General features: G+C 40.5%; 16 protein-coding genes and 1 pseudogene across 24 annotated transcripts in view; 8 read left to right on the top strand and 9 right to left on the bottom strand.

Moving 5' to 3' along the window:
• Positions 1–1,408, bottom strand: part of LOC103983705 (probable gamma-aminobutyrate transaminase 3, mitochondrial) — a 9,258-nt gene extending 7,850 nt beyond the window's left edge. The window contains exons 1-3 of the mRNA XM_009400976.3: positions 1,252–1,408; positions 687–811; positions 443–527 (exon numbers count right to left, since the gene is read on the bottom strand). Coding sequence (XP_009399251.2) covers positions 443–527; positions 687–811; positions 1,252–1,278 — 237 coding nt within the window. The 5' untranslated portion in view covers positions 1,279–1,408. The remainder of the gene's footprint in view (positions 1–442; positions 528–686; positions 812–1,251) is intronic.
• Positions 1,409–2,857: 1,449 nt separating this feature from the next.
• LOC135611944 (phosphoglycerate kinase, cytosolic-like) lies at positions 2,858–6,680 on the bottom strand. The gene is made up of 6 exons (XM_065107593.1): positions 6,416–6,680; positions 4,866–4,943; positions 4,516–4,776; positions 3,713–4,030; positions 3,359–3,517; positions 2,858–3,269 (listed from the first exon to the last, which is right to left on the bottom strand). Exons 1-6 carry the CDS (start codon positions 6,608–6,610, stop codon positions 3,075–3,077), a joined length of 1,206 nt encoding a protein of 401 aa, XP_064963665.1. The 5' UTR covers positions 6,611–6,680; the 3' UTR covers positions 2,858–3,074.
• A 2,533-nt stretch (positions 6,681–9,213) lies between these two features.
• On the top strand, positions 9,214–17,297 carry LOC103983707 (uncharacterized). The gene is given in 9 exon segments (XM_009400978.3): positions 9,214–9,340; positions 10,325–10,419; positions 11,346–11,970; positions 11,973–14,653; positions 14,816–15,058; positions 15,135–15,293; positions 16,030–16,188; positions 16,438–16,581; positions 16,673–17,297. Coding segments are annotated over 8 exon segments (4,326 nt in total). The 5' UTR covers positions 9,214–9,340; positions 10,325–10,368; the 3' UTR covers positions 16,937–17,297.
• Positions 17,298–18,217: 920 nt separating this feature from the next.
• Positions 18,218–19,509, bottom strand: LOC103972741 (protein PHLOEM PROTEIN 2-LIKE A2). The gene is made up of 3 exons (XM_009387084.3): positions 19,371–19,509; positions 18,986–19,137; positions 18,218–18,760 (listed from the first exon to the last, which is right to left on the bottom strand). The coding sequence occupies exons 1-3, from the start codon at positions 19,410–19,412 to the stop codon at positions 18,388–18,390; spliced, it is 567 nt and encodes a 188-aa protein (XP_009385359.2). The 5' UTR covers positions 19,413–19,509; the 3' UTR covers positions 18,218–18,387.
• Positions 19,510–22,394: 2,885 nt separating this feature from the next.
• LOC135611943 (myb family transcription factor MPH1-like) lies at positions 22,395–24,519 on the top strand. Its single transcript, XM_065107592.1, has 5 exons — positions 22,395–22,815; positions 23,291–23,367; positions 23,838–24,013; positions 24,097–24,202; positions 24,277–24,519. The coding sequence occupies exons 1-5, from the start codon at positions 22,692–22,694 to the stop codon at positions 24,469–24,471; spliced, it is 678 nt and encodes a 225-aa protein (XP_064963664.1). The 5' UTR covers positions 22,395–22,691; the 3' UTR covers positions 24,472–24,519.
• Positions 24,520–25,974: 1,455 nt separating this feature from the next.
• Positions 25,975–26,760, bottom strand: LOC103983708 (auxin-responsive protein SAUR71-like). The gene has a single exon (XM_009400979.3). It carries the CDS (start codon positions 26,655–26,657, stop codon positions 26,226–26,228), a length of 432 nt encoding a protein of 143 aa, XP_009399254.2. The 5' UTR covers positions 26,658–26,760; the 3' UTR covers positions 25,975–26,225.
• Positions 26,761–33,838: 7,078 nt separating this feature from the next.
• LOC135611942 (tubulin beta chain-like) lies at positions 33,839–36,691 on the top strand. Its single transcript, XM_065107591.1, has 3 exons — positions 33,839–34,392; positions 35,275–35,544; positions 35,783–36,691. Exons 1-3 carry the CDS (start codon positions 33,999–34,001, stop codon positions 36,466–36,468), a joined length of 1,350 nt encoding a protein of 449 aa, XP_064963663.1. The 5' UTR covers positions 33,839–33,998; the 3' UTR covers positions 36,469–36,691.
• Positions 36,692–37,238: 547 nt separating this feature from the next.
• On the bottom strand, positions 37,239–40,342 carry LOC135611941 (GPI mannosyltransferase 1-like). Its single transcript, XM_065107590.1, has 4 exons — positions 39,934–40,342; positions 38,870–39,052; positions 37,894–38,450; positions 37,239–37,740 (listed from the first exon to the last, which is right to left on the bottom strand). Exons 1-4 carry the CDS (start codon positions 40,202–40,204, stop codon positions 37,426–37,428), a joined length of 1,326 nt encoding a protein of 441 aa, XP_064963662.1. The 5' UTR covers positions 40,205–40,342; the 3' UTR covers positions 37,239–37,425.
• Positions 40,343–44,425: 4,083 nt separating this feature from the next.
• Positions 44,426–46,058, bottom strand: LOC135611940 (protein LIGHT-DEPENDENT SHORT HYPOCOTYLS 4-like). Of its 3 annotated transcripts, none has more exons than XM_065107588.1 (2): positions 45,782–46,058; positions 44,426–45,242 (listed from the first exon to the last, which is right to left on the bottom strand). In XM_065107588.1, exon 2 carries the CDS (start codon positions 45,230–45,232, stop codon positions 44,573–44,575), a length of 660 nt encoding a protein of 219 aa, XP_064963660.1. In that variant the 5' UTR covers positions 45,233–45,242; positions 45,782–46,058; the 3' UTR covers positions 44,426–44,572. The 3 variants fall into 3 exon arrangements, with proteins under 3 accessions (XP_064963660.1, XP_064963659.1, XP_064963658.1); XM_065107587.1 differs by having other exon boundaries at positions 44,426–45,293; positions 45,712–45,995; XM_065107586.1 differs by having other exon boundaries at positions 45,712–45,993.
• A 10,988-nt stretch (positions 46,059–57,046) lies between these two features.
• On the top strand, positions 57,047–58,823 carry LOC135611637 (uncharacterized). The gene is made up of 2 exons (XM_065107270.1): positions 57,047–57,183; positions 58,224–58,823. The coding sequence occupies exon 2, from the start codon at positions 58,237–58,239 to the stop codon at positions 58,657–58,659; it is 423 nt and encodes a 140-aa protein (XP_064963342.1). The 5' UTR covers positions 57,047–57,183; positions 58,224–58,236; the 3' UTR covers positions 58,660–58,823.
• Positions 58,824–66,658: 7,835 nt separating this feature from the next.
• On the bottom strand, positions 66,659–72,182 carry LOC135611938 (glyceraldehyde-3-phosphate dehydrogenase GAPCP2, chloroplastic-like). The gene is made up of 14 exons (XM_065107585.1): positions 71,894–72,182; positions 71,555–71,643; positions 71,386–71,456; positions 71,234–71,272; positions 70,737–70,837; positions 69,520–69,632; positions 69,068–69,167; positions 68,808–68,954; positions 68,510–68,570; positions 68,302–68,399; positions 68,079–68,221; positions 67,172–67,255; positions 67,001–67,090; positions 66,659–66,912 (listed from the first exon to the last, which is right to left on the bottom strand). Exons 1-14 carry the CDS (start codon positions 71,972–71,974, stop codon positions 66,858–66,860), a joined length of 1,272 nt encoding a protein of 423 aa, XP_064963657.1. The 5' UTR covers positions 71,975–72,182; the 3' UTR covers positions 66,659–66,857.
• Positions 72,183–80,070: 7,888 nt separating this feature from the next.
• On the bottom strand, positions 80,071–87,523 carry LOC135611937 (probable potassium transporter 11). 2 transcript variants are annotated; one of them, XR_010486694.1, is made up of 10 exons: positions 86,627–87,523; positions 85,853–86,078; positions 84,128–84,373; positions 83,324–83,374; positions 82,696–82,956; positions 82,535–82,587; positions 82,345–82,459; positions 81,990–82,244; positions 80,370–81,474; positions 80,071–80,274 (listed from the first exon to the last, which is right to left on the bottom strand). XR_010486694.1 is itself a non-coding variant. In XM_065107584.1 (9 exons), the coding sequence occupies exons 1-9, from the start codon at positions 86,744–86,746 to the stop codon at positions 80,432–80,434; spliced, it is 2,370 nt and encodes a 789-aa protein (XP_064963656.1). In that variant the 5' UTR covers positions 86,747–87,523; the 3' UTR covers positions 80,071–80,431. The 2 variants fall into 2 exon arrangements, 1 of the variants encoding a protein (XP_064963656.1); XM_065107584.1 differs by having other exon boundaries at positions 80,071–81,474.
• A 5,460-nt stretch (positions 87,524–92,983) lies between these two features.
• On the top strand, positions 92,984–97,874 carry LOC103983717 (uncharacterized). The gene is made up of 7 exons (XM_009400988.3): positions 92,984–93,177; positions 93,915–94,106; positions 94,569–94,709; positions 95,307–95,415; positions 95,762–95,823; positions 96,328–96,431; positions 97,475–97,874. Exons 2-7 carry the CDS (start codon positions 94,014–94,016, stop codon positions 97,575–97,577), a joined length of 612 nt encoding a protein of 203 aa, XP_009399263.2. The 5' UTR covers positions 92,984–93,177; positions 93,915–94,013; the 3' UTR covers positions 97,578–97,874.
• A 1,557-nt stretch (positions 97,875–99,431) lies between these two features.
• LOC135611936 (universal stress protein PHOS32-like) lies at positions 99,432–102,042 on the top strand. Its single transcript, XM_065107583.1, has 4 exons — positions 99,432–99,672; positions 99,770–99,864; positions 100,684–100,805; positions 101,704–102,042. Exons 1-4 carry the CDS (start codon positions 99,459–99,461, stop codon positions 101,789–101,791), a joined length of 519 nt encoding a protein of 172 aa, XP_064963655.1. The 5' UTR covers positions 99,432–99,458; the 3' UTR covers positions 101,792–102,042.
• Positions 102,043–102,680: 638 nt separating this feature from the next.
• On the bottom strand, positions 102,681–106,798 carry LOC103983774 (translationally-controlled tumor protein homolog; annotated as a pseudogene).
• Positions 106,463–133,515, top strand: LOC103983721 (magnesium/proton exchanger-like). Of its 3 annotated transcripts, XM_065107581.1 has the most exons (12): positions 106,655–106,897; positions 108,742–109,151; positions 111,075–111,250; positions 112,956–113,074; positions 113,216–113,385; positions 113,934–114,061; positions 116,703–116,919; positions 117,011–117,140; positions 117,792–118,284; positions 118,377–119,107; positions 132,493–132,620; positions 132,892–133,515. In XM_065107581.1, exons 2-9 carry the CDS (start codon positions 108,776–108,778, stop codon positions 118,087–118,089), a joined length of 1,614 nt encoding a protein of 537 aa, XP_064963653.1. In that variant the 5' UTR covers positions 106,655–106,897; positions 108,742–108,775; the 3' UTR covers positions 118,090–118,284; positions 118,377–119,107; positions 132,493–132,620; positions 132,892–133,515. The 3 variants fall into 3 exon arrangements, with proteins under 3 accessions (XP_064963654.1, XP_064963653.1, XP_064963652.1); XM_065107582.1 differs by having other exon boundaries at positions 106,463–106,903; positions 117,792–119,107; XM_065107580.1 differs by having other exon boundaries at positions 117,792–119,107.
• A 340-nt stretch (positions 133,516–133,855) lies between these two features.
• On the top strand, positions 133,856–138,790 carry LOC103983722 (uncharacterized). 4 transcript variants are annotated; one of them, XR_010486692.1, is made up of 6 exons: positions 133,856–134,014; positions 134,085–134,185; positions 134,353–134,490; positions 135,109–135,249; positions 135,342–135,397; positions 138,647–138,790. XR_010486692.1 is itself a non-coding variant. In XM_009400994.3 (4 exons), the coding sequence occupies exons 1-4, from the start codon at positions 133,944–133,946 to the stop codon at positions 135,141–135,143; spliced, it is 345 nt and encodes a 114-aa protein (XP_009399269.1). In that variant the 5' UTR covers positions 133,856–133,943; the 3' UTR covers positions 135,144–135,250. The 4 variants fall into 4 exon arrangements, 2 of the variants coding, with proteins under 2 accessions (XP_009399269.1, XP_064963651.1); XR_010486693.1 differs by having other exon boundaries at positions 134,319–134,490; XM_009400994.3 differs by lacking the exons at positions 135,342–135,397; positions 138,647–138,790 and having other exon boundaries at positions 135,109–135,250.
• The last annotated feature ends 1,118 nt before the right edge of the window (positions 138,791–139,908 follow it).

Here is a 139,908-nt window from a genome sequence, read left to right as displayed (position 1 = left end):
ACCATGCACATCATTGATATGGCAGCCAAAAATTGTTGTGAGACCATGCATCTTGCCCCATGTATGATTGTGAACTCAGTAATGATTGCCCTTAATAGCTGTTGAGTTTTCATTACTTTTTAATCAAGAAAAAAATTTATTTATGTGACTGCAACAGTACTTTTACCATTTAATGAAGTTTATTAGATTTGAATAGCTTAATTCCATGTTGCATGGGTACGTGGTAAGTTTGTTAAAGAGGGCTATCCATGCGAGCAAAATCCTTCATAATTAATCCAGCACAATGACACGGCACTGTAGCTATTTAGTGACTTCTCTCACACACATGGCTTTCAATATTTTGTGTATATATGTAAATATTGCTAGAAACCTCAAAACATCTATGGTGATCCAATCACAATGATGCATCAATACCAACTATACAACACATCAGACACAGTACCTCCGATTTTTCGATGACTAGAGGATGCAAATCAGTGGTTTGCCATCCAGCAGTGAACGGTGCTAACATATCATGTCCCTTGAACCTAACATAACAAAAATTGCAATATGAGATTAAAAAGCAACTGATAACACAAGCATTAAGCGATAATATGTTCCCATAGTACATGCAAGCAGATCCAAGGAGTTGATAGTGCACCATGTGCCAAGTTGAAATTGTTTTACAGAAAACACATTATTCGTACCCTCTTACTTCTGTTGATTCAGATTGAAGAGGTGCCGTCGAACTCATCAGCCTTGCAGCTGCATAAGTTGTGCATCGAGGGGCATGCCCCTGGAACCTTGCTACATTCCTGATGGCCATGCCAGCCTATGAAAACACAGAACTTGAGATTAAATCAAGAGAATCATAAAAGCAAGTAGACGTCCAAATACTCGAACAAAAAGGCAACCAAAAGGGCCCATCTAGAAATTGCAAGAGAAAAGAATCACATGCAGTAGAACATATAGAAGAGGAAAAGATCCAAAGAAACTTGATCGGGCACTCATATGAAGTATCCGAGTATGAAGAATAAAAGCTCCAAAAACAATAATACCAGAAACAAAAAATCAAATTTTCGGCTACCAACAGAATCGGATTAAAAATTAACAACAACTTTAAGTCGTTTAAGTAGGAAGCAAGAGGAATCTTGAAGTACCATTTAATATCTTCCCCCAAAAAGAGAGAACAAGAAAAGTATTCTTGAAATACTGTACAAGAAATCTAATCTACAAAGAGGTAGGAGGGCTTGGAGGATCGAGAAATCGAACCTTGGATCGAAGGAGACCACTCGCCATGGTCTTTGCTCGAGACGTAGCACCCGAGAAAACAGAGGGACGATCGCTACCCTTCCCCTACGAGGACGAATGAAGCGACGATGACGGGGGAGGGAGGGCGTCTTTATGACGAGGAAGGGCCGTAGAAGGATAGAAATCCACCGAAACCCGGAACCCGAATCTTTCACCTATCTCACAAAGGAGTATGTGGAGCCAACTTAAAAACCGCGCTTTCGCTTATCAGAAGGAGGAATACGTGGACGTGGGTAAAACACTCGGGACGCGAAACTCTTCCCCTTCAACAGGTAGCGAAGGGCTGTCCTCATTCGCAGGAATCAAATTTATCTTCTTATTATTATATTGACTCTATTTTCAAAATAATAATTATAAAAAAACTAAAAAAAAAAGAGTGTGATATAAATATATATATATATATATATATATATATATATATATATATATATATATATATATATATATATATATATATATATATATATATATGTGAATGGAAAGTGATGAGGATGAATGTTTTATATGTGGCTCTGACATGGTAGTGGAAGTGCGTGTGTGCAGGTCACCGAGAGACAGAGACAGAGAGAGAGTAAACTTTGGAGCAACGCACGTGGGTTTTAAATAATTGAGGATTTTTACACATCCATCCTTGTGCAGTTTGGAAATGATTTATTAGGCCCCCCTATAAATTTTAACTATATATATATATATATATATGTATATATGTGTATGTATGCTTTCCTACTTTTAAATATTATTCTTCTTGGTGTATGATAAATACTCCGCAGGTTAAATAAAGTCCATTAAAAAAAACAAACTTGGGTGAATATTAGTTTGAATTTTGAAAATAATATATAACAGTTGCTTGAATATTTACTTTAAAAGGCTCCAACTGTCTCATGAGCTCATATTGCAATTGAGATTTATGGTCATGTCATGTTGATGCACATTTCATTCAGGGTGTTTAATGTTGAGCTTGTTGGTTTGAGGTCCCAAGGCATTATTACATTTATATGCTAATCCGTCTCTTAGGGCTCAATTATATATAGATTAGGAGATCATGTTGTTGGAATTGATGCTTTAAGAAATTGCTGCGATAGTTGCATTATTAAAGTGATAGGATCATGTTGTTGTTGGAATTGATTATTTAACAACTTGCAATAGTGCATATTAAAGTGATACGACGAGAGATTGAAGTGAATTCCACCAATCCGAACGTGGCTCACATTACATTTCTTTTCTAGCAGTTGATGATATATGAACTTTAAAGAGTAGAATAAGGAACAGGGAATATGAATCCAATAACTTTGGAATTATCAGGTGCATCTAAATAACCTTTGTTGGTACTATCAGCCAACAAAATGGTAGATGGAAAAAAAGGTTACATGTTCCTAACATTTTGAGGATCCAGTCATCATGATGCAAAGACTAGATAGATTACATGCACATTTGAATAGCAGTAAAAGAGCATGTCCCTGCCCACCTGAATGTTAATCTCACTGGTGGCAGTACTGCGTAATCCATCTTTTCAATTCAAGAGTAGAGGGATGTGCATACCATATGTTCGATATCTGTCATTCACAGCTTGAAAACACACAAATCCTAACCAGTATCGCATAAGGAACTCATGGAATAGTTGAAGGTTTGTTTCAGCAACAGACGGTGAAATTCACTTCACAAGGGAAAACTTATTCGATCACATTACCAAAACTTCGAGAAAACGATCTCGACGGACATGGAGAAACGTGCAACTATTAACTACTTCAAAAAAGTCAAGGATGAGGAGGAACTGCCATTTCGGTTTAGGCATCATCAAGAGCAAGAACACCTGGAAGAGTCTTGCCCTCCAACAGCTCCAAACTAGCACCTCCTCCGGTTGAAATGTGGCTCATCTTAGCAGCAAGTCCGACCTTCTCAACAGCGGCCACCGAGTCACCACCTCCGATGATGGTTGTGACCCCTGATCCACTCAGATCAGCCAACTTCTTTGCAATCGCCTGTTCGATATAGACCAAATTATGTACTCCATGTACAAATAAACTTGAAGTTTATACATCTGCATACACATTTGTCTGCAATAAATTACCTCAGTCCCCACTGCGAATTTTTCATACTCGAACACACCCATGGGTCCATTCCAAATGATGGTCTTGGTGCTCTCTAAAGTTCCACTGAATGACTTGATGGAATCAGGACCGATGTCTAAACCCATCCAGCCATCAGGAATTCCAGACGCTGGTACAATCTGCAAAAAGAACAAATCAAATTGCTTGTACCACAAAAATATATATCATTATATGTTGGCATGCGCACCGTTCACACTAATTTGTTCGCTTGTCTTTATATCTATGGTTATGCTTCAGCAATTGTCGAAACAACAAAAACAGCAGCAGTAGCTCTATATTATATTGATACAATTTGACAAGTTAGATGGACAAACCTTGCTCTCTGCATCTGCAGCAAACTTGTCAGCTACAACCACATCAGTAGGCAACAAGAGAGACACCCCTTTAGACTTGGCTTTCTCGAGAAGTGATGTAGCAAGATTAAGCTTGTCTTCCTCGACTAGTGATGAACCAACAGAATAGCCTTGTGCCTTGTAGAATGTGAATATCATTCCCCCACCAAGGATGAGAATATCTACCTTCTCCAACAATGACTCCATCACCCCAATCTTGGTTGAAACCTTAGAGCCACCAACAATCGCAGCAAAAGGTTTTTTGGGATTTGCTACAGCACCAACAAGATAATCAAGTTCCTGAAACAAAACAAAATAAAATCTTAGCATCAATGAACATTTGACACAGAACAAAATAATAAATATATCCTGAAAGCAAATAGAAAGTATAATTCTCAAAGAAAAGTTTTGTAAATATTCAGTAGTTACAACCATGGTTCGCCTTAACGGTCCGTACTAGTGTACCGACTAGCCATCAATATATAATGCATACCGAATCGTACCGACATACTAACATATGCTGCAGTAGGACACACCAACAAACCAGTATGAAACGCCCGTACCGGTCCCCTGTCGGACGAGTACATGACACCCGTATCAGGCGGTATGCCACTGTACGACGAACCTTGGTTACAACAATTGCAAAATAAGTTGAACGTAGAATGAGTTTAAGACAAATAAATCCCAAGACCATTTGTGGAAAAGAAAAAAAAAATGCATCTAACATGTTCCAAATAAAAATATTGGATTTATGTTTCATTGCAAGGATGGGATCATATGAATACCTTCTGCATAAGAAAGCCGGCAACAGATGGCTTTAAATATTTGGTGACTCCCTCTGTCGAAGCATGAGCTCTATGGGCAGTGCCAAAGGCATCATTGACATAGAGATCAGCCAATGATGCTAACTTCTTTGCAAACTCTGGATCATTCTTCTCTTCCTCCTTGTAGAATCTTACATTCTCAAGAAGCAGAACACCTCCATCTGGTAATGCAGAAATCAATTTCTCAACTTCCACTCCAATACAGTCGTTGGCCATCGCAACCTATTTAAACAAACCTAGGAATTAGATCTGAAGAGAAAGACCAAAAAATCTAAGAAGCACTGTGGTATCATGGAAACAATAGTATATACATTAACACCAAGAAGCTCAGATAGCCTAGGGACAACTGGCTTCAAGCTGTACTTTGGAGTGACACCTTTGGGGCGACCCTGCAAATTTAGACCATACAATCAGTTCTGCGTTGATAGCCTGAATGTATGAATGAGCAAAAACAACTGGATAAGAAGTTAGTCTATTTGCTTATATAAGTGGGTTAAGCATCATAAAACCTATGACAGAAAAATCGCATCAGCTGTGATTTCCTCGCTGGATGCATACATGAATTTGAGAAGCTTTGAAGCATGACATTCTAGAGAATACTGCATGCTGTAGAGAAGCCTAAAAGCAATGTAATGAGGACTGTAAAACCACGGTTTCTTATCAACAACAATTAAAAAATGCTTATTATTACTTCCGATGTCACAAAAAGACAATGCCTAATACACGATAGAAGTTCGAAAGAGAAACATCATGCACATATGATTCTTGCAGCACCAAAGTAATGCTATCTGTGAATTATTCATGATCTACAGCCAAAAGTCAACAAGATAAACTAACACTCATTAAGACTGTCACTATATACACACTAATAGGTTTAGCACATAATAGCCAATTGATGGTGTTCAACAACGAAGTTAATTGAGAATATCACTGCAGATCTTGATACCGCTACATAATAAAGGCAAAACAAACAGAAATTATCTGATAGAGAGTATCTAATAGGCCTTCTCTTTGTAATAATAAACGCACTTGGCATAGAGAAAAAAGGGAACAAAAGGTTTTGAACAGTTGTTAACCCAAAGGGCATCAAAGTTTGACTACTGGCCTCTCCCGTTGTTCCTACCCTCACCTTTCCTATGTTGCAGAACGAAGATGTCCTTGTATACCAATGTGCAATTTGATGCCTCGTTAATAACCCCTTCACTCTGGACTCCTTGCGCATCAAGGTCGCATGTGTTGCGCACATAACATATATCTTCCTGATGGATAGACACTTGTTATATCTGACAATAAACTAACCAAATTGTAGTCTGAATCCAGTAACCATAAGCTGCCCTACCTTTTGAATGTGATCACTAAATTGGAATTGGATGTACCGAGTACTCACAAACCAAACAGGAAACCTTTATATCCGTAGCTACTTAGGAATTTAAAAGACTTGAAACTGTAACTACTGACTCATGCCAACTCATTCTAATTTTAGGTTCTATATTGCAGATCCTTGGCTTCTCACATATGACTGAAAATTTTACCATGGTTTATCCTTTTTCTTTTTTGCTATTTTGCCTTATTCGACAAGAAAAATCCAAACTTAAACATATTAAACGCAGATTACGATCTAGCAGTTACAAAGGTCACATAAGCTAAAAACAGCAATAATCCGACATGAACTCCGTAAAAGAAGAAAGAAAACAGCGAAAACATTAAGATAAGGGAGATCAAGTTAGAAGAATCATGGAGGCATCAGAAACAAATAGATCAATCAACAGAACTGAAAGGCAATAGATCCTGGCGCAGAAATGGATGAAATCAATAGACCGAAGACCACAGAAACAGATGGATCCAAGTGACAGGGGATCACCAAATGACTAGCAAGGATGATCCTGGCGCCGCGTTCCATCAAGTACTTGATCGTCGGGACGGAGGCGCGGATCCGGGTGTCATCGGTGACCTTCAGGTTCTCGTCCAAGGGAACGTTCAGATCCACCCTCACGAACACCTTCTTCCCCTTAAGATCGGCTTCCGTCAGCGCACCAACACTCTTCTTCGTCGCCATTCTAGATCTGGAAACGGGAGGTTTCGACGGAAACGAGGGATGAGGAGCGGGAGAGGTTGAGAGGCGAGAGAGGAAGCGGGGGCATCGTTTATATAGGTGAGAATGGGACGGAGGTTGATGCGATCAACGCGAAGCTGCGCTGGGATTGGGCTTTCTTACGGTGGGCCGAGAAATGGACGGCTTGGATTCGATCGATAAAATGTGTCCATCATTTAATCTCGTCCGTCCGTCCGTTATTATAATTTATCATTCAAACTGTATTTATTTTAATTTACCAAGCTGACCCCTCTCTCTCTCTCTCTCTCTCTCTCTCTCTTTAATTTTGGTCTGATCATACGAGTGAGATAAAAAGAAACAATGAAGGACTGCAATATGAGCTTTGGATCATACAGAACCCTCAAAAATTCAACTTTGGTGCAGCAGCTGTTTGTAGTTGTGTTCGTGCAGGGGAGTGTTTGGGTCAGCGATGGGGATGGAAGAGGTGGTTTACTCAGCATGGATGGCATGATCTGTTTGCAGCTACTGATTAATAAGAGTGAATGAAGGCATTTGATCTGTCACCAGGTTGCTGCTACTGGACTGCAGAGAGAGAGTGAGTACAGAAGCAGGGGAAGAAAGCCCATGCTTTTTTCGGTGCACAAGAAGACAACAACTCATCTTCGTGATTGGTCTCAGCTTTCTCTCTTTCTCTCTCAAGCCATGTTTTTTCTCTAAACAAGAAAACAAGAATGATCCTCTCTCTCTCTCTCTCTCTCTCTCTCTCTCTCTCAGGGCTAAGAAAAAGCAATCCCCTTGTGGTCGGTCCATGGCTTGTCTGCCTACTGAACTGGCTGTGATGAAAGGTCCAAGGAAGTGTTGAATTCTGTACTTAAGCTTTTGGAATTTGTCATGGCCGGGCAGAGCTCAGCATATTCCAGGTTGATCTTGTGATTTTATTTTAATATCAGGATTTCAGTCAAGTGTTGGGTCTCACATTATATTATCTCCCCATAATTTATTCACTAATTCAATAGTTTTATCTATCGAAAATATTTGTGTACGAGAAAAATAATAATAAACTAGGGATAGTCCTATTTTCACATCCTAGATTTTTTTTTTCACACAATCATAATATCTTTTTACTAATACATTAAAAGTATAAAATAAATACATATTTTTTACTAATATATATATTATAAATATTTATTATATTTTATTTATTCATCATAATAAAAATAACAAAATAATCATAGATTTTATTAAGAAATATAGTGATATTAATTCAAAAATAAAATCCAACTAACTTTACCTAATGATAGAAGAATGTTTGTTTTTCATCGGAATCCGATCTAGTGCTACTAGGACGTTGTTGCTTTGAAAATTAAAAAAATATTGTAACGTCAATGATGAACCCCTATGAGTCATCATAAAATAAATATATATCCAAAGTCAATCATTTCATTGGCATATATCAAATGTCTAAACGAACACTCGCCCAACAATAAATGAAGAGATTTTGAGTTTATATTTTTTCAACAACAAATGAAGATAAACTCACGTTGCATTCCTAATAACATATGGAGTAGTGTCTTTCACTCACCAAAGTGGAGCAGATGAAAGAACTATTCAGTCATTATTTCTGATAACCTATTAATCCTCGAGTGAATCATCCTCTCTACCTTCCATAGAAAAATAAAATTATCTTATATTAGTTATGTTCATATAAAGATGAAATAATACATTGAAACATCAAAATTTATCTTTTAAATATTATTAATAATAAATAATATTAATTAAATTTTAATTAACTTAAATTATAATTTAATCGATTCGATTAAACTCGATTTAACTATAATTTAACTGAATCAATCTTTAATTCTCATTTAACCTATCTAAAATCAGACTAAAATAATTTAGACTACGTTCGATTCAATTTAGGTTAAATATATTTAAATAAACTAAATCAGTTCGAAATTATCTTAAATCGATCTAAATTAATTAAATTTGATTTGATTTAATTAATATTTAGACTCAAATTAAATAAAATAAAGACAACGAACGAGATTACATCATCCTAGCCAAGTCATGGTCATGTGCATTATGACCTATACATGCACCATATCAAGCTTAGCCAACCCAAAGATAGGGCTTGACCTATTGATTGGATAAGTTTGCTGGATATATATATATATATATATATATATATAGTATGGATGGACGAGAGAAACGAAAGAGTATCCCTATGCCTTTATTACAGAAGAATTCTTTCTCCTCTTCTTTTCCTATAAAACAATATGACAAAAGAATTAAGAGGAAGAAACTAAAATACGTAATATATTTTTTTATTAGTTTTGGTTCCTATCATTCTCCTCTAATTTAATTACATATAATTATTTTGTATATAAAATATTTAATTGAAATTTTATACAACATTTACCCAAGTATTCTTTTTCGCACACAAAAAACACTTGCAAGGAGTGAAAGGAATCCGAGAAGCCCTCCATAGTGATCCCGGTGGTAACCACACCCGGTTGAGCGGGTTGGTGATCGGACCCACGCGGGGCCCAGTGAGCTCTTTCTTCGCCTCCTGTCATGCTTTCAAAAGGATTCATTCCTCCCGTCGTCTCCCATCTGTCTCTGTCCCTCTCTCTCTCTCTCGTCTTCTCTCGACCAACAGAAATCGCCAGAGCAATCGACGCCTACGAAGCGGAAGCCACTCTCTTGGTCATCAGATCGCTCGATCGCTCCGAGGCAACTCTCCAAATCTAGTTTTTGATTCTTAGATTCGGTTCGAGTTCTCTTTCTGTTCGGGTTCATCTTCTACTTTCTCGGTCTTCCAACTCTCTGATCGTGATTGCTAGACGTGATACCTTGTTTTGGTCGATGGTTGAGCTCTTTGGGAACCTAAGATCAACAACCAAATCGATGGTTTTATGTGGAAAGTTCCGGTTTTGTTTGATGGATCGTAGTAAAGATCATATCTTTTCATTTTGGTTTTCTGCTTTTTCTTACAAGTCTCTTCTTCCGATCTTTGATCAAAGTGTTATCTTTTTTGGTTGTTGGTCTAATTCCTCATCGATCTTTCTGCGCTTTAGAGACAGTTCAGCAACTTTTGTAAACTTATTTCATCTTTCTTGAAGAAAAATTTCGTTTTTATTCCTGAAATCTTCCTGCGTGCTCATATCCGTACATCATTATACCCTTCCTTTTAGCTCACATGTATCAAACGATCACATTATAAACAACCCTTTTCCAAGGGAAGCATACAGTCAATGAAGGCACCAGAAATATTTGGATAGTTGTCTAATCACTTGAGGTAGAGATACTCTTAGATGATCTTTGCATATGTGCAGCTTGATATATATAATTCCAGGAGCCTAACTTGGTCGAGTCATGCTGCCAGCACATTGGGATTCCATTTTTAGCTGGTTCTAGAATATGATTGGCCAAAGCCGATGATTCTTATCGTTCTCATAACGGATTAAAATCGGTTATAGATGAAATTTGTTGTTGATACTGGGTAATTCAAGACGTTAATTTTCTTTTTGCATGGCTCTAAGCCAAAAAAAAATTGCACAATACTATTCTTTCCAATTTCAGACGTCGATAGTTTGACGATTCAGTTTCAATTAGCAGTACTACTTTAATGTAGTACGAATTATTTTCTATTGGTTTATGAATGCATAAGCATTTGGCTTATGATTGATGAGAGGTAACCGTTTAATTGTGTAACAGGTGCAAAGGATACGTACTTGCCATTACTGTGACTAGCACAATAGATGGCTGAAGACTTGCAACTGAACGAGATTGAAGTGAAGCTATCCGGAGAGGTCAGTGCGGCAGTAATCTCCTTCTTTCTCGAAAATATTTTTTGTTTGTGCAACTGAATACATGAGTGTTTTTCTAGCTTCAGTAATGTATGATTTTACAGTTCTGAAACTGTTTTCTCAGGGAACTTTTTGTTTTTAAACAATTTCAAAATGGCCGATTGCATGTCTGAATAATTCCTTCCTTGATAAGGAGGAACTCTGCTTCCTTTCAGTTTGCTGGAAAATTTTTTAACATGTTTTGGATTGATCACATACCTGCATATGCCATGTCCCAATAACAGTAGGATTTTGCCACAAAATGATGATTAATAAGTTCTATCTGACTTGTTGAAGGCAAAATTACAGATGAAATTTCAGGTCACTCTAGATCCTATATTAATAATGCTATGTGTATGTATATGTACATGTTATGCTATATGTCTAGGTGAATGAGGAGGCTGCACAGATTTACCGTTACATAGTATTGGCCTTGATGAAATAAACAGGAAACACCATAAAACTTAAATATAAATTAAACACTAGCTTATAAGCCTTGTTCTTCCAAGAATTGTGTTGAAGATAACAAGAACCTAGTGCAAGATACATGTGATTCTTTTTCTTATTTCTCTTTTCAGGAAAAAAAATTTAGACCACTTCAAGAATCCTTTGGTCAAAATGTCTCAGTGATTGCAACCCTGAGCAAAAATAAACATTTTAACTTTTAAATGAATGTAGGTACTCATTTCCATGCTTTTGGACATGCCATGCATAGATATAATTTACATTGTGTACACATCCTCAATGATCCAAATTACACATCTACTTGTTAAGAATTATCATATCCACACAACTGACTGGCAATTCTGAACTTCACTCCCACTGAACTCAGCCACTGTTTTGCTCAATGAAAACCTACTTATTTTTTTCTGAGAATATTTTAAATGCAGGTAGGTGAGAATGAAAAAGAAAGTTTAACAAATGGTGATACAGACTTACCGAGTAAAGAAGGAAATAAAGAAGAGGAGGAATCTCCATCAGATGGAGAATACATAAAGGTAGAGAAGGAAATATTGGTAGATGCAAAACAAAGTTCTCACCTGCTCAACCTGATAATGGAAGTGGAAGAAAACTTAATCGCTGTCAACCATCAATCAGGCAATTCGGAAGCAAATGTCAATTTTATGGAAACAAGAGAGAAGATCAAGGAGCTCAAGGTTCAATTTGAAACCATCCTTGCAAAATTTAGCAGTTCAGAAGCTGAAAAAGCTTTGCTAAAATCCAAGTTTGAACTAACAAATGACAAGTTAGACAAAATGAGCAAGCATCGCAAAGAGCTTGAACTTCGCCAGAAGTTGATGAAAAATCAGATTTCAGAGGCTGAACGGAAGCACACTTTGCAACTTGAATCCCATCAGGAAGCACTAAAAGCTACAGAGATGAAGCATAAGGAGCTTGTTGATATAAGGGAATCTTTCACTGGGTTGTCTGCCGAGCTGGAGAGCTCAAGAAGAAGGATAAAGGCACTTGAAGAAGAGTTACTATCCTCAGTTAGTGAGCTGCATAAAGCCGAAGAAATAGTAAAAGCAGTAGTTTGCAAGCAGAGTTAGAATCAAGGAAAGTTCTGGAGTTAGAGAAGATGCTGGAAGTGGCACATGTGACTGCAAAGGAGACGGAAGCTCAAGTAAGTAATTTACAAGAGGAGTTGAAGGAACTCTATGAGAAGATTGCAGAAAAAAAGCAGGTTGAACAGGAACTTCAAAGTACTTCATTAGAGCTTTCAAAATTTCAGGAGAAGTTGGAAATCTCAAAATCAGAAGCAGCTCAACTGGAACAGAACCTTGTTTCTAAAGATGCTGCAATGCATAAACTTATTGAAGAACTAAATCTGCATAAGGTTTCTGATGAGCAGTTGAGAACAAATGTCACTGTGCTGGAAAATATGCTTTCTGCTTCAAAAGAAGATCTCCAAACGAAGCTTGTGAATTTTGAGGAATTGGAACTGACGCTTCAGGAGAAGGTAAAGGAAAGGGAAATGTTTGAAGCTTGCTTCAAGGACCAAGAAGTGCAGATATCAAGCTTAAGAAATGATTTGTCTAACTTGGCAGTAGAAAAGGCAACTCTAGATAGCATTGTGACTGAACTTAATACTAAATTGTTAGAGAAGGAGGAACTGCATACGAAATTTGAGGCCAAACTTAATGTGGCTGATCAGGATTTTAAGAAAACGGACTCACTTCTATCACAAGCATTATCATATAAAGATGACCTTGAGAAAAAGCTGGAATTGGTTGAACAGCTCCATCATGAATCCAGAACAGTTACTGAGGCTGCTACTAAAAGAAACATTGAGCTAGAAGATCTGGTCCATGCATCAAATGCAGCGGAAGAGGATCTTAGATCACAGCTGAAGGACAGTGAGATGAGATTGGCATCCACTGAGAAGAGAATTATGGAGCTTGGGCAACAAATAAATCTTGCAGAGATAAGATACCTTGATGCACAGAGTGAGATAAAGGAACTAAATGAGAAAATAACAGAGCTTACTGCTTCATTGAAAGAAGTAGATGAAGAAAATGCACTATCGAGGCGACGCTTTGAGGGTTATGATGACAGGGTCGACCAATTGGAATCTTCTTTGAGTAAGTCATTTTCGAGAAATGTAGAGCTTGAAAATGAGCTTAATGATCTCATGAAAGAGTGTGCAGAACATGAGGAACATGCTACAGCAAGACATCACCACAGTCTCAAGCTGGAAGACTTGGTTCAGTCATCTCATTCAAGGGCTGAAGATGCTGAAAAGAGAGCAGCAGAATTAGAACTATTGTTGGAAGCTGCTAATTATCGGATGCAGGAACTTGAGCAACTACTGAGCATCACAGAGGCAAAACATAGAGATGTTGAGGTCGAATCAAAGCAATACAGCAGCAAGGTCTCTGAGCTTCTTACAGAACTTGTAGCATATCAGACACAAACACAGAGTCTTGAAGCTAAGCTGCAAGCTGCAAACGAGAAGGAGAGGGAGTTGACAGATATCCTAAATATAGTTACCGAAGAAAGAAAAAAAATTGAGGATCTGTCTATTAATCAGGGTGAGAAACTTTATGAATCTGAGAATCAAATTCAGATATTGCAAAATGAGTTGAAATATTTAAGAGAGAAAGTGGAAGGTGTTCAGAAAGACCTTGACAATTCAAGTGTTCGAGAGAAAGAGCTACTTGAGAAGCTTAGATATGCTGGAGAACAGTTAGGACATCATGTAAAGATTGTAGAGGAAGTTACTTCAAGAAATATAGAATTGAATTCACTAAACGAATCATTAGTCAAGGATTCAGAGTTGAAACTCCAGGAAGTAGAAGTGAGCTTCAAGGAAAGGGAGTCTGAAGCTAAAGAATTGCATGGTAAGTTAAAATCTCTTGAGGAACAATTGGCATTTTATAAAGAACAGGCAATCGAAGCTACTGAAAGTGTTTCCTCGCTAAAGGCAGAGTTGGAGGCAGGTGCAGTGAAACTGGTTTCCCTTGTAAACAATGTTGAGGAGCTTAAGCAAAAGGTCTCAGAAGCTAATTTAAGAGGTGAACAGACAATTTCTGAAAATGAGTTGCTGTCTTTGACAAACTCCAAGCTCAGGGAGGAGTTGGAAGCTCAGCAACACGAAGTCAATGAGCTTAATGAGTTGTTGAAATCCATCCATGCCGAGAAGGAGGCTACTGATGAGCAACTCGCATCTCATGCAAGTACAATAATGCAATTAACTGATGAACATTCAAGAGGCCTGGAGCTCCAATTTGCAACTGAATCTCGTCTTAAAGAAAATGAAGCCCAGCTGCATGAAGCTATTGAGAAATACAAGCAGAGAGAGATGCAAGCAAGAGAACTGAATGAAAAGCTGCTTGCACTTGAAACTCAGTTAAGAAATCATGAAGAACAGGCCAGTCTGTCAGCTATTTCTGCTACAAGTCAGAAGGGCAAATTAGAAGAGGCTCTATGCAAGATACAGGATCTGGATGGACATGTTCAGCAATTAAAAGCCAAGTCCGATCAATTCAGAACTGAGAACGAAGGTTTAGCCAGACAAAATGCAAGGTTCTCTGAGGAGCTTGCGGCATATGAGACTAAAATGAATGAATTACAAGTAGCATTAAATGCAGCCGTTACAGAGAAAGAAGACATATCTGTACAACTTCTTGCTTCCAAGAAAGAAATGATGGATCTCGTGCAGCTGCATAACTCTGATAAAGAAAAACTCCAGTCACAGGTTTGTAAATACATAATTTCTATCACTTACAGGAAGTGGATACTTGAGAGTATATGATGCAGATAATTGCAAGTTAGGAGCATTGTTTCTTGTTTTTCACATTTGTTCAACAAGTCAACTTGGAAAGGGATTTGTTATCTAAAACAGCAAGTAATATTGCAGATAACCTCTGCTATGGAGGAGCACAACATGGTCAGAGAAATGTACCATAAGGCAACGAAAGAACTTGAATCAACCATAGTCCAGTTGGAAGAAAAACTAAGTGAAAAGAAAGCAAGGGAAGACTCTCTTAATTCTCTCACAGAAAATCTTAAAGCACAGTTGGCTGAGAAATCTCTTATGCAATCACATATTCCAGAGCTTGAACAAAAGTTGTTGTTAGCTGAGAAAACATATATCCAAGAGGTACTTTCTTCACTTCTTGTTTGCTGCAATGATAATCACCGATACTCAAAACTTGCATGACTACCAATCCTCTCAGATTGAAAGCATGGCAACAGCTGCTGCCCAAAAAGATGCAGTACTATCAGCTAAACTAGGAGAGCACACAAGCGTACTCCAAGAAAGAGATGCCTTAGAACAGCAATTAAGGGAAGTTCTGCAGGAACTTGATTTGGCACGAAGAACCATTATAGAACAGGTAGACCTGCAATTTAGCATCAGCCTCATTGGCTCTTTATATTAACCCATGCAGTCATTAAATGTAGTAAATGATTGTGCAAACTCTGCTGATTTCTGGAAGTTTAGTTTTTTAGTAAAATTGAATTCATATGATATTCTATTGTTGTGGATTTCACTGAACTCTAATTGTCACTTTATGAAGCTAAGAAGCTGCGTCATGAATGTCCTGTTACACATGCTGAGTTGCAAGTAGTTTACTTCATGAACAGAATAAATTTAAACATATAATATCGTAGCATAAAACTTCTGTATGTTTGAGATAATGTGCACCTGAGATGTAAGGAGTGTATGCAAAAATATATTTCCTTTTGGAGAATATGCATGTGGAGAGACAAGATTTGGAGAAATGTATGTAAACATGATGTTTGACATATGTATATTACAGGATATCCGTGAAAAAATGTATTTGATACTTTCTGGAGAATATGCATGCAAAAATTGCAACACTTGGAGCCACGTATGCAAATGATATGCATGTATATGTATATTGCTGGATATTTATGAACATTTTTTCATACTTGCAAACATCAAACGAAACAAGGCTATTTTGTTGTATCACTTCACTTGGAACAATATGATGCCATGATATTTGCTTTGTGTCATGGAGTTTCTTTTGAGATCAATCAATCACCATTTCATATACCCACTTGATGGTCCTTGGTGATTTCTGCTTACTAGTTGATTTCTTTTTACAGAAAGAATTGGACTCAGTGAAGGAGTTGGAAAGGCAAGCTTCCATGAAGCAGTCACTTGATGCATTGGAGTCTAAGAATCAGCACGCCACACTTCTAGAAAAACAAGTCGAGGGACTTCAGCAGAAGCTACAAGAAGCCGAAGCCCATTATAGAGAGAAGGTTGGTTCATATACCTTCAGATTAAGCAAATAACAAGCAGAATCATAGATAAAAACGTTTGACGGAAATTAATGAACATAGATACTCAAATTGGAGGGTTGACATGCTTATGATTTCTGTTCACAGACTCACATGGTGGCCTTTTGCCATCCACATTGTGTTAGGAACTTTACGAGGCAATAATCAATCAAAATCTGCAAAAAACAGGGCAAATTTCTAATTTGTATGTGACTTGTTCGGAACTTGCAGGTTATAGAAGAAAACACAAAGCTTGCACTTGTTGAGGTGGAGCTTAATGAATTAAGACTTAAACAGAGTCAAACCACTGAAATGGAAAAGAAGATAGCAGAGCTTGAAAACACATTGCACTTGGCCCGCACAAGTGCCGAAGAGGTCAGCTTAACCAAAGTCAAATTTCTGCCTCTTGATGGCAAGGATTTGCGAACGCTTCTGTCCTGACAATGTTCATTCAATGTTTCTGCAGGTTAAGAATGAGACCTCACAAGCGGAGATGCAGGATGCTGCGATCGAGGTGAAATCAAGAGATCTTGGACTGGACACGTCAACATTGTCCAAGAGAAAAAGCAAGAAAAGAAGTGACAGAGTCCACCACGATACAAATACTGCTACTGTTAGTCCAAATGCGCAAGTCGCTCCAGAGCGTTCAGGAGCCATGGCCTTCAAGTTCATCTTGGGAGTAGCCTTGGTATCAATATTCATTGGCGTTATTCTTGGAAAGCGATATTAGCATATGGTTTGTGGACTTGGACTCTTGTCTCTCTTTTTACTGTAATATATGTCCATTTGTTTTTGGACTAAAAAAGGGGGAACTTTGCATGACGGAAGTGGTGCTCGAGTTGATCAGCCAACGTGATCTATGAAATCATTTCCTGGGATGTAATTGGCAAGTCAATATCTTGTAGTTTTTGGAGCCTGGTAGCTTTACCGAGTCTTATACTTTTGGCTTGGCATAGGAACTTTGTTTTCTGTTTCGTTCGTACATACACTTGAGCATGCCGTGGGGGACTGCCTGCGAGTTGGTTTGCTATACTTGCGCTTGTAGACGTTCTGTTATGAGACATAATAATGCTTTGTTTCATTTGTTGATATATGAAAAAGATGGTGTCGATGCAGCTTTTCAATGGCATGCTTGGTTCAATCTGATTAGCGAAATTGAGGTTGGTGATGAAAATGGCAATAATCAAAGAGATGATGAAATAATAAAAGAAAGGAAGATGATAAAAGAGACTGATAGAGGATAGAGGTGGCAACAACGAGAAAGAGGAGGAACAACGAGTGAAAGAAAGAGGATAACACCGAGGTAATGATAATGGAGAACAGAAGGGAGGATGGAGGAATACACAACTCGAAAAAATTGTTTTTCTTTTTTCTTTTAAATTGAGTAAGATATCCTTAAATAAAGATAATTTATCAGTAAAGCCAATTCAGTCATTACGGATCGGAAGTGATCCGATTGATGAACCGAATCGGCCAGGCAAGGTTTAGAGCTCCGGATTGGGTTTCATATCTACTGTACGAAGCTTGCGGATAGTTATCAAAGCATTAGATTATGTTTCTTTCTTTCTTTCTTTTCTTTTTTATACGTGTGTGTGTGTTATATGATGTAAAACTTAAAAGCTTCTGGGTGATAATTCACTTAGAGATTTGAGTTTCTGGATTCATAGTTGATGCTCTGCTTTCATTCAAAGTTTCTCTTGGTTTTCAGAGTAGGAGGAGGAGGAGGAGGAGTTAAATTCCACATGTATGTATGTATGTATGTATGTATGTATGTATGTGGTGAAGGTGTTAAATGCTTCTTTGATTTGAAGGTGTAAATTTCATTGTTGAATCATGAATCGTACGTACTCGGAAAAAGTTTCTGTATCTGAATCAAATATCGGTTTAGAATTGGGAGTGTAGTCTGCATTATTAGCAAAGCATCTCTCTCTCTCTCTTTCTCTCTCTTTATTCAACCGCACAACGCATTCATCCATCCTATAAGGTGTCAACAGCACCAACCAAATGTAACTTAGTATGAAGCAAACTATGAATGATCGATGACTGCATAAAGGAAAGGAGCGGAGCGTAGCGTAGCGGATCACACAGCAAGAAGAGTGACAAACAAACACAATAATACATTAGTTGGTAGCAGATGGATACTTTCCAGATCTCTTCTAACCAGAACGATACTGGTCTTCCTTATTTAGGCCTTAAAGAGACACCTCCAAAGATGATGCCACCCTTCCAGCCATGGCTCTCGACTTGAAACATGGCGAACTCAACCTTTCCCGTCATTTTGAGTTCTCCACCATGGATCTCTTGCCACTCGTTGCTTCTCCTCCTGTATGGCTCCAACATCACACTTTTCCGCTGCCTGTGCCCGTCTGGGGTGATGAGTTCAAAGGTGACGGGGGCATTGCTCCACCCAAAGGCATCGACCTTAAATCTGAGGTGGTAGATGATCTCATAGCGTCCGGACCCACTGAGTCGAGGCTGCTTGTGCACTGCCGAGTCCAGACTCCCTCTTGCTTCGAGCCAATTCACCTGAATCAGCTCTGCAGCAGCGTCAAAGCTATGGCATCATGGAACAAGATGAACCAACACAGGTCAGTAAGCATCATGGAATAAGATTTATTATCAATCTATCTCTATCTATCTATCTATCTATCTCACGAGAGCATTTCGTAGTTTGTGGCCTTTTTTATAAGACTATATATGTTTGATGAGCTCATCGGATGAGTTGATAGCCATGCATGGTGTCAAAAGTGTGACAGAACAAACAAACAAAAAATGCTACCTCATGTCATCTTCGGAGAAGGCTTTGGGTAGCTCATTCTTGGAAAGCGGAATCCACTTCCAGAATCTCGCATCGTTGGCCCAAGTTATGTTCATGGCTTTTGCTGAGACGTGAATCGTGCCCTTCTTGCCTGCTTTAACCGATCCTCCACCCTGAAAACCAATTCCTCCATGTGATACGAACAAATAAGATTGCTAATTTTGTGCGTTTAATCGTATCAAACACAAAGTTGACTGTTTACGAGGAATTCTAAGCGGCCAACGAGTGGATGCCTCACCCAACAACAACATGAAGCATTTAGATTAACAACACCAAACAGTATGGCGGTCAACTTATTCACTATGCTTGAAACCTGAAACAAAAGAAGAACCCTCGTTTCACTTACATTATGGGAACCAGCAGCAGCCCAGTGACATGTGTGGCTCATCTTCACTGCTCTGTCTTCCTCCTCCCTCTCTCTTCGCTGCACTGCTATGCCATCTCCTCATCCCTCTGCTCTATATATATATACGTGCATGTATGTTCGTAGCAACTCTTCGGAAGTTTCTCTCACAATTAAGAGAGAGAGAGAGAGAAAGAGAGATCGAAGACGGCAACTCTTCGTAAGCTTATTTTACACAAAAGTAGCGTGTAGCGTTGAGTGTACACACATCCGCCAAGACGCGTGGTTTTGCTGTATCAGCAACAGCTCCTCGGAATTTTAACGTCGGCCGGCATGTTGAGTTGGGAACAGAGGGGAAGAATGGAATCCAAATGTGATCGCCGCGTTCGCTCGACGGCGGAAAAGGCACTGAGAAGGCCTATTCGCATCACACGAGGAGAATCAGAATCATTTGTCGACAAAGGAAGGTATGGAATAGGAATCCAATGCGCACATGTGTCGTTGAATCTAATGTCTGCTGTCGATCGAGATGCGATGAATGACAAGTATTTAAAAGCTCAAATGTCAATAAATAATGCATGAATGGCTCCATCCATCATCATGTTTTGGTGAAAATGAAAACAATAAATAACATGAAGAAAATAAATAAATGCATACATCAAATTATTCAAAAAAATTATCTTTAAATTATTATGCATTTAATTTTTTGTTATAGAAATTCATTTGGTTGTAACTAAAAAATTTATAGCATATGGATCATTCCTTAGAGTCATTCAATCCAAATCCAAATCAGATTATCTTATATGAGGAGTTCACTTTTGTAGACCATACTTTTACAAAAAAAATTTGTGGTCTTATTTAGAAGGTTTTAATACCAAACAATATTATATGAATCTAAATTTTTACCATAGTTTGTTTGTGTCATTCATTTGTGGAATCTGAAAACTAGAAACTGTTATATATATATATTTAGTTTAGAAAAAAAAAACTATTTTCATCAACTAATATTTTCTGACATTTTAAGTTGAAGAATCAATCAGTGAGATGATTTTGGTTGACATCAACCCCAAGTTTGCATTCTCAACCTCCTCGTCCATCGATTACAACAAGTATACAATCACCCGTCCCCCAATCAATCACTAACATTGCAGCAGAATTTACTCACAAGCCTTTGAAACCTATCTCTGCATTATTCAAAAAGGAGAAGCGTCCTTTTCATCCTCGACAATGGCAGTCGTCTCTAATGGTGAAGAGAACTCGCAAAGAGCAACTGATTCGGCTGCGGAGTAATCCAAAAGTGAAAATGCAGTCTCGAGCCATATACTTTCTTCTGTTGAATTCATCTTATATGTGAGAGAGAGAGAGAGAGAGAGAGAGAGAGAGAGAGAGAGAGAGAGAGAGGAATTATAATGCTCAGTCTATAATTACTATCATTGTAGCATTGCATGAGTCCGATCCATATTAAAAAACTGTGTGGTGATAGATAGAGTCAGTGTTCTAAGGCACCCCAAAAAGCATGCACTCTGAAACATCTTTTTTCTATGGATCAAAAGCGATTGCAGGCATTTTCAAAGATGAGGAGGAAGCTTTCAAGTCTGTCAGACCAGTCGCTGTGAAGATGAAAGCTGCATGCAAGCTAAGGCAAACACAACGTGCTTTAAACATGCATGATTTTGAGTTGGGGATGTCTGCCTAACTTGCAAGTCCTGTCCACTTTCACAAGAAAAAGCTGAAAGCAAGCAAGTGCGAGAGAAGAAGACAAACCGCACCCCCATAACATATCAATACACCACTCACCACATGATCTGATGAAGCTTATCTCACCTTTTCTTTTCTTTTTCTTTTTCTTTTTTTTCTAAATGTATCTGCATATTTGATCTTAGGAATTAATCATCTTGTGTCTGTCTGTCTGTCCATCGAGCTTGAATCCGGCACCTCACTCGAATCATTGAATTTGGTGGCAAATGATTTGTCGAGTTTGGATCTTCGATGAATGGGAACCTGTAGTCCTCCACCCCTTCTTCATCGCTGAGGACCAACACCATTCGTAGGCCAGCCACCGACCGTCATACGCTCGTGGTGTCCGATCCGAGCCTTGTCTCCTCCATCCTCGTCGTCATACGTGGAAGAAATCAACAAGTCAAGTAGTTTGGGACACGGCAAGCGAAGGGAACAGTTTCAAGAGTTTGGCACCGTCAGCATTTGACGCGAAGACAATGGAAAGAGAAAGCGAGAGAGAGAGAGAGAGAGGAGTTTAATGGCTTTTGGCATCCCCAAAGCTTCATTTGTTGACTTGCCACACACTCTGACACCATTCCTTTGCGCCCTCCCCCAACCTCTCGGTTCTCGAGGAAGACGACCGATTGCTGCGAGGCAAGCCCAGCCTTTCGGACATGAACCAACAAGGGAAGAAAGGAGCGGCCAGTTTGGCAAAGAATTTAATCCACGATTAACTCGAATCGGTGGGCTTTAACTACAGAATCCGAAGGTCAAAATCTCGTCTCCTAATATGGCAGTAAAAAAAAATAGAAAGAATTTGCTGCGACATGTGATTCTACATGAAAATATTGATTAAGCTGTCCCATCTGTCAACTCATTATCAAGCACGCATCAAACTTGCCACCGGATGGCAACCTTGCAACAGTCACCGCAAAAGAAGATGTTTCGTTTCCAGTCAAAACAAGAACATGTCGAGCATCACCATCGATTGGACTATTGGATCCCAAATAATAATTGCTCGTCCAGGAAACTGCACGAGAGAGTGACTCCTGCGGCATACCTTTGTCCACAAGGGTGCTACATTCTTTCCAAGGATAGATAGCATCCTTGACTTCCACATTGTACTCTTGTGTAAGGCTTTCGTCTCAGCCCCCAAAAGCATGTTGCTTGTTCCACCAAACAAACATTTATGAATCCAGAAGCGATTGATGGCACGTGGAGTGCTGCTTATTGTAATACAACTTTGAGATTAAACAAAGAAGTAGGCATTAACCAGTTTCTCTCACATATGACATTGGACCCTCAAGGAGCTCATGAATGAGCAAGCTACCAATATCGTGCATGTTAACAGCGCCATCTTTCGTCAAAGCACGAGCATAGATTTTCTCCATCCACAGTCTCGTTCAACTTTTTGGAGAGATTGGAGCATGTTTGACCGGACTCAGTCGGGAGAGCCTAACCCCTACATATGTACACAGCAAGCAGGGGAAAAAAGGTTAGGAGGGATTGTAGATACAACAGTTCGGAGCTTGTTGTAAGAGACAAGGTTGTGGTGGTCGTCATCTGCGTGCACCAGTTTCCAGGGGAGAAACCACAGCTTAAGAGATGACATGCTTTGGGAGAAGTGGAGCGAGACAGTACAACCGATCTGAAACCCCCCGCATCCGGTGGACCGAGGACCTCCATCGCCGCTTCATCCAAGCTGTCGCGAGCCTCGGAGGAGAGAACAGTAAGAATACTACTTTCTCTCTCTCTCTCTCTCTCTGAGACACAACATGTGCAGGTCAACATATGAATGGATAATAAGATTACTGTGCCATGACAAACAGCAAGGTTTGTTAGTTCATGCAATGATCATTACCAAGATCTAATGATTGCTACTTCTATCTAACAAAATAGTAAGAAACATGTATATAGAATCCCACAAGATTTTATGAATAATTATTTTTTATGTAGAATGATGTGTGATCATGCCAGTATTATACTGAGAATTTTAGATCTAGTATCGGATTATTGAGGTGTAGTATTTGGTATAAGATTATCATATGACCAAATTTCCATTATAATATGACTAGTAATATACTTTTATTGATGAAAAGTTTACTGGGCTTGAGATCTTGATTTCAATTATCCTGTAATTACTTTCTAGTGCAGAACTGAAGTAAAGATTCTGATTTCATTTGTATTTGTAATGGTTATTGCAGAAGCAACTCCAAAGCAAATCTTACAACTGATGAGTGTGAAGGGACTCGGGATGTCTCATGTTAAAAGCCACCTGCAAGTATGTTTATATACTTTTGCTGCAGAAATAATGAGTCTTCTTTTATCTGCTTACAGCTTCGGCCTTTGGTAGATGATCATATATATATTTATATATTTGCTGCCACATACATACATGGGTATATAGGAATTATAAACAGCATATTACTTTCAGGTTATAAATCATGCTTCTTACGGAAGAACCATCCAATACAACATATTTACATACATCCATCCTTGAAAAGATCCGTTCACTGTCTACTCTCTTCTTCTGTATCGGAAATAAAAAGGTGTCTATTGTATAGTCCCAAATGTAGCATAGGCTCAGCAGCCATGCTGATTTATCATCTTTCCGAGATCACAATTTTTGTCATACGATGGTATCCAATCAAATATGTTAGCTTGAATCGCAAGTTTGGTTGTGATTATCTTAAAGAATAACTTGCAGATTAGGCAGGTTGCAACTCAGATATCCCTTATCTATCCTGACAGATGTACAGAATCACCATCAGCCAAGCCAAACTCCACAAGTTTCCATCCACAGACAACAAGAAAAGGAGGAGGAGAACACAGCATTACACTTCTTTTGTTGATTCCACTTCACCAGTACTTCATTGTGAAGATCCACGGATGAACTCCAGACTCGGCTGCAACTACATCTTCCAATTGTGAGTGCCAAGTTCTGGAGCACAACCTAATTCTACGATGCTTTCAAGTCCTAAAACTCTATACTTGTGTGATGCTTGTGCAGACCATCATTTGAAGGTGTGATGAGAGAGTTGATCTCAAGGAGCATAAATAATGACACAAATAATTTTGGATATATTGAAAGAGATCTATCCAACCAAGATGACGAGGTTTGCACTCACTCTTTACTTGTAGCAAATTCACACACAAGTAAAGTTCTGATCCTATCTCTAAGCTTTTGCAGTTACTTCAGCTGGATTGCGAGCTGACTCTATCATCTTTCAACCATCAGAAGCCAGAAGAAACAATGGTTCCCAGGATCACAAGCAGTGAAGGTTCCATTGGCTGTAGAGACCCAACTTGCAGTCACCTTGACCTGGAGCTGGCAATCTCATCTCCTAGTTCTTGTCATCTCATCGGACAGTTGGAGAGTGAATGAGTTAATACACTGAGATCATCTTGTGCAGAGGAGTAAAGATGAATTATTAGCGCATATATATATATATATATATATATATATATATATATATATATATATATATATATATATATATATATATATATATATATAGAGAGAGAGAGAGAGAGAGAGAGAGAGAAAATCTAGGTTGTTACTGATAGAAGATAAGATTTTTCTAACAGAATGAGAAATTTCCTCATATAGTTAGGAAAATCTTATCTTCTATCAGTTACCACTTAGGGTATGTATAAAATATCGTATTGACCTTCATCCGAGTACTGAAATTAGTGAAAGTTATCGGTGTGCAGTGATGGGAACAAACAGCACAATGAAGGCATATTACTTTGATCATGAATATGAAGAATGTATCCCTCTACACCTATACATAACTTTAAATATACCCTCAAAATTTTAAATATAACATATTTGTATATATCTTCTACACACAGTACAAAATCCAATAAGTTGCATCTATGTGTCAAAATCTTCATTAATTATTAATTAACTGATAGAGTTGAGATGTTTTTATTCTTATTGGAGAGTAGAACACCTTTGAAAGATTTGTTATGATGTCAAGAATTTTATTTTTTTAAAATTTAAAATAGTAACCGATCATTATAGTTTAGATATACATATATACATACATACATAATACAGGATATGTACAAACTAGCAATGATAAATATGTAAAAACTCTAAAGTAACATGCTCGATCATGTGTAAGTAAGATGATGAACACAAAATCCACCCTCATCATCATCTGAAGATGATGAACACACCCACATCAACGTCATCGTCTTCTTTTGCTGTTGTTTCCTTGTCAAAACGTCAATTATACATGGGTCATCTTTCTCTATGTCAATTCTCTTTATCACCATCAGGGGCCAGAGAGAGGCGATTAGATGGAGCTCGAGGTGAGGGTGTCGAGGGGAACGGAGAGCTGCTTCGTCTTCCTCCCACTTGATGAGGTCGCTTCAGGATGTTGATGTAGCCTCTCTGATGGTCCTTCTCTATTCTTCTCTCCATTGCTAAAATGAATTGGATTCCAATGGAGCGACTTTATTATTTTCTGATTTTTTTTTTTTATCGAGTTTAGAGTTAATTTTTTGAGTTGCTTTTGTTGGAATCGAAACAAGTTCACTGGTATTTTCTAGATGGGTTTATGGAGTGAGTAGGTGACTTCCTATTACATTAGGTGTTGGTACGCTTCAAGAAATGGCAATCTTTTACTGACCGTAGCTACGAAGGACACATGTATGAGTTTGTTGATGATCAACAATTTGTCTGTTTCATGGATCGTAAGAGTAGCGAGGAACTATGGTTATGGGTCCTTCGATTCTTTCGTTTGCTTGCTTAGTTTGCCCTTCTCTACCACAAAACTAGTATTATAGTGTACTACTATGAGCACTGGTCTTATTTACAGAAGCTTTGCCATCTGCGTTTTGGTGAATGCCTTCCTTACCACTTGTGCTTCTGTTGCTCTACGGTAATTGTCACATTAGCATAGACGTCATCTCAAAATTACACGTATCTCAAAGCAGTTCCCTCACTAACTACATCATTTGATTCAATTTCCTTCCTTTAAAAGCAGAAGAAATAACAATAATCTTAATAATAATTATTATATGCAAGGGAAATATTAAATTCCCGAACTGCCCTCCTCTTACGCTTTATGTATACGAGCATCGAGAAGGGCAAAATAGGAAAAAGGAGCCTTCACCTGCGCCGAGGCCTTAGCGGAGAGAGAGTTGGGCCGGCGAGGCCGAGGAGGACCGAGGAATGTCGTCGGGGAGGGAGCGGAAGAGCTCCTCCAGCGCGGGATCGGAGGAGGAGGAGGAGGAGGAGGAGGAGAGGAGGAGGAGGAGGCGGCGGAAGAGCGGGGCGGGGAAGGGGATCCGGAGCACGCCTTGCTGCTCGTAGCCGTACTCCTGAGCGGAGAGGCGGAGGAGCTCGAGGAAGGCCGGCCGGCCGAGGATCTCAGCCCGGACCACGAACCGCTGCATCTCCTTCCCGACGCACATAGGCACGTGGCCCCTCGGTACCCGCCGCGAGTGCTGCCGTCCCTCCCCTCCCCTCACTGCCTGGTGAGGCCCCTTCGTGTCCTCCAGCGCAGGATGTTGCGACGAGTCAGCCACCCTCGACAGCCGCCGCGTCATCCGCTTCATCCCCTTGCAAGGATCGCGACACCCGCAGCAACACAGGAAGCGATCGAAGAGGGTTAGGGTTTCCGCAAACCAAAGAAGAAGAAGAAGAAGGGCACGGAGCGGCAATGGGAGGTCTTCTACCGGGTATTTATAGCATTTAATTTTTTTTGGGTATATTAACATTAGTAACTAATTCTCGAGTTTTTTTTTTTATAAACCGGTGAAGGGGAGCGAGGAGTACTTGCAGGTACAGTAGACTTTACTGGGTTCCGCTGTCGTAAACTAGACAATAAACGCCATGAACAACGGCCATAAAATTGTTCGAACCACGTGGCGATTGTCCAATGGGGGAAAGGATCACAGCGTCGTGGTTTCGAGGCGAACGGGGAATCGTACGTGCTCCGATTCAGCGTCGCTCGTTCCGTAGTCCGATTTGTCCGGTGACCGTAAGCGCGCTGGGGCCCAGGGCCTCGGCCTGGTCATTTTATGCCGTCAATCACCCCACGACACGAGGCACGACCTCAAATGACCAAAACACCCCTCCCCGCTCTCCTCACCCCAAGCTACGTCAAATTACGTGATGGATGATGTGGAGATATGGTTTGCTGCAGACTGTTGCTGAGTATCAGCTGCAGGAGGTAAACATTTGGACACAAATAGATTCTTCTTGCTCGCGTCCAACATCGAGATGTTGTTCTCCTGACATGCCAAACCGATGACATGATTCATGAACGAGCCAAAGCTGGATTGGCCAATTATCGACAGAAAAAGCTAGGAGTGCAGTGTAAAAACGGTGTCACGCTGCGGTGGCATAGCTGTGGTTTGGGGGACATACGAGGGCGGTTGCCGTTCCGAGCCTTTCGGTGGACCCCGTGGCTTCTGTTCCCCCTCTCCGGGGGCCGGGGGGGGGAGGGGTTGGAGCGCCTTGTCGCCGGTACGATGAGCACCGACCTGTTGACGTGGAATCCTACCATAGCAGGACCCACGGCAGCCCACACCGTAAAAACGTCGGCCCCACGCGCTTTCTGGTGGCCAATTGGGCATGCGTTCGGGGCCCACCTGTTTGTCGCGAACGGCGCGTGTTGCGTGTCCTCCGGCCGCTTGGTCGCGCTCGGAATAAACGACCTCCGCCTCCTGGCCCGTCGATGCTCTCTGTAATTGGACTTATTCACGAAGGATTAGCCACTCATCGGACGGCCGTGGTCGAGTGCGACCTCGGAACTTCAGGAAAACGTACTTCGACGGCCCAACGCCCAATAAGAACGAGGGAACAAGCGACGTGGAGTCGAGTACTCATCAGCTGGGATAGGTTGAGAAAGAATTTCCGCGGGAGCACTCGCTTCGGGACTGGTGAGGCCCGTCACAGCGGTGAGTGTCGTGACTCGTCGATCCATCACGTGACCGCTACCTCCTCTTCCCGATCCGCTGAATTCGAAAGCAATCGGATCTCCACACCGCCACCACACGCTACCCAATCCGTGTATAAGCGTGAGTGGTACTTGTGATGCGATGATTTGTACTTTTGCCCCTTCCAGCTAACGGCGTACCGGACTTACCCAGCACCATGTTACCTTGGACCCCGCGTAGGTCCCATCGCTCGCTCTCTTCAATCAATCGGCAGGCAATAGTGCACAGTTAACAGAATCAGAATCGATGGGCCAATTCATCGAATGATATCGAGAATAATGTTACCCCAAAAAAAGTTAAATCCCAACATAAATTATCTTCTTCTTCTTCTTCTTCTTTTTTTTGCGTCATGCTGACGGGTACGATACGGAATAATTAATGTATATAATCTACTTTTGACAACCAGATCAATTGGATGTGTAGTAGTCATGAGAAGATAAGGCTACGACTTCTCTTCGTTGTGGACCGGTGAGCTGTGAATGTTTCCTTCCCTTCTCCTTCCCTGATTAAGATGCCACACAGGAACCGGGGAATCATTAATGGCGATCTGCGAGGTCTCAAACACGATGTCCACTTCATGTTTTGTTGTCATGCCATTGCCTCCCTTGTAATGCGTATCGGCTAAGCATATGAGTCGGCATGACGGCAACCTTCCACCTACGGTGCCTCAGCTCACATGCCTCCATGCAAGCAATCTGAGGAGCCACTGTAATCAACCCCCTATCTCGATAACAGTGATAGTAACGAGACACTCCAGTACATAAAGCCTCTTTTCGGGTCAGTATATGTAACATTATCTCACTAGTATCATCACATCGATACTTATCTTCATCGAGCTCTAAGTTATGAAAAGTGACATGGCCATTACTTTCGATGGATCGGGATTTGAGATACCAAGTCTATTCAAGTTGGATACTGACAACATCCGAGGGAAACTTGGATTAGCAAAGCTGTAATCGATGATGATCCTATAATAAACATTATATAAACCGATCTCTTGGTGCATGCCTCTATTTTGAACTTATCAAATTATAATTGAACACTCGAACAACTCATAAGCTTTCGTTTGCTCACAATCCTCAACGTAATCTTTGCAAGTAATTAAGTCTGAAGTGGAATATGAATTCAAATATATATATTTTTTTGAACTTTGGAAGAAATTTTCACCAATCGAGTTGTGACTCCACCACTGTTATTCTTTTTTTTCTTCTTCCGAATGCGATGATGTTAGTGTTCAAAAGTCAGATCACAATTATACGTCAAAAGCTATTTACTTGGGTTTGGTTGACGAGGCATTAATGGCAACTGACTTATTGATGAAGTCTTCGGTTGACTGGTTCCTACCGGCACACAATGGAAGCTTTAGTAATGTCGATGGATAAGAGGACCAGTGGCATCAATCCCTGTCTTCCAGTTTCTGTGGGCTCAAAATAATGTTGTTTCCTTGTTCATTCAGCCAAAAAAATTGAGCAGAGGAAACAAATGATATGGAGCCATTGGAGTTCTGCTCCTCACAGTTTGGTCGCTTGCAGTTGCTTTCCCCTTCACTATTCCAAGATATAATGTTGTCAGAGTACATTATATAGATAGCCACCTATGATTCAAGATGATGAACGACTAGGAAGAACTGTTGGGGCAGCAGTCAAAAAAGGACTACTCATCAGTAGTCAACACCTTAAGCATTTATCCTCCAAGTTGGTGCTAAAGACGAGCACAAGGAAGACAACATCAACAATGTCAGATGTCTTATCACCAACCAATGTATGTGAAATACTGTAAACTCTATTGGTGGTAGCTTCTCTCTGAGTCTTCTCACCGAGATCATGCAAAAGTCGTCTAGATGCATGAAGGGGATGGTAAATGCTGCATGGATAGATATAATGATGATAACATTCCAAAATGAGGGCAAGATGAGTTTTGTCCTTGATCGATGGGAATCTGAGGGCACAACTGGCCCACAAGACTTATGTGTGGTGTGCGAAGACCGCTATTTGCATGTCGACATTCCTCGATTAAGAGAATCGTGTGTAATGAATCTTCTTATAGAATTTGAAGCTCATTCAAGCCCATGCATGCCATAAAATTACGCCCAAAAGCATAATCTACTTCACAAATCCTGGTTTCATATGAACCGAACGAATGCCTTTTCGATAGGTTAATCTGTTTCTTGGATGGTTTTTCTGCCTATGAGTAGAGACTATGAATGGCATATATACCCCATTTTTCTCGATCAAGAGTGTTTTTTTATTATTATTTGTTTTTGATGATTATATACACACAAACACATATGACCACCCTTCTCTTTGATAGAACAAACACATTTATGAAACCTTATATAATTTAATGCAAGAAATCAGAACAAACATGCCTCGTGCAATAGCAAGGATGACATCAATATAAACATGCCTAGATTTGTCTTGTTTATGTGCAATGATCCAACTTGTGAAGTTCGATGTTGAACATGCCTAGATTTTAAGCATTAGTATTCTTTGGCTTCTTTCACGGCAGACATTCATTTCGAGAACTGGATCTCTTCCACATCTCAGATCTCAGCAGAAGGAGCTGGTGAGCTCTTCAATCATGTCATCGATAGAGAAATTACCCAAGGTTCTACACGTTCATATGCAAACCAGATGGTCTGTCTGGGCAATCGACCGGACAAGAAAAGTTGGATTTTGCTATCTTAATCGATGAGCATCAAGAATGCCCAATGCATGAATCTAAATTTGATTGACATTAAATTGTCTGTTATGATCATATTCGGTACGTGTTAAGCTCGTCAACTCCATTTGAGTCAGCATTTTCGACATTTATAGTACGACTTCTTGTGCTTCTGCGTGAGACTAGAGACATCTCAGCCGCAAGTTTTGACGTTAGAATCAATCATCACCCGGTAAATTTGTGCCTCTTAGCAAATGCACTATGCTACCAATAACTCGAGAAAGATCATCATCATCATATACATCAACCACTCCTCTAAGGATGATCCATGGCAATTTAGCAGTTGTGCAAGCTACGAGGCTCCGTGCAGATTCAAGCGCACACCATAAGAAGCTGAGAGTTCGGCTGGATGTTTGCGGCGAATCGTATTGCTCAGAATCTCATGATATATGTCGAACGAGCTCTTACCATGAGCAGGAACACAATCCACACAGGTTCGCATCACCTCCTGATCCATTAGCGCATGCGGTCGTCGATCTGATGTCAACGAATTTGACAATTCTCCATTACTCTATTCTTTTTTCAAGACATCAGTACTGCGCCAAGTATGAAACCATTGACTTCCTCGGCAATGTCTTCGTCGTTTTATATAAAGAGCTCATGTGGTAATTAAGGCTCGTCTCGAGCAAGCAAGAATGCGTTGGAGAAGAGGGAAGGAGGAGGTGGTGGTGTACAAGCGACTGGCCTCCGGCCGCGACTGCACGGAGGACAGAGTCCCGAGAGGACACGTCCCGGTGATCGTCGGAAGGGACGACGCAGAAGCCGAGAGGTTCGTGGTGCATGTGAGGGTGTTCAAGGACCCATGCATCGTCATGCTGCTCGACATGGCCGCGAAGGAGTTCGGCAACCATCAGCCTGGCGTTCTGAGAATCCCATGCGACGTCGATCGGTTCCGGCGAATCATCGAAGTGATCTACAAGCCCAGATGATGATGATGATGATGCTGTTCTTTAGGAAGTTGTTCTTCCATGCATGTGTCAAGGAGGTTTTGACCCGTAAAGCTTAGTGTGACATTCTCTCTCTCTCTCACTCTCTCTCTTTCTTTCTTTCTTCTGCAACCCTCTTCTGTGTTTGATTCCTGCTTCAAATGAGAAGAGAATAAATCTGCTGAGAAGTCACCGTGAGATCCATCATATCAAAAAGTCCAGTGGATAAGATTAATGTCGGCACGCGTCACTGAGCGTCAAGAATGTCCGCTGGCGCTCCTGATTGGTTGACGTGACATTCTCGGTCAACGTGTTTGTCCTTAGATTCGTGTCTCAGTTCTTAGATTCGACCAGGAGGCAGTAGAACTTGTCTGACGTGCGACCAACTACATACAGAGAGAGAGAGACCAGCAGAAGTAGCTCAAGAGCACAAATAACTGAGCTCTTGAGCAGCCATTATTGAAGATTAGAGATGAAAAAGATGTTAGTGGCTGTTTCGATTGTCAATACGGTGTATTGAAATTGATCCGATTTAGTCAATTATTGGGAGAAAATTTTATATCATCATCCCGAACTTTTTATTCCTTAAAGCAGAAATTCTCAACTCAGATACCCCAACTAAAATGATTTCCGTGAAGATTAGTACTAGGAATATACTCATCATAGTTTCTTTGATGCTTAGATCAATTTGAAGTACGGAGTAATATGAAGCGTATAAGAGAGAGAGAGAGAGAGAGAATGCTTTAATGGTTGTGTTTGGGGACTTTAGCCATGAATTATTAGAATAAATAATTTTCCGAATCGGCACTGACATCTGAATAGGATGGATTTTGCTTTCTATGCTCTCCTCCATTGTTCTCGTCGATGATTAAGCTAGTGAGCATCTCGTTCCCTGACAGAGCACAAGCTTTGCGTAAAGCCTGCGAGAGAAGGCTCTGAGATGATGATACAACGATTCAGATTACACTAGTGCAGAAACAGAGATCATGAATTAGTGTTCAGATAAAAAGCTTTAAGTAAATGTAGTCATAAACCCGAGAACAAACTGGTGTTGCATTCCCAAGGAAACCCACCTGATGACAAGCGGCAAGCAGAAGAAACAGAGTGGATCGAGTGGACTAAGCATCGGCAGGTTAGCCGGCCGGAGATAGCTTGGAGTCAAATCCAAGCATGATGATTCCAAACTTGTTACTCCGGCAAAAGATGAATCTGACAGCATGTGCTCCAACTCCGGGGATCAATTGCATCTGCCTGTAAAGGAAGGAGTCAGCTGCACATGTCTCCATGTGAGGCCACTGTTCCCACCCAGCCCCACTTTGTCTCCGAGTTCGAGGGTCGAAGATGATTTGGTGATGCCATCCGATAAGAGTGAGTGATTTGGTGAGGAGCAACTCTCATCTCCTTCATTTATATTGCTCTACTAGTCACATTAGGTGAGAAGAAGTGATAGAGGTTGCAGGAGGACCGTCCGTACCCACTGATGCTTGATCACAGCCACCACATGAATCTTTTTCCAGCCTTTGATCTCTCTACACAAGTATTATTCTTAATTAAATTATTTGTTTTTAAATATTTATTTATAATTTTCAGAAAAGAATTTTTTTTCCTTTCTTTATATCACTTCCTGATATTAATATTAATGGCCCATCTATAGGTCTACTTAAAATAGGTTCATATCATTTTAAATTATTTTTTGGGAGTTATGCCTAATTTATGAATTTATTATTATATATATGTATGTATATATATATATGTTTAAATTAAGAATTTTTGAAAATTTTATTTATAAATTTCAGTAAAATCTTCTTAGCTTTTCTTTTTTGTCTCTAAAAAAAAAGGTCTTTTCTTTTCACCACAATAATATATTTATATATATAAAGGACGACAATAACGTCTCTCCAACTTCCAAACGGTAGTGACGGCCCAACCTAACTGTCGGTGAAGCGTCCGCATAAAAGTCTTCTTCGTATGTCCACCGTCCGATTCGTGACGTGACTTCTTCGTTTAGTTCCTCGTGCGTCTCAACGCAGGGCTTCCGTCGCGTTATAGTCACCGTCCGTAAGAACAACGAGCCATGAATTCGTGCCACTAGTTTAAATGGATTTTTATCTGAGGCGGCAAGGCAGGCCATCGGTAAGACTTGCTACGGTGACGGGACACGAATCACCCCGCTAAATGTACCCCCTTTCGACTCCTCCGATCCTTCAACGCCCGTTCCGTTCGCTGCGCTCCTCCGCTTCTCTCTCCGGCGACAGGCAGCATTCACCTTAGGATCTCCGGGTAGCGGAGGTAGACAGAGAAAGCGAAGATGAGGGAGATCTTGCACGTCCAGGGAGGGCAGTGCGGGAACCAGATCGGGGCCAAGTTCTGGGAGGTGATCTGCGACGAGCACGGCATCGACGGCACCGGTAGGTATGGAGGCGACTCCGACCTCCAGCTCGAGCGGATCAACGTCTACTACAACGAGTCCAGCGGCGGCCGCTACGTCCCTCGGGCGGTGCTCATGGATCTCGAGCCGGGCACCATGGACTCCGTCAGATCCGGGCCGTTCGGCCAGATCTTCCGGCCGGATAACTTCGTGTTCGGGCAGTCTGGCGCCGGGAACAACTGGGCCAAGGGGCATTACACTGAGGGTGCCGAACTGATCGATTCGGTGCTCGATGTGGTGAGGAAGGAGGCCGAGAACTGCGACTGCCTGCAAGGTATGGTTTCAGGATCCGTGATTGGGGCAAATGCTTGTAGATGGATGTTCCTTGATTTTATATCAATCTTTGCTTTTTTATCAGCTAGTTTTTGGGATAAATGGAACGTTTTTCTTTTATCCGTGACTGATTCCTGGATCACAGACTTTCTGTTGCTTGCTGGTCAGATTTGGGGCGAGGTTTTCATTTTAGATGTTGAAGAGATGTAGGGGGATTTTGGATCTTTGTATTATCTATCCATTTCTGTGAATGTTGGGTCTCCTTGCTTGTTGATCTAATGAATCTGACAGTGGTCTTTGGGATTTATGTTTACTTTCTGTTAATGTGCTTCTTGAAGTTGGATCGTGTTTGATTTCTAAAATAAAGATGATTTTTTTTTTAACTGCCTGTGAATTATCAAAGGAAAGATCATCCACACACCTATTTCCTTGTCTCCCAATCTTTTGATTGCATTTAGTTGTTTGAAAATGAGTCAATTATGTTCTATTGCTTGGTTCCATAAAACCATTTTAAGCTGGAGATAGTTTTCCACGAAGAGAACATGATTATTTATTGACCAATAATATAATCATGACCACTGGAATGATATATATGATTAGCGTTTACTTTTTATTTTCCGTCTTCATGCTGTTCTTCCTTACAAGATCTAGTTTTTGGTTCTTGTAGATGCATGTGGTTGCATTAAAGTACTTTCCATAAGAGAATCACACACAACATTAATAACACAAAATGTTCTACTTTGTCATATTTAGGAGAGTACACATGATGGAGCACAGTTCATAATGACATTGTCATCCAACTCTTCAGAAAGAAGGCACACTTGTTTTTCCTATCAGCAAAGCCGTAGTATCTGGGTACTAATTCTCAGATGTTATTCTGCAGGTTTCCAAGTATGCCACTCTCTGGGAGGAGGAACTGGTTCTGGCATGGGCACCCTTCTTATCTCTAAGATCAGAGAGGAGTACCCAGATCGCATGATGCTGACGTTCTCTGTTTTTCCATCACCCAAGGTTTCTGATACAGTTGTTGAGCCATATAATGCTACTCTCTCAGTCCATCAGCTTGTTGAGAACGCTGATGAATGTATGGTCCTGGACAATGAAGCACTCTATGACATCTGCTTCCGTACATTGAAGCTAGCAACTCCTACTTGTAAGTGACAAACAACTGCATTTTATCAAAACTATCTTATTGTTTATTGAAATGGCATACTTTCACTGTTGTTTATACATGACTTGTTCTAGTATGTTCTTTGTATTGAATGCATTTCTTGATATCTAAGAGTTCCACAAATAGTTCTCTGTAGATACATTCTTATGTTGTCTTATCATAAGGTTTCTTGATATCTAAGGTTTCTGATACATTCTTATGTTTTCTTTTTACGCTTCAGTTGGCGATCTTAATCATCTCATCTCTGCTACAATGAGTGGTGTCACATGCTGCCTCCGGTTCCCTGGCCAGCTGAACTCTGATCTCCGGAAGCTTGCTGTAAACCTGATCCCCTTCCCCCGCCTTCACTTCTTCATGGTAGGCTTTGCGCCCTTGACGTCGAGGGGCTCCCAGCAATACAGGGCCCTCACCGTCCCAGAGTTGACCCAACAGATGTGGGATGCCAAGAACATGATGTGTGCTGCTGACCCCCGACATGGCCGGTACTTAACTGCTTCAGCCATGTTTCGTGGGAAGATGAGCACCAAGGAGGTTGACGAGCAGATGATCAATGTTCAGAACAAGAACTCTTCCTACTTTGTCGAGTGGATTCCTAACAATGTGAAGTCAAGTGTGTGTGACATTCCACCAAAGGGGCTGAAGATGGCTTCCACCTTCATTGGGAACTCGACTTCCATCCAGGAGATGTTCAGGAGGGTCAGTGAGCAATTCACAGCCATGTTCAGGAGGAAGGCTTTCTTGCACTGGTACACAGGCGAGGGCATGGACGAGATGGAGTTCACCGAGGCCGAGAGCAATATGAATGATCTGGTGGCCGAGTACCAGCAGTACCAGGATGCAACAGCTGATATGGAAGATTACGAGGAGGAAGAAGAGGAAGAGGAAGAGGAAGGGGAGGCAGCTTGAGGTGCTTGTTGTATCAATCAGATGATATGTTTCTCTTTTGCTTGTTAATTGCAGCTGGGCTTTTGGTAATGCTACTATCGTGAAAGACATGCTTGTATGTCTCTATAAACATGGTTTGAATGTGTGTTCATGTGAAATTTGTGTTGCGCAGAGCTCGTGAGTTTTGAGTGCAATGCCATTTTCTGTGGACTGTGTACCTCTTTAATCAAGCATAGCTTTGTCACTTGATGCGAGTTATATATATATATATATATATATATATATATATATATATATATATATATATATATATATATATATATATATTGGCTGTATTGGTTGGTAGAAGATTTAACCTTTGTTTGGCTTCCTTGATGCAAAAATTGTCATATGAGTGAGTTTATAATTTGCATTAATATCTCAGTTATCCTAAATACAGTGATTCAAATAATGTGGCATTTATATGTAGCTAGAACTGTAATACCTTAGGTTGATCATGATTAATCTCATATATAATGTGGAAAAATCTTGATGCACTACAGACTTGTTGACCAAAAACCCAAGCTTTTTCAACACCCTAAGCCAAGCTGAAACATAGATACATCTCCCAAATGCAGGGTGTGTGGCTTAGGTGGCAGAAATGATCATGAACCAAGTAGCACCTTTGAAAAACGAGAAAGATAATCTGGTAAGATAAAAATGAAGTATGTACATGTCAATATTTTCTGTCATACACAACAAGCAGATACCGAGTCTTTTTACCATACCATCAATGCTCACTACTCAAAATATCACCCATTAATGATATGACATGATTTATCATTAAATAGCCATGGGAAAAAAAAAATCACAATAGTTAGGTAAAGCAGTGAAACAAACTGCAGCAACAAAACAAGATCTGAAAGGTGCGTCTTCAGCTTCTCACATATAGAAAAACAACTCAACTCTAGCATGAACAAAAAAAAAAAGAAAATTAAGTTATTCCGACTTTCTAGAATTAGCGGCACCAGACCTTGCTAATGGCATGAAAATTGGAGAGTATTTGTGGTATCGGATGAGCATGAGCAAAACAAGAGTGTTTGCAGCCAGGAACAAGATGCTTGCCAACCATAATTGTACAAAGACATTTCGTCCCTTGAACTCTAGTAGATATGCCCACATCAGCCAATGGATTTGGGATGCCATCCACACTAACATGCAGATTAAACCTTTCCATTTAACTTTCATGCCGCTCCAAGGAAGAATCAGCGGCAACAGACAGAAGAACCATACAAAATACTGTGCCGTCATAACCTGTAAATGAACATTAAGAACTAATCATTACTTACCAGAAGAAACTATACTGGAAATTGACATTTTTAGTAGTGAATTTGTCTAAAGGTTAGTTGTCCATATTGGCCCCGGATAACATGTTAACTATCCCTGAAAAAAAGAGGATTAACACACCTTGTTGAAAGCCACAAATGCCACTGTCTGCACAAAAAGGCAGAATGGAAGGTCTCCAGCAAAAGAGAAGATGAGGGCAAGTTGCACCATTGTTTGAGGTAGAAAGGACACAAACTTCTCAAAAACTGTGAAACCTTGCTGGTGGTGGAGATAGACATGATAGAAGTATATCGAGAAGTTGTGCCGTGGGTCAGTACGTGTAAGGTGATACAATAGTGCTTCATTTAAGAAGTCCCATCCATAAATATAGAAGAACGTTATGGTTAAGAGAAAAAATAATGTTCCAGAGAATAATCCAAACATTACTGTGTCCCATGTTACAGTGCTTCCAAGAGGAGTCCACAAACCATTCCAGCATGGTGATGATTTTGCAGAAGCTGTACTGGAGTTGTTGTATAAAATATCTCGTCGAGAGTTCCATTGCCTGAGGGTAGGCTTCTGAGAAGGACCAATGCGTTGTTTGCTCAGAACTATGACAAATGGAAGGGCATATATGATCGGGTATATTCTGAAATGGACAATAAGTCCATACCAAAATGCTGCCTGAAATACTTTACCTGTAATTACAACAAAAATATATAGGTGAAAAAGATGATGAGTAGTTGTTGATGGTACATCACAGAATCAGTTTAATGTTTGCTAATGCTTGCTTTTGGACTTGAACACAGTTCTAACATGATAGCTAGTAAATGAATTAGAATACTGATCACTTGAAGAACATGCCATCATAACATGAAATTTGAAAAAAAGTAATTTTGGATGCAGGGCATCATTAAATTTGTAAAATCATTATATAATGCTTTGTCAATGTATTCAAGTCTTACCCAGCAAAAAAATTTCAAGATGTTAGTAGACCAAAGTTTCAGGAGATGTCTGCAATATCAAAATTGTAGCCCTGACTAGTTCTGAGAAGCTTAAAACCATATATAATCGCTTGAATAAAAGAAATTAATGGTTGAACAAGTAGAACTTACACCATTCATAATGCACAAGATGATCCATAAGATCACTGCACAGACAATGGGTTCACAGTTTCCTCTTGTACCAATGGTAAAAGTGAATGGATTGAAGAGCCAAGCTGCCACAGACCAAAGCCGCAGGTCCTCTGGTACACCACGTAGCTTCAGAATTGCATCCACAAACAAACCCACAAGCAAATCTGAAAACGAGATGGCACCCAAAATACTAAATATTAAACCCTAACCAGATAAAACCATGAACACAACATTTATAACAACTTAAGTGGCATGCTGCAGTATAATTACCCAGATATCTCAGTCTTCATCGGTTAACTTTACTTGCAGAAAGCAACTCATTAATCATAAGGAATATGAGAAAGAAAAGAGCAAACATTCACAAATGTTGAGTTAACTTTCAAGCTGATTCTCAGAAGCCGATTACAGTAAAAACTGGGAATTCCATTGGGAATCTACTTATCAGCCAAACTATAGATTATATGCTGGTTGTTCATCATTGCTGCTTGTCTTTCATCTTAGCATTTCTTCATCATTATAAGATCAGCTATAGGCACAATTCAAAGTTAAGAAGACGCATGTAAGCATGTTACAACCAGATAGCAATTTGACATTAAGCCTTTTAAGTTGTTGCAAACAACATAGCAAAAGAAAATTTAGATGAAAGTGTGGCTGCTTCAAACTTAAAAAGAAGACCAACATATTCTAAGCATAAGTAAAATGCAATCAATTTACTGACAACCCAATAGATATTAGAATAACGGCGTCACAGAGGATGGAACATAATGAGATTTGCTTTAGGACCAAATCTTTAACTTCAAGAATAAAAATGACTGGTATCACTCTCATTCAGCATTAATTTACCTTCCGGAAAACTATACCAGCTCGATTTTGGGGTAAAAGAATAACCTTTTTTCTGGTGGAAGTTCTAGCCAGAGTAAAGACAATGGTCAACAAAATCGTCCTTTAATTTCTTCGACAATTATAGAGAAAATACTGCATAATTCAAGAGAGAACGAAGACAAGTAGAAAAAACAAGATAAAAAAATGCATCTTTTCACCATACCGGCAGCCGAAAAGAGGAGCTTTCCCCAGGACGGATGAAGGAGGGAATTGGGAACGAGCAAGTAGGCAAGGAGAGGCGAGTAGCGATACGTCGCCCGCTCGAACGGCGATCTACCGGCGGCGACCATGGCGGCCGCGTCGGAAAAGACGAGGTAGTCGACGTCGGTGTACCGGACCTCCATGTGCGCGTCCTGCCACTCCCCGTAGCACACCAGCAATAGCCGCAGCAGCGCCGACAAACCCAACATCCGCCGCAGATCTATCCATCCCATCGCCCAAACCCTTCCAATCCCAATTCGCCGATCCAAATCTCTCGCCTCTCGAAAAGCCCTAATTGCCGATCTCTCTCTCTCTCTCTCTCTCTCTCTCTCTCTACGCGTTAATCTAATGCTACTGTAAAAATACTCTCATATTTACGAAAAAACCCTCGACGGAAGCAAGTAATGCATTGGCTTCATCCAGTGTTGCTGAAACTAAGCCTTATACAAGGATATATTTACGATAATACCCACGATAGAAGCTAGCGATGCATTTAGCTTCATCCAACGCTTCTGTAAAATACCCTCGTACAAGGATGTATTTACGATGATACCCTAATAGTAGCTAGTGATGCCATTAGCTTCGTCCGACTGTTGTTACGTACAAATACCCTCCTCGTACAGGAAGACACGTACGAGAATGCCCTCATCAGTGGTTAGTGATGCATGGAATTGATGTACGTAAGAGTTTTTGTGTCGCAAACGTACACATTCGGATCAAAAAAAGCGTGTAAACATTGTTTGTTTGGTGTGAGACTCGTTGCCGTCTTGGAAACACCTTTCGGTCCTGTTTTATTAAGCTCATTCGCTCACATTTTATGGCCAATCCTAGCAAACATTTCATAAAAGTATTATTATGAATGGCCGTAATGGGCTCTGTCATGGATTGTTCCCGTCCCAATCGGTGTTCTTAATCCCGTAATGGCTACTTCTTTTTTTCTAACCTCTTCCCGGTGTTTGGATGTCAGTAAGTGAGTTCGTGACATGCACTCGTCGATCGATATGCTTCCTTTCGTGACTAGAGATTTCCATGAGATGGGTTGGGTTCTTCAGCGGGTGATATAATAATATGAGAGGGGACATGTCCTTTCTAGTTTCAAGCGATGCTTCCTGATGGAGTTGTTCCGTCCGTACATAGCGTGTTGCCGGATTGCGGGCAACAAAAAAAGATGGAAATATTTTCACTATCCGGAAACAGAAAAAAAGAAAACAAAAAAACACAACGCCAGAGGCTCTGTCACGAGTCTTGTCATGTCGGTGGTCAGAGGAAGCCCGAGATCTGCTGTCTTAGTCGACGCAGGAGACACCGCTTCCGTAGCCCACGACGGTGAGGTCGACCTGGTGTCGGTTGGGCCCCAGCTATCGGTTGTATGAGGGTAAAAAATGCTGGTGCACCGCCTCGACCAAGCGATTGGAGGAGACATGGACCGGCCCACCATGCACGGTTGCTTCGGCCCCCCTTCCACACCCTCGACCCATCAACATCAAGCGGCCATTGATTGGAACACACTGTTATCGATGCGGGGACCGAGAAAGATGATGATCCACAGTGTCTCGGCGAGAGAGAGAGAGAGAGACTCTGCTCGCTTTCTCACACGTTTTGACGCCAACAAACACCAAAGGGCACGTTGATGAGACTCTGTGTCAGAAGAAAAAGATCACGTCGTTCAGTCTTCCATCTCCACCCACCGCTTGATCTGATTTATGATAGAAGGTTACTATAACAGGAACGAAATCACCAGTCATTTCAAAGCCCATACGGTGTGTGGAGTAATTAAGTAACTGACTCGATCACACACACAACACAAAAGAAGAAGGTTTCCTCTCTTTTTTTTTTTTACATTGGTGTATGATATGAATCGTACACCTTATATTCCTTCCATGTCATTATGTCTCTCCAAACATGTTATGCACCGAGTTAGGCTATTGTCTACTCAGACAAGAAAACTATGATCCAAACCCTCTTTGATCTTTGATTTAGATTTTGAACAGCCATAAGATCTCCGATTCAAATAGGGGTCAGTGTGTGTATATTATTGTCCTTACTAATTTAGCATGTAAATGTAGACCGTCTTCAGAGTGGAAGTAAACCTTCATTAATTCCCAACTTGGTCATCGTTGCGGCCATTGTTATGAGGAATTATGATGTAGTCTGCTCGATATTGTATGTTTAAACTTGGAGCAGAGCTCACCACTTGAGACCATCACACGCTCGTTCATATTATTTATGTGTCGTTATAAAAAGGACATTATGGCAGATGTCCATTTTCCTTCTTGTGTAGAAGACAAGAGTCACCCGGAAGATGATCCCTCTGGTGTTGTACTATTAGGGAAACAGGCATTGCAATTGGAGCTATTTATGACAAAGATAGACAACAATGTGAAAGGACATGCAGCGATTGGATGGAGTAATTAATTAGGATGAATTAGACTGATCATTAATCCTAAGATAACAATGATAGCTCGCTAGTAAAAACTGTCGGCTTCCAGTGTCCTGCTGCTATATAGGACATGCAGATGCTTTTGAGCGATGACACGTTGATCACATTCATGTTGCTTTCCTGCTGCTCCGGCAACACCCAAGGCTTCCCTGCCATCACCATTATCATATTCACTGTCAGGAAAAGAAAGATGATCGTCATGGTAATTAAGCAAGCTGAGATTATCCATCTCTCTCACCCATTGCAGCAGCTGTGGAGTGGATGTCAGGGTTCGGAGAGAGGCAGATCATCTGACAAGAAAGCTGCAGGGGTTGAAGATTTGAGACCTGCAGCAGTATCTGTAAGACAATACAATGTGCAATTAGCCTTGTGGTCGTTAACAGCAGTACCACTCCCCATCGCATCAAAAGGCACCAAAGCCTTTCATGGCTGCTCACCGCAGACGAAACATCCATTCTTTTATGACCATGGACGTACTTCACCTTCGTCCAACTCACAGCAGCAAAAGAAGAAGAAGAAGAAGAAGAAGAAGAAGAAGAGAAAGCTTGGTGACACCTCAGTGACAATATAACACAAGAGAGTAGTGATACAGTTCTGACGCAGATCTAACAATAGAATTCATCTTTTATATATATATGTGTGTATATATATGAAGCTGTGAGAGATACTTGTTGTTACCCACCTTACCTTACGAAGCTTGTCCTCCCAAAGGACAAAAATAACTGAGCCTGCTGGGCCAGGAAATGTTTGCAAGTCAATGGCTACATTTGTCATTCACAGTGTTAGCTGAAAAAGAACAGTGAAATCAACTATGGAGCCCCAAAGGGATACAGCTTGGTTCTCACCACGATGGCAGAAGCCATCAACACCGTGGTAGCTTGTGGAGGAGGAGAGAGGTGCTGCAGGACTCTCTACAAGATCGAAACATCATTTATTTAATCGTAAATATCAAAATGGAAAGTTCATAGCGATGCTGATTTGTTGGACGTAAGTGGCCTTTTTATTTTTATTTTTATTTTCTTATATGTTAAACTTTCTTCATTATTTCATGTGTAACAGCAAAAATTAGATTTTATTTTGGACACGAATTTGATTTACTAGGACGACACACAAATGCTACTACATTCTATGTATAGAATTAATTACCAGGACAGAATCATTCCCTTTCTCCTTATATATTATTAGTTTGTGCATAGTCTTCTCTGTTCGAGGAACAGTTCTCGCCAAGGAAGAACAAATAATGAAAGGAAGATCACAGAAGCGAATCGAGCGTAGCCAAAACTGAACAGGGATGCAATCGAAGCGTAAAAAGAACCAAGTTTGATAAAGATTAATTTGAGTAAATAGCCAATCAAGGAGGAAGAAAACCTGAGTTGATCAATCAAGGACCAAATACCACAGAGACAAAAAACGGTTTCTGTGGGCTTCATTGCATAAACTAGATTCATTAAGGATCATGAGTGGATGAACGCAACATACGTGTGATTGGGGTATTTTTGAGGGAACCATTCATTCATGTACCCTCCAAACTCCGATCTCAAGTTCATCTCATCATGTTAGCGAGAGGATGAAACCATCAGCAAACTGTGTCTCTTTTGTCTATGGTTGATTGCGAGAAACTGGAGCTAAATTTCCAATGGATAGATGAAAGAGAAGCCGACGGACGACTTGTGAGCCTAAGAGGAACGAACAAACACAAGGGAACAATTCCCTTAGGTAGATAGAAGAACACATCAGATCACACTCCGCAAGCTTTAATAATCCCATGAACAAGATGCTCATCATGATTAAGCAATAGACCACGCAATTATGTCTAGCATCGAATGACCTTAAGAACCAATTGACTCCATGTTCTATGGAAACCTTCCATTTTTCAGAACCCATCAATTCCAAAGCTTCATTTGCATCCACATCAACAATAATAAGCATCCAAAGAAGAAGAAGAAGAAGAAGGAGAAGAAGAATAAGCCACTTTAAACCTCCTCAAAACCTCACCAAAATCTAAAGCAAACCCTAATCACGAAGCAAAACCATAAGCATTAAAAGAGGATATACAAAATATGTTGCGAGATCCATCTAAATGTCTGCCAACACAAAGAACATCCACCGTTATGTCCAACATCATATTGGAAAGGAATTCTTCTGGAAATAACTCGAGTGTTCAGTTCAGCACGGAGAGTGGTATCATACCACCGGTATGCGCGTCGGTGACCACCACGTCTCCGACGGCATCCGTCGCGGGAATCATCAGGTGTCCATGAACGTGATGCGTGTATGCACCGTTCACCAGATTTAGATCGGCCGCCTGCCGAGCATAAGCCGCGGCAGGAGGCGCCGCTACCATGGGGAGCGGTGGCGGGGGCGGCCGCTTTCTCTTCTTCTCGTAGGCGATTCCCCTCGCTTTGGCCTGACTGTCCCTTACCTCCCTGAGGTATAGCCGAACTGCGCGGACGGCGAAGGGGTTGGCCTCCGGCTGGCCGCCATTCTCCTCGAAGGCGGCGCGGAGGCGGCCGACAAGTGCGTCGAGGCTGCCCCAAGCTTGCTTGAGGGGGCACGGGCACGGCGCCGGGGGCTGCGGGTGGCCGAAGAAGGGGCAGCCGGCGGCGTGGACCTTTGTCTTGCCGAACTGGTCGAGGTAACGGAGGAACTCGAGCACATGGGCGCCGCTACACCGGGAGAGTTCGAGCGGCGGGCGGTGGTTCCGGAGGTACTGCCTGAAGGTGTTCCAGTCGCGCCGCTTCTGTGACTCGTACCGGCTCGGCTTGCCTGTGCCGTTTGCAGCGCCCGAGTTGCCTGAGCTATCGGAGTTCGCAGACGACATGCTTCAGTAGCTGAGATCAACTCCTTGGGTCAGAAAAAAGCTTTCTGGAGCTTACAGAAATCTGTGACAGGAAGAACGCAAGGAACTCTAAACACAAAAGCTAGAGAACATAGTAGTACAGCGAAGCTACGCCAAGATTTCTTGGTCTTCTTCGTTGGACAGATCTTAGGGTTTGCTGTTTCTGGCCTTGATCAAGCCAATTACCCCTTCGGTGCAATCTTGCTGAGGAATGAGAGGGCTACTAGCTGAGAAATATGGATATTGCGAAGAAATCCAAAGTCCTTAATCCTAGAGCAGATGATGGAAGTGCAGGTGGTGTGTTCTGGACTCCTTCCGGAGATCTACAACCACTACTTCTTCCAGAGAAGAAGATTTAACTAGTTTCTTGTATGGCTGGGATGGAAAAAGGCTTCTTTCTTCTCTAGGAGTTCCTAAGCCGGGGATGATGATGAGAAAGGAAGGAGTATTCAGGGACTTACTTGAAATCCATGTCAAATGGCCCAAAGAGAAGAAAGAGGAAGACACTGTCTTGACAGGTGCAAACGGAACCTGATGGTGATGAGGAGACGGTGGAAGCAGGACAGATCTCCGAGAACTCGCTCGAGCTGCTTTGGGTCCAAAGGAGGAAAAGGATGGTCGGACGAGAAGAACCAGGAAGTTCTGTGGGTGTTGGTGGAGAGAAGAGGTTGTGGGGAAGTGGGGATGGCTTCAATTAAAGAGATGAGATGAAATATGGACCCCACTCCCCCAAGAATTGAAGAAAGAGACACAAGCCATAAGATCTCACCAGCCAAGATTTTGGGCTACCACAGTATCAGAATACCAAACCATCAGTATTTTCATGGGCTGCACACATCATCTGCTGGTGATGGTAAACTCAAACTCAGCTAAGATTCACATGAAGTTATGACAAGCAAGTTCTTGAAGATAAGGAAGTTTTAAAGGTGAAGAAGAGAGAGAAAGAGTTTAGTTGAATGGGGGAGGAGAGACAAGAGGTGGGTCCGGCAGAGGAGACATCCACCTCGTGGCCATGATGGACTTAGTGGATGCAATTCACATTGCACAAAACGTCAGCACGGGAGGTCTTTCTCACCTACGCCTCCTCTTTCTCCCACTTCTCGTTGGCAGAGAGAGAGAGAGAGAGAGAGAGAGAGAGATCTCCTCGATTTCTTCTGCCCAATCACTCGAACTCCTCACCATGCATTAGAGGCATGCAGTAGTAATGATCCCAAGACCAATAAATAAGGGTTTAAGATCATCACCTGGTTTGGTTTTCTCTGGACAAAGATCTTAATTAATGGAATAACATGGAACATATATATATACATATATATAGAAGAAAGAGAAATCTTGGAAGACATACGATGGCAGGAAAGGTCAGAAAGTGGAGAACAATGACAAGACCAATCGCTTTCCCTGCAAAGCTCAGCTCCACCCCACACCATAAAGTGACCCTCTTTAGTGCTTTTGCCAGCCTTTGTGCACTAACTTCTTAGGTTCCTTCACAAGCAGTTGGCTCCGAAACTTCACTCTCGTCACTATTTACTGTTTAACTGCACGCAAAGGCTTTATTTAATAACCACAGTACCGTATGACCATCAAAGCTGGAATCCAGAAACCCTTTTTCTCTAAACATTTATTTATCCTCACCACTTTTCGTGATCTATCCATCACAAGTAGCAGTAGTCGTTTCGGAATTAAACTTGCTTTCACACATAATCCCGCTCGATGACAACAGATTGCACGCATAGTTTGTGTTCGTCGGGAGGGGGGGCGAACACAGTGGCGAGGGTTGGGCCATCACGGTGGGAGTACCTACGGGACCACTTGGTTCTGCGCAGACTTGGCCTTCTTTCGAGTTGCATGCACATGTATTCCTAATCTTTCTGGGATACGGATGCTGAGGGCAATATATACGGAATGCCAGTGTGCATCTGATGAATCCAACTCATGCATGTCTTTAACTGCATGACAAAGAACTAAAGAACAAGGCTAAATGCGAGTGTGTGTGGATCCCAAATGTACGAGCGTTGATGATGGAATACAATGGAGTATGGTTCTTTTTGACATGGTCCGTAAAGGACCTAAACCCACACAATTCTGCAGAGTCTGCCAATGTTCGTGTGTGACAAGTGACCAGCTGATCAGGAAAGATTCAACTGCTCCGAGAAGGCTCGATAAAAGCCGCTCCACCTCATGCATCCTCTTGATGGCTTCCACATTATTTCTCTTTTATTATCTTCCGACTTTAGTTGTTAGATTACTACTGAGGATTTCTTGGGATCGCTCACTCGGCATTCCAAAGAGCAATCCTCCACATCGTATGTGCCAACTTACAGATTTCCTCGAAAAGGGTAACATAACCAAAGTGCCTTTTTTCTTTTAATCACTCGATAAATCATCATCGATTTACCCACGAAAGCATGCGGTAACCTTTTCTTCTTTCTCCAGAAAACTATACACTTGATTACCTAATGACTTCAGTGGTCTAAATGATCTCGTGGGCTCGGGCGGCTCAGTAGCATGAGAAGGACATCATCAGTGCATCAGTATTCACAAAGAGAGACACGCACACTGAGCACGACGATGCCTGATGCATCTTGTCTCCATGGCCGCGGATTCTGTAGACGATGCAGAATGAAGTGCACGCCAAGCTCTTTCGTGCCCATGAACTGACGCTGTTCGTCTCTTTTCCTGCTTAGTAGTAGTAGTAGTAGTAGTAGTTACAGTAGAGAGAGAGAGAGAGAGAGAGAGAGAGAGAGAGAGAGAGAGAGAGAGAGAGAGAGAAAGAATGAGAATGATTCCAAGCATGAATTTATTAGAGTAGATTTTGGTCGCACAACAGCGGACCTCCGTATCCGGGAAATGCATTAATGTTCATGCCCCTCCGAATGCAGTGGCGATAAGCTCCGGCCGGGCGATGAAAAGGACACACAGCATGCTGCAGGAGGTTTTTGCCATGACAGCCTCTGGAAGGATGCACGAACGACGACGACACAACGGAGAGGAAAGAAGTCGAACTGAGTTCGAAAGAATACGTGATTTATCAAGTGTCAGTTTTAAATAATTCATCAAAGAGGTACCCACCGAGTCATAAATTTTCACTCCCATGTTTAGTAGAGTAGAATATTGCCCATATACCCCTCATCCATTAATTAATTGTTCACTGCTTTATTATTATTATTATTATTTTTAAATATTATTATAATTAATAAATAAAAATTAATTAGAGTTGAAAATAATTTTCATCCATTTTGGAGGATAACGATCATCATAACTTCTTCTAGAAAATAATAAAGAAAATTTATTAGATTCTTGACTCATTGGGCTTTTTAATGATACGTAATGTGGCGCATAAATATTCAGCATTAATCTCCAGATTAATAGGGAGTTGTATTTCAAGAAGACAAAAAAGGGAGTTGGTATTTCAAGAAGACAAGTCAATAGGAAGCCTAAAGTCGGGGAAAAGACGATGGGAACTGAAACATGAGTAAGTACTGGTCCCAAGAAACTACGAGGAACGTCAGCTTTGGCCTCTACTACTTGTATCCAAAAAGCATGAACACAAGCTACACTTGCAGCTCCTTTTCCTCTTCTCGCCCACTTCTTCTTTGTGGGGTTTCCAACGCAGCACTTGTCTTTGCATGGCCATGGCTGCTTGCCCTGCACAAGGCTCAGGCCACCCTCAGGTGACCATGATTCGCTCCCAAGCGTTTGGACCACTGGAAATGCTAGCAGTCGACATAGTCCTTCCAAGCTGTACGCCATGAATTCAACATGCACTTCCAAGCCGCCTCCTGCATAAAGATTGCATACACACTTGACTTGGGACTGGGACTGTCACCTGCTGCACCAAATCGCATGGTGGTGTGTTGGGGTGGACTAGAGGAGATGTTGCATGCATGGACCGTGGCATTCCCACCCCCATTTGGACCACCTGCACACTAGCAGCAGCTATCGAATCTTCCTACCAGGAAAGTGCCAGGTTTTTGTGACCTTCTGCATACAAGAAACATCAGCTTCAAAGAAGCGGGAAGAGGACGGACTAAGCGGACGAGGTTTTCATCAGTGATTTATTTGATGATACCAATGAATACTTGCACATCGAATGGGAACACACACAAACAAATTAAGACAACCTTTGCTTTATTATTTATCTCCATACTATTATCATTGTTTTATTTCAAGGAGGAGAAGGGTGTTAGCTGGCAAGCTAAATTGACAGAGCAATTCTGGAGAAAAAATCGGATTCTGTATTAGATTCAGTCTTCACACAAAACAAGTAATAGATTTGGTCCACTTCTTGTTCACTATGTTCTAGCATCATCTACTGACACATCCTGTGAATCCCTACAAGATTTCAACAATATTTTAGGTGAATTTGACATGTTGTTTGTGGCCTCAAACGACTAACTTGACATCAAATGAGCTTAATAATGTCTTGATTTCCAAACCAAGTATATGAAAGTTCTACAAGAACAATAACAAATTCTAGTAAACTCATATGTTCTGCACTCAAATGGAATGGAATGATGGTTGTGTGATCTACCTTCTGCATCACTTCCCCGATGTAGTTGTTTGTAGCACCAAGCTTTATGATTCAGCTATGTCTGCATGAAATTTCATAAGAGTCGTTTGTCCAAGTGTATCGTTCATGCACTACTGTCATGCTGCTAATCTGCTACCAATTTCTCATGTCACTCACTGTATGTTCCAATTTATGTTGAACTTGTCGAGATGTTTTTGAATGAATCCACATGCCTTGATACAACTCAAGTCTCAGAGTGGTCGACAATTATGTGTGTGTTTATTATATGTGATATGGACAAAAATGGCCGGATGACACGCCATGACGACATCCCCCCAGGAAAGCCATAACGCTGACTAGACCCGCGTTGACAACTCTCACTGTCGTGCGACGACCTCCGACCTCGCACAGTTGACCACGGCAAAGCAGGACAACGACCTGCCCCCGCCCATACCCTGCTGCAAGCTGCCCCGCCACGCGACCCCAGCGGCCGCGTCGGATGCCATCAGAGGCACCATCTCACTCCTGCAGGTGGCCACGTCAGGTAACGCTAAACCTATCTATAAATACGCCCGAACTCTCAAGAGAGAGGGGGATCACACACTCAACGCACGGAGGTTTTCTCCTCCTCCTAAACCCCCTCCACATCTCTCTAACTTGATCGTCGGAGGGGTCGGGCCGAGTCTCCGACCCGACCTGTGTGCAGGAACGAAGGCGAGGTGGCCTCTTCCCGGCGCTGCTGCGGAGCTGCCGACCCGATCTACCGCTCCGAACGACCGATCCCGACCGGGAGACCCCGAGGGAGCTGCGCCCGAGATCCCCGACATTCCGAGCCCCAGAACCGAGCCGCGACGGCCCCGAGGCCACGGCTAAAAAAAAGTTACTTACACTAACATAATGGCGCTAGAAGGAGGGCCCGGAATGACGGTACGTTAGCTTTCTCCTTGGTTGCTCCGTTGCAGCCGACCTGCACCAGCAGCAGCGACTTCTGGGGCCGGTCTCGGCTCCTCGGCCTCTCGGCCACTCGGCCCCACGCGCGCGGCCAACCCGCGCGCCTTGGGCCCCTCGGTCCCACGCGCGCGGCCACCCCGCCCGCGTCCCACGCGCACTTCGGCCCCTCGGTCCCACGCGCGCGACCAGCCCGCGCGCCTGGGCCCCTCGGTCCCACGCGCGCGACCAGCCCGCGCGCCTGGGCCCCTCGGTCCCACGCGCGCCTCACGCGCGGCCAAACCGCCCGCGTCCCACGCGCGCGGCCAAACCGCCCGCGTCCCATGCGCGCGGCCAGCCCGACCGCGCCGCGCGTCTCGGCCACTCGGCCCCACGCGCGCGGCCATCCCGCGCGCCTCGGCACCTCGGTCCCACGCGCGCGACCAGCCCGCGCGCCTCGACCTCTCGTGGGCCCCTCGGTCCCACGCGCGCGACCAGCCCGCGCGCCTGGGCCCCTCGGTCCCACGCGCGCCTCACGCGCGGCCAAACCGCCCGCGTCCCACGCGCGCGGCCAAACCGCCCGCGTCTCATGCGCGCGGCCAGCCCGACCGCGCCGAGCGTCTCGGCCACTCGGCCCCACGCGCGCGGCCATCCCGCGCGCCTCGGCTCCTCGGTCCCATGCGCGCGACCAGCCTGCCCGCGCCGAACACCTCGGCCACAGCCTACCCGAGACCTCCTCGGCCACGGCTTGCCCGAGACTTCCTCTATGCATGCACAAGTAGCTCCTCGGCCACTGCATGCATAAGGAGAGATATGGCGTCGCTTGAGAGACTTGGCCCATGCGCAGCCAGCACGCAGCCTCGCTGCCTCGGCCACTCGGCCTCATGCAAACACGCTGCCTTGCTGCCTCGCTGCCTCGGCCACGCGGCCTCATGCGCAGCCAACACGCAGCCTCGCTGGCTCGGCCACTCGGCCTCATGCGCGGCAAACACGCTGCCTTGCTGCCTCGCTGCCTCGGCCACAAGCGCCTCGACCCCTCGGTCCCACGCGCGCGACCAGCCTGCCCGCGCCGAACACCTCGGCCACAGCCTACCCGAGACCTCCTCGGCCATGGCATGCCCGAGAGCTCCTCGGCCACAGCCTACCCGAGACCCCCTCGGCCACGGCTTGCCCGAGACTTCCTCTACGCGGCCTAAGTAGCTCCTCGGCCATGGCTTGCCCGAGACTTCCTCTATGCATGCACGAGTAGCTCCTCGGCCACAGCATGCATAAGGAGAGATATGGCGACGCCTGAGAGACTTGGCTCATGCGCAGCCAGCACACTGCCTTGCTCGCTGCCTCGGCCACTCGGCCTCATGCGCGGCAAGTAACACGCTGCCTCGGCCACTCGGCCCCATACGCAGCAAGCTGCCTCGCTGCCTCGGTCACTCGGCCTCATGCGCAGCCAGCACACTGCCTTGCTGCCTCGCTGCCTCGGCCACTCGGCCTCATGCGCAGCAAGTAGCACGCTGCCTAGCAGCCTCGCTGCCTCGGCTCCTCGGCCTCATGCGCAGCAAGCAGCACGCTGCCTCGGCCCCTCGGCCCTGTGTGCAGCCAGCACGCTGCCTCGGCCACTCGGCCTCATGCGCAGCAAGCAGCCCACTACCTCGGTCGCAGCCTGCCTGCACCGAGCACCTCGGCAACTCTCTGCCGAAATCCCACCTCAGCGCGGCCTGCCCGCCTGAGCGGTGTCCCTCGGTCGCAGCCTGCCTGCACCGAGCACCTCGGCCAATCACTGCCGAGATCTACCTCGGCGCGGCCTGTCCGCCTCTATCGTGTACCTCGGCTGCATGGTGCCCGAGTCCACGTCCTCGCGTCCTGCCCGCCTGCGTCGTGCTACTCGGCCGCATGGCCCTTGCGACCACGCCTGCGCGGTCTGCCCGCCAGCGTCGTGCTCCTCGGTCGCGTAATGCCCGAGACCACACCTGCGCCGCCAGCCGCCTGCGTCGTGCTCCTTGGCTCCATGTTCCCGAGACAGACCAGTGTCGCCAGTACGCCCGCGTCGTGCCCCTCGGCTTCATAAACCCCGAGACACGTCTGCGCGGCCAGCCTGCCCGCGCCGAGCTCCACGGCCCTATCCACCTGGTTCATGCCCCTCGACCGCGGCTTGCCTGCGCCGAACCCCTCAGCTCCATGCTTGCCAAGCCCACCACCACGGTCGCAGCCTGCCTGCACCGAGCACCTTGGCAACTCTCTGCCGAAATCCCACCTCAGCGTGACCTGCCCGCCTGAGCGGTGTACCTCGGTCGCAGCCTGCCTGCACCGAGCACCTCGGCAACTCTCGGCCGAAATCCCACCTCAGCGCGGCCTGCCCGCCTGAGCGGTGTCCCTCGGTCGCAGCCTGCCTGCACCGAGCACCTCGGCCAATCTCTGTCGAGACCCACCTCGACGCGGCCTGACCGCCTGTCGTGTTCCTCGGCCGCGTGGTGCCCGAGGCCACATCCTCGCGTCCTGCCCGCCTGATCGTGCTACTCGGTCGCATGGCCCTTGCGACCACGCCTGCGCGGTCTGCCCGCCTGCGTCGTGCTCCTCGGTCGCGTAATGCCCGAGACCACACCTGCGCCGCCAGCCGCCTACGTCGTGCTCCTTGGCTCCATGTTCCCGAGACAGACCAGTGCCGCCAGTACGCCCGCGTCGTGCCCCTCGGCTCCATAAACCCCGAGACACGTCAGCACGGCCAGCCTGCCCGCGCCGAACTCCTCGGCCACGCGCGCAACCAGCCCGTGCGTCCCGAGCTCCTCGGCCACGCGCGCGACCAGCCCGCGCGTCCCGAGCTCCTCGCCCACACGCGCGGCCAACCCGCGCGTCTCAGCCACTCGGCCCCACACGCGCGGCCAACCCGTCCGCGTCAGCCTCACGCGTGCGACCAGCCCACGCGCCTCGGACCCCTCGATCCCACGCGCGCGGCCACCCCGCCTGCGTCCCACATGCGCGGCCAAATCGCCCGCGTCCCACGCGCGCGGCCAGCCCGACCGCGCCGAGCGTCTCGGCCACTCGGCCCCGCACGCGCGGCCAACCCACGCGCCTGGGCCCCTCGGTCCCACGCGCGCAACCAGCCCGCGCGTCCCACATGCGCAGCTGCCTCACTGCCTCGGCCACTCGGCCTCGTGCGCAGCCAGCACGCAACCTCGCTGCCTCGGCCACATGCGCAGCCAACGTGCTGCACGCTGCCTCGGCTCCATACCCCCCGAGAAACGCTTGCGCGGCCAGCCTGCCTGCGCCGAGCTCCTCGGCCATATTCACTGCTAAGTCTGAGGACAGCTTGCCCACCTGGCCCACCTGGGTCACAGCCCTCGGCTGTAGCCTGCCTGCGCCGAGCTTCTCAGCCATACGCTCCCGAGTTCACCCCAGCGCGGTCTGCCCACCTGAGCGGTGTCCCTTGGCCGCACTACCGAGATAAACCTCAACACTGTCTGCCCGCCTGAGTGATGTCACTCGGTCGCAGCCTACCTGCGCCGAGCTTCTCGGCCACACCCTATCGGGTTTACCTCAACGCAGCCTACCCGCTTGAGTTGTCTCTCAGACCGAGCCATCTCCTCGGCCGCATAGCGCCCGAGATGCACCTGCGCGGCCTGTCCATCTGCGTCGTGCTACTCGGCCGCATGGCCCTCGCGAACACGCTTGCGTGGTCTGTCCGTTAGCGTCGTGCTCCTCGGCTCTTCGGCTCTACGCCACCCGAGACCACACCTGCTTGGCCAGCCCGCCTGCGTCGTGTTCCTTGGCCCCATGCTCCCGAGACAGGCCCACGCGGCCTACCCACTTGTGTCATGTTCCTTGGTCCCATGCCTCCCGAGACACACCGACACGGTCGGCCCTCCTGCGCCTTGCCCCTCGGCCATACGTTGCCGAGCTCCCATCAGAGCGGCTTGCCTGCCTGAACATCGTCACTCAGCCACAGCTTGCCTGCGCCGAACTCCGGGGCCGTTCATCGCCGGGACACACCTGAGCGGTTCACCCGCCCGCGTCGTGTTCCCCGACCTTCAGCTCTCGGGACACACCTGCGCGGTTCACCCGCCTGCGTCGTGCTACCCGACCTAGCTCTCGGGACACACCTGCGCGGTTCACCCGCCTGCGTCGTGCTCCCCGACCTTCAGCTCTCGGGACACACCTGAGCGGTTCACCCGCCCGCGTCGTGCTCCCCGACCTTCAGCTCTCGGGACACACCTGCGCGGTTCACCCGCCTGCGTCGTGCTCCCCGACCTAGCTCTCGGGACACACCTGCGCGGTTCACCCGCCTGCGTCGTGCTCCCCGACCTAGCTCTCGGGACACACCTGCGCGGTTCACCCGCCTGCGTCGTGCTCCCCGACCTTCAGCTCTCGGGACACACCTGAGCGGTTCACCCGCCCGCGTCGTGCTCCCCGACCTTCAGCTCTCGGGACACACCTGCGCGGTTCACCCGCCTGCGTCGTGCTCCCCGACCTAGCTCTCGGGACACACCTGCGCGGTTCACCCGCCTGCGTCGTGCTCCCCGACCTTCAGCTCTCGGGACACACCTGAGCGGTTCACCCGCCCGCGTCGTGCTCCCCGACCTTCAGCTCTCGGGACACACCTGCGCGGTTCACCCGCCTGCGTCGTGCTCCCCGACCTAGCTCTCGGGACACACCTGCGCGGTTCACCCGCCTGCGTCGTGCTCCCCGACCTTCAGCTCTCGGGACACACCTGAGCGGTTCACCCGCCCGCGTCGTGCTCCCCGACCTTCAGCTCTCGGGACACACCTGCGCGGTTCACCCGCCTGCGTCGTGCTCCCTGACCTCTAGCTCTCGGGACACACCTACGCGGTTCACCCGCCTGCGTCGTGCTCCCCGACCTCCAGCACCCGAGACAACGCCTGCGCGGCCTGCCCGCCTGCGTTGTGCTCCTCGGCTCTTCGGCTTTACGCCACCCGAGACCACGCCTGCGCGGCCTGCCCACCTGCGTTGTGCTCCTCGGCCCTTGGCTCTACGCCATCCCGAGACCACGCCAGCGCGGCCAACCCGCCTGCGTTGTGCTCCTCGGCCCTCGGCTCTACGCCATCCCGAGACCACACCTGCGCGGTCACCCCGCCTGCGTTGTGCTCCTCGGCCCTCGGCTCTACGCCTCCCGAGATCACACCTGCGCGGTCACCCCGCCTGCGTGGTGCTCCTCGGCCCTCATCGGCTCTATTTCTCCCGAGTACAACTCTGCCGGACTTCTTGACTGAGTTACGCACCTCGGCCTCATGCTCCTCGAGACGCGCTCGCGCGACCGGCCCTTCTGCATCATGCCCCTCGGATCCGCATGAACAACCTACCTAAAGTAAGAAGCCATGCATCGGACTCCCTGCATGCAAAAACCGACGCATAGCTCCTTTCGGGGGGGCATATGATATGGACAAAAATGGCCGGATGACACGCCATGACGACATCCCCCCAGGAAAGCCATAACGCTGACTAGACCCGCGCTGACAACTCTCACTGTCGTGCGACGACCTCCGACCTCGCACAGTTGACCACGGCAAAGCAGGACAACGACCTGCCCCCGCCCATACCCTGCTGCAAGCTGCCCCGCCACGCGACCCCAGCGGCCGCGTCGGATGCCATCAGAGGCACCATCTCACTCCTGCAGGTGGCCACGTCAGGTAACGCTAAACCTATCTATAAATACGCCCGAACTCTCAAGAGAGTGGGGGATCACACACTCAACGCACGGAGGTTTTCTCCTCCTCCTAAACCCCCTCCACATCTCTCTAACTTGATCGTCGGAGGGGTCGGGCCGAGTCTCCGACCCGACCTGTGTGCAGGAACGAAGGCGAGGTGGCCTCTTCCCGGCGCTGCTGCGGAGCTGCCGACCCGATCTACCGCTCCGAACGACCAATCCCGACCGGGAGACCCCGAGGGAGCTGCGCCCGAGATCCCCGACATTCCGAGCCCCAGAACCGAGCCGCGACGGCCCCGAGGCCACGGCTAAAAAAAAGTTACTTACACTAACACCAGGCATCCGTCCGCCGAGCGCTCCCACGACTCCCTTCTCCCTCTTGCTCATCCATCGCCTCATTCCTTAGTTATACTCACCGAGGGCCACATCGCACCGCACCGCACCGCACCGCACCGGGCACGGGGCACCCTTGCACGTGCGAAGATAGTAAATAAGACGCAGCACGTGTCATAGAAGAAATTGGACGCTCTCGATGGGCGATGACGTAGCATGGTTGAATGGGCCGGCGCACCTAAAGTCTACTTTATATCCACGCGCTGGGAAGCATCATGGAGGAGTAGAACGTGAATTTTGGACCGTTGGATCGGACCATCGGACTTGGTACCTGACAAGATCGTAAATACGAGACACTTTTAGTGGACGCTGACGTCAAGCGGCGACACCCTTGTACATTTAGTCACGACTCTTAAAGAATGGATGGGAAGAGAAAGCCGTTCCCCGTTCCGCCCCCATAAAGTCCTTCCCTCCCCCATCGGCTCCGTCTACAGAAGATTACGCCTTGAGGTGAATCTCTCTCTCTCTCTCTCTCTCTCTGCCTTTATGACTTCATATCCATGGAAAGGCTTGTGACTTTCTGCGTCGCAGATGTCGTGCTATACATGTTTGTTTTAATGCCTGAAAGACTTCATCTTCTGTCACCTTCCAACGATTTCAATTGCATCAAACTGGAGCTCAATTTCACGGTTGTTCAAAATCCTAGTTCTGTTCATGATACCTAAAAACACCAAATTTGTGGATGATGGTTACCATCTGAAAGTTTGGTTGACGACGTAGTTGGGATGTCTTGGAGTGTTTATAGGATCATGCATGTTTTAGGTCAGTTGAGAATTAAGAAGAACTGGTGACGAACAATGCCTTTCGTACTCCCTCAAAATCGGCATCCAAATGAAGATTGTTTTCATGTCAATGTATTAGATGATGCATATGCATAACATGTGCATCTGTCATGGTTTTTGATGCCATGCATTGGATCAATAGAGACAGAAACTGTAGGAATACCTTATGGAGCTATGATCATCTGCCTATATTTTCTTCCTATGATTTGAAGCCGTCTGGAGTCACATGGAAGAAAGGCATATGACCGAAGCATCACAAATTTCACTTTAACAGAAGAAAAGAAAAACGGTATTCAAATTGTGGCTTAAACATGACTAATATGTTTTTGTAATAGTTGAATAAAAGATGGTTTGCTTGAGTTTTCCACATTCTTTTGTGTATAGATTATTGAGAAAGAATTGATATATCCTGGTTTGAAAGCTTAATCTACAATTCAACATCACTCTGCAAAATTAAGTGCCAGAAATCCTCTCTTATCATTGTGGTGGAAAGGACAAAGAAACTAGCGTGTGTGCGTGCACACATCCACCGATCAGCATTTTGTTTTAAGCATAAAAGAATGCAGCCTTTCTTCCCCAAGACCGTGTTAATTTGTATCACCATATTATGCCAAGAAGCTTGAGCAATTTATTTCTTAAGCCTTTTATGAATGTTGTGTGCTAGTATCAGAAGCATCGCATTTCAGATATACTTATTGGTTTTTGCAGGCTCCTTTCATCTATGGAAAACATGGTGCATCTGAAAGACATAGTTCCTGCGGCAACCAATACTGTGAACACACAATTCATAGTGCTGGAGAAGGGAAGCATTACCCAGGATGGGAAAGAGATGACTTGCTTGGCATTAGTTGCGGACGAGACTGCATCAGTTCACTTCCAGATGTGGGGAAGTGAGTGCGAAGCTTTCGAGCCTGGGGATATCCTTCATCTCAGCAATGGAATATTCTCTTTCCACAAGAACAGTCTGGTGCTCAGGGCTGGCAAGAAAGGGAATGCTGAGAAGGTTGGCGAGTTCACCATGCTATTTGTGGAGACCCCAAACATGAGTGAGATCCGTTGGGCTCGTGACCCTCGCAATCCCAAGAAGTTTGTGCAGGAAGCTGTTTTATCGCCTCACTCGAGGATCTTTGCACCCTCACAGTAGTGTGTCTGTCATATGTAAACATTTCCGCCAAGACACAACAAGTCCTCGGCCAATCTTGACTTTGCCTTATGGAATGGTGTTTCTCAAGCATAACTTGGTTATTTATGCATGTAAAGCAGCACTTTTGACATTTGAATATGCTGATTAACTTGTTTTATCTACAACCGCAGGTTCCTATGAACTTATACAGGAAGGTCCAGAAGCAGAGGTTATAATTTTGGATTTCTCAAAGAAGTCCAATGTGGCTGGTATGATTCTACAGTATGTTGCTTATGCTATACAAGTCAAATTGCTAGATCCACTAGAGAATGGGATCGATTGTTTCTTGTCCATATATTTTAATGACATCGGGTCAGATCCAGAAGGAAGATCGAATGAAGCACCTGAACAATGGAAGCATTGATGTTAAAGTTTTGGGGCTGAAAGCATCCTGATTCGGAAATGCTGTTATGTCAGATGTCAAATCTCTAGTAAGTTGGGAATGAAGATAGAGATGACAATTTTTGTTTTTTTAATGTTTGTTGTTCATATGTGAAAGTTACAGGTTGCACAACTGAGTAATGGCACTTGTATAAGAGACTACTCTATTTACGGCGACCCATTCAAACATTAACTGTGAGCTCAAATGGACAGAGCATTACAATGTGAGACTTACGGTTGCATATGACAGGAATCACATTGGTCATGGCTACAGTCTGATCAATGCTGCTTCATTCGATTGTTTGAGCCATTTGCAGAAGATGTGGAATGCAAGTCATTTGTTCCTCAGGTAAGGAACCGATAATTCGATAGCCATAATTTTACATGATTCTCTTCTGCGGTTGTTAAAATGAACTGACAAGTAATCCGTCGTATGTTTCTCTGGATCAGTGTGGATTCCTTTCATGTAATTGTAAGAAGCACATTACAGGAAGGTCGGTCGACTGTAGGTTCTCCCTTGGTTCTACCATACTTGTTTAAGAAGCTATAGTAGTGTTACTTGGCATATGTAGGGTCCGTTACTGGAACCATTGATAGATATTGTGAGTATCGATAGACAGACACACACACACACACACATATATATATATATATATATATATATATATATATATATATATATATATATATATATATATATATATATATATATATATATATATATATATATATATATATATATATATATATATATATGTGTGTGTGTGGGAAGATGAGAGAGTTTAGGAAAGTAGTTGGCTTGATTCAGCAATCAAAATTCATCAAGTGAACTCGAGGATAACCCACCCACAAAATTGAAACATGCGTCGGATGAACTTATGCTGGAGTCGATAAGTTGGTCCTCGAACGAGGAGGCTGGAGACTGTTTGAGATTTTGGAAAGCAAAAAACTTACATCCATTGTTTACTATATTATATATATATATATATATATATATTAATATCATTAGTGATAAAGATAACTAGATTGTGGGCTGAAATCTGAATAGGGATGAGCTTGGTGAAAAGCAATGACTAGATTGTGGGATAAGATAGCAGTGGCATGAAGGAAACAGTCGAGAGAACGGAAGAAGAAAGAAGACCGAGGAAAAATAAATATAGGGGGACCACGGAACGAAGAGGACCAAATGAAACAGAGTGCTACAACTTCATTCTATGGCTTGCAAATATAGCCGAAACTGAACTGAGAGTGACACAGCACACCGAACTTGATCCATGGCGTGCAACAAGCTTTACGAATCAGGTCGAAGAAAACAGCGCGACAGGAGGACACCGAACTCGGCGACAGACCAAAAACAGAGTAAACCAAAACTATATCACACCCCCAGAGAGAGAGGACGACAAAAGGCACCTATGGAGATGTGGAACCGACCGACCGCCCAAATCGCGATGCTGCTCTCCGGGCGGGCCCTGGTTCCTCATCAATTCAGATGGAGAAGAAGAGAGCACCCCAGACCGTACCATTGTAGCAGAGAGTGCATGGGTTGACGACATAAACGAAGGCCGCAAGAAACCACACAGAACAAAACAAGGCAGACAAGGAGGAGGCGTCGCGACGCAACAGCACTAGTCCGGAGGCGAAAACCCTTCGTGGCTGCCGACGAAGACGAACGACCGCCGCCGACATGGACGAAGCTCGCCTTGCCGCGGTCGGGAACTTATGAGCTGAATATGACAGGAAAAGGAGAAGAGAACCAGCGAGTCCCACGACGCAGAACACCAAGTGGTGCAGGACGTAGCAGAGGTCCTCGACACGGAACGCGGAGAGGATGCCGTTGGCGGCAAACGCGATCATGGCGGAAGCAGTATGCAGGAGCAGATGCCTAGCTTCTTGATTCACAACGCGCGGCCGCATGGCAGCGACGATGAACTCCTCCCGGGCATCCATCCGCGGGGCGCCTCTAGTCTCTACTTGTGCCTCGCCCTCGACCTTCCCCTTTCTTTATACGCTGCGTTGCGCTCAAGGGCGGACCGCTCGCGGTGGCCCTCAAGGGTTTACACGCCGCGCGCGTTCGCCCAAGGGCGACGTGTGGGCCGTCGCCATCAAGGACATGGTGTGGTAATCGCTCGTTTGTCATCTTTGAACCCTTCGTCGATGGGTGTGACCGATGGTAGTTGCATGCGGTCAAGGTCACGATTCGCAACTCAAGTCGGAGGGTCGTGGATGTTGCGATGGACATGGAGATGGAGATGTTGCGATGAAAACCCTTCGTCGGACGGTCGTGGAGTTTGCCCTGAGAGAAAGGGACGTTGCGACGAAGATGGAGCTAATTCTTCGTTCGCCAACATATATAATATAGGAAGAAGAAGAAGAAAGGCAAAGAAAGAAGGAAGATAAGAAAGAGTTCGACGGTCCCTCTCTCTCTCTCTCTCTCTGTCTCTATCTCTTCCTTCCTTTTATGCCCTTTATGTCCATGGAAAAGCTTCCACCTTTCTGCGTCGCAGATGTTTGTTTTAATGCCTGACAGACTTTCATGTTCTTTCGCCTCGAGGTCGAGTTATGCGACGAAGTTGGATGCGTTGGTGGGGGAGTTTTTGGTCATCACGCATCCTTTAGGTTACTACTACTTATTGCGAATCGGCAAAAAGGAGTCTGGAGAAGGATCAACGCTTTGTCGTGCTGCCTCAAAATCGACATCCATATCACGGCATATGACCGAAGAAGCATCACAAATTTCACATTGACCGAAGAAGAAAGTATTATTATTATTATTATTATTATTATTATTATTATTATTATTATTATTATTATTATTATTATTATTATTATTATTATTATTATTATTATTATTATTATTATTATTATTATTATTATTATTATTATTATTATTATTATTATTATTATTATTATTATTATTATTATTATTATTATTATTATTATTATTATTATTATTATTATTATTATTATTATTATTATTATTATTATTATTATTATTATTATTATTATTATTATTATTATTATTATTATTATTATTATTATTATTATTATTATTATTATTATTATTATTATTATTATTATTATTATTATTATTATTATTATTATTATTATTATTATTATTATTATTATTATTATTATTATTATTATTATTATTATTATTATTATTATTATTATTATTATTATTATTATTATTATTATTATTATTATTATTATTATTATTATTATTATTATTATTATTATTATTATTATTATTATTATTATTATTATTATTATTATTATTATTATTATTATTATTATTATTATTATTATTATTATTATTATTATTATTATTATTATTATTATTATTATTATTATTATTATTATTATTATTATTATTATTATTATTATTATTATTATTATTATTATTATTATTATTATTATTATTATTATTATTATTATTATTATTATTATTATTATTATTATTATTATTATTATTATTATTATTATTATTATTATTATTATTATTATTATTATTATTATTATTATTATTATTATTATTATTATTATTATTATTATTATTATTATTATTATTATTATTATTATTATTATTATTATTATTATTATTATTATTATTATTATTATTATTATTATTATTATTATTATTATTATTATTATTATTATTATTATTATTATTATTATTATTATTATTATTATTATTATTATTATTATTATTATTATTATTATTATTATTATTATTATTATTATTATTATTATTATTATTATTATTATTATTATTATTATTATTATTATTATTATTATTATTATTATTATTATTATTATTATTATTATTATTATTATTATTATTATTATTATTATTATTATTATTATTATTATTATTATTATTATTATTATTATTATTATTATTATTATTATTATTATTATTATTATTATTATTATTATTATTATTATTATTATTATTATTATTATTATTATTATTATTATTATTATTATTATTATTATTATTATTATTATTATTATTATTATTATTATTATTATTATTATTATTATTATTATTATTATTATTATTATTATTATTATTATTATTATTATTATTATTATTATTATTATTATTATTATTATTATTATTATTATTATTATTATTATTATTATTATTATTATTATTATTATTATTATTATTATTATTATTATTATTATTATTATTATTATTATTATTATTATTATTATTATTATTATTATTATTATTATTATTATTATTATTATTATTATTATTATTATTATTATTATTATTATTATTATTATTATTATTATTATTATTATTATTATTATTATTATTATTATTATTATTATTATTATTATTATTATTATTATTATTATTATTATTATTATTATTATTATTATTATTATTATTATTATTATTATTATTATTATTATTATTATTATTATTATTATTATTATTATTATTATTATTATTATTATTATTATTATTATTATTATTATTATTATTATTATTATTATTATTATTATTATTATTATTATTATTATTATTATTATTATTATTATTATTATTATTATTATTATTATTATTATTATTATTATTATTATTATTATTATTATTATTATTATTATTATTATTTTAATAGGAAAAAAAAGGGGGTATCCTCCGAATCGTGGCTTAAACACGACGCAATCTATTATGGTAATAGTTGAATTTTTCCACATTTCTTTTGTGCATATATTTATCAAAAAAAAGAAAAGAAAAAGAAATAGTATGTGTGGGTGGTGGGTGCATCCATCCTCTGATGGGGGTGTTTGTTTTAGGCATAAAAAAAAGATGCAGCCTTTCTTCTGCCATCACATTTTCTTTCAGATAGATATACTTTTACCGTTCCTTTCGTGGTGGAGACGAGAGTGCATCGGTTGCCTTCCGGATGTGGGCGACGTAGTTTTTGCCCCAACCACGAGAATCTCGACATTTGCCACAACGACAGTATGCTGCTCCGGGCTTTGTTGTCGGAATGTCGCCATCCGTGGGTTCGTCGTCGAATGCGGTCGACTTCAAATTCGTCGGAGTGCCAAGTCAAACTACGTGAAAACAACGAAAACTCTTTCTACTTCTCCTCTCTCTCTCTCTCTCTCTCTCTCTCTCTCTCTTTTAATGATTTATCTAAAAAAAATTTATTAGAATAAAAAAAAAAAAAAAAAAACAAAGAAGAAGATGAAGAAAATACATATTAATGAAATTAAAGAATGGGTTCATAACCATGTTATTGAAATTAAAGTAAGACTAAGGGTATTTTAGTTCAAATTAAAAAAAAAAATTTAAAGAGTGCTTAAAATCTAACGATACTAATTTTTCGTTCGCCAAGGCATAAATAATTTAGGAATAATAAGAAGGAAAATAAATCAAATAAAAATAAATAAATAAAAAGTCTCTCTCTCCGATCTTCCATCGGACTCTCTCTCCCCTCTCGTAACAAAGGACAAGGAATCTTCTCATTCTCCAAATCTCACGCGCTGACACAGCCTCTTCTCCCTTCCCGTTTCAATCCCCGTCAAACATCAACAAAATTGGATTTTGACTGTCTTTTTTTTTTTCGTTGTTGGTCGGTAAATCTACGAGAGTCGATCGTACTACATATATTTTTTTAATGGTGGGCGGTCACCGTCGTGTGAATAAGGCGAGCCGAACCTTCTTCCATGATTTAATTATTTTTGGGCCATCTGAAATCCTAAATCATAACCCTAATCCTAACCCATCGATATAACGGTTGTTATTTCAATGCCAAACAACTCCGATCACAATGTCCCATTTGTCAATATCATTATTATATAAATAATTTATCTTATATTCAAATCCACATATATAAATATATCATCTACATTATTTAATATAATAAAATTTCTTCTCGCAAATTTAGGACTAACCATCACCTTCCATTTCCTTCCGGTATTACGTTCAAAATATTTTAATCCAAGATTTAGAAAAGATTATGAATGATATTCGTAACTAATAGAAAAACCTTTGACTTATAACTAATAGTCCATGCATGAAACTATAAATTTAACTCAATTTGAAAGTAAGGTTTATCGTACTAAAATATACCATTCGATATAGGTGGTACCTATCGATTCGATAGAAGATCCGTATAGATAGTACATTCCAGTATGTTGAATCGAAATATCTTTGCTGTCACTATCGATCCTTACAAGGAACTAACCCTTCTCGCTTCTCTCTCCTACTTCTTCCAAGACTACTATTACTGATCTAGTTGTATCACCAAACATATTATATACGATAATGTATCATCAAATATGTTATACATCACAAAAGATTTGCCGTGAAAGAAGAGGAAGGGTCTAGGCATTTCGGATTTTCTTTTTTATCAAGATCAATTTCAAGATTTAAATTATATAAATATTAATAATTAGATATTTGATTAGAATTCAATCATAATCTTTAAAATATCTTATCAATTAAGTTACGAGATTTATGATTAACATAGATAATTGAAACCGAGTGGGAATGATTTCGATTTTGTTAGGGAGGGGCGGGAAAGAGTGCTTCCATGGGATAAAGGTTAGAGGTTGAACTCTATGGAACTAAGGCTCTCTCAAAAACTTAACATAAATATTGATATGTCATTCTTCATAAGTAAAGAAAATGTCATTCTTCGTAAGCAAAGAAAACTTGTTCAGGTTGACCTTAAGGTTGGATTATCTCTGAATCTTAAAAATGTTACTTTCGATGGCTACGTCCGATTACCTATCATCACCTTCGGACATTTTCTTGAAAATGTTGGTCTATGTCGTAGGGGGGCATCAAATGAGATGACAAGCTAGGGGGAATGTCCATGGGGGGCTAATTATGGATTATCTCATATAATTAGTCATCTTTAGTATCTTTGTCCTTATATTTTAAAAAGTTATATTGAGATCTTTATACTTATGAAAATGAAAAATTTTATCCAATTTCTTCTTACCCCTCGACTCTGCTAATGAAAATATCATATGTGCTCAGTGATAAATCGAAATGAGGTCAATGATAAATTCTGTGATAATTTTATCAGTACAATCAACAACATGAGAAATTTTTTTTAAAAAAAATATAAAAAATCAAATTTCTAAAAATAACTATAGAAGAGGCGAAGGGGGAAACAGGAACCACCAAGAAAAAAATACCCTAGAGAGGATAAGCGAAAATCGGGGAAAGAAAAGTGAAACTTCTGAAGAAGACCTTGCGCTATAGGAGTTTTTCGCTCTAGAATAGAGTTTTTCACTCTAGAACATGAGAGAGAGAGAGAGAGAGAGAGAGATCATTGTTGTACCGACGGATCTTTTGTCCAAGCTGGGTGTTTAAATGATAATTTATGTTGTAAATATAGATAACAAGATATAACTTAAATGCGAAGGAGAAACCAAAGCCTCAAGGCTTGGTTTAGGGTTTATCCTAATTAATCCATCAAAAAGTGATCTCGAAGTCTACATACATTTCTGGAACATGACGTGATGATAATGACTTCGAGGTTTAGGCAGTGGTTTAACAGAGACGCACCGTAGTGATCTAATTCAGAGGTCAGACATATAGAAGAAGAACATGATCACATCACATAGATTTCAGTGTTGTTTGCAAGCTTCCTGTCAACTCACGTAATAAATTGTAGCGATGTCAACGTTCTACATCTTATTCCAATATACGAGAAACAAAACAACAAGAGGCCACCTACATCAAAATCGCAGCTTTGCCGAAGCACGTCTGCAGGTTCCCGATTCCTTGGCACGTTTCAGTGATGGGCGCTCACCAGGGCCATGTGTTCGATGAGGTCAAGCACACGGTTGCTGAATTGAAATTTAAGGATCAAGCACATCAGATGAATTGTTTACTCTTTGTGTAGAAAATGGATGTAGAATTGCAGCAGACTCTAACCTGTAGCCCCACTCATTGTCGTACCACGAGACTAGCTTCATGAAAGCGTCGCTTAATCCTATCCCAGCCTTGGCATCAAAGATGCTGGACCTGGAAGAATAAGCAGAATGTAATTAGTTAAGACGTGCTGCCGGTTTATAAAGTTATGTTCTAATAAGACTAAACATTTACCTAGAGTCACCTACGAAATCGTTGGACACGACATCGTCATCGGTGTAGCCAAGAATACCTTTCAGTGTGCCTTCTGATGCATACCTGAAAAATAATCACAGAATAAAGCATACAAAAAATTAAAACACCAAAGAGAAGAAACTTGTGCATGCATATTTGTTAATTAATGTGATCATCTCTACAGGATAGTCCAGATTGTATTCTGGATACGAGGGGTATCGCCTTTCAAGCTAAGCAATATTGGTAGAGACCGTACCAACCTGACAACCAAAAATCAATTTTATTGTTCTAGTAGTTCATGCACTAATAATACTTCTTCCTGTTCATGCACTTCTAGTTGAATGGAGGGACTTTGTTTCTTCATGCCATTGTCTTCAAAACCTAAGAGCTAACTTAATTATATGCAAGTAACATAGAGCTCCTAAGTAACACTTGAAAGAAAATTTGCTACCTCAAGTTGAATATTATCAGAACAGATGAATAAGCTAGGCAATTGAGGAATTACTGAAGCATCACAAATAACAAGGCAGCTAAAGGACAACACTAAGACGATAATACAACAGGATAAGAAATACATGGCATAAGGACTAAATAAACACAAACCAAATATATTTTGATAAGCTTGCAATGGGCTATAGGTCAAATTGAATTAAACAGAGTATTGCGTACTTAATCATTAGAGAGAGTACTATGAGATTACTAAAACAGTTCTTCGAGTGCTTTATTTTGGTAGTCTGTGTTATAATAGTTAAAAAAATATATATATCAAACATGATGAGAAAATTTGGTAATTATCAAGGCTAATATAAAAGGATAAGGCATATCAGACATCCATATAGCATGCATCCCAATGCATCAGCTGAAAAAGTAAATGGAATACGTGAAGCAAGGAAAAGGGTTTGCATACCTAATAGCTGCTTTTACATCATCATATGATGCACTTTTCTCAAGTCGGCAGGTTAAGTCTACAACAGAAACATTAGGTGTAGGAACTCTGAAAGCCATCCCAGTGAGCTTCCCATTTAGTTCTGGGAGGACTTTACCAACAGCCTACGATCCAAGGTGAAGGTAATTTCATTTAAATTCTTTTCAGAAGCATTTCAATGTCTTGCATGTCATTCCAACCTCACCTTTGCTGCACCAGTCGAACTGGGGATGATGTTCTGTCCGGCACCTCGGCCTCCACGCCAATCTTTCGTTGAAGGGCCATCAACAGTCTTCTGTGTGGCTGAAAGGAATGGGACAAACTACATGAATTAAACAACATGATAACAAATGCAATGTCACACTCGGATATTCTGTTCACATGTTATCCACAATCAAGAAAAAAGAAGAAACCTGTTGTCGCATGGACAGTCGTCATAAGTCCTTCAGCAATTCCAAACTCCTCATGGACAACCTTCAAGAAATAAAATGGTCATTCTGTAAAGGGATAGCTATGATCCCATATCACATTAAACATAAGCAAGATCCATGGCATACTATGACTCCCCATAGAGGATAAATGTTATGGATGATAGCAAATTATCAGGTAGCATACATGTATTTAACACATTGCATTGAAGATCATGTCTCCAAATCACAAACAGGAGAGGAAAACATGATTTACTAAGCTATATAGTCCAAAGTGGCAAACCTTGGCAAGAGGTGCAAGACAGTTGGTTGTACAGCTTGCATTAGAAACAATATTCATAGATGGTTTGTATGTCTTCTCATTTACACCAACTACAAACATAGGAGCATCAGCAGATGGAGCAGATATTACCACCTTTTTTGCACCACCCTACAAAAATATTTTGTATATAAAAACAAACCCCTATGCCATACATACCCCTCCAAAAAACAAGGTGAAGCAGAAAAGTCAAAACTTAGCAATATTAAAAAGATAGAGCATGCCTTCAAGTGAGCTGATGCCTTGTCCATTGTCGTAAAAACACCAGAAGATTCAACGACATATTCGGCCCCATAATCACCCCATGGGATCTCAGCTGGATCACTGGAAAAGAAGAGCATTCAATCATTTGACACTATAAGTTCCTTACTTTAGGTATTTTTTTTTAAATGATTCCTTTTTACTGCAAGAAATAATGTACAAACAAAATAAGCAGCAAAACAAAATCCTAAACCTTGAAGTTTACTAATCAAAGAGTGATTTTTCCCTACATCACATATCAAAGAAAAAGAACAAATATCTTATGAAAATCCAGTTTAACACATCCATTAAGCAAAATATCTCTTATTCAATGTGGCACAAAATACTACAGCCTAAGTAAAACATAAATTGCAAAACAAACCTTCCTATCATCCAATGTAGGAATGATTATATCTTGCTGCAGAAGTTCACATACCTTTTGCTTGTGACTGCAATCCTTTTACCATTGATTTCTAAGTTGGACTCGTCCACAACTTTGATGGTTCCTTTGAAGACTCCATGTGTTGAATCATACTTAAGCATGTACGCCTAACAGAAAAGGATACTATCATCATTACAGAAAAAAAGAAAGGGGGAACTAGTAAGGGAAAATCTGTATGTAATAAGCAAAAAAAAGGCATGAGATAGGCAAACATACTTCAACAATTTAAGAAATTGGCAAACATTTAAAATATGCAAGATGGCTATCTTTCTATTTGAGAAAGATGGGCAATATCACCATTGACTAACTAAGGTTTAAGTCAAAAATCATAGTGGAATCAGAAATCCATACATATAAGCAGTTGCACTTCTTTACTAGTTGTTGAACTGACTAAATACTTCCACATGTACAACCAATTTTAACATGATCCAACCTGAATGAAAAATAAATAAATAAATCATTTCTATGGAGTCCAAATCTTTGATGTCCATACAATAATAAAAATAAATATGAAATTTTTACTATTAGCATTGATGCACCCTACTTTTGATAAATATCATTACCAAGTTAAATTGGCTTAATCATCCAATAATATATATATATATATATGTTTATTTTATTTATTTATATATAATATATCCGTAGCAGCAAACTTCAGTAGATAATTCCAATTTCCATTCAGTAAAAGCAACAAACACTCAGTGAAACTATATAAGTTGGGTTGACATGGATATGATTTCCAATATAGTTATTTGATTCAGCCTTTCTCGTGTTTCATTATGATATCTTTCACATGCAATAGATGCAGCTGAGTGTGGAGTTTTTCAAATATCATTCATCTAGAAAATTATCTGATCTAAGAATAGCCTGGCTAACCTAATTACTCTGAAGATGACAAGTTTAATACTGATATGGTTTCTAACTTAGACATGCCATGCTTAACTGAAACACAATCTTTTTGACAGATAACGATAAAAATTATGGCCAGAGAAACAATTAGTCTAAGACAAAAACAAAAAAACCATAAAAAAATGTGAAGAGACAGGTTGCATCATAGAACAGATGTAGCATATCAAATTAACTACATGAAGCTTTTATCCATTTTTTTTTTCTCTTAACAAAGCACACAGAGATTCATGTTAATTGCATATCCATACAGCTGAAGTTGTCAGAAAAATTGTGCAAATAAAAGAAAATTAAAGTCTTCTTACCATATATTTAGCATCAATGAATGGATCATTAACAGCTACGACTTCAATGTCATCTCTTGTGGTTGCTATGCGCATTACAAGCCTTCCAATACGTCCGAATCCTACAGGTATAATAACTTTTTAATACCCAGTACTGAGCAAAATGGCAACAACATTTAGCTTCCATTCAAAATATCAACCTTGAATCATTAACAAGATGCAAGTTAAGGCAAATGAGTCACACCCCAGATAGCTTAAAGGAACGAGATAGCTTGCATAACTATTCACGTGAAACAACCTCGGTTATTTATTAATTTTTTTAAAACAAAATCTTGTATCGGTATATGCAGAGTTAGTATTTTATTTTTTTCATTGTTTCTATATACTACGTGATCAATATTTAAGGAAAAAAATAATATCTGGCATCAAATAAGTCATGTCATGTGTGGTTGGGTTCTGTCAAATACAGTTTAAAAAATGAACAAGCTGAAAGGAGCAAAGGTCATAACGTCACTCACCATTGATGCCGATTTTTGTCTTTCCACCACGTGAAGAACCTAAACAAAATATACACAGAAGTGACAGTCACATAAAGCGCTCACCATAACAGGTACGGATCGGATACATAGTGGCTCTCAATTTTCTTAATGATTTTCCTATCAAGAATTACTTTTAACGACGGGAGGGGCTTCAGTGGCTGTGGCCTTGACTGGCTGAATGCTTCTCCTCGCAACATGTTTACTGCACAACTCACAAGAAAGACAAACGCCCTTTTAGCAAAATCATTCTTCAGATTATCTAAATAAGACAACACGAAACAGTCGTAATTACAGCTTAACTGTGATGAATATATATCCACGGAGGTAAGGGAAGAACCGAAAAAACTTGAAGAGATCTGAGCCGAGCTGGAGCTCCTGATGCGAAGTACCTAAGGAAGAAGAAACAACAGGGAACCCAAGATAAGGCACACTTGGAACACCGACAAGCAATTAATAGGACATGTGCAATTTTCTCCGATAAATGTGAATCATATGGAACGAAAACCCCAAAAAGATACTGAAGCGAATCGGCAATAGAACGGTGTCGTGAAAACGAAGCGATTTCCGAACAGATCTCCCATCAAATCCACGTTAAATGGATGACTACAAGGCGTAATAGGGGAAGATAACCGGACGGACCCTGGAAGAATCGGAGGGGAAGCAGTCGCGCGATCCACCAATCACGGAAAAAGCAGATCTTAGAAGAGTCGAGAGCGCCATCGAAGACCTTCTCTTCTTCCTCTCTTTCTCTCCTTCTCTCTCACGTCTTCTCCTCCGAGAAGGGAAGAAACTCTAGGGCGTGCAAACCGGGGAAGAGAAGCGGAGGAGCGACGTTTTACGACAGGGGAGGGTGCAGCAACGAAACGGGTTTTCGCGATTTCCTGTCTCTGTCTTTCTCTCTCTCTCTCTCCGAACAGGCGGAGTTCTTCGTACTCCACATTTTAAACTACGCAGGTGCCCAAAAGCGAAAAATATAACAAAATAAAATCCTCGCATTCACCTACACCTTCAGCTTCGTTGTGTCATATCTGGTGGCGAATCGTTGGGAGTAGATCCCACATCAACCTACAGACTCCTCCAATCAGAAAGTAGGTTAATTTTTTGGGTACGATAAAAAAGAGTAGAAAATATGTCAGAAAGAGAGAGGTTTTTAAGTGGGAGGATCCCCTGTCTTAACCGTTTCAGAGAATAGGAAAGTCTCCTCACAGAACCACCCAGGATGAGTCATGACCACGGGTCGGCTGGGAGCTGTCATGCGAGTAATATTCCTGTTCATGAGGTGGAAGATTCAGGGAATCGGAGACCGTGGCTGAGGCCCCCAGGTTCTCGGGGACGGGCACACCTCGGTGCGTAGTGCCCGCATAAAAGACGCAGTGAAGCGGTGGGACGGCGGTCGTCGAGATGAACTATTGTATTCCGCTCCGCCAACACCGTCAGATCCTCATCATCAGAAGAGCGAGAGCATCGATCCGACGCTGGAAAAGGCTTAGGGCATGTGAGGCACGTGGAAGAACCAGAAACTTGATCGACGATCCTGAGGCGGAGGTTGGTGGTGGTGGGCGGGCGGAGACTCGTATGACAGGCGTGGAGGTGCACACCGCATCTGATGCTCCGCGACTTTTTCCCGTGATCTGGACCGTCGGATCAATTGAGATGGTCCCCTGATGGATGGCTGATCCCACGAAATAGCCACCAAACCCGATGAATGCTTCTGTATATAGAATGAGGTGATCAAAACGTAGAGAGAGAATCACATTTGTGAACTCCTTCACATATACATAATCGTCTCTCACGGGTACAGAGACAAATCAACGTGTTAGTTAATCGACTTACGAATCATGCGAGGCAAACGGATGTCATTTGTTTGGACCTTTGGTGATTTTTGACCTTTTGTTTTCTTCGATTTTTTTGTGTGTCGGTCTCGGAGACACAGGTTACTGAGCTTAATATAATTATTTTTTTGGAAAAGAAAAATCTAGAGAGAGAGAGAATGAGATGAGCCATTCTGTTCTGCCTCTTGAGCATTTCTAAAGGTTGTCCTCTGTAGGAATGATAAGACTCTACATGGAAATAAAGTTGAATTCAGAATAAAGCATAATTTTAATGCTCATGTCAAATCAGCACGCGAGCTGGTTCTTATCTTTTGTTTTTATTCCAAAGGTGGTGGAACAAAAGACTGGTGACTCCGATGGATCTGTCGATACACCTCTTACCTTGTTGACGAAAGAAAGCTATCGGAGAGAGGGTGGTCTTATGATTGCTGTGGATGTATTCCGAAATCTGGACTGATTTGTCGATTTAAGTCCATGAAGACGAAGGTCGAGTGTCTGTATAAAGTGAACTGGTTGTTAAATTAACATTTGTCATGAACTTGCTCTCGTTTTTGGATCCATCCAGTCGAACAGTATCTCTGTAAGTCCATGAAGACGAAGGTTGAGTGTCTGCATAAAGTGAACTGGCTGTTAAATTAACATTTGTCACGAACTTGCTCTCGTTTTTGGATCCGCATAAAGTCGAACAGTATCTCCCTTTGTTCTCGGCCCATCGCATCAATTTTTTGTTGTTTTGTATTCTTTCGGTGGTAGTCTATACCTGCAGAAAGATGTGGATTCCAGCAAACAAGTATAATTTCTATCATCAAGGACATGAGGATCAACTATTGACTTCAGCTTACTTACATGTTGATCTTTCTGCTGTATTATCTTCCTTGTCGAACAACTTTCTAAGTGGTAAAATATTGCTTCTGCATCATCCAGTAAAATTTTTGAAACGATGCACTTGATAAAGATCGATGGGAATTTCGTGGTAGCATCAGATGTCGGTGCACCAACTCTCGATTATGAAACTTCAATCGAAAAGGACAAACATCACTGTGTTTATATATCATCATTGCAACCACCACTAAAAATGTTATCAGCATTCCTTGTTCCTTCCGTTCGATGCATTATACACACGAAGAAGTTGACAGTTCATTGTACAGGATGATGATCAGGGAGGCGTTTCAAGAAAATTCCAATCTTGCAAAACACAACAGTTGTAATGTATGAAAGCAATGAAGATCATCCTTTCTTGACATGGAGCCTGTCGACATTTCTTTCTGAAGCATAGAAGCTTCCTGTGAGCCCAAGAAGTGGAAATTCCAAAACATGTTGTCGATGATTGTTTCTAGTAAACCTATTTCGGAAACATTTTGGAGCTTGTGTCAGGCAAGGAAGGCATGGTTGAATGACAGTGTGATGCGATAGATAGCACCGTGAAAATCCCACCTTACCTCAAGTTGAATGGTCCGGAAACACGATCATTGTAGCTTTGTTGTTCTTCTTCATGACAACATTTAAGTGTGTTTAATACTGGTCAAGATGAAGAACGATCGATTGGCTAATTGTTTGCAATAAGGTGCTGATGATTATGATGTAGTGAAATGGCCTTCGTCACAGAAATGATCGATCCAAGAGTTATAACTAACCACTACAGAGATTGATCGAAAGAATGTTTTTGTTTTTTGGTCGATTGCCACAAACCTCCCATCTCTGCTTCACCATTGGTGGATGGATTGCAAGAACTGAGACTAACTGAATTTTCTTATGGTTTCTTTCATCAAAGTTCATCTGACCCACCCCAGCCATACTTTTTTTTTTTGCCCCCTTTGTTTAAAGATCCGTAGTTTTCAATTTATATCTTACTCCATCCTGAGGGTCAGCTGTGCACAGACATTGAAGCCTCGTTTGGGCTGATTCCTGCAGATGTTTCCGGTTAATAAATTGATCGTATCACCTCACCATCCTCACCCCTCCTCCACTGCTTCTTATGCTCTATGCTCCTCTTCTTTCGGTAACTAGCACTCCATGTCTACTCCAACTTGTTGCAATTTTAGATTTTATATCGGTAGAGCATATCATATTATCGGATTCTGGAAACATTGCATGCCTTAATGTCTTTTGGAACAATCAACCGACCACTACCTTCACAACCCACCACTCCAATACAATGATAGAGGTGCGGCATCGGACAATGGAGAAGACAAAAAAAAGTCAACTGTTCTCGGACCAAGGTCTTGACCGTAGACTAGTAGCTGTCTTCTGCGACTAAGACTCGAACGTAGCCATGAGGAAGACTAGTTTCACGGATCAACAATACACAAGTGATGACCTGCAGCGTTCATCCTGGCATTCCAGACTCTCTGCATTAGGCTTCGGCTCTCCCAAAGCCCAAGGTTAGATGGCACAGTTCTTGGTAGATCCATGAAGAGAATATAAACAATAATGCAGAACATGTTAAACCAGAAACATATTTTATATATATATATATATTCGAGGTACTAATGATTCTTTAATTATATTCTATATTCTAATAAAAAAAATCATCACAGTCCCCAGTAAACTTGGTCAAAATGACCTCCGACGGTCATCTTAGATTCATCGGTATCGGTGACTCATTATTTCTGTAATTATTATCCTCATCGACAATACTTGAAAATGCGAGAAAGCTTTTAATTAGTGATGAACAAGAATCAACCTTAAGGTAGACTGACATTTCAAAGGAAAATACAAGCGAACGAAAGGTTTTCTCATAATGTACCTACCTACCTACCTACCTTGTGCAAATAGAGGAAACCTTTACGCTAATCAGATGAGAGCTCGGAAGAAAAGCATTAAATCGCCTCGATGAAATGGTAAGATTTAGGCGTTCAGAAGGATGGTTTTGAGATCGAGAAATATAGGTGATCTTGAGAGATGCGACATTGACTCGTAAACGTACTAGTAAATAATGCTGGACCAGCCTGCAATCCTGTCTGGAACTTTGTCTCGAGAATGAAAAATTATTGCTGCCCATCCACCGTCTCCGCTAAGAACTTTTGGGACCATCATAACATGATCACTTTACTTGCACATGGACTTTGATGATTGCATCATCTAATATACTTCCTTCCCCTCCCCTCGGTGTCATCCAAATGCAGGAGGAGGAGGAGGAGTTAATAGCTAGCAACATCACCCTCCATTTATCATCCTCAAACTCCTCCCATATATGAAGGAAGGGAAAGCACAGTATGGAACTGTTGTAGCTTTCTCTCTAACAAGATGCAGTCTATTTCTTCAAAATGGTGAGCTCTTGGTTGTTGTTGTTTATCTATCTTTGGGGACATCATATGTTGCAATGGATCAAAAGTATTCTTCAAAGATTTGGAACATTAATTTAACCTTGTCGTAGGAGTCGTCCGAGCAGCGTATAATAAGAAGAACACGAAGAAGAAGTGAAATGTGTTGACCATCAGTCGCATACACGTGCATGTGATGAGGGAATGGTTCCCCAAAGCCATGTGGTTCTCCTCACATGGACGGACGGACGGATGACTCATTTCAGCTCACGTGATCACTGGTAAAATGAACCCAAAAAAAAGGAGGATTATTTTACATGGCTGCGCTGCCTGCAGCAGTGTTAAAACCACATGAATAATAATAATAATAATAATAATACGTAAGTTATACTGAGGCTTATTTCTTATGTCCACTACTTACTATAGTTCCAAGGAGTTCGCCGGAATTAAAATGGAGTCGATGTTAGTATCACCTCTCAGAATCACATCAGCAAGGCCCACCACCCTCATTTGTCATTTGCTACAGACAGACACTAGTACTCCATTATGATCGAGTCCATTAGAGGAGAAACAGCTAATGCATCCAAATCTCATATACTAACGTCCAGTTCATATGTCTCCGTTTCAGTCGCAAACTAGTTTGGAACCATTGGCCTGCCATGAACTTAAATCAATACTGACATGATAAGAAGAGAAGTTAGGACATCAAGTTAAATAATCCAAGTTCATGACATACACTACGGATTCAGAACAGACTACTACTTGGGTGGATTCATTTACCTACACTATGGATTTGGACATTTACCTGAATCCCACATTAAAAAAAAAGAAAAACAAACACTCGGGGCAGAGGACAGGGAGGAGCAGGTTGTGATGAGACTCTCAACCGGTGATAATGTATTATACTACTCTGGCTACGCCCCCCCTAATCCTACGTCTCATTACTCATGGTTATACCAAGACCATGCCTCTCGAGAGAATCTCAACATCTTTGCCAGCAACGGCAACAGTGACAGAAATGTAGAATAGGATTAACATAGATTTGGAACATCGTGAGATATTAAGATTGGGTGGAGATGGATTCCCAAGTTGCTAGTTTTTTGGTTGACCAGACAAAGAACTACCCCGTCTTCCTTAGGATGCCAATTGAAAAGTGGTTTAGCTAGTCCACTGGATGATTATTACCGAGTTTTCATTGTGTTGTGCGATGGACAACATCGGGGTGGCACTGTGTTCTTGAGTAGCTGTCAGCTAGCTAAACAATTAATTTACTCCAAACAGGGTTTTCAAGATGTTAATGCTAATAATACGGGCTTTGCTTGGTTTGCCTATTAGGTACAGAATTCTTAATTTAAAGTGTGAAGAAACTGTTTTTTATTATGTTAAATCACAGAGAAGTGAAATACTGCATCAGTAAATCTTTCATAGACTTGTGTTGACACATCAAAGAAGCTAAAAGTACATTTGAACAACAGAAACGCAAAACAAAATACATTGCCGATCCTCATCGCTCTCTCTCTCTCTCTCCGTTGGCAATGTATTTTAAGCAGCAGGTGTGATGTAGTTGTTGGACTGCAAGGAACACTGATCGATGGAGGTCTCAGATCCAGCACACTGTCACAGTTTCACATGGCTCACAGCAGTCCAGAAACAAAAGAGACTGGGAATCGCTCGGAAAACGTCATCCATTGCACATGCATGCTTGTTGATCATGGTAGGTATCTCCTGTTCACCCCTCGTCATGCCGGGTCTCTTGAACTCCTGATAGGTACATACATAGATAGGTAGATGGTAACACTATAAAAAAGAGTGCTACCGAGAGAGATGCTTGGTCGTAGGAGCCAAAAAGAACAACAGAGAGCCTCTTCTCTCTCCTTCAACCTCTGTGTGTGATAGAGATAGAAAGACTCGAGAGCAGAGAGAGAGAGAGAGAGAGAGAGAGAGAGAGAGAGAGAGAGAGAGAGAGAGAGAAGAGAGAGAGAAAGAGAGATGGATCATATAACCATCCTTGTGGGTCGGAAAGCAGGCTCCACCACCACCTCCGGCTGCCGCCGAAGCGGCAGAGCTGCTGCCACCGCCACCACCGGCCAACAGTACTGTGGGTCGAACTGTGGCCTTGGGAAGCTGATGAGGAAGCTGAGGAAGCAAAGCAAGATGTTGTGCATGGCCACCAGACCCACCACCTTCCACTGCCAATATGATCCCCTGAGCTACTCCAGAAACTTCGATCGCAATGGATTCGGAACCGCTCTCGACGATGATTCAAACCACTTTTACTACACATTCTCATCGAGGTTCGTCAACAGCTCTTCCAGGATATCGAGCACCGGAGAAGCAACCAGCAATCATTAGGTTAGGGAGCACCAGAACAGTGGTGTCCTCAATAGTGATTTTTGGTTCTTGGGAGCGTGAGAAGCAATATGACTTGTCTTGGAGAGAATGCAGAGGAGGGAGGCCATATACGATGGATAACTCTCTGGCTTCTTCATCTTGTTTCTATGTGTGGATGATAAAGTCAGTGGTGAGATGAATGAGTGCAATTTGGTTGTCATTTGGCTTGCTATTCTAGAGCTCCACTTGGAAGGCTATATAATCAATCCATGGATGTTTGATTCTCGATAACTTGGTGTTTTTATTTTATGTGATCTGCTACATTATTTATTTCCTTTTGTATGTAGAAGAACATCTCTGTTGTGGCATCTTCGGAGTCGGAGGATCAGTGTTCATGTGCCAAGATATGATTGAGTCACGGATATTTCAATTACATCCTTCTTATTAGATAATATTGAGAAAAATGGTCAGTGAAACAGGGCATGCATGTGAGTTCTGGTGAAGGTTCCTTCTTCCCACCACACCACACCACACCACACCTATGGAAAATGGCAATTATCCTTCAAAGAAGTAAAGCGATTTTCTTTTTAGGTTGTATGAAAGCATGCAGTTCAAGAACATCTTGAAGGATATGCTTTGAATGATTGATCTGCAATCTACCAATATAGAAGCGCCAAACCTACTTATCAATCTACCTTCTTGCCTTCAGTTTACTCTGTTTTATGAATGCAAGACACACAGAAATGCCCATCTTGCTTCTCTCTCTCTCTCTCTCTCTCTCTCTCTCTCGCTCTAGTTCTGTGATAATATCTATTAATAATAAGTTTTCTTGAATTGTCTCCTCCATTTTATTTAAATTGTAGGAATTGAGACTCATTGTTTGCTGTAGTTGGGAGGAGTTTTGAAGTGGCTGTATCGTTTCTGTGTAGCTCTCTTTGTAAGCAATCCATGTTTGATGCAAAGATAACTTTTCTTGGCATTGACCTCTTTCTCATTTCCAATGAAATCTGCTGAAGCCTTTAGCATTTGTGTATCCATCATCAAAACCAGTAGCCAACGCAAGTATTAGATTAGCAAAATGTTTCACTGCAGAATGCTACCCTCAACTATAGATTTCGGCAAATGGAAAGAAGGTACCGAGAAATAAATGCTACTGAACCTAACCATAGATTGAGCTCCACAACCAAAGTAAATGGACTGTGGTGCTTCCACAACTTTTTAACATTCTGATGGAATGTTTAGCTTCAGGTATAGCAATTTAATCTCATCTATGCAAGGGTAAGTTTTCTTTCTGCAGTACCTACGCATCGAGGCAAATGTCACAGATGCATGAGCGACTGGAAGATAATCCAGATTAAGTTTGTGGTAATATTTTTTTCTGTACAAGTCATGATTTGGGAACTCTTTTATTGTTTTAAGTGATTCACAGATTCCTGGAAACCTGAAATCATAAGCTCGATTTACAAATTTCACTGCTTTATACAGCCAATACAGCCATCCACATACTGATATCTTACCAATAAAGAAAAAGAAATGTAAAAAAGCAAGGCTCATGAGCTGCTCTTACTCCAGCTTTCCAGTGCAGGACGGAGCTCTGCGTGGATTACAATCATAGGTAAGGCTTGTGAGCTACAAGAAAAAGCAATGAGAAAAATGGAAAGTTCACCATGATCAATATATTTTTACTACCTTCGCTGGCGTCACGCGACAAGCGAGTTGCAGTGCCAAGTCCCTAAATTTAGGCAAGTCAACTATATATAAAATATCTGCCCCACATTTAGTAGGCTTTCATGAGGAACATTGAAGATCACACTGTTCTCCCTGCAGATCCTCCGAAGAAAAGCATATATGTAATCAACAGCAATCTTCTTTGCAAACCCAGATTCCCTACGAGCTCTCACAATTGTATTTCCAAGAATGTGAACCACCCCAGCTTCCTTGCACCTGTTCAAGAACACTAACTCATCGCCAGTAGTCTGACTTGTCTGGCCCGACGACCTCATCAGACTGCTTCCTTGAGATTGCGCAGGTTGGATAAGATCATAAGAAGATGCATAGCTGAGATCCACATTGGAGTAAAATGTGTTTTCATTTCCATTCTCAGTGGATGTTAAGTCAATCGACTTCTCCATATGCTGTCCAAATAAGCTGTACTCATCTGAATCTGAATAGCCTTCCATCATACTTTCTAGTCGAACGAAGAGGGAGAGGCTATCAAAGAGCATCTTTTCAAAGTCATCATCTTTCTTGTGAAGATCTTTGTATCCGTATCTTGCAACACAGCGGAACATGTGGAAATTCTTTGGCCCTATCCTTTTCACAAGGAACCGTTCTTCGATTGGCACGGTGTAGACTGGGAGGTACTTGACACAGACAAAGACAACAACCGAGTGGATGGCAGGAAGGTTGGTGATGAAATGGGAAAAGATATGCGGGACCCCACTTGCCAGCTCGGTGTACACAAAACCTATTCCGGGAACCCGGACTAAGCCTAGGCTGGGGCCAAGGCCTAAAATCCAGGCCATGGACACTTTACTGTGCATCTCAAACTCATATCGCTTGACTGTGCCGTAGTGCCAGACATACATTATGATGAGAAATGCTGCAGCAATCACAAGAGGTACCCAACCACCTTGGCCTATCTTAAACAACACAGCAGACAAGTATGGGACCTCCACCAACAAGGATAGAGCCGTAAAGATGGTGATGAGAATCCAATGGCTTCGCCAGACCAAAAGCATAATTGGGATCATAAGAAATGTCGTCACCACCATAACAATCACGACAGCAGTTCCTGTTTTCATATGAAACAAAAATTTTCGTAGGTCAGAGAAAAATAGTGACTGGTACTTTAGCAAGTACTCAGGACCATATACATTTTTGTGATTGACAAACAAGTACTTCTATTATATTGCTATTGGTTAATTGAGAATGTCCATCTAATCACACAGGCGGAATGGTAGCATGATTCATCTATCGTACAATCCAATCACAAAAATTGAACACGGTTATATAGTAAGTTTCATTGACATATTGATCTTAGGCAGAAGTACAACTAGACTATGATTGAAACTTTACAGTGGGTTATGAGAACTGTCTGAATATGTGCCAACAGCAATGTGGAGGTCTTGTCTGATTAAGGAACAGTTATTGCACTATTACACTATGGCAACATATACCAGGAATAGTATACTCTAAACTGACTTTTAGATGTTTTCTTTGAGGCAACAATAGAATAGATAGGCTTTTGGTAAGTTCTGCACAACGATGCGCACGTAGCAGGAATTGTCAAAGTTAAAGCAAGCTTACCATATGCATTTCCAATCTGACTTTGATTTTTGAATCCAGCAGTAACTGCTATACAGAGAATCATAAGGACCCAATTGATATCTGGAATATATATCTGACCGAGAAACTTCCTTGATGTGTGCACAACCTTGACCCTGGGAAAACAACCAAGAGCAAGAGCTTGCTTGATTATTGAAAATGTTGCAGATATGGTGGCTTGGCTAGCAACAATTGCCGCTGCTGTTGCAATGATAAACATGGGCCAGTATATGCCATCTAGAACAATAAAGAAAATGTCACTACCACCCACTCGCAAAATGCGTAACAAAATAGTCAAAAGGAAAAGAAATATTTACGAAAAAGATTCAGAAGGGACCTGGAATGGACCGGTAGAAAGCATCAGACACATGCCCTGTATTACAAACGATATATGCAGCTTGCCCAGTGTATGCCAAAAGAAGACAAGGGAACACGATCGTAGTAAAAGCAATCTGCAAGAAAAGATAGTATTAGAACACCAGAAACTTGAGAGATTGGTCATGGTTACTAGATGTACCACTGATTACCTGAACAGCAAGGACAGGAAAATGACAAAGGTCAGCAAATAATGCCTCTGTCCCTGCAAAACAATGTCAGGACAGACTAAAGTCATCTCTTGTATACAATCAGAAGACATACGTAATCACGTACCTTGTGTGTCCTATGTCATAGTCTAAAAATAGCCAACCTGTTATACTGAGCAAAATTCCTCCAAGTGAGACCCAACTATCACGCTTCCCTCGCCTAATATATCGGTATATGTAAACTGGACTGAAAGCCTTGAGGACCGAGCTATCATATTTCCATATGTTCAGAGCGCCAATAACTCCAATCAACAGAAACCAGAGTAGCACAATGGGAGCAAAAAGCCATCCAACTTTATCGGTACCATAGTGTTGCATGCTAAACAAACCAACCAATATGACCACAGCAACAAGCACAACAACATCTGAAACATTGAGATATGAAGTAGGAAAGCAATTATTGGTGTATGATCCAGATTTTGACAGCAAGAAGCACAAAAGTATATCAATCTAAAAGAATTTATGTGTTATTCATCACCAATCCGGAGCATGTTTATCTTCTGCTTTCAATTTAAAGGAATTTTTCAGGGTACCAGCTATTATGATTGTTACAAGCTTCATCCTTAGATTACAAGAATGGGAACAGAGTAACAACCTAGAGATAATCTGCCAGGAACATATATCAAAATTTTTCCTAAGATGAAGAGCAACAAGTTTCCTCATAATCATCTATTCACATGATGGATACTCAAAGACCAGAAAAAGGAATCAGCTTCAAAGTTATAGATATACCATTACTCATTTTTGGATGGTCAACCTTTATGCCACCTGAGGCTGAAAGAACTGCAAAACATAAACAGTACAGGTAAGAAGATAACAGGTATTGTACTTAATGATCAGATTCTATATACTAGAAAAAATTGTAAAGAAAACCTATGATGGCAGGTCTGGAAAAGCATTTGCAAACATAGAATTATGCAGGGAATCTCAAATATCGTGATCTCCACAAGGCAACTCATACGTAATGACCAAAGGGTTTTCGCATCGGCAGGATGCACTTTGAAGAATTCTATGTATGCCTGATCAAAATGCTTTTCTTTCACTAAGCTTTTGGGAAAACTTTTTCTTCTATTACTATGCATTTAAGAGTGAGAAATATTCCTCTGAAAGAAGAATGAATCATCACCCTGCCTAGTTGCAATATTACAAGAATGTAACCCAAGCAAACCATTACCATCCCAAAAAGTACCATAATGCAGCAATTAATGAAGAGCATTGTGTCAAAGATAGTGATGTTATTACGGACAAAAGTGGGGGGAAATGCCATATGAGATGCAAGCCACTCGTCTTTAAATCACAAGCCAGCAGAATGATAGGAGGCAAATTAATTAAGTACTTAAATTTTATGAGAAATACGCCAACAGTCATTGCTATATGAGACAACATTCTTTTAACGAATAGGAAGAAATTAGGAATAAAAATCAATTGGCAAAAAGAATTACGATGCTGCAATTAATAGGAAAAAGAAAAGATCTTAAAACAGAAGACTAAGAAAAAAAATCCTTTAGGAAATGGACGTAAGGAAAGGAAGTTCACCAGAGATGACAGGAGTGAGGATCCCATCACCGATCGCCATACAAGTTCCAACCAGGACAAGAATAAGAAGTGCATTCTTTTTATAGGCATGTGACTCTAACCATCTCTTGACTTTTCCTGAGAGCGAATTCTCATCATATGTTTGACGACTATATGTTGTCAGTTGTTCATCAGTTCTATGTTGGTTGGGAATAGTGTTTACTTTCGCATGGCGACAAAGCAGGGAATAGAGGGCAAACGTACCACCTGCATATGACAAAGATGAATTTATAATTTATAGGGAAACATAAAATCAGTCAGAGAACAAAAACATAAAGGCATCTCTGTGTGTCCTGACGTTCTCTTTCTTATATGCATTTTCTTCATTAAAAAGGTGAATATAGGAGAGTTTCAAAAATTAGTGTCAAGCATATTTAGCAGCAATTTAAATATTGGCCATGTGATACAATTATGATCTCCGTCCCCTCAGCATAACAGTCACAAAGGACCATAACAACAGAATTTTGCTATAAAGTCGCTATGAACCAAAAGAATGGAGTGGATCAAAGCTTCTTGATGGAACTTCAACATTCTATTTGATTTGAAATCTTTCTCAATACTCTTAACAAAATTGTAGAAGGCCGAAAGTAAGATCAACTAAGATCTAAGCATCCACACGATAAAAACACATATTTAAGGACACTCATCACAGAGACTATCTTGATGATAACACTTGAGTTTATACTATAGCAAAAATTTTGGGACTGTAACTTCTTGACTAGCACCAACAGTCTTACAATTAGTATCAAAACTCAGCACGACCCCCCTCAATTCACAATGGTTCAGGTAGGAATATAATTATAAGCATCAAATGCAATACCCATTAGCATTGAGTTTTTATTGTGAAACTTGATCCATATAACTGCGACATAATATTACTAAATCTGTATCACCAGATCTCACCAAAAAAGACACTAGATCAGATGTTTCATAATTGAAAGAATGGTCTGAGCTAGATCACCTGACCAAATGTCACTTTATTATCTCACTCTAAATTTTAGTTGCCTTATAAATTTGAGTTTATATGTCATATAAATCATCAGGTTATCTAAACAACGATCAATTTAATCACAATAATATTGTTCTCATGGATTCTCCCTGACAAAGAATTATTAAATGCTCTGATTCTGTTTGAAGGTTATCTATAACTGTGTGCTGGCCAATGACATGAAACTCTTATTTATGAACTTAAACCTTCGTCCTTTGGCAGTCATCTAAATAGGCTTGCGCACAGACTAAATAGGAGCTCAGCCTATGTTATAAAAGTTATATTCAACTGCTTTAATCGCATGCAATATTTTTCTTCATGCTGTTTCTGTTGTAATATCATCATTATTGTGTGTATACTACATAGTGTAGTCATTCAACTATTCAGGAGAGGAAGACCAACACTTCATGCCTGAATTTTGTTTATTGCAGAATATTTTTTTCATCTTTTCAGATCTTTCCTTCGAACCTAAATATCCATACTTTTAGATCCATATTTTGCTTATAATGTTTCTTCAAATTTAATGAACACATACTTCTGATAGTAGGCCCATTTTCACATATTTGTAAAACCATTATGATTCTTGATAAGCCATACGATGCAACAAGATTATCCAAAGTTGATATACATCTATTAATTGCACGTGCAGTAGTAGATATAGCAACTTCACAACTAAAACTTTCAGGGTGATATCTTACCCTGACCATTATCATTTGCCCTCAGCACAACAAACACATATTTAAGAAGCGGTATCAGTGTGAGTGAGTATATGATCAAAGAAAGAGCTCCGATTATATCTTCTGCATCTTCAACACCATGAGGAAATGTGTTATAGAACACATACAATGGTGATGTTCCCAAGTCTCCAAAGACAACCCCGAGACTCTGAAATGCTAGCCGCATGACCAAAATGGATGAGAATTTCTGCACCAAAGAACAATCAGCACATTAATTTGCTTAGCGAAAACACAGAAAGCACCATCTCAAGTGAATGGAGAAAAGCCTAATCTAAGAGAGGTGCTCCGAAGAGCTGTGTGTTTAGTTTTTATGCAAAAGAAGCAAGAAGCTTCAGACTCTCTCTAAATAGCAGTTTTTCACAGAATAATCGACATGTCTGCAAAATATGGATATCTAGAAAAGAGGAATATTTTTTTTCTGAAAAAATAATGAAAAGGGTAAAAGATAACCAGAATCCTCAAACTAAAAACCGGTAAATAAGTTCAGCATGATTTATGACCGAAAAGATTAAGACCGGTTATCAATTACTACAATACCGCAAGACTTCTTAACAAATACGCATTTCTTTGGGAAAATCATGAGATATTCAACTAATGGAAGAAATGCAAAATGATGAAAGATGATGCACGTGAATGAACGAGTACAAAAAAGATAGCAACGAAAGGGAAAACAACGTTCCCATAAAATAACTCTTCGATAAAGTATGGCAGATCCTCGGAGAAATTGAATTACACCTTTTCTCTGTACATATTTCTCAGTCTTCCAGCCTCTTCATCCATGGGTTGGTCGAGATTCTGGTCCAATTCCCACATGCTGCCCTTGTTCGTCTCCTCATGTACAGGGTCGGACGCCATGAAACACCACCAATTTCAGCGCTACCGCCCAATGTCCTTGTTCTCTTAACTGTGCCCCCCCGCGGATCTCAATCTCCGATCTCAGCTAAAAGGATATAGCACAAACGAGTGTATGAAACAAATCTACACGAACAGAGTGTCCTCCTCAGTTCATCTAAAATCTCAGCTGCCCAACAACCCCCCAAAAAAGGATTCTTTTCTGTAACTGGTGATGCATGCTGGTCTAAGATGGACACAGAGATCATAAACCTATAGGTGGAAGGTTCTTCAAATAGACAGCGGCAAATCCGATGAAGACCGGCGGAGAAAGAACATGTGATGCACAATTTCGAAGGAAAAAGATTAGGTGAGGTCCAAAATCCAGCCTTGCGGCAGACAGGTGCCGTGGAACGCCGAGATGAAAGACGAAGACGCCTGCAGAAGGAGCGATGGAGCCGAAAGGTACCACCTTGACGAGCCTGGCGAGCTCAGACTAGGCGCGCGACGGCGAGAGGCTATAAGGTCGTCGCGGTGCGAAGGACTTGGGAGGATTGGGGATCGTCAAGGTGGGGAGGTTGTTGGCAGGGCCGTTCCAGTGGGGACTCCACTCGAGCCGACGGGTTAACGAGGCGGAGCTAGGCTGTCAGCCTTGACGATTTATAGAGAGACACAGAGAACAAAAAAGGCGGTGCTTTTTGGTATCAATCACTTCCAACGTGTTGCTGGTCAGCTCGTCTTGGGGCAGAGAGAGGTGTTGTGGAGACAAGAACAAGTTGCATTTTGGGACCTGCGATTGATATGATGTCGAGTTGCGACTACTGGCGTTGCATCTGAGATCCATGTGTGTGCGCCAATTAAGCTCTAAAAATCAGAGCCTTTTTAGTTTTTTTGTTTGAAGAAAAAGATGGAGGATAAAATTAATGAGCAGTAAAACTGGTGATTTGGTTTTGACTTGTTGATCCTGATAATTTATTGTTGCCTCAGGGTTGAAGACTGGTGGGGGGGATGGATGGAAGGAGCAACTTTTTTGCTTGGAAGGGCAATTACCATTGATTGATTGATTGATACATTGACTTGGGGAGTCACGGATCGCATCTGAGATCTGTGTCTGCCAACGACGTACCAAAAATGATAGTTTTACCTGAAACTATATTCTACTTTTTTTTGCTGCTACTGCTGCTGATATGGACTTGTGGGAGTGGAAAAGCATTCATGCTCCTTGCCATTGGTCTGACTTTGGGCACCTGAAATGGCTGTCTGTCAATAATAATAATAATAATAATAATAATAATAATAATAATAATAATAATAATTTTGGAACAAAGATAATGAAATCCAGAATCAAACCTGAAATGGGAGGTGTGAATGATGATGATGTGGGTATGAATTACGTAGACAAATACTGGATGGAAGATGATGAATTATTTTGAAGCATCAAAAGATAGATAAGCTTACCACCCCCTCTCCTATTACGAAAGCGAACAGGAGAGTTGTTGGTGGTCTAATTAACGACCAAATAATGATTTTGTGTGTAGTGGCTGTGTGGTTTTGCTGCATTTGCACAAGCAGCAGCAATATCTTGTTGCTACAAAAAAAAAGATTAATCGAAGCCACCAGCAGAAACATATGCACCTAATGAATCGAGAGAGTGATAAGGGTTCTTCACTTCCTTTCCTGCATCGAATAGCTTGTAAATTTACTACTAAATGAGGGATTAATTTTCACTTGACATATGCATGCATTAAAAAATTATGTAGATTTAATGCATCCCCGCCTACTCTCATGTCATCATCAGGTTTGTTTGCATGAGGACAACGATCGATCCTAAAAAAGAGTTCGATCTGATCTGATCTGACGATCGGATCAGCACAAGACCACTGTGGTGGGTCCCGCCATATTATTTTTCATGTGCCCATTATACGATATAACCCTTTTTTTTAATATATATATATATATATAATATAAAATATAAAAAAAATTATTATTATTTTTTATTTTCTTATTAATTATGTATGTATGATTAAAATAAAGTAGAATGGGATGTTTGGTTGGGTATACCTAGAATTCCACACAAATAATAAATATCTATATATAATTACATGATCTATTATGGATAAATTATTGCTTTTACATGATTGTCTAAATATATTATTTTTCTGATTAGAAAGAGAGAGAGAGAGAGAGAGAGAGAGAGAGAGAGAGAGAGAGAAATGTGTTTGGGTTTGTACAACTAGGAATATATGAAAACAATGAATAAATACCACAAATAATGGTTGTAAGAATAATTGTACGTACATTCCTTCCCTGATGATGTTAGAACAAAGAGAAAGAGCCAAGCTTCAATTATCATAAACAATTGTTGCATCCAACACAAATAGGAATCCCCATCGAACTTAATAATGGAGAACAAAATCTTTCATCACAATCTACTGATTCCATGTCCGAATAAAGAGCCGAGCAATTGTGGGATTACATGCACTGCACCCAAGGCTGTGGTGGAGGGGAATTGTAGGGACTGATAACTAATTGGAAGAGGAGAAAGACATGCTTTAGAGAGAGAGAGAGAGAGTATTCCTTCAACATGCAGGTAGGCGGCGTATCTTTTGTGGGTTTGGCTTACACGATCGAGATAGAGAGAGAGAGAGATGCAGGTCGGCGGCGTATCTTTTGTGGGGTTTGGCTTGTCGATCGGATAAGACCAGTTTGTGTGAGGTGGTGGTGTTGTCAACCTTGGAACCTTATGCGGACGAGAGATGGATGATCGAGGAGGAGGAGGAGAGGAATAGAAGATGATAAGGATGAGGAAGAAATGGACAGTGGAACGTTTAAGGATCACAAAAATCAATCAATAGATTAAGATGACGGTGGGACCACATCCATCCATTCATCCATCCATCATCAACTTGCCTCATCTCTTGATTCTTTCTTCTATATGTGGACCAACCAGCCATCTCGATGAACATCATTAGATCACCATCATATTTTGTCATCTTCTTCAATCGTATGTATGTACGTAGACGAGAGAGAAGAATGTCGATCGTGACAGCCCACCTCAACATTCTTATCCTTATATTCTATAATTTTTTTTATTATTTGAACAAATTATGTAATTCGATAATTTTTTTTTCTTTTATCTATGAAATAATAATTTTTTGTTCTATTAAAAAAATAATAATCAAATACAAAGAATAACTAACTAACTAACTAACTAACTGTCTTTCTTGTTGAGCTAATACAAACTGTAAATCCTTTTTTAAATTAACCCTTAACAATTCTTCTCTCCATCTCTATATATATGTTTACAAGAAGAAGCTCTCGATTCTCTATATAATAAATTTTAGATTTAGTAAATATTTAGATTTCTCGTTAAAATCTTGAGATGAGATATATGACATAATTATAGCAACATATTATAATTTTATATCCATAATTCTACCAGTAATTTGAATCTCTCTAACTAAAACTAAAACTAAAACTAAAACTAAAACTAAAACTTAGTTGGAGTAATTTGAATCTCATCACAACTCATAAAATGGTTACCAAATACCAACTAAGATGGTGATGTGTGTGACATAGGGGATGGAAGGTTAGGTCGATTACAAGAGCGCATATCAACTTATGGAGATCGTGTGAGAGGAAGGAAGCATCCATCCAGGTGAGATGCACTTACCCTTATCGACCACCCCACGCATCTCCATTTCACAGGGCTCTCTCTCTCTCTCTCTTTCTATATATATATATATATATATATATATATATATATATATATATATATATATATATATATATATATATATATTTGTGAGTGTGACGTGAGGGTGCACATGCCACATGCCACATGCCACATGCCACATGCCATTCTGCTAAAAAATAGGACCAATTGGGACCAACCTAACATTGATGAGTGGATTCTTCGTATCAGCTTTTAGGTAGAGAGGGTATTCTCGGTCATCATCTACCGATTGATTCCACCTATTCATTCATCATCTATAATGAGATTTATATGTCCATATATCTATCTATCTATCTGTATAAGTTTAAAATTAAATCCAAGATGATAAAAAATAATAATTATTGTATCATGAAAATTCATTATTAGCATGATAATAATTGATCAAATTATTGCTGAAGATTTTTATAATCAGCCTTAATCAACATAAATTTCCTTTTTTTAATGTTTCCTAAAAAAATATATATTTATAATAATAATAATAATTATCTATCTAAATTTCTTCTTTCGGTCAGAAGAAGAAGAAGAAGAAGAAGATGATGATGATGGATTTTTTTAACTCTTGCATAGTGTTAATTGGACCTCTTCAAAGATTTGGTCTTGAGATCTCATGAAAAACATGATTGATTGATTTCTTAAACTAAGAAAGACATCTCTAGATTAATCCTTGACTTGGTCTTGAGATCTCATAGAAAACATAATTAGTCTAAGAAAGACATCCCTCCACCCACCCCCTCTCAGATTTCTTAATCTAAGACTTGGTCTTGATATGTCATGAAAAACATGATTGCTTTAGCGTGTTATTAATCCTATGTTTGGTCATCCTAGTACTATCGATTGATCTGGAGATAATGATCTGATTAAGCCATGCTAACCCGTTCTTATCCTATCTACTACTACCATTTCTTTCTTGACCTAGTCTAATCTAGTCTAGTCCTAGAGGAGGACACTGTCGTAATGTAATCAAAATATTTCTTGCTTGAATTGTTGATATATATATATATTGTCTTGCATCCATTTACATCACAGCATTTGCATTCTTGTCTTGAAATCAAAGCCAACATTCAAGAAAATAGAAGATTGTGTTTTAGGGAGGACATACTCCCCCCCCTCCTGGGATGTATGCAGGTCGATATGATATATTATTATTCAATTGATGCGTTACTTTATCTATCTGGTTCGATGTGGAATCTCAGTTGATCGATAATAATGATCATATCAAAATTAAAATATATATAATTATTTTTTTATATTTAAAGGGACCTACAAAGCCTTCTGACAAGAGAATTGTGATGGAAATCAAATCAAATCAAATCAATCAAGTTATGATAGATACTTTGGTAGGTCACAAGTAGGCATCAACAGTTTGCAGCGAGCGAGCCTGAGGAGGAGATAATGATACCTTTTGGAACTTCCAAAGGGCAATGTCTCTTATGTGCCTTCGTAGGTGTCACTTTTGCCAACAAACGGAATTACATTCTCCACCTACGAAAAAGTAGTGTTTTTTCTCTTCCCCCACCCCAACAAAAAGTGAAATATAATAATAATAATAATAATAATAATAATAATAATAATAATAATAATAATAATAATAATAATAATAATAATAATAATAATAATAATAATAATAAGCTATCACCCACATTCAAGGGAATACTTCCGAGAGATCCTAATGAATTTAATTGGAAAACTTACTTTTCTATCAGTGTAATGTAATACATCCCAAGCTTGAAATGAACATAAACTTAATTCATCTATAGAATTTTAAGATCAGTAATTTAGGAAGAACACGATAAATTACAAGGTTTTAGAGATTATTAATCTGTTGATGATGGATCAGATCAGGCCCCCGGCCCAATCCATAATAATTGATCTTTATAAGAGATGGAAACCCACCATTATCTACAAATACACCACCGACGTTACGTTGCATGTACGTACGAATTATGATCATATATATTCCCATAAGTTAGTTACTGATGGACTTACCACATCGTTTGTAAATTAAGATTGGATTTGGATGTCTATCTTTTCCATCGCAACCACACGTATCATTAAATTGGTTCCAAAGAGTAAGAGTAGCCAAATACGAGGTTAGGACTAGTGGATACACCATAAACTTCATTAGGAAGCCAAAAGCATTAGTTAGTATGCGTGTTAAACCCAGTTATTAGTTACTCACTCCTAGCATTAAATCATTCCAAGAACAGCTGAATAATCATCAGTTAATTTCATACTTGATTCAGATTTGATTTTTTAAATATATAATATTGTATATTTTTTTCTTTATTTTTTTTTTTGTATTAAAACATAACTCATGATATTTTTATTTCATGGGTTTTTTATAAAAAAATATTCTCATTTTGGATTTTTTTAATTGATGCCCTTTAATTTTTCTTTTTGAACGGTATCCTTAATTTAAAAAAAAAACATAAATTATCCCTATTTTTTTTTTCATCGTTTATAACGTGTTTCGTCGTTTTCTCGATCGGGTAACGAACTCGGGTAGCGAAGCAAGTTACGGGTACTCTTGTGCGCATGTCCCTAATCCCTCCCTTTTCTCCCTCCCCTTCTTCCTCTCTCCCTCTCTCTTTGACCTCATCGACCCTTCGTCTGCCCGGGGCTTATAGCGAGATCCGGCGACGACACGGACGGTCACCAGCGTCGGAGAAGAGAATCGAGCTAGAAGTTGAGGCTGCGGTGGCGGAGTCTTTCCTTGGGGGTTTGTTTTCTCTTCTTCTTGGCATTTAATGGCCGTATCTGATCAAATCCTATCAAGATTTGACGGCATCATCGAATCCTTCTCTACATCGTCTTTTTCCTGTGCCTCCGGTGACCAGATCGGACGATGACGACCGATTTTTGCTGCAAGTCAGCTCGAAATCCCGCCATAGGTCGAGGAATCGGAGTTTCCTCCTTAGTTTGGCTTATGCTGAGAATAATCGTACTTAATCTGTGGTATATGCGACAACAGTGTTCGAGATTCATAGCTAGTGATACGAGGCGGTGCGAAGAACATGGTTTTGCCCATCCATGTGCAGAAGAAGAATGCATGTCGTCTTGTATCCATTGGTTTGTGAGGACTGAACTAGGTTATCTCTTTCAACAATCCTATTAGGGAATCATTACTATCGACATCATCAAGTTCGTTATGACAAGAAATGAGTGCCCCAGTGCACAAGATTCCCGTCAATGTGGGATCTAGTGAGGCTCGATGACCACAGTCCTTCCCTGCAAGAAAAGTGGTTATTTCCACATTTGTCGTGAAGGAGCTACCTCACTATGGCGCCAAACCTTTTTTCCTGTTACGGCGAGAAATGAATGACTGATGGAAATCCTAGCCCAACAAGGCAAAAATAATCTAAATACTTGATACGCTTGTATCAAACAAATGTGTTGTTCTTTGAATCGTATCCAAAGAGGTTATTTCCTAATCTCCGTTGCATGTTCTTTTTGCAGGATATTCGCAAAAATGCAGAGCATCGGCTTTCATTGACATGAAGCCCCTCATTTGCTCCTGAACACAGACTATAGCTCCTGGGAAGAAGATCAATAAAAATGTTCTCATTGTTCTATGGACTCTGGAATTATATGTTCAGCAAGACGGAATTCCATGTTCTCATTCTTGGAGTCGACAAGGCGGGAAAGACTGTAATTCTTTTTCTTCTAACTTGGATTTTTTTGAGAATGGTACATGTGTTACTTTTTATCAGTAAAGATGTCTTCGAGCGGTCATCTGATTCATTTCCTTTCTACTCCGTAGAAACTTGTGGACATCTTATGGTGTTATATGGATGTTTTATGTTGGAATCCATTTTCTTTGAGTTTTGTTGTCTATATGCAGGGAGTTCTTGTGTCCATAAAACTGTTCCTTCTTTTTGCTTTCATTTGGGTTGGTTTCATAAAACTGCAAGCATATCTGAGTGGGCTTTATGAAAAGAAAAATATAATTCGTTAGGCTTTTTTAGTTTGTGAAGCTTTAATCGTTGCCAACTAGAAACTTAATTTCTGCACTGATAGTTAGCTGGACCCCTCAGTGGTATCAAATAACTTGTTCCTTAACAAGCATTCTACGGATCACTATTCAGTTGACACTCTGTTTCTTAATCGTAGACTTTGCTGGAGAAGTTGAAGTCCTTGTATTCGAATCTGGAAGGGCTTCCTCCTGATCGAATAGTTCCAACAGTTGGGCTCAATATTGGTCGAGTTGAGGCCTCAAATGCAAAACTTGTTTTCTGGGACCTGGGAGGTCAGGTGTGTTCTTTGCTTGCAAATCTAGGAATTATATAATTTAATGGCAAATTATGACATTTAATAAACCCGGAAAATGTGTCAGTTGTGATATAGATTATTCTTAGTCCAAGTTAATGAGCGATTTGACTAGGTAAGTGAAACAAAACATCCTAATTTAAATAGATTCATGGCTGTAGCTGCATCACACATTGTTCACAGTATTTCTTGTACTTTGCCAGATTTTGAAACCCAATCTCTATTTCACTCTGCATTAGCTTAAAATAAGTTATGTATATACAGTAATGATTATTTACTACAGATGCACTTGACCATGTGGAAATTGACTAGAAGGATACATTTCTTGTGGGATGAGTTGTAATTGAATCCTTTTGCCATCTCCCAAAAGACTTTTGGTAAATTATATTTTCTTTCTATTATTTTGAACTAGTAATGAATGTAAAATATCTTCATGAAGGTTTGACTGTTATTCTTTGTTTGGGAGTATAAAATTATCTTTATGGGTTTATAAATAAATTTACAGGCTTTATATGTGAAAATTAATTATCAGAAATTTTTAGTAACTAAACTGTAAGATAATGTATTTACTTGTTCTGGCAGATCGGACTACGTACAATTTGGGAAAAATATTATGAGGAGGCACATGCTATAGTATATGTTATAGACGCTGGTTGTCCGTCATCATTTGAAGATTCCAAATCTGCATTAGGTAAGTCCATGTCTGATGAATAAATCAATTTCATTTGATAGTTGTTAGCAAGGTTTGTTGTACGTCAATGTATCGCCCGATACGAGCTGTACATACCGGTCCAACAGAGGATTGGTATTGGCGGTATATACTAGTTTGTCGGTATGCCTCACCATATCGTGGGTCAGTACATTGATATGGCTCGGTACATATCGTACTGACGATCGATCAGTACACCAGTATGGACCAGTAAGACAAATCATGATTTTTTAATTAATTTTTCTGGTCATGAAAATTGTTTATGACAAAGTTAATAGACTATTATGTTTTAGCAATCTCTAACTAGAATTTTGAAATTGCTGAGCAGGAAAAGTACTTAGACATGAGGATTTGCAAGGGGCACCACTTCTGATACTAGCAAACAAGCAGGTTGCTTAATGTTGATTTCAATACTAATATTATATTTTAATAATATTTCATATCAATTTATTTTTATTTTATTTTAAATTCCCTGAGTTGATTCAGGCATATTATTGATAAAGTACTTTGTTTTTGAGTTTCACACTGCTTTTATATGGCAAATTCAGATCATTGGCACATTTATTTTGTCCATAGGTTCATGTCATGTCTTTTTGTTTTATTTTTTATTCAATAAACTGAAAGTTGATAAAGTTTGTGCTTACTCTTGAATAGAAAAGGTGCTATGACTCGGTGTAGGTTTAACAAAGTGTCCTATATATATATATATATATATATATATATATATATATATATATATATGTATGTATGTATATCTATATATATACTTCACAAATTCTTGAGAAACTGAAATAAAATTGTCACATGATTAGTTATTTTGACCTTGACTTAACTTCTTCCTTTTGTTTCCATGCGAATGATACACTAGGATTTTGTTGACTGCTAATTGAACAGGATCTTCCTGGAGCTGTTTCGACTGAAGAACTAGCAAGGTATTTGGATTTGAAAGAGTTAAATGAAAGGCTCTACATGATTGAAGCTGTATCTGCATATAATGGGTTAGTTGTTTGGACGTGATCCTTTTTTTTCTGTACATTGAATAGTATGGCTGTGTGCAACCAGTACCATAATGCTGTTTCTTTGGAGCTGTTTCAACTTTCAATTGCAATTTTCTTTTTTTTTTCTGCAAAGGATGAGTGAGGCGGGTTATGATCTTACAACCAAGTGGAGATCTGACAAAGTCTGTACAAACCAAACTACCTAGCATCTTCAATTACAAAATGTTTACCAATGATTCAAAGGATTTGCTAAGTGGACTTTCTAAAGTGTAGGCCTGGAAGCTTCTTTCAGATTGTGTCACCTATAAATATGTAATACTAAGTAAGCCAAATTTACCTGTACAAATCTTCAAGAATGTAGTTTGGCTATTCGAACCATTCAGTTTGGCGGTTCTGAGTTATCATCATGCCTCAAATCCTCTTCTTTCTTTTGCAGCCTCCCTCATCTTCATATCCTCCCTCTCCTTTCCTTTTTCTCTTCTCCATTCTTCATGGATTATTTTTTCTATCCCTCTTCTTTAATGTCTCCATCACCACTTTCCCATCCTCACAGTGGCCGGACATGGCAATTCCACTTCATACCACCAAACCTATGCATCTAACAGGTGAAAATTTAATTTTTGAGCCAGGTGTCAAGATGTGCCACTGTCCTCTTGCATTTCTAGATTTTCTCTAACTAGAGAAAATCTATAAAAAATTAAGTTTCTCAGAACATGGTTGGATTTTTCTATTCTGCTGACAAAAGATGTGGGGAGTAGTACTGCATACTATAGTAACCATGGGTCTTGACATCCTAAAATGCTTTGAGACATCATGGCCTGTTTGATAGGAAATTGCTCAGTTTATTATGGACGTCACTGGATGGTCCAACCTCAAGGTGATGACTGTATAGGTGATGGCTACCCTTCATTGCATTTCCTTTATGTTTTATCAACAAAAGATATCTGCTCTCTTACGAGTGAAGCTTAGTCTTCATAAGAAAAGTATTTAGTCACATCATTCTGTTTGATATCTGCAATATTAAATATGTTAGTATTATGCAGAACGGGAATCAAATTTGCTATCGACTGGTTAGTGGATGTGATGGAAAGAAGTAAGCGCACCGAGATGCTTAGAGTCCGTGCAGGTGTAACAGGGCATGTTTAGCAACTCATGCAACCTTTGTTATGGGGCTTTAGTTTGATGTATACAGACATTTTTGGTCATTACGTGTGATCTCGGAGCAAGATGTAGTTGAGCTCTTTATTCAGTCTCATGGTGGACTATGCCCTGGCGATCTTGTCTTCCTTATTACCTGTAATGAGGCAGATAAGCTGGTTGTCCAGCTGTGGCATGGCATGTGTAAATCTGTAAAAAGTCTGAGGCTTTTTATATGTGAAGACATTTGTTTCAACATTAGAAATAAAATTACGGGCAATAGAAATGCAAAGTGGGTTTTTGCTATGGTGTTTTTTGTAAATCTGTGGTATTTGATTGTGTACCAAAGTACCAGACATGCAGATTGCTGAAGTCTTCCCAAAATTATTTTATCATTTGCCACTGTAAATTTGTTATCTTATCTGCTGTCTGTAGTTTACAGCGTCACCAATTTAGACGTAGCAAGTGGTTAACAGTTTGTGTGTGAGACAGATGAAAGAGAAGTTGGGGGTTGAGGAAGAGAAAGAAGGGAAAAGTGTGAAAGAAAAAGGGAGAAGGGAGAGAGAAGATAGGAGAGAAAAGAGTTTTGAAATTATAGTTTTGCTAGTAAAGTTGTTGAAAGGGAAAGAAACATTGAAATTATTTTTTTACTCATCATTTTCGTATCAATCCAGTATATTATTTTATTTTATTTTTAAAATTATAGAGATCTAATTTTTTTAAGTACAGAAATCGTGATGCTAATAAGGTTTAAGTATAAGAGGATAATATATAATTAACCTCATACTCTAATAAATAATTAGTCTCACATTACTATATAACTAATGAAACTGAAGATTGAAAGTAGAGCATCCATTAACTTATTACATTGCAAATTGCATCCATCGACGTACTCATGCATACAGAAGACTGTTTTCAGTACTTGTGCTCATACTCAAAAACTTTCTGGTGCAATCTGCTAACGCTGGAGTGAGTGAGCAGATAAGCTGTATAATGTATTGCACAGCTTTTGACATCAAATAAAAGTAGCACTGCTTTTTGGTATCGCAGTAAGTAATTGTTGAGAGTCCAATCAAAGCATCCTCCCTCCATCGTAGCAGTGTGTGGGGGGTCGGTGCATCCTCCTCAAGTGCCCCCTCGATCCCCTTTCACTACACCCCACCCTCCCCTCCCCTCCCTTCCAACACAAAATAATGATGTGGATTTGATTCAATTCGGTGGTTTATGGTTGGATGCCTACACCAATCATCGTAGCAGATCCCAAGTTTATGATGTACATCTTTTCCATACCGTAAAACTAATAAATCTTAACAATGATTTGGATCATCCCAGGAATCAGAATCACACGTGAGCTCTTCATTTCCTTGACCGCCCACATGGTGTAAGCATCCCCTCCCACCCATCATCAATTCTCGCAATCTTGCCGTCGACCATATCGCGACCGCTCGTCGATGGGCCGCAACCATCCATCCATCCATTAGTTTTCTCCCTTTTTCAATGGACGGTCGTGATTTGGATTTGCAAATCGAAGAATCAAATCAAGAGTTGGAGGGAATCCTGCAAGCGATCACCCACACTTACAATCGATTCCATTAATTGATGCTTGATCGACCGCTTCTCTACGCTTCTACCGTCCTCCATGATAAATGATATAATTATTTTATCTACGCGCTTCCGGCGTCCCACCTGCCTCCTTATTGGTGAAAGCAGTGAGCTCTCAGGTCCGGCCAAGAAGGACTCGCCAACTGTTGTCGACCACGAAACGGGTACGTTTGGGGTAGAATCAAATGATAGTAGCGTTGGCAGCAAGTGTTTGCTTCCTACTACTCTCGCTCTATTGATCCCATCGCACTGTTCTGTTAGTTTCGGTCCCTTCGAGAAGAGTGCAAAATGGCTACGGAGGCGGAGGCGGAGGCTGCGGCGTCGGTGGTGGGGAAGTCGGTGATGGTGGTGGGGATCGACGATAGCGAGCACAGCTTCTACGCGCTCCAATGGACCCTTCTCCACTTCTTCTCCCCCGCTGCCGGTTCCAGTTCGCCGTTTAAGCTCGTCGTCGTGAGCGCCAAGCCCACGCCCACCTCCGTCATCGGCCTCGCCGGTCCCGGTATCGGAATTTTCCTTCGCCGGCTCTGGGTTTTTCCTCCCCACTCCCCCCCAAACCTAAGATTTGACTACTTTTATCTTTGTGTTGTCGACCACAGGAGCCGCTGACGTGCTACCGTTTGTGGAGTCGGATCTGAGGAAGATATCGTTGCGGGTGATCGAGAAAGCCAAGGAGATCTGCACTTCCCATTCGGTAACTTCGTGGTCCTCGATTCTTCGTTAGGATTAGCTAATTTTGGCGATCGTGACTGGCCCTTGCGTGGTATTGGGTGAATTTGTGGTTGTTTCATTGTTGAAGTTTGCTGGTTTGGCGATCGTGACTGCTTTTGCTTCTTCTAGGAAAAATCCTGATGATCCCAACTTTTGCTGTTGCCAATCTCACATCTAAGCGTCGATAACGTTATTATCCCTGGATTATTGCATCACTGAGTAGGATACCTCTTTTGGATTTCTTTTGTGGGTGTCCAAACCATTGTTCTTAATTTTCATTTGACGCATAAGAAATAGCCTCTGAATGTAATTTGCATATCAAATGGCATAACAAATGCATAATTTTATTTACAGGGCTTTACTATACAATATGAATGTACTCTGTAACAGGTTAATCAAAACTTGTTCCATCATATTATAATTCCATTTTTCTTATTGTTCTTGCTTACTTCACTGGGGAATCATGCAAGTAAGTAGCTAGCAGATATTGGGGCATAGTCAGTTCGGCATTAGGAAGAAGATAATTCTTTTGGATGTGTTAAAATAATCTAATGGTGCTTTTCTCTCTGTTGGTCCAACAAGGCCCAACCTGATGTAGAGTGGCAAATAATTAGAAGTTTATCAAATGCAAATTGATGATCTTTAGCTAGTGTGCCGATAGGGTTTTGTGGGTTGTAATCCAGACAACCAGAGAATATCAACAGTCTTGAGAGGATCTAAAAGATTATTATATTTTTGTAGTCATCAGAAGCAGTTTACTATTGAATGCTTGTGTTTAATGGAATTTTTTTCTCACGTACAGGTGGCTGACGTTGAGTTTGAAGTGGTCGAAGGAGATGCTAGAAATGTTCTCTGCGAGGCTGTGGAAAAACACCATGCAGAAATATTGGTTGTGGGAAGCCATGGATATGGAGCGATTAAAAGGTAACAAGTTTCTACACTTATCGTTTGAGAACTCAGTCAGATGCTCGATACATTTTTCTGTCAAACAGCTCACTGTGATTGATGAACTAACATCATCTTGACCCATGTTGCGAAGAGCCTAGTCTGGATAAACCAACATCGAACTTTATACTGTATTAGGTTTTGGAGACACGTTGTGAAGCTTGGGTCTAGTCCCTTGTGGGGAAATGAGATCATAGATTACTCGGGGAGGAGGCTATAGCAAATTGTGGACTAGAGTTCACTGCACACTTGTCACACTGATGCTCATTTTAGACATCACTTCGATTAATGATTTTTAGGTCACACTATCTAACATCACATTGCTTTTTGATAGCACTGGAAACTGATTGCTTGGTATTAAAACTTGGTTGGGATATTGTTGACGACTTGTTTGGATTTGTATGAGAAAGTTGGAAGTTCAATTCTGGCTTTGCATCACCGAGAACTGACCAACATAGGTTTATTCTGGCCAAAGAAGACATGAGTGAGACAAAGGACCATACTGAAGTCCTTATGATCTCAAATGGCCAGCCTCTTGTTTAATCTATAAGTACTCGATAGCAAAGATTCTTCTTTGTTGTTCATCCATGATTTGTTAAACAATGCTTTAGCTTGTAACGGACTCGAATGATATCATATAATTAGAAAACTTGGACACTGAAGGGAGAAAATTTTGTTTGTACCTAATTGTAAGGGTTTTAGTTTCTAAGAGTGTTTGGACCCATACTAACATTACATATGCAAGAAAGTGCAAATTTGACAGACCAAATCCAGTTCTTTTATCATATATGCAAAAGTGAGAGAACAAGATTGCGTTCATTGTTCATTTTCAATTTCTTAACTCTACTAATCTGTACTGCATTTATACTTCCTGCAGGACTGTCTTGGGTAGCGTGAGTGATTACTGTGCACACCATGCACATTGCACCGTGATGATAGTGAAAAAGCCTAAGCCAAAGCACTAACTTATCTCAATCGTTGCAGAGATTGAACACATGTTTGGCTGTCCCATTTCACATTGTAGCAAAAAATTCTTAAGCTATGGATTGAAAGTAGAACTTCCAACGACATGACTTGATTTCTGAAAGTGTAATAAGCACTATTTGCAGGGTGCAGATTGTTTTTCTGCCTGAACCATCTGTGTCGGTTGTCTGGATGATCTATTAATTTTAGTTTAGTGTGCTTAATGCATTATTTGCAAATAATGCTTGGAATATTTGCTTTCTTTTGCAATCAACATTCTCATTTTGCTTGGAATGGCTTCTTGTAAGGAAATAATTACATTTTCCTACACGAAGGATTTTTGGGGATGGCTATTTATTTCTTGCACACGTATCACTGTACTTTTGTGGTTCTATTTCTTCATTCAGATTTGGTGATGTTAGAAGCCAATCATGTAGTTTGGGAGAGTCTGTCATCTCCCCCATCAGACAGGAGTTACTAACCATGGATGGTTATGCTGCTGCTGCTGCTGCTGCAGCCATCTAACGTACCTCAATAGAAGCTCAAACTTGTACATTTAGACAGGTAGAACTCCACACACTCGGGTTATATCTCACTGTGCTGCTGGAGTGATGATGTTAACAAAATCCTAGATACTGTGCTAAAAGTTCACGCAATGTTAAATCAAGCATCATCTCTGGTTGGCAGGCAAAACTAAAAATTCACTTCTCATTTAAGTTAAATGCTCATTAAAAAAAAAAAACACCCAGAAACTCCCAAACAGGCATTTATACTATACAGTGAAAAAAATAAAAATAAGTTTCAACCATGGACAAAACTCTTAAAGGTCATTGGGATGCAGATTAGTTCAAATAGATCATAATTTTCTTCAAGTCTGTGATGTTGTCATCCTCAGCACTTCACTTCCTTCAGACCCTAGGCAAAGTACAGAAATGTTGGATCAGCAGCACCCTCCTTGTAATAGGCAAAGACCATACTACCATCATCATGCATGCTTTCACCAACAAATCTGTCAAAAATATTACGGTATTGCTAATTAGGTGAGTCTAATATTTGAGGCATTGATGATACCACAATATAAATATAGGCGAAAAGGGATTGCTACTCTACTATGCAGGTTGAAGTAACAAAGTCATTAAAGGGCATGGATGCAAAATCACTTGATTCAAGACTAACAAACACAAACCCTATAGAAATATTGAAAATAAAATAAACAGTGAGGAAAAGGCAAGGACAAATAATGTTTCATGAATAAGTCATCCTTACAATTGTAGGTCACTGAGCTTCGAGAGCAAAAACTTGGTAGATTGCTCAATGTGCTTCTAAAATAACTCCTGCTTCTCCCATTCCAATTTAGGTGTCAACAACTTGATATAACGCTTAATATACGTCACAAATTGCTTCTGGTCAAAAGAAGGTTGTTCCTGTTGATTACATGATATTACAGAAAGCATTTTGTTAATTTAACTTCACATGTAATCCCGGGTTAATAGGTTGAAACACGTTGACTTGGATATAATAATAACCTGGAGCTTGAAGGTGTCAACAATATCAACCACTTTGACAGCAGTATCATCAAATCCTTCATCTTCTTCGCCGCCTTCTTGAGAAGGATTAGCACCGATATCTACGTCTATCTATAGCTCCTTTAATGACCCACTTTCAATAAGCAAAGAAAAAAAAAAAGAAAAGAAGTTTCAGGATTAATGCCACAAGAAGTCGAGAAATTTGAAGAGTATGAATGACAATACTGTATTATGGGACATGTGAGGTGTGTGCTACAATAACAAAAAAAAAAAAAAAAAAACACAAAAATATTGTTATCATATACAAGAGATTGATAGATGAGATATGATAGCTAAATACTGACCTTTCCCTCCACTTCCCATAGCATTCCGTTTTCAATTTCCTTGTATGAAAAGGAGTCTGACAAAAGTTCATCACCTGATGGAACATGTAGTAATTATTTTCATTGCAACAGTTGAAGGCAAAAGAGTGATGCCATTATAAGCACACATATGTTATATATACTAAATATATGAACAATGATAAAGCAATTAAGTGTGGACCCGTCTGTACATTAAGGTCAACCAAGTATTGGATTTCACAACAAGTGATGTGGTTATTTGGATCTCACAAAAAGTTAATAAAACTTTTTGAAACTAAAAAAAAAAAAAGAGAGAGAGAATTTTATAAGTTGCTAGCCCTTATACCAAACATACTTTGGATCAAAATCCTGATCAATATTCGAGCCAACGGCGATCATAACTTCGAAAGAGAGAGCAGTCGTTGGTTGTGTGCCAAATAATAAAGATGAAGGGTGAAAGAGAAGTCCGAGACAGAGACTCTGTAATTATCAAATTGATATTAAGATGATTTGTTTATATTTATATACCAGAAGAATCTGATGATGGTATGTATGTATGGTATTTATATTTATATGTATGTATGTTGGTAGCCTTTTACTAGTTTCATCCTTTTACATATATATATGTATATATATTTATGTGTGTGTATATATATATATATATATATATATATATATATATATATATATTGTTGGTGTCTCAGGACTCTTGCAATTAAGTTTGCATCCTTGGTAGCCTTTTACTAGTTTCATATTTTGTTGTAGTTACTTTCCACCTCTAAAATTTCTGGACATGAGCAATTGCAAGAAAACGATGGGAGGAAAAGATACTCTTGACAGAATTCATTATGATTTTTGGCATTTGTCATCTATCTGTTCTTTCTTAGATGAACAGGAAGCATGGAGCAAATTCAACTCTGAGAAGCTTTTCATAGGTGCCCTTGATACGTAAAGCTTGTTCGCCGATTGCATGAGCACTCAAGGAGTTCAACTGCATGGTTGGTTTTGATTTGATTATAATTCTTTTTGGTGGTTCTGTATATGTTGATCCGTCAATGATGAACTTCCAAAAGGTTGGAGCCTTGTCTCAAAGAGTAATTGTTGTCTGCTGTATTTTCGTTTTGGTTTTCATAGATCACTCCAGCCGATTTCATGGAATTTGTTATTGATGACCAACAATCTGTTTGTTCATTTGAACAAGTCAGGTACTGTATTAGTTTAGGAGCTTTTCAGATCTTAAAATTCTAATTTCATATGGTCACGGGCATATTATTTCTTTAATATCGTTTAACTTCAAGCTATGATTATTTCTTCAATATTTCGTCTAATGTTGTCCATTAATCATTTCAAAGATGTCTTGCAGATTCGAGTAACGAATTGGAGTGATGTTGCAGAACCACCGGTGGCTCCTGTGCCACTTCCGCGCCAGACAGCGACGGTAAGGTAAAAGCATCCATATAATCTTACATTTGATTTGATTCCCACACATCTCCTTGAAAACATCTTCAGACACTTTATATTGTTAAATGTCGCATGTCGTTTTACGGCTCGATTGGACTCGCCCAGTGTCGCCATTTATGTGAGATGTATCACCGCTCACGATATCCATCACTCACGATGACAAGTCAATAGTTGCCTCTCCACGTTCGACAAAAGCTGCAACATAAACACATTTGTACGATTAGGTTACAGCTCGGACGGTGTTCAATGATCATTCAAGCTTTAGCATGAACGGTGGTGACGATGATGAAGAGTAAGAGAGCAGCAACCACGTGGCGGCCACATGCATCACGGGTCCCAAATATTTTAATGCGGGGATACCGCCATTATTAATTGGGGTGGTTGGGTGATCCACCCATCCATGTTCAACAACCACGTGGAAACTGTAATTTTATCTTGCATAAAATAAAAGGACGCATACTTTTTTTAATCAAGTAAACTGTAATTTCATGTCTGCACATGTTGTGTCATGGATATAAGGACGCCGCTTGAATTTTGCCATCGGATGTAGGATGGTGATCTTAAATCATCCCATGTCCATGGATCTTATTAAAATAAATCATTTTTTTTTTTATTAAGACATCTGAATTTGTTCAACCTATTATTGCTAATTGGTCTTTGGTTACAGCCTACAGATGAACCGCCATCTCGGATATAATGATTTTTTTTTTTTATAAAAAAAGTAATCAGTAACTTTCAATGGGATCCACTTGACGAGTAGCTCGGATGTACTTGGCCATTTGTTGATACCTGTGACCACACCATTTCTTGATCCCCTCTAAAGCTGCACACAAGAATCCAAGGAGACGAGTGAAGCAGAAACATTTAGCATGTGGTCCACGGTGGACGACCATTTCCTACCTTCTTCCATTTCTTAGTCCATGAACGCAAATGAGGGATTCAGATCTCTTCCGGTCGCTTTCTCTCTTTGTCCCTCCTCCTATTAAATTAAACTAGTGGTGTCAAGTTTTATATGACTCGCGCTGCTTCCCAATAGTTGGTTTGAGCTGGATTTTGCGATTGGTTCGTACGTGTAATTATTTCTTCCAGGTTGCCGCTTCAAGCTTTGCCACAGAAGCCGACACATGGAACCGGAGGGACGTGGCATCACCCACGACGTCCGACGGGGGACTCATGACGGCCGGGCCTCGTTTTCTCTTTCCCTCTTTTGGCGGTGGAGAGAGAGGCGTGGTCCCACGCGGGGCCCGCTCGTGGGAACTGCCATCGCGTAAGTTTGGAATGTTTCGTGTGGTATAGAAAACATATTTCAACTTTCCAAAAATGACCGAGAAATCCTTTTCGCACCCACGAAACCCGACACCGCAACCCGTCGTCCCCCTCGGTTTGCCACCACATCCTGGGCGAGGTAACGAGAAGTGGGACGTGGAGCCCCCAGCATCAGGCCAGTGGTCGTCGGTGGGCCCTACTTTTTCTTCTTTTCATACGATGCCCCCACACCAGTGGTTCTCGTGGTCCGGTGGTGGACGGTTGAGATGAGGGGATTGGAGGGTTGCAGCGGTCGGCACGGTGGGAGGAGATCCATTGGCAATTTCCCCTGCTCGTGTGGAAATTTGGAAAACGACGCTTTACAGGAAACCTCCTCTTCTAATATCGCATGCAGCACGTCCTCCTGCCCCGTCATCCACCGTCTCACGCCCACCTGTATCGCCGGAGATCCCGTTGGATTTCCACGCCGGGATCCCTCGAAGACGACCCTCTCCGGGATCCGGCCCGTGAAGCGGTGAACGTACCCTCCCCGCTCTTCTTTATTTTGATTTCCAACTTGTTTTTCTTGTTGTTTGCTTAATTTTGGGGACGACTCCTCTGCGCTTTCCTTGCCATTTATTCTTTGTCGTGCCCACGTCCAAGATGAGATGGTCGAATGTGAGGAGTATAGATTCCTGTTCTGCTATTAATTTTACGGGTTTTCTTGGTTGAGTTTGCGTTTGATTTTTTCCGAGAATTGTTGACATTATGAATGTCAATTACTGTGGGATAAAGAAATGGGAAATTCTTTGCGAATGAAATTTGAGCTAAATCAAAGATCGGTGATAGCGATCTAAAGAACTAGCACGTCGTTTCATTGGAATTTGGTGCGAGCAGTCCCGGATCATTTGAGTTAGCATGTTCTCTTGCTTTTTAAATTCCGAGAAAAAAGAAAGAAAAAAAAATGATTCTTCTTTCTTTTCCCTCACTTTCACTTGGATTTGGAGGAGACTTGCGAATCTCATGATTGCTCGCGAAGCTATTGGGATGAGAAGTACCAGCGGTACTTTTTTGGTGGATCTTGAACTTCCAGTTAAACAGATGGAAGGTTGAAGGATCAAAAGATAAATAAATCCCTTTGCATGATAGAAACAAACCCTAGTTAAACTTGTTTCTACCATTGTCACGATCGTTGTGATTATGAAAAAGGATAAGCTACATGGAAATATGGGAATCCTTGTTCTGCAATAATACTTGATCCTTGGGCACACAACTGTTCCCTCAACATATTGGAGGTTAAAAAATACATCAAATCTTTTCATAGGGGTGCAGTTTTCAGATCTTTATGTTAATGTTTTCTGATTTTCTCTAACATGAACAGTATTATGATTTCTTTACATTTCCATATAATACTTTTCTTTACTGTTATCTCTGGGAAGCAATTCTGCATGTAGCTTTGTACTATGAAAATTTCATATTTTATTGGGGAACAAAATAATTTAGCCAAAATTACATACAAATGGTTATGATTTCTTTGGCATAGCATCTTATGTATGTCTTGAGGTCTTCATATTTATAGGTTAGGATGTTTATTCTGATTAAGATAATTTAGGGAATCATCATGCAATTTTTAATAGGAAAAGTGAAGTTATGGTTTTTCCTTGGTCCTTGCTAGAGTCAACTTTTTGGAAGGGTATAATTTTATTTTCTGAAAAGTGAGATTTAAGAGAGACCATTAATTGCACAATCTTGAAAGCTTAATTATGCTTTAAGATCTTGCAAAATACATTCACCTAAATTTGATCATGAAAAGAGTATAACAAATACACTCTAGGAAGTTGATAACCATCAACAGATCTTAGTTTAGCCTCAACTCATATGGTGAGTGCGTCGTGCACTTCCCAGGAGTTGGCAACTAGCCTGGAGCCTTGTTTATGAACACATGATTCATGTGTTCAGTCATTGTCATTCTTAGGCTGTCATCAGTTTGTGATCTCACCTGTTGTTTTTTAGATGGGCTTTTCATTGTGTCCTCTGGCTTTTCTTGTTTACTCTTTTTAGTCTCAGTAAATGCAGATGCCCTGTTTCTTTGTTAAGTTGGTCATGTGACATGCTGATATTGTTTTGGCATGTCGACATGTCATCACCATCGGCATGACCATGGTGCCGCACATATCATCGCTGTTTTTGGAACGACACATGCTGACTAGCACAACAATCCTTGTTGTTGGTTATTGTGGAAGTTGCTGCTTAATGATTCTTTAGTGTAGTTCCACTATTACAAAGGCATGTTTTGGATGATGTATTCTCTTTTTTTATTATCTTTAGATTCTTAAAGAGCTACTTATTGATTTACGCTTTCTAATATTTAAAATTCAGGTCGGTTGAAGCTGCAAAGGGAGATTATTGAAACATGAATGTGGCAGGGAACCTGGGTTTTCTTAATACCTCATCTCATGAAAGATGTGAAAGCTACATTGTTTTCCATGCTGAAACTTCACTTTCAAATGGAATACGAGCATTCTTGTATTTTGTCGCTCTTGCCTACTGCTTCATTGGGTTGTCATCTATAACTGCTCGTTTTTTCAAATCGATGGAGAATATTGTTAAGCATACACGTCAGATTGTGGAAATAGATCCTTCAACAGGCACTGAGTTGATTAAGTATGAAAAAGTTTGGAATTACACTATAGCAGACATCACTTTATTGGCATTTGGAACAAGCTTTCCGCAGATCTCTTTAGCAATAATCGATTCAATCCAAAATATTGGTCAGTTGAATGCTGGAGGTATGATCTATACTAGCTAACTGTTTGAATATACATTAAATTATTAGTTTGTAGTTACAATCTAACTTTAGTTTATCACTGCACAACAAATGCTTAATTAAAATTTGGTACGGTCATTCACTTCTTCTCCGAAATTCTTTTGCCTCTAATATGTCTCATGCTATGAAGAAATCATGAGTCTAGCAGATAATATCACCACTGTTCTAGGCTTTCAAAGTAGACCTGTCATGAGTTTTTTTTTTGTTCCTCCAACTAGCACATACATATTGCACAAGTAAAAGGATTTTTCTCTTTCAATATCTACAAATGTACATGGGAAGCATCATAGTTGGTTCAACAGATATATTTCTTGCAAAAAGAAAAGTCTATTTTGTGGGGGATATGCATTTTCTTTATTTATGAAGATGTTCATTCATCCATTGGACTGTTAAGATTCTTGCCTTTTCCCTTCTTTTATTTTTTCTTTTTCCTTTATCTACCAATCTTCGAGAGGTTGTGCTTTCTATGAATTTGTATTTGATGTAAATATTGCTATTCATGCGAGCTTGTTGTTTCCCTCTTCCAGATTATTTTATGTCTCAAAGGAATTTAGAAAGGTTGCTTCATGGATGTCTGGGATTGAAATGCATAGTATATTGCTAAATTTATTTTCCATGTATTTTTTAGGTCTTCTGCAGTGCTTTTTTCTTCAAATTTGGGGTTGGTTAGAAATTTTAACCAGCTTAGTGTGCAAGTTAAGTTGACAGTCAACTTTAATTTCCTGGCAAATCTTCCATAATGTCTTCTTTTCTTATATGATGCCCTATAGTGGATGCTGGACACAACATGAATGGGGAAAAGCTGTTGGTAAGAGCCAACTGCTTTTACAACCTTCTTGGTTGCTTCGAGGTAATAAAGCTTGAGATTAGTAAGTAGACTTTAGAGGCTGATTTCTATTGACCATAGCTTGAAATTTTAAGGATTCCAAAGCTGCACCAGTTTAAAGCAAGATCTATGTTGGAGTTATCTGATGCTTAGGTTTCCATATACTAGATGATGACATTGAATTAAATATGAAAATTCCTAAATCTATTAGTTGCTCCATATATGTGGTTGTGGTCTGTTCTCTACACTTGGTCTTGAACTCTTCTGCAGCTATAACACCCTTGTAGTCTTCTGCACTAAAGTTAACTTGACTCGCCTATTTTGCACTGTGGATAGTTATCATTGTAAGTATGACCAATTGTAATTGTCTTTACCTCATTAATGCTAATAATCTTTTAAACTCAGTCCATGGTGTGACAAACCAATAGTGCTACATCAGGAAAGGAAGGCTGGACTTATTATGTATATGGATTATTATAACTTATGGTAAGGTTTTAACTGATTAAGTCGCATTGGAGTTCAAGAGGAGGATTATGGCTGTGTACATTTGTTTAGATCAGGTAATTACAGTGATTATGACATGGTCTCGGTCATGAAAAAGATGGTCAGGCTTGTACCGAGTGGCCCATTAACAATGCATTGGGTGAGAAATGCAGCAAAGTTAGCTTGATACTAATTGTTGGGCTTGTAGTGTAATTGGGTAATTACACATTGGTGTTATTTTAAGTTTTAGGTTGATGCCTTCTATTTCAAGCGTATCATAATCCATTCCCATTTCAGGTTTCTTTATATGCCTTTAATGTCTGCATTAAAGCGAACCTGCTGGGCTAGGGAATAAATATTATGTGGCTCAACTTGTCTCAATCTACTGCTAATAACTAAATCAATTATCTATCAAGAATACTGTGTCGCCAGAGTATGCTCTTCATCATTTGTATGTTCTTTGTTTTAAACTTTCAAGTTTATCTTCTTATCTGGCCAATTATCCTGAAGGTTTCAATAGTTACCACTTGGATAAATTTGTGATAGTGATCTCAGGCCTTATAATTTGATATGCAGGTTTAGGGCCAGGCACACTTGTTGGTTCTGCTGCATTTGATCTATTTCCTATCCATGCTGTTTGTGTGGTAGTCCCAAAAGCAGGTACTTTGAAAAAGATATCAGATATAGGAGTTTGGCTAGTCGAGCTGTTCTGGTCATTTTGGGCATATGTTTGGCTCTACATAATTTTAGAGGTAACTTATTGCGACTAATTGACCTGATACATTGAAGGGCTAAGAAATGTTTTGAACTATTTTATGTGCCTTCACTTTTATCTTAATGATCAGAATCATCTTGAGCTTTAAGTAACTTTTACAAATTTCATGATTGGCATATAACAAAGCTCCAGTAATGCCATATGTTATATAACCAGACTATGCAACTTAAAAAAGAATCAAAGAATTAAGACACTTAAAGCTTTTCGACATCAACATGTAAAGAAATTTTCTCTAAGTGAGTCATAGTTCATGGATCAGGACATGGAAAGTTTTAAGCTGTTAATTAGTGTTTCCAGCTTCAATTTTTTCACCTATTGGCATTGTGCATTGGGTAAGATGCTCTAGATTCATGCTGTTTTAGGTGTCCAACAGTTTAGCAGGCTACCTTTTGCCACTGATCAGAGACATTGTTGGTTAATCACTCAAAAGGACTGCTAATCAATTTCTCAGATAAACCAAAAAGACTGCTCTTTTCCAAAATTCTCTAAAATATTTTGGTTGTTAGTGGGAATATTGCATCAATAGCTGCTAGCTCTAGGAATGTGGTGATCTTATGGATGATTTATCTAGGGTAGGATGGGAATCTAATAGTGAGACAACTGTTCAGACCAGCAGACTAATCCTCCAACTGAAGAATAATTAGTACATTAGGAAATTTTCTGATGGTTTTTGGCTGACTGTTGTAGTTTCTATCATATTAAGTCTATGCATCAAGTACACGACCAAGTGCAATGATCTTATTAAAGACTTACACGTGATAAGTGGATGCGTAGCTATAAATAGAGCACGTGATAAGTTCAAACATTATTTTCTTTCGAGTAATAGAAAAATCTTCATCAGTTATTTTCTCTCAATTAATCTGTCCCTGATAAGGCCATGAACATTTATTTTCTGCATTACGTGTTAGTGACATTATTGTGACTCGATGCTTGGCCCAATTATTGAGGCAGGGTCACCCGATTGTGTCAGCAATATCAGGTAGAAATATTTGCCCGGTGGTGCAGAAATGTCGAAGTATCTTTTTGGACAACTCCCTAGTGGTTATCATGTTGGTTTGGATATGTTATTGAGCTGCTTATATAGATCAATATATATAAAGATTATATATATATGTATGTATATATATATATATATATATATATATATATATATTTATTTATTTATTTAAAAGCCGATGTCGCATCACCTCGGTGACGTCGCCGAGCCTTTTTCTAAAAAAAAATATATATAAATAAATATATAAATAAATATATAAATAATAAAAATATTATTTTATTATTATTATTCGTTCCGCCCGGTAATGGGTGGTCCACGTACTGGTATACCGTCGGACCGGTATGTACCACCCGTACCGGACGGTATTATTCGGTATTGCTTACCTTGGTTCACAGTGATGCTATTGTTAAAGTTTATTTCGTTTTATATGCTATATTTTCTATATATTATAGAAACAAATATTTGAATAATAAATACATGTCCTTGACTGATATTCTTGAGCTTTGTCATTGTCAGTATATTTTGATATATGAAGCATCACTCTGTTTATTTCTAACTGTCATGCATTATAGTGCTTCTTTTCTAGTTTTTTTATGGATTATAGTACTTGGTCTTCTCATATAATAATATGAACAAACTTATTCTTTTTTTTCTTTTAATATGGACAATTTTAAGCAATTTTCAGGTTTGGACACCTACGATGATCACTCTTTCTGAGGCTGTGCTAACAGTCTTACAGTTTGGGTTGCTACTGGTTCATGCATATGTTCAAGACAAACAATGGCCATATTTGTCGATTCCACTGTAGGCATTTATGTTCTTATTCTACATTTCTTTTGTGGAACTTAAAGCTACTAAGTTATTATAGTTGCATTCTGTCAGTGATCAAACTGAAATTCACATTGATATTTATGTTCTCCAATGATGTCAATTTTCTGTCATCAGTGGAAGAAGTGATAGGCCAGAAGAATGGGTCCCAGAAAATGAAACTTTATTTATCAATGGGCATGACACACGTGAATCAAATGATAATTGCTGTGAGATTCTTCAAGTTAGCGAAGGTCAACAGAGTAATGTGGTTGATATATTCTCCATCCATTCATCTAAGGACACAGGTATAAATATAAGATGCTCTATCAGAATTCTCCAATCATATGGGAATGTTCATATATTTGTAACTGTAAATTTCTGTTATACGAAGCATTAACTAGATATTAAAATCTAGTTTTAAGCTGTCAAAATTGATGATATGGTGCTTTTTATATGAATGATAGAGTCGACTTTATCAAATTGAACTTTTAGTAGGTAAGTTTCTTTTCAAAAGAACATAGCTGCCATGTCACACGTTCCATTATCAGACTTTCAAAGAAAGCATGAATAGCTAGATTAGCATAGATAGCTCGATTGGCCTTGTTTTACTTATTTGGTTTAACTTTTATGCATATTGTGCTGTGTGGCAAGGTCAAACTAGGAAAATTTAGTTCATTATAGTAGCAGAGCATACCATTGGCATGCGCATTCTATTGTTAATATTTCTTATGCATTATAGTACTAGAGAAATATTGTTAATATTCCTGAACTTCTCATGCAACTGCTGAACACTTTACATACACATATATCATTCACACTTTGTTAATAGTACAAAATTTGTTTAACAATGCAGATTTAGTCTACAAAATTATTCCAGATAATGATACGGAAGAACCTTCAGAACTATATTGCAACAAGATGGTTGACAATAAACGGGATGTCCTTTCAGTTTGGATGCAACAATTTCTTGATGCACTGAGGGTAATTTCGCATAGTACTTCATTTTTGAAAATTTTCCCCTTTCCCTTTTATTTCATTTGACTCCAAGCCTAATTTAGTTTTGAGGACAAAAGCACCTGTTTGTTGTGTATATTCTTCATGACCCTGATCGGTGAGATGATGAGACACTACATTGTTGTTTTGCTCTTCATGCATGTGCCTGTGGCTCTTTTTTAAAATAAATTGCATAAAGAAGTTAAACTCAAATTCTACTAAAGTGAGTGAATCACAGAGAGAGAGAGGGAAATGTCTTGATATATTAATGAGTTATGAAAACAAGGGTACAAGGTAACTTATTTGGTAACATCACCAAGCAGAATAGATGGTCTAAGAGTGCAAAGAAAAGAAGAAAGCACGCACAGATGAGTGGAGCCAACTGGAGTCAGGTATTACAATACAGTGTTTAGGGATGCTGCGAGATGCAGGAATATTATCATACTACACATTGGCCATAATCCTCCAACCCTTAGATGTGTTTTCAAAGAATCTCTTATTCCTTTCTTTTCATAATAGCCAAGTCCAGGCCATGGAGAAGGCTCCACCGAAGCCTGATGCTGCTATTGAGATTGCATTGATAGTTACAGTTGCACAGAGAGAATATATATCCATAGATTCTGAGAAGGAATTACCACATCACTCATGATCAAGGGTTACCCTTGACGAGAATGATTGCATTTATTCAATAAATGTACATACATGAGTTTCATTGTTGGAGTTACACAGAATGCTTAGTTGGACCCTGTATGACTTTTCTTTGCCAGGACAACTTTTTGGTGTCCAACCTATCATCAATCAGCAGTTAGCAGTGAATTTTAATTCTGGGAGTCGCCTACTTGACCAATGACTTCTTGAAATGGGTCTTTGCATCAACCATAAGTCAATATATAGGAAAAAGATTTACTGGAAAACACACCACTGTGACATCATTTCCAACTAATGTTGTTTCACTCATCATTGTTGATGGAGGAAACCATTTTATAGAGAGCAAGCATATGAGATGGTTCTGTAGACCTATACTTGTTTTCTAGAATGCAGTTTACTGAATTGACTGCTTACTACATCCTTATCTGTTAATAACTTAAGCATGTGAGTTATCCATTCTCCATGCTTTGTAGGAAAATCTATGCAACTAAATCAAGTCAAATGGGTTCAATAGTTTAATTTTGCCAAAGAAGGTTGTAAATGAAGTGAAAGAGGATCTAAGGACGTCCAAAATTCTGGGAAATTGATCTATCAAGTTGTTTTAGAACCTTCTTTGATTTAAGATTTCATGAGTCTTGACATGATAACATGGCTCGAAAAAAGCTTATGACGATATATAGCATGCATCCAAATACTTGAATGCTTCTTGCCAGCAGAAGTGTGATGTGAATTCAAATTGTGCTCTATTTTTGGGATTCATTTTATAAAGTTTATTGTAATTGCTAGTCCTTGGGATATGAATCCAACCTTTTGCCATTTTGATGCATGGATTATGAATTTTTTGTGTAATTTCATTTTCTTTTTAATAATATGAAATGCTATTAAGGAGTACTTCAACTAGACCTGTTAAGTTTTTGGTGGATAAAAAATGAGCAGTTATGTGAATATATTTACATCAATATGCATAAATACTCAGCATTCTTGCATGCAATGTATGTCTATTGGCATGTGTTTGCATATTTATGTGTGAGTTTGCAATAGCACATATGAATTTGAAAATCCAGTTCTTCTGGCAGTCAGCAGCTATTTCCTTTATTACCACCTTAAACTCAAGCATCCCAAATGTTTTCTTCAAGGAGCACTTATTAATGCATCAGCCAACAGCAGTGCTGACTTGCCTAAAGAAGCTATTCTGTGTGACATCTTTTCCCTATAACATATGAAACCTCCACTTACAGTACTAGCAACCATCATAGTTGAATGTTATAGATGGAATGATGGAATGATGGGATTTAAGGTCTGTTTCCATTCTTTGTTCATCTAGGATAAATGGTTATATGTCGGAATAAGAATGTGGAAAGTGTCTGTATACTACATCGACCAATAAAACATAGTGGATAAAAAATTTGGCATCTAACACTCAGAAAACCAGAGTTACAAAATTAAATTCGGATGAAAGGTAGGATTAACTATTTGTTAGAAGTTGAACATGTCATGTGTGTTTGTGCCAATGCCTACTGAGAACTTGTAAATGCTTATACAACACCACCAACAAGCAGAAATATCCCAGCAAACCTGCCATCAAGCTCTTTTTTTAGCACTATTGCTAGTCACCGTGAAATCAAATATGAGTTTTGTCAACATCATGATGAACTATTGTAGTATTTCTGGCATGAAGTTAGGAGCTGTCATTTAAGGGTTCTGAGCATAACGTTAGGATGGTGGTCCCTGGTAGCCAAAGTCTTTGGCCTGAGCAGTTCTAAAAACTTGAATTGACTCATGTTATGTCTGTGATTATGTTATTAACAATATTCATGTTCCTTGGGACTTTTTGGAAGGTGGATATGCAAATTCAAGTATGTTGGACAAAAAACAGAAGTCTAGAACCCAGTAGAGTATTTCCTATAAAAAATCCTTGAGTCAATGGATATTTTGCCGATAAGAAGATTGTTCTTTTCTAAATTTGGTTTCATTTTAACAGTTGGAGAGCACTGAATCAAAGAAAATGGTCAGTTTCTACTTGTGGATAGGGAGAGTCCTTTGGAAATTAATCCTCATGCCCTGGAGATTATTATTTGCTTTTGTGCCCCCATATCAAATTGCTCATGGTTGGATAGCATTCATTGGCTCTCTTTCTTTTATAAGTGGGATAGCCTATGTGGTTACCAAGCTTACAGAAGGAATAAGTTGTGTGACAGGTCATCTTCTTTATCTTGTCAAAAAAAATTTCCTGCGTATTAATATATTAGTTGTATTTTTTTGACACAACTTTGTACTGCTTTCTTACAGGAATAAATCCTTATGTCATAGCTTTTACAGCACTAGCCAGTGGAACCTCATGGCCTGATTTAGTTGCAAGCAAGATTGCTGCTGAGCGTCAAATCACTGCAGATTCTGCCATTGCTAACATCATTTGCAGGTCTGTTCTCATCAGATGAACATACTTGATAAAAAAGAACTAATACAAGCTTGGGGATCTTTAAGTTGCTTAAGTGCCAGTAACACATAATTTCATGATTTTTAGGAAGAAAATTGTGAGTCCTAACTCCAAGTTGTAAGTTCACATGCTGAGGAGATAAAATCACATCGCAGTTAATTGTGGATATCAACATGCAATACATGTCCATTTCATGGCCTTTGCATTGGTGTATATTCACGGTGTGCTGCAATCTGAATCAGCAAAACAAGTTGAAACGGAATCATATTAGGTCAACTTTGTGTTTAGGTTTGATTAAATTGAGCCTGTTTAATATTTGTCTAATCAAGTTGTATCCTAGTCTCATCTAGTCCACCTGTAGTTTTAGTACTTGTTTATGGGAGACTGACTCCTTAGAAGAACTGGATATTCCCTGATTAGAGTAGAACACTATTTTACAAGTTCCTGATTAGAGTAATATGTCAGAATGCGCAAGTTTTTTCCCCCTTCTTTTTCATACGAGGAAACTACTAGGAAAATGTTAGTGTCAATCATACATGCAACTGTAATTTGACTTGCATATGTCTAATAATTTGTTTCTAAGTTCTTGAATGAATATCTCACGTTTTTTGTTTTGTTTTTGCATTTCTCCAGCAACTCGGTGAACATATATATTGGCATTGGCATTCCATGGTTGATAGACACAACTTACAACTTCTTTGTGTACCAAGAACCACTGTACATTCAGAACGCAGGAGGCCTAAGCTACTCCCTGTTGGTATTCTTCACAACTTCAGCTGGTTGCATTGCTGTTCTTTTACTTCGACGAATTACCTTAGGTGCAGAACTCGGTGGACCAAAGTTATGGGCTTGGTTGACAGCCACATACTTCATGTTTCTATGGCTTGTTTTTGTTGTTTTGTCATCGCTTAAAGTGTCTGGAAAAATCTAAACAGAACCAATGCTGGAGTTTATGGCTTATTAGATTCTCAGGTTTATACCCTTTCTCGGTTGCTACAGACGCACACGATTATGAGAGTTCATGGGTTCATAGTATCTTGGATTTATACCCTTGTTATCTTCTTCTTTGGTTGGCGGGGTATTATACAGACAAAGACGTTAGAGTTTTTTTGGTGTTGAATTCCAGGTATCTTTCTTCTCATTGGGTTGCTGCATCGAACAGATAAGATACTGAAGTTTATACGATATTGGATCTCAGATATTTTTCTTTCTTGTCAGGCTATAGTGTTGATGCTCGATGAATGACTGTAAATTTACGGGATGTCATCTTTGTTCTTCTTTTTAGCATTTTTGGGGGTAGTTCATACATGGTCTTGTATTCGGTAATATATATATATATATATATATATATATATATATATATATTAAATCTCTGAATTAATTCATCTCAATATGTAGCTTGATGTTGCTTAAGAGTTCCATTTTTGTCTGAGTGTTTTTATTTTCTTTTTGAGCTTTGATCCTTGTCACTCCGAACATGTGTAAACCCGGGTATTCTGTAATTTCCTTTATTTTCACCTTGTACAATATAAAACGATTCATATTTATCTTTCTTAATCAAGTATTCTATTATTTCATATGACTGCCTCCACAAGGATGTATGCATTTTTCCTGTGGTATACACGATGATGATCTTAAATCACGCGAATGTCCACTCATTTTATTAAAATAAATAATTTCCAATGGAACCCACACTACAGCGCGTGGACCAGGGCCGTTGGAAGCTATGGCGTGGGACTCGAGGGTGGTACACCCAATAAAGAAAGCGGTTTCCCGATCCGATAATGGACGGTTACGATGTGGGGATTCGAGGGTCCGCGATGGTCGGCAAAGGCGGTGGCGATCCTTTCATGTCGTCCTGCTTCTTCCCCACCAACATCATCGCCGGATATCCAGTCGGACCGCGCTGCGTCACGCCGCGCCGCCTCGCGGGATCCGACCCGCAACCGGTAATCTCTCTCTCCCCTTCTTCTTTGTTGTAATTTCCCCACTTTCCTTGTGCTTTGTTGTTGTTTGGGCCGCCTCCTTTACGCTTCCTTTGGCATTTATTCTTTGGCGTGCAGCGAAGGATGACATAGTCGTCGGAGTAGACATTCTGTTTTTGCTATGAAATTTGTGGATTTTCTTGGATGAGTTTGGGTTCGATTTTTCCGACAATTGTTGAAATTGTAAATGACAATTACTTTGGAATAAAGAAATAGGGAATTCTTTGCAAATGGAGTTTGAGGTAAATCATGGATTGGTGATAGAGATCTGAAGACCTAGCACGTCATTTCATTGGTATTTGGTAGGAGCAGACCAGGATGATTTGGGTTCGCATGTTCCATTGCTCTTTCAATTCCCAAACGAATATGATTCTTCTTTCTTTCCCCTCACTACCTCTTGGATTTGGAGGAGACTTGTCGATGGCGCATAATTGCTGACGAAGCCATTGGGATGAGAAGTAGGCGCACCACTTTTTTGGTGGATCTTGAACTTTTAGATGATCAGATGGAAGCTGAAGAATCAAAAGAAAAACAACTCCCATAGAAACAAACCAAAAGTCAATTTGTATCTACCATTGTCACAATCATTGTAGGTTATGAAAAAGGATAAGCTACGTGGAAAGAGGGGAATTCTTGTCCTGGAATAATTCTTGATCTTTATTTTAACATTGTATCATACATTCATCCCCTTGAGAATTATGATTTTTCCCTTAAATTTCCATATAATACCCTTATTACTGTTACTTTGGGAAGCAATGCTTCATGCTGATATTTGCTGTGAAATTTTCATATTTAATTGGAGAACACAAGTAATTTTGTCGAGATTTCAGACAAATGGTTATGATTATTGCTTGGGCGTAGCATCTCATGTATGTCTTAAGGTCTTCATGTTTATAGGTTAGCAATCAGGATGATTATTCTGATTAAGATAATTTACAAATCATCGTGCAAACTTTCATGGGAAAAGTCAAGTGTTGATAATTTACAAATCATCGTGCAAACTTTCATGGGAAAACTTACATTGCAATAGATCTCCTTGAAGCCCATAGAAACAATATCATCTCTTCTATCTTAGTACACACGCTGGAGGAGGGAGGGTCTTATCACCTTCCGCACCACTATCTTCTGTTCTGCAGATGACCATTGCTAATAGCGCCCTTATAATTGATTCCAATAATTACATTTGGTTTGACATGGAATTGGAATTCCAATAATGTGGTGCTCCAGTCGCGGAGACAAACTAAAATTTATATAATACTTTTTTTTTAAAAAAATAGAAATTAAAAATCAAATAATGCTTTTTTTTTTTGCGGGCTTAAGGCCTGCTGGGTAAAGTCCGATGTCCAGCTCCTGTGAACCGACCCAAACGCAAACCAACCCCTTTAATAAATAAATTATAATAAAATAAAATTGGATGGTAGTCTTCGGCTTTTGTTTTGCTGGTCTTGGGCTTAAGGCCTGCTGGGTAAAGTCCGATGTCCAGCTCATGAGAACCGACCCAAACGTAAACCAACCCCTTTAATAAATAAATTATAATAAAATAAAATTAAATGGTGGTCTTGGGTTTTTGTTTTGTTGGTCTTGGGCTTAAGGCCTGTTGGGTAAAGTCCGATGTCCAGCTCATGTGAACCGATCTAAACGCAAACCAACCTCTTTAATAAAAAAATTATAATAAAATAAAATTGGATGGTGGTCTTCGGCTTTTGTTTTGCTGGTCTTGGGCTGAAGGATTGCTGGGTAAAGTCCGATGTCCAACTCATGTGAACCGACCCAAACGCAAACCAACCCCTTTAATAAAATAAAATAAAATTGGATGGTGGTCTTGAGCTTTTGTTTTGTTGGTCTTGGGCTTAAGGCCTGCTGGGTAAGTCTGATGTCCAGCTCATTTGAACCGACCCAAACGTAAACCAACCCCTTTAATAAATAAATTATAATAAAATAAAATTGGATGGTGGTCTTGGGCTTTTGTTTTGCTGGTCTTGGGCTTAAGGCCTGCTGGGTAAAGTCCGATGTCCAACTCATATGAACCGACCCAAACGCAAACCAACCTCTTTAATAAATAAATTATAATAAAATAAAATTGGATGGTGGTCTTGGGCTTTTGTTTTGCGGGTCTTGGGCTGAAGGCTTGCTGGGTAAAGTCCGATGTCCAGCTTATGTGAACCGACCCAAATGCAAACCAACCCCTTTAATAAAATAAAATAAAATTAGATGAGGGTCTTGGGGCTTTTGTTTTGCTAGTCTTGGGCTTAAGGCCTACTGGGTAAAGTCTGATGTCCAGCTCATGTGAACCGAACCAAACGCAAACCAACCTCATTAATAAATAAATTATAATAAAATAAAATTGGATAGTGGTCTTGGGCTTTTGTTTTGCTGGTCTTGGGCTAAAGGCTTGCTGGGTAAAGTCCGATGTCCAGCTCATGTGAACCGACCCAAACGCAAACCAACCCCTTTAATAAAATAAAATAAAATTGGATGGTGGTCTTGGGCTGAAGGCTAGCTGGGTAAAGTCCGATGTCCAGCTCATGTGAACCGACCCAAACGCAAACCAACCCCTTTAATAAAATAAAATAAAATTGGATGGTGGTCTTGGGCTTTTGTTTTGCTGGTCTTGGGCTTAAGGCCTACTGGGTAAAGTCCGATGTCCAGCTCATGTGAACCGACCTAAACGAAAACCAACCCATTTAATAAATAAATTATAATAAAATAAAATTGGATGGTGGTCTTGGGCTTTTGTTTTGCTGGTCTTGGGCTGAAGGCTTGCTAGGTAAAGTCCGATGTCCAGCTCATGTGAACCGACCTAAACGCAAACCAACCCCTTTAATAAAATAAAATAAAATTGGATGGTGGTCTTGGGCTTTTGTTTTGCTGGTCTTGGGATGAAGGCTTGCTGGGTAAAGTCCGATGTCCAGCTCATGTGAACCGACCCAAACGCAAACCAACCCCATTAATAAAATAAAATAAAATTGGAAGGTGGTCTTGGGCTTTTGTTTTGCTGGTCTTGGGCTTAAGGCCTATTGGGTAAAGTCCGATGTCCAACTCATGTGAACCGACCCAAATGCAAACCAACCCCTTTAATAAATAAATTATAATAAAATAAAATTGGATGGTGGTCTTGGGCTTTTGTTTTGCTGGTCTTGGGCTTAAGGCCTGTTGGGTAAAGTTCGATGTCCAGCTCATGTGAACCGACCCAAACGCAAACCAACCTTTTTAATAAATAAATTATAATAAAATAAAATTGGATGGTGGTCTTGGGCTTTTGTTTTGCTGGTCTTGGGCTGAAAGCTTGCTGGGTAAAGTCCGATGTCTAGCTCATGTGAACCGACCCAAACGCAAACCAACCCTTTTAATAAAATAAAATAAAATTGGATGGTGGTCTTTGGCTTTTGTTTTCCTGGTCTTGGGCTGAAGGCTTGCTGGGTAAAGTCCGATGTCAAGCTCATGTGAACCGACCCAAACGCAAACCAACCCTTTTAATAAAATAAAATAAAATTGGATGGTGGTCTTGGACTTTTGTTTTGCTGGTCTTGGGCTTAAGGCCTGCTGGGTAAAGTCCGATGTCCAGCTCATGTGAATCGACCCAAACACAAACCAACCTCTTTAATAAATAAATTATAATAAAATAAAATTGGATGGTGGTCTTGGGCTTTTGTTTTGCTGGTCTTGGGCTGAAGGCTTGTTGGGTAAAGTCCGATGTCCGACTCATGTGAACCGACCCAAACGCAAACCAACCCCTTTAATAAAATAAAATAAAATTAGATGGTGGTCTTGGGCTTTTGTTTTGCTGGTCTTGGGCTGAAGGCTTGCTGGGTAAAGTTCGATGTACAACTTATGTGAACCGACCCAAACGCAAACCAACCCCTTTAATAAAATAAAATAAAATTGGATGGTGGTCTTGGGCTTTTGTGTTGTCTTGGTCTTAAGGCCTACTGGGTAAAGTCCGATGTCCAACTCATGTGAACCGACCCAAACGCTAACCAACCCTTTTAATAAATAAATTATAAAAAAATAAAATTGTATGGTGGTCTTGGGCTTTTGGTTTGCTGGTTTTGGGCTTAAGGCCTATTGAGTAAAGTCCGATGTCCAGCTCATGTGAACCGACTTAAACGCAAATCAACCTCTTTAATAAATAAATTATAATAAAATAAAATTGTATGGTGGTCTTGGGCTTAAGGCTTTTTGGGTAAAGTCCGATGTCCAGCGCATGTGAACCGACGCAAACGCAAACCAACCCCTTTAATAAAATAAAATAAAATTGGATGGTGGTCTTGGGTTTTTGTTTTGCAAGTCTTGGGCTGAAGGCTTGCGGGGTAAAGTCCGATGTCCAACTTATGTGAACCGACCCAAACGCAAACCAACCCATTTAATAAAATAAAATAAAATTGGATGGTGGTCTTGGGCTTTTGTTTTGCTGGTCTTGGGCTTAAGGCCTGCTGGGTAAAGTCCGATGTCCAGCTCATGTGAACCGACCCAAACGCAAACCAACCTCTTTAATAAATAAATTATAATAAAATAAAATTGAATGGTGGTCTTGGGCTTTTGTTTTGCTGGTCTTGGGCTGAAGGCTTGTTGGGTAAAGTCCGATGTCCAGCTAATGTGAAACGACCCAAACGCAAACCAACCCTTTAATAAAATAAAATAAAATTGGATGGTAGTCTTGGGCTTTTGTTTTGCTGGTTTTGGGCTGAAGGATTTCTGGGTAAAGTCCGATGTCCAGCTCATGTGAACCGACCCAAACGCAAACCAACCCCATTAATAAAATAAAATAAAATTGGATGGTGGTCTTGAGCTTTTGCTGGTCTTGGGCTTAAGGCCTGCTGGGTAAAGTCCGATGTCCAGCTCATGTGTACCGACCCAAACGCAAACCAACCCCTTTAATAAATAAATTATAATAAAATAAAATTGGATGGTGGTCTTGAGTTTTTGTTTTGCTGGTCTTGGGCCTAACGCCTGCTGGGTAAAGTCCGATGTCTAACTCATGTGAACCGACCCAAACGCAAATCAACCCCTTTAATAAATAAATTATAATAAAATAAAATTGGATGGTGGTCTTGGGCTGAAGGCTTGCTGGGTAAAGTCCGATGTCCAGCTCATGTGAACCGACCCAAAAGCAAACCAACCCCTTTAATAAAATAAAATAAAATTTGATGGTGGTCTTGGTCTTTTGTTTTACTGGTCTTGGGCTGAAGGCTTGCTGGGTAAAGTCCAATGTCCAGCTTATGTGAACCGACCCAAACGCAAACCAACCCTTTTAATAAAATAAAATAAAATTGGATGGTGGTCTTTGACTTTTGTTTTGTTGGTCTTGGGCTTAAGGCCTAGGTAAAGTCCGATGTCTAGCTCATGTGAACCGACCCAAACGCAAACTAACCCCTTTAATAAATAAATTATAATAAAATAAAATTGGATGGTGGTCTTGGGCTTTTGTTTTGCTGCTCTTGGGCTTTAGGCCTGCTGGGTAAAGTCCGATGTCCAGCTCATGTGAATCGACCTAAACGCAAACCAACCTTTTTAATAAATAAATTATAATCAAATAAAATTTGATGGTGGTCTTGGGCTTTTGTTTTGCTGGTCTTGGGCTGAAAGCTTACTGGCTAAAGTCCGATTTCTAGCTCATGTTAACTGACCTATACGCAAACCAACCCCTTTAATAAAATAAAATAAAATTGGATGGTGGTCTTGGGCTTTTGTTTTGCTGGTCTTGGGCTGAAGGCTTCCTGGGTAAAGTCCGATTTCTAGCTCATGTGAACCGACGCAAACGCAAACCAACTCCTTTAATAAAATAAAATAAAATTTGATGGTGGTCTTGGGCTTTTGTTTTGCTGGTCGTGGGCTTAAGGCCTGCTGGGTAAAGTCCGATATCCAGCTCATGTGAACCGACCCAAATACAAACCAACCTCTTTAATAAATAAATTATAATAAAATAAAATTGGACGATAGCCTTGGGCTTTTGTTTTGCTGGTCTTGGGCTGAAGGCTTGCTGGGTAAAGTCCGATATCCAGCTCATGTGAACCGACCCAAACGCAAACCAAGCCCTTTAAAAAAATAAAATAAAATTGGATGGTGGTCTTGGGCTTTTGTTTTGCTGGTCTTGGGCTGAAGGTTTGCTGGGTAAAGTCCGATGACTAGCTCATTTGAACCGACTCAAACGCAAACCAACCCCTTTAATAAAATAAAATAAAATTAGATGGTGGTCTTGGGCTTTTATTTTGCTGGTCTTGGGCTTAAGGCCTGCTGGGTAAAGTCCGATGTCCAGCTCATGTGAACCGACCCAAACGCAAACCAACCCTTTTAATAAATAAATTATAAAAAAATAAAAATGGATGGAGGTCTTGGGCTTTTGTTTTGCTGGTCTTGGGTTGAAGGCTTGCTGGGTAAAGCCCGATGTCCAGCTCATGTGAACCGACCCCATTAATAAAATAAAATAAAATTGGATGGTGGTCTTGGGCTTTTGTTTTGTTGGTCTTGGGCTGAAGGCTTGCTGGGTAAAGTCCGATGTCTAGCTTATGTGAACCGACACAAACGCAAACCAACCCCTTTAATAAAATAAAATAAAATTGGATGGTGGTCTTGGGCTTTTATTTTGCTGGTCTTGGGCTGAATGATTGCTGGGTAAAGTCCGTTGTCCAGCTCATGTGAACCGACCCAAACGCAAACCAACCCCTTTAATAAAATAAAATAAAATTGGATGGTGGCCTTGAGCTTTTGTTTTGCTGGTCTTGGGCTGAAGGCTTCCTGGGTAAAGTCCGATGTCCAGCTTATGTGAACCAACCCAAACGCAAACCAACCCCTTTAATAAAATACAATAAAATTGGATGGTGGTCTTGGGCTTTTGTTTTACTAGTCTTGGGCTTAAGGCCTGCTGGGTAAAGTCCGATGTCCAACTATTGTGAACCGTCCCAAACTCAAACCAACCTCTTTAATAAATAAATTATAATAAAATAAAATTGGATGGTGGTCTTGGGCTTTTGTTTTGCTAGTCTTGGGCTGAAGGCTTGCAGGGTAAAGTCCGATGTCCAGCTCATATGAACCGACCCAAACGTAAACCAACCCCTTTAATAAATTAAAATAAAATTGGTTGGTGGGCTTGGGTTGAAGTCTTGCTGGGTAAAGTCCGATATCCAGCTCATGTGAACCGACCCAAATGCAAACCAACCCCTTTAATAAAATAAAATAAAATTGGATGGTGGTTTTGGGCTTTTGTTTTGCTGATCTTGGGCTTAAGGCCTGCTGGGTAAAGTCTGATGTCCAGCTCATGTGAACCGACCCAAACGCAAACCAACCCTTTTAATAAATAAATTATAAAAAAATAAAATTGGATGGTGGTCTTGGGCTTTTGTTTTGCTAGTCTTGGGCTTAAGGCCTGCTGGGTAAAGTCCGATGTCCAACTCATGTGAACCGACCCAAACGCAAACCAACCTCTTTAATAAATAAATTATAATAAAATAAAATTGGATGTTGGTCTTGGGCTTTTGTTTTGTTGGTCTTGGGCTTAAGGCTTTCTGGGTAAAGTTCGATGTCCAGCTCATGTGAAACGACCCAAACGCAAACCAACCCCTTTAATAAAATAAAATAAAATTGGATGGTAGTCTTGGGCTTTTGTTTTTCTGGTCTTGGGCTGAAGGCTTGCTGGGTAAAGTCCGACGTCCAGCTCATGTGAACCGACCAAAACGCAAACCAACCCCTTTAATAAAAAAAAATAAAATTGGATGGTGGTCTTGGGCTTTTGTTTTGCTGGTCTTGGGCTTAAGGCCTGCTGGGTAAAGTCCGATGTCCAGCTCATGTGAACCGACCCAAACACATACCAACCTCTTTAATAAATAAATTATAATAAAATAAAATTGGATAGTGGTCTTGGGCTGAAGGCTTGCTGGGTAAAGTCCGATGTCCAGCTAATGTGAACCGACCCAAATGCAAACCAACCCCTTTAATAAAATAAAATAAAATTGGATGGTGGTCTTGGGCTTTTGTTTTGCTGGTCTGGGGCTGAATGATTGCTGGGTAAAGTCCGTTGTCCAGCTCATGTGAACCGACCCAAACGCAAACCAACCCCTTTAATAAAATAAAATAAAATTGGATGGTGGTCTTGAGCTTTTGTTTTGCTGGTCTTGGGCTTAACGCCTGCTGGGTAAAGTCCGATGTCCAGCTAATGTGAACCGACCCAAACGTAAACTAACCCCTTTAATAAATAAATTATAATAAAATAAAATTGGATGGTGGTCTTGGGCTTTTGTTTTGTTGGTCTTGGCTTAACGCCTGCTGGGTAAAGTCCAATGTCCAGCTCATGTGAACCGACCCAAACGCAAACCAACCCTTTTAATAAATAAATTATAATAAAATAAAATTGGATGACGGTCTTGTGCTTTTGTTTTGTTGGTCTTGAGCTTAAGGCCTGCTGGGTAAAGTCCGTTGTCCAGCTCATGTGAACCGACCCAAACGCAAACCAACATCTTTAATAAATAAATTATAATAAAATAAAATTAGATAGTTGTCTTGGGCTTTTGTTTTGCTGGTCTTGGGCTGAAAGCTTGCTGGGTAAAGTCCGATTACCAGCTCATGTGAACCGACCCAAACGCAAATCAACCCCTTTAAAAAAATAAAATAAAATTGGATGGTGGTCTTTAGCTTTTGTTTTGCTGGTCTTGGGCTTAAGGCCTGCTGGGTAAAGTCCGATGTCCAGCTCATGTGAACTAACCCAAACGCAAACCAACCCCTTTAATAAATAAATTATAATAAAAGAAATTTGGATGGTGGTCTTGGGCTTTTGTTTTGCTGGTCTTGGGTTGAAGGCTTGCTGGGTAAAGTCCGATATCCAGCTCATGTGAACGAACCCAAACGCAAACCAACCTCTTTAATAAATAAATTATAATAAAATAAAATTGGATGGTGGTCTTGGGCTGAAGGCTTGTTGGGTAAAGTCCGATGTCTAGCACTTGTGAACCGACCTAAACGCAAACCAACCCCTTTAATAAAATAAAATAAAATTTGATGGTGGTCTCGGGCTTTTATTTTGCTGGTCTTGGGCTGAAGGCTTGCTAGGTAAAGTCCAATGTCCAGCTCATGTGAACCGACCCAAACGCAAACCAACCCTTTTAATAAAATAAAATAAAATTAGATGACGGTCTTTGGCTTTTGTTTTGCTGTTCTTGGGCTTAAGGCCTGCTGGGTAAAGTCCGATGTCCAGCTCATGTGAACCGACCCAAACGCAAACCAACCCCTTTAATAAATAAATTATAATAAAATAAAATTGGATGATGGTCTTGGGCTTTTGTTTTGCTGGTCTTGGGCTGAAGGCCTGCTTGGTAAAGTCCGATGTCCAGCTCATGTGAACTGACGCAAACGCAAACCAACCTTTTTAATAAATAAATTATAATAAAATAAAATTGGATGGTGGTCTTGGGCTGAAGGCTTGCTGGGTAAAGTCCGATGTTTAGCTCATGTGAACCGACCCAAACGCAAACCAACCCTTTAATAAAATAAAATAAAATTGGATGGTGGTCTTGGGTTTTTGTTTTGCTGGTCTTGGGCTGAAGGCTTCTTGGGTAAAGTCCGATGTCCAGCTCATGTGAACCGACCCAAACGCAAACCAACCCCTTTAATAAAATAAAATAAAATTGGATTGTGGTCTTGGGCTTTTGTTTTACTAGTCTTGGGCTTAAGGCCTGCTGGGTAAAGTCCGATGTCCAACTATTGTGAACCGACCCAAACGCAAACCAACCCCTTTAATAAATAAATTATAATAAAATAAAATTGGATGGTGGTCTTGGGCTTTTGTTTTGCGGGTCTTGGGCTGAAGGCTTGCAGGGTAAAGTCCGATGTCCAGCTCATGTGAACCGACCCAAACGCAAACCAACCCCTTTAATAAATTAAAATAAAATTGGATGGTGGTCTTGGGTTTAAGTCTTGCTGGGTAAAGTCCGATATCCAGCTCATGTGAACCGACCCAAATGCAAACCAACCCCTTTAATAAAATAAAATAAAATTGGATGGTGGTCTTGGGCTTTTGTTTTGCTGGACTTGGGCTTAAGGCCTGCTGGGTAAAGTCCGATGTCCAGCTCATGTGAACCGACCCAAACGCAAACCAACCCTTTTAATAAATAAATTATAAAAAAATAAAATTGGATGGTGATTTTGGGCTTTTGTTTTGCTAGTCTTGGGCTTAAGGCCTGCTGGGTAAAGTCCGATGTCCAACTCATGTGAACCGACCCAAACGCAAACCAACCTCTTTAATAAATAAATTATAATAAAATAAAATTGGATGTTGGTCTTGGGCTTTTGTTTTGTTGGTCTTGGGCTTAAGGCTTTCTGGGTAAAGTTCGATGTCCAGCTCATGTGAAACGACCCAAACGCAAACCAACCCCTTTAATAAAATAAAATAAAGTTGGATGGTAGTCTTGGGCTTTTGTTTTGCTGGTCTTGGGCTGAAGGCTTGCTAGGTAAAGTCCAATGTCCAGCTCATGTGAACCGACCCAAACGCAAACCAACCCTTTTAATAAAATAAAATAAAATTGGATGGTGGTCTTGGGCTTTTGTTTTGCTGGTCTTGGGCTTAAGGCCTGCTGGGTAAAGTCCGATGTCCAGCTCATGTGAACCGATCCAAACACATACCAACCTCTTTAATAAATAAATTATAATAAAATAAAATTGGATAGTGGTCTTGGGCTGAAGGCTTGCTGGGTAAATTCCGATGTCCAGCTAATGTGAACCGACCCAAATGCAAACCAAACACTTTAATAAAATAAAATAAAATTGGATGGTGGTCTTGGGCTTTTGTTTTGCTTGTCTTGGGCTGAATGATTGCTGGGTAAAGTCCGTTGTCCAACTCATGTGAACCGACCCAAACGCAAACAAACCCCTTTAATAAAATAAAATAAAATTGGATGGTGGTCTTGAGCTTTTGTTTTGCTGGTCTTGGGCTTAACGCCTGTTGGGTAAAGTCCGATGTTCAGCTAATGTGAACCGACCCAAACGTAAACCAACCCCTTTAATAAATAAATTATAATAAAATAAAATTGGATGGTGGTCTTGGGCTTTTGTTTTGCTGGTCTTGGCTTAACGCCTGCTGGGTAAAGTCCGATGTCCAACTCATGTGAACCGACCCAAACGCAAACCAACCCCTTTAATAAATAAATTATAATAAAATAAAATTGGATGGCGGTCTTGGGCTTTTGTTTTGTTGGTCTTGGGCTTAAGGCCTGCTGGGTAAAGTCCGATGTCCAGCTCATGTGAACCGACCCAAACGCAAACCAATATTTTTAATAAATAAATTATAATAAAATAAAATTAGATGGTTGTCTTGGGCTTTTGTTTTGCTGGTCTTGGGCTGAAGGCTTGCTGGGTAAATTCCGATGACCAGCTCATGTGAACCGACCCAAACGCAAACCAACCCCTTTAATAAAATAAAATAAAATTGGATGGTGGTATTTGGCTTTTGTTTTGCTGGTCTTGGGCTTAAGGCCTGCTGGGTAAAGTTCGATGTCCAGCTCATGTGAACTGACCCAAACGCAAACCAACCCCTTTAATAAATAAATTATAATAAAAGAAAATTGGATGGTGGTCTTGGGCTTTTGTTTTGCTGGTCTTGGGTTGAAGGCTTGCTGGGTAAAGTCCGATGTCCAGCTCATGTGAACTGACCCAAACGCAAACCAACCCCTTTAATAAAATAAAATAAAATTGGATGGTAGTCTTGGGCATTTGTTTTGTCGGTCTTGGGCTTAAGGCCTGCTGGGTAAAGTTCGATGTCCACCTCATGTGAACCGACCCAAACGCAAACCAACCTCTTTAATAAATAAATTATAATAAAATAAAATTGGATGGTGGTCTTGGGCTTTAGTTTTGCTGGTCTTGGGCTGAAGGCTTGTTGGGTAAAGTCCGATGTCCAGCTCATGTGAACCGACCCAAACGCAAACCAACCCCTTTATTAAAAAAAAATAAAATTAGATGGTGGTCTTGGGCTTTTGTTTTGCTGGTCTTGGGCTGAAGGCTTGCCGGGTAAAGTCCGATGTCCAGCTCATGTGAATCGACCCAAACGTAAACCAACCCTTTAATAAAATAAAATAAAATTGGATGGTGGTCTTGTGCTTTTATTTTGCTGGTCTTGGGCTTAAGGCCTACTGGGTAAAGTCCGATGTCCAGCTCATGTGAACCGACCCAAACGCAAACCAACCCTTTTAATAAATAAATTATAATAAAATAAAATTGGATGGTGGTCTTGGGCTTTTGTTTTGCTGGTCTTGGGCTGAAGGCTTGCTTAGTAAAGTCCGATGTCCTGCTCATGTGAACAGACCGAAACGCAAACCAACCCCTTTAATAAAATAAAATAAAATTGGATGGTGGTCTTGGGCTTTTGTTTTGCTGGTCTTGGGCTGAAGGCTTGCTGGGTAAAGTCCGATGTCCAGCTCATGTGAACCGACCCAAACGTAAACCAACCCCTTTAATAAAATAAAATAAAATTGGATGGTAGTCTTGGGCTTTTGTTTTGCTTGTCTTGGGCTTAAGGCCTGTTGGGTAAAGTCCGATGTCCAGCTCATGTGTACCGATCCAAACGCAAACCAACCCTTTTAATAAATAAATTATAATAAAATAAAATTGGATGGTGATAAGGGTAAAAATGGCGATGTAACACGCCATGACGTCAGCCATGCTTAGGCAACACACTGCCACAGGAAGTCGGCATTAACGCTTAACTCAGGCTTAGTTCTTCACGCCACGCCAATCCCAGGTCAGACGCTATCAGCCTGCCTCCTGCAAGCAGCCACATCAGGTAACATCAAAACTCATCTATAAATACCCCAGAGTTCTAAACGAACAGGGGAGAGGAACACACACAACACTTGCATGAAAGCATCTCTTCCTCCAAAACCCTCTCCACTTCGCTAACTCGATCGTCGGAGGGGTCGGGTCGAGCTCCCGACCCGACCTGTGTGCAGGAACAAGGGCGAGGTCATACCTTCCCGACGCCACGCCAAGGCTTCACCCCCTACGCCACGTCCCATCCGGACAGCTGTGACCGGCCACCCCTGCTGTCCCAAGGGGCACCGTGCCAGGTCCCCGCACATTCGGCCACCCCTGTTGTCATTGAAAAATTGACTAGTTGTTTTTAGTAGCCATTCTATAATCTATTATTCTGACAATTCCATTGACTATGGAATCTGTTGCCTTAAGACAACAAGATATCACTTACCAAATGAACAGGCTTCTCATTTGATATGACTATGTATATCCACCGCTGCTGCATAGATCAATTAATCTAAAACCAATGCAGAAACTTATTAATTTAATGACCATGTTACTTCCTGTCCATGTTAAAGTGAACCAATTACCTATAATTGTCTTCTTAAATGTTGCAGATCAAGGATACTGGCTGTGGAATCAGTCCTCAAGATTTACCACACATCTTTACTAAGTTTGCACACTCCCGCAACAGTGCAAACAAAGCCTCCAATGGCAGTGGGCTCGGCCTTGCTATTTGTAGGAGGTACTGCCTTAAAACACTGTTAATGTCACCTGAAAGTGTAATATGATGCATACCTTGCAAATTTTTTCTCCGAAATTACTGTTATGCATAAACTTGTTGCTGTAGATTTCTTCTGGATTGGTGATTGATATCTATGAAAGAGGGCTTATCTAATTCTACCACAACAAAAATAGAAAAGGAAAAACTCATCTACATGGATTCTATCTTGTTTGGCTAATTGATTATTCTTCCTGATTAGCTTTTTATTGACATTTTCCACTGGCACAATCAGGTTTGTGAGCCTCATGGATGGACAGATCTGGCTTGAAAGTGAAGGCATAGGGAAAGGTTGCACTGCCACATTCATCGTCAAACTTGGTATTTGTGATCCAAGCGGAAATATGCAACAAATTTTGCAGACTACACCAAGTCATGGAGATGCAAATCTTCCCGGCCCAAGAGCTAAATTCGATGATGAGAATGGGAAATTTACTCCTATGATGCGTTACCAAAGAAGTGTATAATTTATACGGTTGGATTCATCTACCTACCTGCAGCATTTATGGCCTGAAGGCTCTGATTGGTGAAACCAATTTTGTGATGGTTCAAGGCTTTGTCTCTTTGGTGTTCAGCGAGGTGGTTTAATTAATTTGCAACCGGGACAAGTTTGTGGCTTACCTACGTGGAGTATGTGATCTTTGCTGATATAACGAGTTCAAATTAGTTGGTGTAAAGTAATAGTTGTTGTTTCCACACTTATTTTATCTGGCTGATGAGCCGAGTTTGATGTGCAACTAGATGATCTTTTGGCTTCAAACTTTGTATGATATTCTCCGAACGGCGACCCTACGTTTTCAGTACTTTTGTTCTGAACGGTTGCTAGGTTCTCAATCTGCTGCTTACGGTTCAGTGTCAATATGACTACACTATGATTATGTGTTTGCGATTGCAATTCCTTGCGGTGTCTACATTTAGGCTTGTGTGCGTGTCTGACGTGTGTATGCGTGTATGCGTATGTTCATGCATAAGAAAAAACAGAGCATGTCGATGTTCTTTGGCAACCAAGTAGAAAACAGAGCATCTCATATCTATGTGTATGTATAAGAGAAAATGGGTAATAAATTATATTTTTTTAACATGCATGTAATAATTTATTATTTTTATTTTATTATTATTATTATTATTATTATTATTATTATTATTATTTTACAAAGAGGCAAAGATGAATAGAGACTGAGAAGAGGGGAGCCGTCCACCGCCTCCAAAAGTAATAATCTTAGAATTTGGAGCTCGGCCTTCTCCCTATGTATGTGGCCGAAACGAGAGCTCTGAAGGCGTTGGTTTATGGCGAAGGAGACCCACATCGCCCGGTTCCAAACCATCAAGAACGCCTGCGATCGCCTCCGTTGTTGCAGGTGCTGCCCCCCCCACCCCTCCCCCCTCTATAAATTCTAATCCCTCTGTGGTTTCCCGACCATTCCGTAGCCAAAACGAGAGCTCTGAAGACGTCCGTTCATGGCGAAGGCGAACCACATCACCCAGTTCCAAACCATCAAGAACGCCTGCGATCGCCTCCGTTGTTGCAGGTACCCCCCCTCTAAATTCTAATCCCATGTCAAGAAATCGTTGATCCGTTCTCTTGTTTCCTTCTATTTACCTTGGCTTTCTGGATCTGCATCGATGAGTGTGGTTTGAACCTTGATCTTCGAATGTTGAAAGGATTATTGACAAGGTCTTGCTCGATTGCCGGCAGCCCTGGTGTTCGGCGTCGTCGGAGCAAGGAAAGATGACAAAGAAGAAGAAGAAGTTGAGGGGGAGGCGGAAATGGATGGCGACGAATCGACGCCGCCGCTGTTGCTTGCAACATTGGGACCCCGAGCGCCAGCGCCCGGTATGGATCTGTTCCCTAAATTTACTGAATACGAACCTAGATTTCTTGAGATACTTCTCACAAGATAGTCATCTTCTTTCTTTCTTTATTCCTTGTGTGTTCCTCGAGGAGTTCTACATGCCACGCGTTCTTGACTTTTTGATCTCCACAAGAAAGATGTTCTGATCTTCGGCTCTTGCATTTGTTGTGTGGATCTCGCAATGCCGTCTCGTCTGCCTTGTTACTTCTCTGTTCTTGATAACCTCAGATCACTAAGTTATGTAATGTTCTTGGAACCTTGAGTTTAATGCATTGAACCTGCGATTCCGGTTCTTCAAAATTGGGCAGTGCTTGCCCTCTTTGATTCGGCGAGCCAAAATCTTTCTGACAACATAGCTATGCCATTCTGCTCTTCTTTTCTTGTTGTCCTCCTTTTTTACTTGTTTGGTTCATCAAAATTTGGCAGTGCTTACCTTCTTATCCGACGAGCCAAAATGAACGGGTCTTTATGAAGCTTATTGTATGTGCAAGCACGAACAAAGTGTTAGGAGTGCACATGTTTCTTTTATTTGTTTTAATTGCATCCCCTTAATATTGCCTAGCTTTTAGCTTACCAGGCTTGATTTCTATATGCTTCAGGGGATTGCTATTGCTGTAAAAGCTGGACTAACTAAGACAGATTTTGATTCCACCGTCTGAATTCACCCAACATCTGCAGAGGAGCTTGTCACAATGAGGAGCCCAACTCGGAAAATCCGGAAGGATCCATCCCCAGCAATGGTTTGTCAAGTCTATAAATTGATTAAAATCGATTTATTGTTCATGAAATTGGAAGTCTCGTCATGTTTTTTTCTCTTTTGCATGATTTGTAGGAAAAGAATGTTGATGAGATCAGGCCAGATAGGAATAAGTAACTTCTCCGAATGAGGTAAATCATTGAAATATACTCTTTTACTGCCTGCAAGAAATTTTAGTAACATGCAGATTCTTTGATATTTTTTATGTGCCTTAGCTTTGTAATTATCTTGATCATGCTAAATTACTATCAGGTTTCCTTGTCAAAAACTTATTGCTTTCATAACATTGTGTTCATAAGTTTCTTGGATGCATAATCACTCTTTCTTTACTTGTTTGTGAAATTATTACTTTGAGGTTCCACAGGGATGTGGTATTTGTTGGTTCCTGTCTCCATGTGTTGGATAGACTATGCTTCACGCGAGTCTGGTGGTTAACGAAACACTATGGGGAGTACACGAAAAGAGTTTCAGATTTAATAATTGTCAAAAAAAAAAAAAAGGTTTATCATATGTGGGCTGAATATAAATAGTATAGGCACTTCTTATTTACGTCTAATGTAGCAGTTTGAACGGACAAAAAGTTTCCGTGAAGCTGCCGGAGCTACCTATCATTGTTGACTGAAAAATTAGGAGCCTTTTGATTTGAGATAGGAATTTGAATGATGCATGGACAAGCCAGTGACCGAACTTGCATGTAACAATTTGCCTAAGGAAAAGCTAATGGTTAGTTGTTGAAAGCTGTAGAGAACATAAGCAGATTAGTTGAATAGTTGAATTCTGAACTCCAAAACAACAAGGATGTTTATGTCCAGTCATGATTCTGGAAGCTATGGGGAGTGAAAAGTTTTGCATTATTCTGAAGGGGGTGAAATTGAATAGAAAAGTCATATTTGATTATACGTTTTAATCTCCATGCTGTATATCTTTAAAATTAAAATTTTAATCAGCTAATTTTCTAGACTGCTACTTTTCTTGCATATCAACATCCTACTCAGAAAAAAAGAAAGAAAACTAATTGAAGTCCTTGGTTGATGTTCATACAACAATGGATTTTAATATCACAAGCTGCATATTTTTCATGGATCTGACACCATAGCCACGCCATTGTGCCCTTCTTTTCTTGTTATTCTCCTTTTTGATTTATTCGGTTCATCAAAATTGGGCAGTGCTTGCCCTCTTGATCTGGTAAACCAAAATCTTTCTGACATCATAGCTACGCCATTCTGCTCTTTTTTCTTGTTGTCCTCCTTTTTGACTTGTTCTGTTCATCAAAATTGGACAGTGTTTGCCCTCTTGATTCAACGAGCCAAAATCTTTCTAACACTATAGCTTTGCCATTATGCTCTTCTTTTCGTATTGTCCTTCGTTTTGACTTGTTCTGTTATGTCTCCATGAACTAATGGTTTCCTTGGACTCTTAAACCGGTTCTTCAAGTATTGTGCTTGATGCTGGGAACTTATGATGTCTGTTCATTAGGACAAGTTCTTGAAACTATAGAAGGCTTCTCCCGACCTTCTGCTATTTTCGACCTTCGTATCCCAACCCACCACCTGAATCAGTGGGTGAGGGTCACACACCTTGTTTGACCAATCCAGACTGTTGGTTGAGATTAAAGAGTTAAAGAGTGATGATGGAACAGGGTTTTGAGAGTTCCCTATAACTTATTTATATGGATGGAAGGCCCTCTATTAAGTAGGTTAGAATCATTCTCTTTATTTTTTACAATTTAATTAATAACTATATCCTCATCACATATATCAATCGAACAGTAGCCACTAAACAATATATTATGCATCAAAGGGGATTTTGTAGAAACTTTTCTCTACAATTTTGATCTGAGACATCTTTTGTTTTGTTTTTAATATCTTGAACTGTAGTATTGCATTAGATTTTGCAAGTATTAGCTAGTGGAGTTCTTTGGCTTGGCAGGAGCATCTGACTGTGTATAATTTTTTAATTCACTTTTTATACTATTTTAGGTCATTAGAATGTATGCACGTAATCGAACATTAGTCTTTGAATAAATGCATAATATTCATTGTTTGATGAGTCTATGTCAAGTTTAAATTAATAATGCTTGCTAGTTCTATTTTTCAATGTTCTTATCAGGAGTAAAGCTTTTTGCAACATAACGGAATGTTTTTGTGGTTGTTAATTGCTACATAATCGACCCAAATATATGATATAGAAGTATAATGTAAATATGCTTTCTTAGATGGCTGCTATGTATTACAAATATTATTTAGCTGAGCAATGACATGATTTTTTACCTAAGCATATTCTTCGAATAAATAATTTGATTAAAATTTCAGTAGTGATTTACTCCATAGTTAACAATTGAAGAACCATTTAGAAAACTTAGGGTGAGACATCTTTACTTTTGTGGTGGTTAATTGCTGCATAATTCACCAAAATTTATAAACACTATCCAATTCTTTTGTTTTAAATTTTATTTATATTTCTTCGAACAAATAATTATCATGAAAAATTTCAGGAGTAATTTACTTCATAGTTAACAAATATAAATTCTTTTATTTATATTTCTTCGAACAAATAGTTATCATGAAAAATTTTATTTATATTTCTTCGAACAAATCTTTCTGACGCCATAGCTATGCCATTCTACTCTTCTTTTCTTGTTGTCCTCCTTTTTGACTTGTTCGGTTCATCAAAATTGGGCAGTGCTTGCCCCCCTGATCTGGCAGCGTCGATGTAGTTGCCGAGCTTGTTTTTAAGACAGTCTTTGAATAAATGCATAATATTCATTGTTTGATGAGTCTATGTCAAGTTTAAATTAATAATGCTTGCTAGTTCTATTTTTTTAATTTTTTTATCAGTTTGAGTAAAGCTTTCTGCAACATAATGGAGTGCTTTTATGGCTGTTAATTGTTACATAATTGACCCAAATATATGATATAAAAATATAATGTAGGTATGCTTTCTTAGATGGCTGCTATGGATTACAACCATTATTTAGCTGAGCAATGGCATGATTTTTTGCCAAAGCAGTTTCTTCGAACAAATAATTTGATGAAAAATTTTAATAGTGATTTACTCCATAGTTAATAATTGATGAACCATTTAGAAAATTTAGGGTGAGACATAATTCACCAAAATTTACAAATACTGTTTAATTTTTTTATTTCAAATTTTTTATATTTCTTTGAATAAATAAATTTTATGAAAAATTTTGGGAGTAATTTACTACATAGTTAAAAAAATGTTAAACCATTTAAAGAAACATGGTTAACAAATAATTTCATTTTGTTTTTTGGCCTTTAGATCGATACTGAAATTATGTGATTATTTTAGTCACCCAGAAGCATAGTATTTGTTTCTGATGCTAATTATCATGCTTTTGTACTATTTTTCTTTTACAGGCAGTTGCACTGTTACTTTTAGCAGTTGGTGGTGGTGCCGTTGATGTCTGATGAAAAGAGCGATGAGTATTGTAAACATGAGAGTGGAACAAAAATCACAATATTACAAAATCATAATGCTTTTGTAATGTTTTCCTTTCAGAATATTGTTTTCTATGTGCGATTATTTGTTGATAAGGGTGGTGCTCAACTGTATGTTCTTAAAGGGAGATGACTGATAGGAAATAAATAGAGGGAGAGGGGAGTTGGAGCGGGAGTGGTAAGAGGGGGAGACGGAGGAGGTGGAGCAAGAAGGGGAGAGGAGGAAAGGTGGTGGGGGGCGGGAAGGAGTGAGGGGAGGGGAAGTGGAGAGGAGGGTGGTGGGGGCGGGTTGTGGCTAGGGGAGTTAAGAGAAGGGGAAATGGAGGGAGAATAGGGGGAGGTGAGGAGAGGAGAGAGGAGAGAGAAAAGGGGGAGAGGAGTAGTGGGAAACGGAGGAGGTGGAGCGGGAGTAAGAAGGGGAGAGGAGGAGAGGTGGTGGGGGCGGGGAAGGAGTGAGGGGAGGGGAAGTGGAGAGGAGGAGAGGTGGTGGGGGCGGGTGTGGCTAGGGGAGTGAAGAGAAGGGGAAATGGAGGGAGGTGAGGAGAGGGGAAGTGGGGGAGGAGAGAGGAGAGAGAGAAGGGGAATGGAGGGGGAGAGGAGTAGGGGGAGACGGAGGTGGAGCGGGAGTAAGAAGGGGAGAGGTGGTGGGGGCGGGTGTGGCTAGGGGAGTGAAGAGAAGGGGAAATGGGGGGAGAATAGGGGGAGGTGAGGAGAGGGGAAGTGGCGGAGGAGAGAGGAGAGGGAGAGGGGGAAAGGGAAAGAGAGAAGGGAGGGAGTAGGGGAGAGGAGAGAAAGTGAGAGGGGGAGGGGATAGAGGGGAGAGAGGAGTAGGGGAGGGGATGGGGATAGAGGGGAAGGAGAGTGAGAGTAGGGGAGGGGGGAGGGGGGAGAGAGGGGGAGGGGGGGAAGGAGAGGAGGGAGTGAGAGTGAGAGGAGGGAGGGGAGGGGGGGTGGGCGAGAGAGGAGGGGAGTGAGAGTGAGGGGGGGAGTGGGGGTGGGGGAGAGATGGAGAGGGAAAGAGAGGAGGGAGAGTGAGAGGGGGAGGGTAGAGAGGAGGGAGAGAGAGGAGGAGGGAGTGGGGGTGGGGGCGGGGGAGAGATGGAGAGGGAGGAGGGAGTGAGAGTGAGAGGGGGGGGGAAGGAGAGGGAGTGGGGGTGGGGGCGGGGAAGGAGAGGGAGAGG

The sequence above is a fragment of the Musa acuminata genome, chromosome BXJ2-5 (genome assembly GCF_036884655.1).
Source record: "Musa acuminata AAA Group cultivar baxijiao chromosome BXJ2-5, Cavendish_Baxijiao_AAA, whole genome shotgun sequence".
Lineage (NCBI taxonomy): Eukaryota > Viridiplantae > Streptophyta > Magnoliopsida > Zingiberales > Musaceae > Musa > Musa acuminata.
Note: the sequence above shows the minus strand (reverse complement) of the source record. Positions and strands in the feature narration are given on the sequence as shown.

What these genes read in the sequence shown, in the direction of transcription:
- LOC135611944 (XM_065107593.1), bottom strand. Translation starts at nt 6,610, where the DNA reads ATGGCGACGAAGAAGAGTGTTGGTGCGCTGACGGAAGCCGATCTTAAG. An exon ending in TCATCCTTGCTAGTCATTTG is followed by an intron (nt 4,944 to 6,415) that starts GTGATCCCCTGT and finishes CTAAATTTGCAG; the next exon opens with GGTCGCCCCAAAGGTGTCAC. An exon ending in CTGAGCTTCTTGGTGTTAAT is followed by an intron (nt 4,777 to 4,865) that starts GTATATACTATT and finishes TTGTTTAAATAG; the next exon opens with GTTGCGATGGCCAACGACTG.
- LOC103972741 (XM_009387084.3), bottom strand. Translation starts at nt 19,412, where the DNA reads ATGAGCCACACATGTCACTGGGCTGCTGCTGGTTCCCATAAT. An exon ending in CTGCTGCTGGTTCCCATAAT is followed by an intron (nt 19,138 to 19,370) that starts GTAAGTGAAACG and finishes ATTGGTTTTCAG; the next exon opens with GGTGGAGGATCGGTTAAAGC. An exon ending in TTCTCCGAAGATGACATGAG is followed by an intron (nt 18,761 to 18,985) that starts GTAGCATTTTTT and finishes ATGATGCCATAG; the next exon opens with CTTTGACGCTGCTGCAGAGC.
- LOC135611943 (XM_065107592.1), top strand. Translation starts at nt 22,692, where the DNA reads ATGACATGCTTTGGGAGAAGTGGAGCGAGACAGTACAACCGATCTGAA. An exon ending in GAGCCTCGGAGGAGAGAACA is followed by an intron (nt 22,816 to 23,290) that starts GTAAGAATACTA and finishes TGGTTATTGCAG; the next exon opens with AAGCAACTCCAAAGCAAATC. An exon ending in TGCAACTACATCTTCCAATT is followed by an intron (nt 24,014 to 24,096) that starts GTGAGTGCCAAG and finishes ATGCTTGTGCAG; the next exon opens with ACCATCATTTGAAGGTGTGA.
- LOC103983708 (XM_009400979.3), bottom strand. Translation starts at nt 26,657, where the DNA reads ATGAAGCGGATGACGCGGCGGCTGTCGAGGGTGGCTGACTCGTCGCAA.
- LOC135611942 (XM_065107591.1), top strand. Translation starts at nt 33,999, where the DNA reads ATGAGGGAGATCTTGCACGTCCAGGGAGGGCAGTGCGGGAACCAGATC. An exon ending in GAACTGCGACTGCCTGCAAG is followed by an intron (nt 34,393 to 35,274) that starts GTATGGTTTCAG and finishes GTTATTCTGCAG; the next exon opens with GTTTCCAAGTATGCCACTCT. An exon ending in GAAGCTAGCAACTCCTACTT is followed by an intron (nt 35,545 to 35,782) that starts GTAAGTGACAAA and finishes TTTACGCTTCAG; the next exon opens with TTGGCGATCTTAATCATCTC.
- LOC135611941 (XM_065107590.1), bottom strand. Translation starts at nt 40,204, where the DNA reads ATGGGATGGATAGATCTGCGGCGGATGTTGGGTTTGTCGGCGCTGCTG. An exon ending in GCTCCTCTTTTCGGCTGCCG is followed by an intron (nt 39,053 to 39,933) that starts GTATGGTGAAAA and finishes TCTCGTTTTCAG; the next exon opens with ATTTGCTTGTGGGTTTGTTT. An exon ending in CATTTGTGGCTTTCAACAAG is followed by an intron (nt 37,741 to 37,893) that starts GTGTGTTAATCC and finishes GTTCATTTACAG; the next exon opens with GTTATGACGGCACAGTATTT.
- LOC135611940 (XM_065107588.1), bottom strand. Translation starts at nt 45,232, where the DNA reads ATGTCGTCTGCGAACTCCGATAGCTCAGGCAACTCGGGCGCTGCAAAC.
- LOC135611637 (XM_065107270.1), top strand. Translation starts at nt 58,237, where the DNA reads ATGGAAAACATGGTGCATCTGAAAGACATAGTTCCTGCGGCAACCAAT.
- LOC135611938 (XM_065107585.1), bottom strand. Translation starts at nt 71,974, where the DNA reads ATGGCGCTCTCGACTCTTCTAAGATCTGCTTTTTCCGTGATTGGTGGA. An exon ending in ATTGCAGTCACAAGCAAAAG is followed by an intron (nt 69,168 to 69,519) that starts GTATGTGAACTT and finishes CTTCTTTTCCAG; the next exon opens with TGATCCAGCTGAGATCCCAT. An exon ending in GTTCGACTGGTGCAGCAAAG is followed by an intron (nt 68,222 to 68,301) that starts GTGAGGTTGGAA and finishes CTTGGATCGTAG; the next exon opens with GCTGTTGGTAAAGTCCTCCC.
- LOC135611937 (XM_065107584.1), bottom strand. Translation starts at nt 86,746, where the DNA reads ATGGCGTCCGACCCTGTACATGAGGAGACGAACAAGGGCAGCATGTGG. An exon ending in GAAATATGTACAGAGAAAAG is followed by an intron (nt 86,079 to 86,626) that starts GTGTAATTCAAT and finishes TCTTTGGTGCAG; the next exon opens with AAATTCTCATCCATTTTGGT. An exon ending in TCAGATTGGAAATGCATATG is followed by an intron (nt 81,475 to 81,989) that starts GTAAGCTTGCTT and finishes ATATGAAAACAG; the next exon opens with GAACTGCTGTCGTGATTGTT.
- LOC103983717 (XM_009400988.3), top strand. Translation starts at nt 94,014, where the DNA reads ATGTTCTCATTGTTCTATGGACTCTGGAATTATATGTTCAGCAAGACG. An exon ending in TCGACAAGGCGGGAAAGACT is followed by an intron (nt 94,107 to 94,568) that starts GTAATTCTTTTT and finishes TCTTAATCGTAG; the next exon opens with ACTTTGCTGGAGAAGTTGAA. An exon ending in GCTGTATCTGCATATAATGG is followed by an intron (nt 96,432 to 97,474) that starts GTTAGTTGTTTG and finishes AGTATTATGCAG; the next exon opens with AACGGGAATCAAATTTGCTA.
- LOC135611936 (XM_065107583.1), top strand. Translation starts at nt 99,459, where the DNA reads ATGGCTACGGAGGCGGAGGCGGAGGCTGCGGCGTCGGTGGTGGGGAAG. An exon ending in AGATCTGCACTTCCCATTCG is followed by an intron (nt 99,865 to 100,683) that starts GTAACTTCGTGG and finishes TCTCACGTACAG; the next exon opens with GTGGCTGACGTTGAGTTTGA. An exon ending in GGATATGGAGCGATTAAAAG is followed by an intron (nt 100,806 to 101,703) that starts GTAACAAGTTTC and finishes TACTTCCTGCAG; the next exon opens with GACTGTCTTGGGTAGCGTGA.
- LOC103983721 (XM_065107582.1), top strand. Translation starts at nt 108,776, where the DNA reads ATGAATGTGGCAGGGAACCTGGGTTTTCTTAATACCTCATCTCATGAA. An exon ending in TGGTCAGTTGAATGCTGGAG is followed by an intron (nt 109,152 to 111,074) that starts GTATGATCTATA and finishes TTTGATATGCAG; the next exon opens with GTTTAGGGCCAGGCACACTT. An exon ending in AATTTCTTGATGCACTGAGG is followed by an intron (nt 114,062 to 116,702) that starts GTAATTTCGCAT and finishes TCATTTTAACAG; the next exon opens with TTGGAGAGCACTGAATCAAA.
- LOC103983722 (XM_009400994.3), top strand. Translation starts at nt 133,944, where the DNA reads ATGGCGAAGGAGACCCACATCGCCCGGTTCCAAACCATCAAGAACGCC. An exon ending in GATCGCCTCCGTTGTTGCAG is followed by an intron (nt 134,186 to 134,352) that starts GTACCCCCCCTC and finishes GATTGCCGGCAG; the next exon opens with CCCTGGTGTTCGGCGTCGTC. An exon ending in ACCCCGAGCGCCAGCGCCCG is followed by an intron (nt 134,491 to 135,108) that starts GTATGGATCTGT and finishes TATATGCTTCAG; the next exon opens with GGGATTGCTATTGCTGTAAA.